At 51.2% G+C, this 142,202-nt stretch overlaps 1 protein-coding gene and 4 long non-coding RNA genes across 6 annotated transcripts; 3 read left to right on the top strand and 2 right to left on the bottom strand.

Moving 5' to 3' along the window:
* The first annotated feature begins 698 nt into the window (after nt 1–698).
* On the top strand, nt 699–8,776 carry Mrpl23 (mitochondrial ribosomal protein L23). Of its 2 annotated transcripts, none has more exons than XM_023564440.1 (5): nt 699–763; nt 3,581–3,703; nt 4,608–4,690; nt 5,225–5,298; nt 8,542–8,776. In XM_023564440.1, the coding sequence occupies exons 1-5, from the start codon at nt 714–716 to the stop codon at nt 8,692–8,694; spliced, it is 483 nt and encodes a 160-aa protein (XP_023420208.1). In that variant the 5' UTR covers nt 699–713; the 3' UTR covers nt 8,695–8,776. The 2 variants fall into 2 exon arrangements, with proteins under 2 accessions (XP_023420208.1, XP_003468388.1); XM_003468340.5 differs by lacking the exon at nt 699–763 and adding an exon at nt 1,110–1,253.
* An 11,958-nt stretch (nt 8,777–20,734) lies between these two features.
* Nucleotides 20,735–23,009, top strand: LOC134470927 (uncharacterized). The gene is made up of 2 exons (XR_010040190.1): nt 20,735–20,812; nt 22,796–23,009. It is a non-coding gene; the product is annotated as an uncharacterized LOC134470927 (long non-coding RNA).
* Nucleotides 23,010–43,902: 20,893 nt separating this feature from the next.
* Nucleotides 43,903–46,422, bottom strand: LOC134470926 (uncharacterized). The gene is made up of 5 exons (XR_010040189.1): nt 45,209–46,422; nt 44,998–45,128; nt 44,807–44,917; nt 44,597–44,725; nt 43,903–44,511 (listed from the first exon to the last, which is right to left on the bottom strand). It is a non-coding gene; the product is annotated as an uncharacterized LOC134470926 (long non-coding RNA).
* Nucleotides 46,423–69,981: 23,559 nt separating this feature from the next.
* On the top strand, nt 69,982–106,617 carry LOC134471194 (uncharacterized). The gene is made up of 4 exons (XR_010040503.1): nt 69,982–70,040; nt 71,791–71,900; nt 79,824–79,944; nt 104,482–106,617. It is a non-coding gene; the product is annotated as an uncharacterized LOC134471194 (long non-coding RNA).
* An 18,712-nt stretch (nt 106,618–125,329) lies between these two features.
* Nucleotides 125,330–126,959, bottom strand: LOC106027350 (uncharacterized). The gene is made up of 2 exons (XR_001200943.2): nt 126,053–126,959; nt 125,330–125,782 (listed from the first exon to the last, which is right to left on the bottom strand). It is a non-coding gene; the product is annotated as an uncharacterized LOC106027350 (long non-coding RNA).
* Nucleotides 126,960–142,202: the final 15,243 nt, after the last annotated feature.

Genomic DNA, 142,202 nt, shown 5'->3' with positions numbered 1-142,202 from the left:
ACTGTCCCTATTGGGAGGCCTGGTTTCCTCACTTCAAGGGCAGCCAGAGCTCATTCCTAGGGGTGCCCCCCCCCCCCACCGCCCCTGCCTGACATCCCCATCCATGACATCCCAGCTCCAAAGTACACCAGAGGTATACTGGAGCACAGAGTAAACTCAGCCAGCCTGGCAGGAGAGATGGGCAGCTGAATAGCAGAAACACAGGGGGCTGGGAGTCTGGGGACAGGCAGGAGGGAGCCTACCACCCTCTCCTGCAAGGGAGGGTCTTGGTCAGTGGCAGAAATGGGGAGACTTGGAGTCAGGGGCAAGAAGGTCCCCTGAGACAGGGCTGGCCTGGCCTGGAGAGGGTGGGCCGACAAAGAGCCCCAGAAAAGACAGGGGCCTCTTGAAGGAGGTGTGGTGTGGCGGTGGTGGGGGCTGGGGATTGGAGCGAGCTGGCGGTGGTTAGCTGGCGGGCTGGAGCTTCCAGGGGAAGGGGGCCTGGAATTGCGGAGCGGAGGGAGAAACAGCCCGGCCAGGTGGAGGGAGGGAATCTAAGACCCCCGATCCCTGCCCAGCTCATTCATTATTTCCCCTCCCCCTACTGCCAGGCAGCTGGAAGGTGGCAGCAGTGACCAGGCAGTGACCTTGAATTGTTGAGGAGAAGGGGAGAGACAGGGGCCCGCGCCGCCTCTGAGTGGCGGGGTGGGGGTGGAGTGGGGAGAGGGAGGGAGATGGCAAGGAGCGGGACCTACTGCAAGAGTGGGAAAGTGCAGGCGCGGGCGTAAGGGGTCTAGGGGATTGCAAGGCTCCTGGAGTTCTCGAAGCGTGGGCGGAGTATTCGAGGCAGAGAGTGTGGAAGGGGGGTGGGGGAATGGGGTTAGGGGTGAGGGCGAGGGTGGGGGTGGGCCCGGGCGAACCTGGCTGTGGTGGGCCTGGTGGGAGAGAGAGCGTGAAGCAGCGTGGGGGAAGGGGAGAGCAGGACCACTGTGAGGCTTTGCGGGATGTGCGGGGAGGTGCGGGCTGGAGTTGAGCCAAAGGGGCGTTGTGTCTGTTGCAGCGCTGAGGAGCTCTGTGGAGAGATGCACGAGTTGGGGGGTGGGGCGGCGGGGTTCCTGGCTGGTGCGGGGTGCGGTGCGTGGGGTGGTGCACGGGGCGCGGGGCGGCGCGGCCTCCGGAAGCGAGGGGGCGCTGTGCCAGCGCGGGGGCCGTGCGGGGTTGGCGCCGCTCCTTCCTGCGTCCCGAGGCGCGACCGCCATGGCGCGGAACGTGCTGTGAGTAGTGTCTCTGTAGGGCCCCTTGTGGGCCCCCGGCAGAAACCCAGGGATTGAGGCCAGGGGGCGGGAGGAGGTGGAGGGGGGCTCCCAGCGGCCGAGGGACAGGCCGTGTAAACTGAGTTCCTCGCCGACGTGGGGCTTTGGTGTCGCGGCGGTGGGGGGCGGGGAGCCTGAGCCACATCCGAGCTGGAGTGCTGACAGGGTCCCCAGAAGTTTGGAAGTCCCTGCGCCTTTACCCATGTGGTCCACGTGTCCATGTCTTCCCAGAGTCTAGGCAGGAAGCACGCGCTTTCAGTGAACACTAGAGACAGCCCATGAATGATGGGGTGCAGTGATGAGTATTTGGACGGTACCAGACAGCACTTAGGGACCCCTCCACACATGCTAGGGAGATAGCTGGAGGGTCGTTGCAGACCTCTTGGTGAGTTCTTTCTGAGGACGGTGGCACCAGGAGCTAAGAGCCCTTTCACTGGGGAAATTGAGGTAGGGAAGAGAAGCAGGCAAAGCCTGGTTCACCCCAAGGCCCTGCAGGGAGCTGGCTCCCTGGCTTGTAGTGGGATAGGGTGAAACTGGTAGCCATGAACTAAGTCCTGCATTGTTAAAAGCAGTGAAGAGAGCTCTATTGTAGATGCACTAAGTTTGAGGTGCTTGTGGAGACCTTCAGGGAAGCTCTCTGAGTTTGAGGGAGGGCCTACTGAAAGAGTGTCTCAGGGCCAAGGAGGAGGGCAGGGGCAGAGGGGTCTTTCCAGAGCTGGAAGCCCCAGGACAATCCTTGGGATAGGGCATGGTGGGCTGCATCAGGGAAGACAAGTTTGAGAGAACATGAACTTATGAGACTGAACCCACGAGGCCTTGAACACCCTCACCTCAGGCCTACACTGGGCCCGCCTCGCTAGATGACCTCCACCCTTCCAGACCCCCAGTGCAGCACCACTTTAAGGCTTGGAGTCTGGAGCTTCTGTGAACCATTTCACTTCTTTTGCACCATTAAAGAATGGGTCCCCAACTTTGTCTGCCACATACAGTGTCATAGTTGCATAACCGTGAGAGTATGTGGGCCCCTTGGGTAGCCACAATTGTCCTGGACCTATGGGTAAGTTGAGGCAGGCCCCTCCTTCCTTCAGCACCACTCCCAGTGACCTTCTTGTAGGGGTCTGACTAGGTGTCTGCTGCTTTCTTCTCCACAGTGGAGACTCAGCCAGTTGGCTTGGCCACAATGTATTGACTTGGTCACCAGGAATATGCAGTTTGCTGTTGAGTTAGGCACTCCTTTTTTTGCAAGCACTTGTGTCAAAGTCCCCAGCAGCTTGGTCCCATGAGGCTGTCAATCTAACCCCCAAGGCACTGGGTCTCACCCTTGATGTCCTGGCTTTGGCCCTCAGCAACTCCCTTCTGGCTCCTCGGTGCTTCCTAGACTCAGGGGGCCGAGGCCAGCTTGCACTGCCCGGAAGCTAGCCCAGTGTCAGCCGCTGAGTGCCTTCAGCATGGTGCTGGAGAATCCCTAAATAAGGGCCCAGGCAGTGGCTTAAATTGGTCTTAAGTGAGAACCTGGACAGCCCCCTACACTGACCCTTCATGGACCCTAAGGAGCTTGTACCTTCAGAGTCTCTACAGACCTGGAACTGGGTGCTGAATAGGGGCACTGTCTCCTAGCTGATGCACTTCATTGAAAGTGCCCTCTACAACCCCAGGTCTTTAATCTGCCTCCTTAGGTCCATTCTGGTCACAGGGAAGGTGTTGGGCCCTTCTGGCCCTACAGTGATACCCATAGCTGCTCCCCTTCTCCTGAACAGCATGAGTAGTCATCCTCAGCTGTGTTTCTTGGAGGGCATTAGCATCTCCAGATTGAACTCTACCATCATCCTGTTTGTGGGGGACACTCTTGGATTCTTACTTTGCAATGTTAGCAATGAAATTTAGGGCTTCATGCATGTTGAACACTTTGCCAGTGAGCTACACTCCCAGCCCTAAATATCAGATTCTTTGTCTCAGTCCTTTCTGTTTGTTCTCTGGCCCTTCTGTAGGCCATGGGAGCCACCAGCCACATTCTTCCAAGTCAGTGCTTAGGGGATGAAAATACTGGCTGCCACACTGGGCAGACTGAGTTGGGAATGAGCTGTGGGACTGCCATGCTCAGGGGTAGTGACCTGTGTGTGCATAGCTGTGTTCTGTCTGACCTGGCCCTGCTGATACGTGTAGCTGCGACAGCCTGGGGCTCAGTCCTACTAGTCAGAAGACAGTGCTGGGAGGCCAGTGGCCAACCATACTGGTTACCTGGGTGTGCTGTGTTGATGCATAATGTGAACCGAATCTTTTCTGTGCAGGTACCCCTTGTATCAGCTGGGTGGCCCCCAGCTCCGCATATTTCGAACCAACTTCTTCATTCAGCTGGTACGGCCTGGCGTGGCCCAACCTGAAGATACCGTGCAGTTCCGGATCCCCATGGAGTAAGCCCCAAAGGAATGTTGGCTGAAAGCACTCCAGGGGGCTGTGGGTCTCAGGCTCTCAGGGTTGGGCTCTTCTTCCCTGCGAAGACCTAGGGCAGCTCTGCTTAGCAGGCTGCTTTGGAGGCCTGTGTTTGCAGAGCTGAGGGGAGCAGGGGAAGTGAGCATGCTTTGGCAGGCTTCCCGCTGGCCTCCACCTGGGAGGCTTAACTGAGAGCCTGAGATGTGGGCTCACTTCCTTGCTCTGGTCTTTGTTGAATTCTTGCCTTAGTCCTCTTCCCAGGAAAGGCATCCCAGGAGGCTGGGCTGGGAGCATGCTGTGATTCGCAGAACTGCTCATCTTGGCTTCCATAGTGCTTTGCCTCGTTCAGCTGGCTGGATTTGATGGCGGCTTCACCTTTAGGGAAATACACAGCCCCTCAACTAGAACTGTTGCCCAGAACTGGGTCAGAATGGTGAGGTGGCAGCACGTGTTTCTGGGGAGGCTGAGGGTCAGTTCTCTCCAGCTTCCAGACAAAGACAGAAGGGGCCTTAAAGCTGAGCTCACAGTGACTGGCAAGGTCCAACAGAAAGGGTGTAGCAAGTACCCAGTTACAGACAGGACTTGCAAGTTTAGGGCAGGCTGGGAGCCTGGCAGCTCTCTAAGGCAGTCACATCACCTGTGCAAGCCTAGCTGGGTCCTAATTGAGGGCCAGTGGAGAGGGAATGGTGTGAACCAAGCTGACAGAGCTGTGTTCCAATTGCCTGGGCCTCGGTCCCTGTTACCTTAATCCTGATTGTCTGGAGAGGACAGAAGTAGCCAACAGTACTGGTGTCTTTCTGGCCCAGCCAGGCGTCAGCCTGATGTAGCATAGAAGCCCTCACTCTGGGCCCTGTTCAGACTTCCTTTTGTTTCTTATTCATCCAGAATGACCAGGGTGGACCTCAGGAATTATCTTGAACGCATTTACAATGTGCCTGTGGCTGCCGTGCGGACTCGGGTACAGCATGGTGAGTGGCTGCACCCTCCTATCTATACAAACACTTAGATAGTGCTCCCCCAGTGCAAGGTCACAGCCTCAGCATCAGTTGATGTAATCTTCTGACTTGACACAGGAAGAAACTGAGGCTCAAGGGGGGTAGGGGTAACTTGCTAGGGTCACAGGGTACTCTGGTGGTGGTTTACCCTTAGTGCTGTCCCCAGTCTACCACATTCCAGCTCCTCAAGACTGTCCTGCTACAGCCCTCAGCAGCTTACTAAGTTTCCTGGAACCCCCAGCTCACCCCTCCAGCCTCCAGCCAGTCAACTGCTTTGACATTTTCAACAGACACCAAAGTGTTAAATTCCTTTTATTGTTTTAAAATCTTTTACTTCCCTTTTATCTAAACAGACCCATTTTTGTGATAGGTCTGAGCTGCTTGTGATGTTTGGCATGTTACCATTTGGGCACACCATGCTTTCCTCTGTCTGGAAGATAGTTCTTGTGCTTGTGAGGCTGGATCTGTGCTAGGACCTGGAAGTAAAGGTGTGTTTCCTCCCCACAGGCTCCAACAGGAAGAGGAACTATAGAAATGTGAGGATCAAAAAGCCAGATTTCAAGGTGGCCTATGTCCAGCTGGTGAGTGAGCCCCGTGTAGTGTGGCCTCCCACTGTCAGCTGTGGTCTTGGGACTGTTAGTAGCCATCATGCCAGGTCTTATGAAGGAGCACAGAGCCCAGGGCACATATGGAGCAGACGAGGCTCCATGTTGTGTCTCCATATGGACAGTGCATGGGGACTGGTTTTGTGCTGGGCCTTCTCAGATCCAGCCATTTCATATGAAAGGCAGACCCACTGCAGGTGTGGTGGGCATCAAAGACCGCCTGCCCCTGAAGGAGTGAATGCCCCTGAGGATACACTACCTCCTCTGCCAGGAGCCTGGGTGCCAGAGATGGTGTGAGATGGCCTGGGGCCTTGAAATCCGCACCCCCGCCCCGGGTTCTGTGCATCTGTAACATTCTGGCTTCCATAAGTACATGGTGTCAGCGCCTAATAATGTGTCCTGGCCAGGGGCCTCCAAGAAGGCACCCCCACCACATGTTTACTGAGGCACAGATCTAGGAAGAAGGAGCCTGTGTGTTGAGATAGGCTTTCTCTCCTGCCTGAGAGTGCTCAGGACTAGGACCGGCAGTAGCCACGCCCGGCGGCCCTCAGTCTCCAGGCAGAATCCCCTCTGACCTCAGCAGCTGGCCTTGGACTGAAGGGCCTCTGTGGGAATCCTGCAGGGCCTATTAACCAGCCCCCCACTGCTTAAAATCAGCGGAAGGAGGGGGGCTTCCTTCAGTTTCTACAGTTTTAGTGTAAACAGCCCACTAGGGAGTCCTTCGCGGACGTGCGTGACCACTAGATGGCAGTAATACTATTATAAACCCATCTCCCACTGGGACTTAGCAGGACCCAGGCCCAAGTTGGAAGGCAGTTTCCCTCAAAGAGGGAGGAAGACAGCTTTCCTGAAGAACAACCACCTTTGTTCTAAACGGGGTTCCGTAATCATTTGCCCTAGTATTTGCTGTGTATAAAACCAGGAAATCCAGGTGGAGAGAGTGGCCACCAACCTTATAAAGACCTGTGTGTGTTGGGTGTTGAATCAGCCCATCTGTCTGTCATGGCTGCGGGGCGATGTCCCATATGCTGGCATTCGCCACAAGTCACTTTGGAGACAGCTATGGTTACAAGTGACTTTTGAGTCATCCGAGCCCCTTTTCTCCCCCAGCCCCACCTCACTCTGAAAGCTGAACTCTCGGCAATGCTTAGATCCATGTCTGCAGCTGCCGCCCGCCGTCTTTCTTTCTCTGAAATCCAGGCTGCCGGAGACAGGAAGGGCAGCTGTGGCCAGCATGTTCCCGTCGGCATGGCTCCTCCTGTCCCAGAATTAAAATTTGTAACGGCACCCCCCAATCTTTACACAGTCTAGAAACTGGGTAATGGGTCTCACCCCGCCCCCAAAGGACCCGAAGACCCTCAGAGGCCCCTCTGTCTGCATCTGCCACCGAGACCCTCCTTTTAGCCCCACGGGGTAGGGGGTGGGTGCTTCTAATAACAACCCATTGTGCGGCACACGCGGGGTCAGCCAGAGACACAAATTAAATGATGGGATTTATTGTGAGTTGGCGGCAGTGGGAAGGCGAGGCTCACATGGTGGGGGTCCCACGTTTTCCCTCTGACAACCTGATAAACATCTCTGGCCCCAGGTCCATGAGGGAGTAGGAACTAACCCTCAGCTCCCCACAGAACAAAAAGAGCATTGACCGTGTGTACACAGAGCTGCGTTTGAGTGAGTGGTGCACACGGGCCATGAGCTCACGGCTCCAGAACAAATGCGCGGGCAGCAAGGGGCCTGCAAGTCCTGGCCCAGACAATGACCAAGAGCTCTGGGATTACTGCAGGGGGACCTGGCTTTTTCCGTTCTCATTGTCACCTTTTTCTCTCCTGCTCTTTGCTACTGATAGCTCTGTCTCCTCTTTGGAAGGTGAAAGAATTTTTTTCTTTAAAGTACAGATTTCTCTAAACAAGGAAAATCCCCCAGGGAGCCATCTGGCACCCACAAATACCTCTGGTCTCCTGGGGAAGCGGGGCGTTTCCCTAATAGCTGCCTCTGTTTCTTCACAAGCCAATGTACATGGCCATCTTTGTGTCTGTGTTTTTAAATGTCACTTTGAGTTTCCCCTGCTTCAGAAACCAGCAGAATCACCTCAAGATATCAAACACAAATTCCCCCTTCTGGGCAGGCAGCCCTGTGAGAGTAAACTATTGCCCTTCAGTACTTTTCAAAAGGAAAAAAGAAGCCTAAGATGTGTAAGATAATCTCTGGCAGACTGGCTACTGGCCTTTTATCTGGGCCCTGCACCCTGCTTTGTGTGAGCAGAACTCACAAACTCTGCATTTTCAGGGTGGGATCTGGGACTTATGTCCTGTTTCAGATCAAGCTTGGTTTCCTGCCGAAGTCCAGATTTCCTTAGGAAGAAGCAAGGGGCTCCCAGAGCCCAACTGTATCCCCACTGACTTTGCTTATTGAAGTGCTGCAAATTCAGTGAGGTCTTTAGCACCCCTTTAACTGTCTGGTAGCAGGATAACTAGATGAAGGCCTCCCCTCCTGCTTGCCTGCCTCTCACCCCTTATCTTGGAGCTGTTTAGTGTTTAGTCAGCAAAGTGGTGCAGTCCCCCATATCTGCTTAGGCCCCACAGCACCATCCCCCTCCTCACCACAGGCTTGCACTGGTGCCTGACCCACGTGCTTGGGGACCTGGGCTGGGACTTGGCCATGCTGAAACATTCCGAACTTCTAGTGAAAGACGTAAAACCAGTTAATTTGCAAAGCCGGACTTGATTTATAGACTGCTGCATTGTAGGTTTCTGTGTGCGTTACATGTGTTTTATTTGCCAAGCTCCAAGCCTGCAGGAAGGCTGGCCTTTAATGTGGGTGAAGGCCTTTAGGTATTTTGGATGGAAAAAGCTTTAGCGTGGCACCAGACGTCACTTATGTCCTGTTTTTCTATGCCTAGTTCCTGCCCCTCAATTCAACTAGGCTGCCGCCCTAGTGAATGGGCCTTTGCTGGCTACTTTTAATGAGCTGGGGGCTGGTGAGACACCACTGTAAAGAGATAATGTCCATGAAAAGAAGCATTGTCTCAGGGTAATGGCTTCCCGCTGCTAGATAAGAGCTGGGGGCCCACAGCACAGAGATGTTTATTTTCCCGGCAGGGCCCTGCACCGTAGACAATGGCTGCTCATCCCTCCCACCGTGGGGGTCGAGGGTCACGGTCCTTGAGCAATTGAGTCCGCCTGAAGAGTAGAGCACTGATCTAAGTTGTTTCCTCCCCAGGCCCATGGTCAGACCTTCACCTTCCCAGACCTATTTCCCGAGAGGGAGCCCAGCCCTGCGGATAAGGAACAGACTGAGTTCCTGGAAGATGTGAGTCGAAGGCAGAGCAGAGATGTCCGTCGAGGAGGTGTCTCAGACTGGTTTGGCCTGTGACAGGCAGAGACAGATGGACCCAGGTCCCAGTGGATAGAGCAGTTCTGACAATCCAAATAAAATCTCTGCCCTGGGAAAAAGACCTGGATGTCTTGTATACCCTTCTGTTCTAGAGATCCCCAGGTCCCAGCTGCATGTGCCCAGAATGTGCAGCCTGGCTCTGCAGGACTATCTGGCCATCCTTCCTGTGGTCCCCACGGGCTTTATATCTGAGACCCAAGGGCTCACGACTTGAAGATGGCACCATCACACATGCTGGGGAGATAGGCAGAGGTGAGAGCACCTCTTGCAGCCTGGGGCTCTTTTCTACATGAGTGTTCACACTTGGAGCTTAGGGGATGGGGAGAGGAAACGAGGAAATGTGCATAGGAAATGTGAGCATAGAAACGCCAAGAGCCCCAGGTCCACAGCCCTTGAGGATCAGGGAGAGGCCTCACTCAGGCTGAGGGTTTCTGGTTCTACGATTGGAAGTATCTGAGGGGATATCAGGCGGAGGACAGAGGTGTCCTACCCAGAGAGATAGGGTTGCTTTGTGGTAGTTGGGTGAGTTGAGAGGATGGTCTGCCTGCACCCTGCCTGGGGTGGGGTGGCCAGGCAACCATCACTCCCAAGTTGCAGGTTTGAGTTTCCCATGTCTGTGGGCATCCTCAGGTGGGAAAAGGAGAGGATAGGTATGAGAGTCCAGGAGGGGATGCCCGATGGCCCCTGGTGCCCCTCACTTCAGGCCAGTTGTATCGGCAGGGCACATGCAAGGCAGTCTCCTGGGCTGCCTGCAGCCTGCACTGAAGCCCTGCTCCTTATTCTTGGTGCCCTTCCCCAACCCCACCACTACCCTTGCACCCACCCTCTGAGAGCAGGTAGGGAATATAGGGGTCCCTTGTCCCTTTGGTGGGCTTATTCATTGCAGGCTAGCTTGTCACCTCATCACTGCTGGGCAGCACCTGAGGCCCTGAATGGGACAGGCACTTGAGTGTTGATTCATCACACTTTCCCACAGAACTGCTAGCCCCTCCCAGAGTCTGGGGCGACAGCATAGGAACCTTGTTTCCAGAAAGGGGCTGGGGCCCAGTTCTCTGTACTGTAGTCATAGCATTCTCAGCATAGATCCCAGAAGTCCGTTGGCTCAGGAAACTCAGAGAGAACCCCTCCCCATGTGTGCACTTCAGAGATTAGACCAGGGGCCGGCTATGGTTTGAGCAGAGTGGTCTGTACAGTCAGTTAACCCTCAAAGTCCCTGCCTCGGCCACGGTGGAGCAGGACTTTTAAGGTGGGCCGACAGTTCTGTGCACACATAGCTCCCCAGCTATCCCCAGTCAGGATGGGAAACTACACAGTAGCACACATGTGGCCCCACTAAACCTGGTCACCCTAGGCTCAGGAGCCTAGCAACTGGGTCTCAGCTTCCCTGTGGGCATCTTGTCCATCTCTGCTGGACATGAGGCTCAGGGCCCAGCCTTGCCTCTGTGGGTGAGAGCCATCTCTGGTACATAGTGGCAGGGGCTATAAGATGTTGCATTTGAACCAGACATGATGGCTGAGTCAGGGGGCTTTCTCGAGTTTGAGCCTGGCCTGAACTCCGTAGTGAGTTCCAGATCAGCCTGGACTACATAGTGAGACTCTGTTAAAAAGCTTGAGGAAAGGGGCTGGGGATTTAGCTCAGTGACATAAGCACCTGCTTTGCAAGTGCACAGTCATGAGTTCAATACCTGGTACCAAAAAAAAAGCTTAAAAAAAAGATGATGCAAAATATGTCTGAAGTTGTCTAGAAGAAATAGCAGTGCTCTGATCTGTTGGGGCCACATACCAAAGCACCCCAGAGGTGCTCATGGTTTGCCGTTTATCCAGCATGAAGGAAGGTGTGTGCCTTCAGGGGGAGGCCAAGCCTGGACGGACTGGGGACAAATATGCATCTGGGCTGTGGATGGGCACCTAGAGAAAGGTGGACAGATGATAGAGATAGTGAGCTGGCCCAGGCACCATGACTTAGGGATCTGCACAATGAGATTCGGGTGGAGTACAGGACAGCCAGCACCGAGAGCAGTGTGGGACAGGAGGCAGCAGGCGGGGGTGTAGGGTGAGGATACTTGGAGACACACAGGCTGCCCAGAGGTGGGAGGATGAAGCTGGGATCTGCATGTACCAGCTGGAGACCAAGGAGCTCCCTGGAGCACATGTGAGAGTTTGTGTTTTTCTGTGTGTCAGTGTGTCCGTGAGTATGTATCTCCAGTGAGTGCCTGTGTGTGTGTCTTTGTGTGTCCAAGTATGTGTGTATGTGTGTGTGTCTATCTACATGTGCTTGCATGCATGTGTGACTGTCTCTTGAGTGTCTGAGTGTGTCTGGGTGTGCCAGAGTATGTGTGTGGAGGGTAATTTTGTGTATCTGGATTGCCAAGTGTGCCAAGTGCCTAAGTGTGTCTGAGTCTGAATGTATCTGGGTGTATCTGCCTGAGTACATGTGTTTGGGTGTGTATGAGCAGGTCTTAGTATGTGTATAAGTGTGTCTGAGTACGGGTGTATCTGAGTGGGTCTGGGTGTCTCAGTATGTGAGTACAGCTAAGTGGCTCTGGGCATGTCTCTTAGTGTGTGTTTGGGTACGCTAAGTGTGTCTGTGTCTGGGTATGTCTCTGAATGAGTGGGTGTGTGGGTGTAAGTGTGTCTCAGTGCAGTGGGGATGTCTGAGTGTGTTTCTGGGTGTGTCAGTGTGAGGGCTCTAAGTCTGAGTGGGTCTGGGTAACTGTGTCTATATATGTTTGAGTGGGTGCCTGTGTGTCTAGGCATCTGTGAGTGGATGTGTTTGTGTGTGTGTATGCGGGGGTATATGTGTCGGAGTCTGCATATCTACAAGTGTGTCTGGTTGGATATGTCTGTATGTGTGGATGTGTCTGAATATTTGTGTATATGAGTGTGTCCACAGGTTCCGGATATGTGTTTGGATGTGCCTGAGTGTGTCTGGAGGGATCTGGGTGTTTCAGTGTGTCTGGGTATCTGAGTGGGTGGAGTGTGCCTTAAAGTGTATGTGTTTAGATGTGCCTGGGTGGGTCTCAGTGTGTGTGTGTGTGTGTGTGTGTGTCAGTGTGTCTGGGTGTGTCCGTGTGTAGATGTGGCTATGTATACAGTTGTGAGGAAGCTTTGTGTATGTGCGTCTTTGTGTCTGGCTGTGTTTTGAGTGTCAGTGTGAGAGTGCTTGGCTGTCTGTGAATGGTTGTGTGAGTCTGACTGTTACAGTGAGTAGATCTGGGTATGAATGTTTAGGTGTGGGGGTGTATCTGACTGTGTCTGAGTATGAGTGTACAGATCAGAGTGGCTGTGTGCTGGTGTAAGTGGGCCTGGGTATATCTTGATGTGTATTTGGCTGTATATTGCTGTGACTGAGTGTGTCTAGGTATGTGAGTGTGTCTGAGTGTGTATCTGGGTGTGTCCGAGTATATGCTTGAATGTGTCTGAGTTGGTCAGATATGTGAGTTTAATGCCAAGGAGAGAGCTCAACCTAGAGATTTGGGGAGCAGTCCAAAAGCAGCTAGAGTGTTCCAGAGATCCTGTTCACACACCACGCAGCCACGTGGCCTCTACTCCCCCTGCCGCTGGCCTCCAGCCTGCTCTCTGGGGCCTGGAACCCCGTTCTGCAGCACAGCCACACTGTGGTCTGAGTGGGGCCTGGCGGTTTCCTGGCTGGTTGGCCGGGAGATGGAGACGGGGAGCTGGGCCGCCGCCCCCACGCTGAGAGCCACGGGATGGGGTGGGGGTGGAGGGTGAAGGCCCGGGCAGACTGCACCCTTCAGTGTTGATTTAGGGGACTGGGAAGGTCAGGAAGTGGGGCAGGAGGAATGGAGTCAACTGTATTTTCCTTAGAGAAATAATTCATGGGGCCTGGCATTCTGAGGACCCTCACTCAGGCAGGGGAGGAGGAATCCATCGTTCATGGCTGCCACACCATGGGCTGTGTCGGCCCCCACAAGGGCACCAGGCGTCGTGGCTGACCAAGGTCGCCCTTCATCATGGCCCGAAGCTCATGCCCCTCCTCTTCCAGCCTCACCACAACCCCAGCATCTCCCTCATGCCTAGGAGGCCTCCCTGGCTTTCCAGCCAGGGGATAGTCGGCTAGGCAGGGAGCTGAGGCTTGCCCCCTTACCCAGGTAGATCCCTGGACAGAGGCAGCAGGACCCTGTTTGTGGGGTTTGGGCATCCACAATTTAGGGCAAAGTCTCCTTCAGTGAGACAGACCAGGTGGGGTGTCTGGGGTGGCCCCAGATTGAGAAATTTGACCATAGTCAAGACAGAGGGCATTGAACCAGGAACCTGGCTAGGCCCCCCAATTCACTTTGTGTAAGCCTGCCGACCCCCAAAATGGGCCAGCTGAGGGCAGAGCCTGGTTCCCAACGAGGCAGCCACAGTGGAGGATGCTGTGGGGTACAAGCTGGGTATGTTATTGAGGAAATGTGGAGGGGGACGCTTCTCACCATGCGGTTTCAGGAACAGTGTTCTCAGTCCTCTGAGGGAGGGAGTCACGCACAGCCCACTTCTGGGTCACCAGGTTAGCAGACACATAATTCCTGATTCCAGTCAGGCTGGCCCAACATCTGTCCGAGCCCTGTGGGGACAGCTTGCCCTGGTAACCCGAGGGGTCTCTGAGCTCAGGCAGCTCCCTGGGCAAGGGCAGCAGCGGTTCCTATTTCTTCAGCCCCTCTGGTTCCAGTGCAGGCAGATAAAGAGGCCCAGGGCTGGCTGAGGGGTGCTCCAGGATTCTGGCAGGAGGCCCTTGCAGGGAAGCTGCTTCCCTGTCTGAGGCCTCAGAGATAAAACCACAACCTTTACAGACCCTTCTTTGTCTCCCATCCAAGGAGTCCCAAGGGCGGCTTCCCTGTGACTCAGTTTCTCTTCCTTGGTACAGCTGGAATGTGGTGGTCTGGGCTTTGTTCCCAGCAGCCACTATGGCGGTAACTCAAATCCCTAACACAGGTCCTCTCCCATGTGTGGAAATAAGGAGGATCTGGTGGGGGGGATGGCTGGGGGTCTAAGGCATCAGCCTCACTCCCTGCACGCCTGGCAGGATCCTGTCAAACCCCAACAGCCCACCTGTCCACGCAGAGAGAACTGACCAAAAATCCCCCAGGCTGATGAGGACCATGTCCACCTTTGCCTGGGCATCCACAGATGTGGCAGGCATGGGAGAGCGCCTGACCCAAGACAAGGCCCAGATGGGCTGGGGGCCCCGCCTCCAGCAGCTCCCCAGCACCCCCACCCCTTACAGGCGTCTGCTGGGAGCAGGGAGAGAGGGTCATGGGGGCAAAGCAAACCAGCAGGCTGAAGCCCCCTTGGACGTGTGGTTGATTTGTTGCTGCGGGGGCCTCTGTTCACTCCACAAGACGGAACGTGGGGTCAGGCAGCTCCATGCTGCACAGGAAGAGCCGGGTTGTGGGTTTGGGGGCCTCAAGGCTGTGCTGGCTTGGCTCAGCCCCCATTCCTGGCCTGCGTTTGTGAGTTATGGCTACAGCAGGCCTGCCTCGGTGGCCCTCAGGGACGAATCCCAGATCCCCAGCAGCTCCAGGTAAAAGTCAAGCTGCCAGATACAGCGGAAGCCACTCTAGCCCCCTGTCACCCCCTGCTCTCCTCCTCAAGGTCCTAGTGCTTTTCCTTGGCTCTTTGCCTCTACCGCGTTGTGGACCTGCCTCAAGGTGCTACAGGTAGCCAGACCAGGGCTGTGTAGGGAGAGAATCTTATGTACTGCAACCCAGCCCGGCCCACCTGGAATCCAAGTCATATCCAAGTTGTCTGCCTAGGTTGGCAATTCCTGAACAATTCCTAGACCATTCCCTCCCAAGCCCAGGGGCACATCATTCGCTCCTGTCTTTCTCTAGTTCTTAGTGCAGAGGGGAAGCCAAAGAAATCAGACTCCTGAAAGGGAGCTGAGAAGTGACCGTCACCCTGCCTATCTGCCACCTCCCAGCCCCAAAGCTTTCCTGAAGTTCTGAACTGCATCAGCTGAGTACCTGAGACACTTGGAACCACCACAGCCAGGAAACTGGGTTGGCCATGAGACAGTGGCCATCATCCAGCTGTGCCGAGGCCTTGGCCTGGTGTGTCTGGGCTGGTCACGTGGATCAAGTGTGCTCCCAGGCATCACTGGCCACCTGTGGTAGTTCCTACCTGCGCAGGATACCTGGGGATATGATGCTCCCCCAACTGGGATGCAATGTTCTCCTTTCTCACAGAACTTCAGGAACAGAAGAGTTCTGGCCTTCAGACATTCATAGCTGCTTATCAGCAGCTTTATTGAGATGTAATTATATACTTACTATACATCTACCCATTTAAAGGATACAATTTTATGGCCTTGATGCATTGCCAGAGTTGTGTACCTGCCACTATGAGTGACCTGAGAACATTTGATTGCACCCAAAACAACTCTGTACCTTTTATCTGTGGCTCCTTCTCCCATACCCACCTACCCCTGAAACCCCTACCCTATCTCAGTCTCTGAATGTGACAGTTCTGGAGACCTTGCATGGTAGAGTCTTAAAGATTTGTTCTTTCATGCCTGGCTTATTTCACTGACTACACTGTCCTCGAATTTCATCCATGCAATGGTGTGTTCAGGGATTTCTTCCTTTTTAACGGCCAAGTAGTATTCCCCTGTAGAGATGGACTTGTCCTATCCATCCATTCATTCATCAGCAGATTCAGGGGATACTTCTGCCCTTTAACCCTTGTGACTGGTACCACTGGGCACTTTTGTGCAGATGTATGTTTTCCTTCTTCATAGGAGGGTGAGCCTGGCCCTGATGGAGGAATGTACCCATCCCAGGACTGTTGAATTCTGGTCTTTCAGTGTGCTATCCCTTGCCAGTCTATCAGGCTCTCCACAACACACACTGCCTTTTGTCCTTAGGCATGGATTGGGGACCAGCTGGGTTACAATCTTTCAGGGTTTCCTCTTGAGCCCAGCCTCACCATGACTTCCTGGGAGAAAAGGAAAAGATGTCCCCAGGAGCCTTGCTCCAGATTCCCTCAACTTAGCAGCCTGGTAGCAGCTGTCCCTGACAAGCCGTTGGCTCACAGGCTGCCCAGTGGGAACATGCAGGGCACCAAACTTGGGGGGCAGCCAGCAGAGGAGCTGGCTTTCCGTACTCAGGCCAGCGTCCTGCTGAGCATCTGCACTCGCTCCTCCTTCCCCGTCTGAGATCATCCCCATCACCAGTCCCCCCAAATCACTTCATTATTTCTTTGTAAGTAGGATTTTTTCCTAGTCAAAATAATCAACTTTTTCTGTTGCTGCCACATCTGGCTTTGATTGGTCTCGGCCTCCATGAATGCTAGAGCCCTGACGGGATGACTGATAGGGAGGCCAGTCTGACCCCCCCACATCCTTGGGGTCCCCACCAGGGCTGGCCCAGTGTGAAGGGTGGGCCTAACTGGATTCTCAGAGATAGGACCTTCGGAAGCTCCATCATAGCACCCGTGCAGGAGCACTGGCCTTTAGAGGTACTCCTGCCCCCAGGTCTGAGTTGCCATGCCATTCTCCCTCACTAAAAGACATACCAGAGAAGATGCAAAACAGTTGCCTCAGACCTTCTACATACTTTATGGAGTCACCCAAGGGTCTCTGTCTACCTGCCCAGCATAGGGATGTCCCTGACACCTACAGCCAATACTTCTGCAAGGACCAGGGTCTGCACGGCGGATCCCCCATCGTCTCTTCTCATGCTTAGGACATTCAGAACTGGCTGCATCAGGATTCTTCCCTCCAAGACATTTACTCCATTCAGGGCCGTGGACTCAGCTCATCTCTCTCAGCTGAGTGGGCTCCCAGGCAAGGCCTGGTTTGGAGCCTTTGGTGGGCAGAACTTGGCCCTCTTTTCTCTGATCAGCATCCAGGCAATGGGCAGCCTCCTTCTTCAAGTAGCCCTGCTTTCCAAGTGCCCCTGGAGAGCATTGGTTCCAGAGTCACATCTCTTGCGTACCCTGGTGCATGGGGAAAGCGCTGGGTTGCTGTACCCCTAAGTCCCTTATGAGGACAAGTCCAGTGCTTGGCCTTTGTGGATGCTAAGGCTGACTTAAAGGGATGGGGAATCTGAGCCTGACATCAATAGGAAATGATTCCCATAAAGAGTAACAGGCTCTCAGAGACCCAGAGCAGAGTACTGATAGTGGCCATGGCATGAGTGATTGACTGGTGTGCTCCTCCCACTGCATGCCCCACCCTCACCTGCATGCCTGCAAGAGCTGCTCTGGGAGCATGCACGCTCTGGTGACCTATTCCTATTCTGGCCCCTAAACCTATAAAACCTAGTTCTGACAGGGCTGCTTGCCAGTTGAACTGACTGGTCAGACACTGCAGTCAGTGTCTGGTCAGTTCCACAAACACCAGGGGCACCAGGCATGGTTTATCCTTGCAGGAGTTTGCCAAGGATGGACCCAACCAGACACAAGAAGTTTGAGAAGATTCAGGGCAGAGCACTAAGGCCACAGAGAGGCTCAGCCTCCATGTCCTCAGATGCACAGCATCCCCTTAAGTGTACTTGGGAATAGGGTTGGACACTAAAGGAGCAAACCCCAAACTCACTCTCCCTCATTTTTGTCACAAAAGCCCAGAGCCTGAGCCATCCATACAGGTCCTTACAGCTGCAAGCTCCCCCTCCCCACCAGGCTGAGGTTCCCAGCAGCCTTTGCGCCCAGGGCAGGGGTGACACGTCCTGCTAAACAGAACAAGATGCTCCCCCTCCTACCTCCACTTTACGAAGTGTTTGGAATTCTGACGGCCCAAACAGCTGAATATGCCTTGCCCTGGTTCTCCCTGGGACTCTGCTGGCGGCCAGGGCCTTAAATAATTCTTATAAAAACCATGTCAGCGTCAAACTGTGTGATATCTGATTTGTAGCACTCATAAAACTCTATGCTTACTGCCAGAAAGGGGGAAGGATGAGGCGACTCACAGAAACCTCACCCCCACACACACTTGTGTGTGTACGTGCATGTGAGTGACTGAGGGACACCTGGGGAGAAGGGTCACCCCAAAGAACTGGATCTCTACAGCTCTTGTGTTGCTCCATGGCTCCACCACACCCCCAGTAGGGATAGATGACCAAAGCCCCTCCCAAGAGTCTCATCCGCTCACAAACCTCAGGCCTGTGGTGTCTTAACTGCTTCATAAGTGACACCCATAGCCAGAGGCAGCCTCTATAGTTAGAGGAACAGCAAGAGTGACTGCCTGCCTGGGAGTCCTGGCCCACTGACCGGCCTAGAGTTCAGATGATGAGGGACTGGCTTGATTAGGATGCTTGGGAGGAGGCATATTCCAGCTCCAAAGTTCCAAGGAAGTACCCAGGCTGAGTGGTGGGCTGCCTGTGTAAAGGGACCACCGTTATGTGCCACAGCCTCTGGAACCTTCAGAGCTGAGGCTACAATTTTTGATTTCCTGGACATCGCTAGCTACACCAAGTGACAGAAGGTGTGTGTGGTGGTGGTGGGGGGGGGGAGTTGGACAGAGGGCAGGAGTTGCTCACAGGACCCAACATCAAGCCTAGGAGTTCCCAGGCTGTCTCACATGGATTCACCAAGAATGTCCTCATGACCCCTGAGAGGGAGCCAGAGCCCTCCTCAAGACTGCTTGGTTGGTGGCTCTGGATAATAAACGCCTGCTAAGGCTGTGGGCACCAGGGGCTTCTTGGCAGGGATGGTCATTAAAGCCCAGATCAAAAGGCCCCAGAAACACATGCTCATTAAGCTGGCCAGAGCAGCCCCAGCCAGGACACATAAAGGAGTCTGCTGTCCATGCACCTCACTGGGACAAGAAAGCCCAACCTCTAATGGTCACCCACATGGGGCTGCAAAACACCCCCGGGGCCTGAACACGGTAGCAGGCAGCCTCAGGGTCCCACCATCCTGGCTTTCATTGGTTATCCTGCAATGTTCATAAGGAAGGATAGCAGGACCTTGGGCTTGAGGCATCTGCCTAAGGATGTGGGGAGACATGGGCGGTGTCTGTGGGCGAGGAGATGGCCCTTTCCTGCAGGCTTTAGTGGCCAGCAGAGGACAGCCAGCTCCAACCTAGACATGGGAACTCTGACTGCCTTGGGCACATACTTGAGCTCTGAGCCCCCAGGAGCAGGTTTAGTGGAAGCTTCCAGAGGGGAGGCATGGTTGTGGGTACAACTTGGCCAGGAAGGCACAAGTCTTGGTTTCCACTCTGTGATTCTGGGCCTGTAACCATGAGGCCCTTGGCTATAGTATTATCATTGTCCAAAAATGTGGTGTTAATGCTGGCTACTGAATATGTAAGGCTGATGGGAGGAGCTCCTGGACCTTACAGATATTAAAGGAGGATTTGCTTCCAGAATCCCTGACTCATGATGCCCAGTCCTTCATCTTGGTCCTGATGGGTCATGGTATTGGGTGAGGTCTAGTGCTTTCTGGCATAGGCAGGTCCCTTTGCCCTCCTATCTATCCCTCTCATGGCCACATTGTGACATGCCATAAAGGAATGGGCTGTCCCAGGAGGTGGCATTGCTGTTGCTGGCCAGGGTCAGGAATTTCCCTTGGTGTCATCACAGATGGAAGCCATGAGGTGGCATGGTCAACCTGCCCAAATACCAAGATGGTGCCAAGACACACCAATTTGGATGATTCTCAGGTAGTGGATAGCCATGTCTTTGGGGAAGCCCTGTGGCAAGCCCATACCCTGGGTCAGGTCTTTGGGAGAACCCCCTCCCTGCTCCAGGAGTGTCCCAGGTGCTGGAGCATTTGATAGCACAGTGATCCCTGCCACATGGCCACTGGCTGCTGCAGCTGGTCCCTTGTGAAAAGGCACCATGCAGGCATGACCCTATTCCCAGAGCTGACATTGGCTCCTCTGTGGTCACCTGATCACAGGGGCTTTGCTCTGCTGCTGTTTTTCTCTTCACTTGGAGAACCCTGCTGCCACTTGACTCCTTCCTGTCCCCATCTCCAACCTCCCCATTCCCAACCTCCAGATGCTCCTGGTAACAGGGATCATGACTCCAGAATCATGGCTTTTCTTCCACTGACAGCTTGACTCACAGCCCCGAGTGAGTGGTTTGTGCACACTGAGAAACAGGGCAGGCACCAGGTGCTCAGCCCAGGCCTAAACACTGGGGAGGGGAACATTGTCACTCAGGGGAAGACCTGGGTTAGTGGTAGAATGCAGATGTGGCTTAGTGTGCTAAAGGCAACCTGCTCCACTGCCCAGGAGCTGGGCCATTTGCCCTGGAGTTGCAGGACCAGAACCAAGTGACCTACTGAAGCCTGCCCCAGGTCCTAGGATGACCTGGTACGTGATCACCCTGAGTTTGGCCCTGTGCCCCCAGGATGAAGCAGCCCAAGCTTTGCAAGGTGCCTCCTAAAAATACACCCCAGGCTCTGGCTCTGAAGGAGGCCACTGGGGTCAGGACCAGCTGTCCCCATCTCGGCTGTCCTCGCCTCCCAGAACATACCCTCCCGCCTGGCCCCAGGCCGCACCCCAGCTAAATCCGCCTTGGCCCCTTGGCTGGTACATAATGGGAAAACTATGTGTTCTGAGCCTCCTTTGGGGCTTTGGGAGGACATGCCCACTTGTGCTGGGGTAAGGGGAGCCGACAGCTGCCCAAGGAGTGACGAGGGACACCAGGAATGTCCTTTATCTGAAAATATCGAATAGCTTGTCGGTGCTGGGAAGCCAGTGCTGGGAAGCCCTTGCCCTGGACTCCACTGCTGACAGGGAAGTGGCTTTAGAGATGGACTGCAGTTGCCCACATTTATCAAGATGACCCTGCAGGATGGTGGCTTCTGGCTACTCTAGCCTTGGGTTTTTCCAGGGGCTACTGTCTGGGTCCCTAGATCCCAAAGCCAGGAAAGCTTCGAATTTCCCAGGAGGCCCCTGGAAAGGGGCCAAGAGGGAACCACATCTGTCATTTAAACCATGTCTGCCACCCTAGCTTCCGCGTCTGAGATGTCTCACCCAGGACACAGGGGAGGGTCCTGGGTGGCTGCTGGGCCCGCCCCCTCACTGGCACTTGCATTTGCCTCATAGATTCTTCTCTCCATTCTAGGGTCCACCCCACCTGCGGGTACTGAAGGACTGAGTTGCATGAGCAACAGAAGGATCAAGGCCTGGGAGGACAACAGGGTATGATGAAACAGTGTGGGCCGGGGGTGCAGGCAGGAAGGCAACCCCTATGAAATTGTAGGAGCAAAATGGAAATTGAAGGAGTGTCCCACATCCAGAAATCTGAACCTGAAATCTTAGGGCTCAGGCTCCAAGGAGGGACAAGGTGGCTAGGTAGGGTCATTGGGGCCAGCAGCAGACACCATCTCACTGGCACACCAGGTCACATGTTTGCCCATAGAACTCATGGAATGTTCTTGGTAGGACAGGACTGTCAAGAGAGTCCTAAGAGAATGCTGGGAGCTTAACAGTTGGCATGGTGCCCTTGGTGCACTTAGCCACTTCTGAGAAATCACCTCTGTCATTGGCGGAGCAACTCCAGGAGGGGCAAGTAAACAAAGGGTTCCCTGCCTTCTGATCATCCCCTTGAGGAGATGGGACAGCAAAGAGAGACATGACCAAGTTTGTGAGATGCTGATGACTGGCCTTGACTAGCTCTGTCTTTCTGCCCAAGCCAGGATGCTGTGAGAGGGTACGGGGAAGGGTGGCGGTGGTAGTACAGATTGGGGTGTGGGAAAGTGTGACCAGGATTCCAGGCGAGGATCAGGGTGCTCTGGAACCTTGGAATCTGTGGAACACTATATGGGCTTTTCCTGACTTGAGTTTTGGGGATCCAGGGCCATGAGTGCATGGGACACCTAGCCCTCACTCCTGGGAGGTCTCCATGCCCTTCCACTAAACAGGGGAGCCCATCTCTAGGCATGCGGGAGTCTTAGCCATTCAGAAGTGCTGTGTAGGATCAGCAGGCGGGTCTCCTGATGGGGGCAGTAGAAGAGCACAGGTCCCTGTGCCACTGGCTATCTTGGATCAGGGGGCTTCCGCCCCCAAATCAGGCCAGTTATCTCCCCTAGGCCCTTTCCCACCCATCCTGGGCCCTGGAATGTGGGAATTCAGGCCCAGAATTGCAGTTTTGATGTGAAAAAACCTAGGCCTCCAAGGCGCCCTTCCCTTGTTGGACAGAGAGGCTTCAGGACCTGGGGCTCTAGTGGGGGACTGCTGGGGACAACCTAGAGAAGTTTTGTCACCTTCATGGGTGGTGAAACTAAGGCTGGAGTTGAGTGAAGTCCTCTTTCAGCCTTTCCAGTGGTTGGTAACAAGGAAAGGGCAGGCAGTTCATGGTTCCCAGCACCCACACCCAGGCAGCAGAGGAAGATGTCTGCCTGTGCAGCCGGGGCCAAAGTGGGGGAGGGGGGTGTTGCAGGCAGAATGTCTCCAAGTTTCAACTAAGGGTGGCGCTGCTAACCACGAGGCAGTCAGCAGAGAGCGGAAGGGTCGCCTGCGGTGATGACCAAGCTGGCCTTCCTGGCTTAGCTGTTTGAAATCTGAGCCCTCCTTGAACCTAAATCGGGGTCTCAGGGAGCAGGTTAGGAGAGTGTGGAGTCACTGGGAAACCCGAGTCTCTGCCACGGGGGCAGAAGAAGCCAGGTCCAACCCAAAGGACGGCCCAGTCACACTGAAGGGCAGACAAGCGTCCCCGGCTGGCAGGATGGCCCTCCACTGCCCCTCCAGTCCTGCGAGCACAGCCCCTCCCCCACCCTAGCCTTGCCTCCCTGCATCTGCTTTCTCTGTTAGAGAGATCCGGTTCTCCCCTCCTCCAAGGGCTGTGTCTTATCTCTGGGAAAGAGATTACAGAGTTTCTGACATTAAATTCTCATGCTGAAGTTTTCAGCATGTAGTTTGAAAAGTATTTTTTCCAAATAACACCTGGAGGGGAGGGCTACAGGAAGGCCGCTCCCCACAAAAGCCCTGCAGCTTTCCCTCCCTACAGGGCTGCAAGGGTCTCTCACCCTCCCCCAGTGTGAGTTACTGATTCCAGCCACAGCCCTACTTTCTCCCCTCCAGCCCAGCCTGTGGGTCCCCAAAGCCTGGCAGCTGTGGCCTCAGGCTGATTCTGGGCTGCACAGGCCTGATTTACAGACTCTGTGATTGGTTCTTTGTTTCTAGGTGCTTCCAGCAGCACAGCCTGGCTCATACTTACCGGGGCTGGGTGTGGCCAGCTGGCCTAGTCCTCTGCAAGAGAGGTGAGCCCCTTGGCCTGGGGACACCTCTGAGCCCAAGGTGGTCCTGAGGTCTGGGTCCTGTGTCCGTCCAAGGGAAGCAATAATGGAGGGGTCTGCTGTTTGTATCTTTGGGTAATGAAGGGGCCACTTGGAAAATCTCCTCTCGAGCTTGTCTGTTGGGTCATTGTGACTTGGGGATTTCCAAACATTGGGGCCATGAGAGGTCACCCTGCTGACCCTGGCCTGCCTCATTATGTCACAGCCAGATTGTGGTGGCATCTGATAGGATCCAGAAGCCCCGGCTGGGAGCGGGTAGAGGCCACAATGTGGGGGCAGGGCTCAGTTCAGCCTGGTTAGGTTATGAGAGTCCTGGGGCAAAATGGCCTCCATTGTTCCTCCTGTCCCTAAGCAGGGCATCCACAAGTGTACCATTCCCTGTCCCAGGCAACCCAGGTCTGGCCCGTAGGAGCCCTGCTAACTTCCCTCTGCCCTTCATTCCTCACTGCTGCAGGTAAGGAGTGCAGCACTGCCACTGGTCCCCATGGTCAATGTGCCCCCCATCCAGAGCCTCTACACCTTCCAGCCCCGAAGGCTGCCCAGTCCTTGCTAAGTTCCCTGTCTTCTTTGGTGTCCAGTCCTGCAAGGAAGCTCCTTTCCTCTGCCTCATGTTACACTCTCCTTGGAGATTATTTGCCTTAGACCCGAGCCCCCAGATAGGACCTCCCGAGATGCAGGCGGCCCCCAGGAGGAGGCCCAGACTCCACTCTGCCCTGCCTCAAACTAGCAGAACCATGTAGCAGCCCAGCTTCCTCTGGCCCTACTTCCCTCCCCAAACCCTTTTTTCTCCCTTAGAGTCTCCAGCAAATCTCCATGCCCAGCTAAACTGTCCCTTACTTTGTGGGTCCCCATCATTGTCCAGCATAGCTTTTCCTGTGATTCCCAGGGGAGGAGAGGGGCAGGCCAGAGAGGACAGCCAAAGGCACAGCCATGACTCACCTGCTAAGCATCCCCTCCTGATTCTGGCAGCTCTTTGCCTCCTCAGGACCTCCTTATGTGCCAGGGTTGGTGGGGAAAGGGACTTCCTTGTGTGACCCTTCACCTGGGAGGAATGAGGCCAGCAGGAGCTAGTGGCTTCCAAAATTAAGCCTTCCTCCATCAGGAAGAACTCAGGGTGCACTTTGGGCCCAGGAAAGGGCTAGGGTGAACTTTCCCTACTCTCCCCAGGGAGAGATGTGCCATCCAGGGACTTGGAGGCAGAGGTGGGAAGGTAATCAAGTAAGCAGCCAGGGCATCCGAGGATGTTTAACCTCTTCCCTGGTTGAGGGCCAGCAGCCTGACCAAGTGTCCAGGCCTGGCCCGTCCCCAGGTGCCCTGGAAATGGGAGATGGGTTGGCAGTGACCAAGGCTGAGCAGTGCACTGGGCTCCATGCTTCTTCCTGCCCCTCTGAGTATGGCATGGCCCTGGGCTTAGCAGGTCAGCACTTTCTGCAAACCCACACACAGCTGCTACAGCCCAGTCAGTGGGGGTGCTCAGGACAGCCATGTCTATTCCTCTCCTCCGCTACCTCCGGGAGGTCTCCTGCCTTTCCCTCTTGTCCTTTGCACAGAGACCCTACCTCCTGCACTCTGGGGGGAACAAGATGGCTGGACACAGTCTCTTCCTGGAGCAGCTCCCATGGGTTTCTCTTCTGGGCAGGGCAGGCAGCCTGGGGAGCAGGGTGCCCTGGTTGCTTGCAGTTCCATGGTGACCACGGCCCAGGGGGTGGAATCGGAGGACTGTCCAGCAGGACCCTTTGGGCTGGGAGTCTCTTGTTCAAGTAAGATGTTGGCTGTCCTGGTGTAGTTGTTGGGCTGGTTTTGGATTCCAAATCCCCCTACACCATGGCACCCAAGAACTCCCATAGGTTGGCTATAGGCCCAAAGTTCAGTTCTACTGGGGTTTTCAGGTCATAGTAAGGACCCAGCAGTCACACTGTGGAGAGATACAGTACTGCTTGGAATTGGGAACCAAAGGAGGCCACTCATACTCAGGCCCAGGCCACATGCTGGCTTTGCCTAGCTCCAGAGCAAGACCACCCTCAGGTTCCAGGAGATTATGGCTATTACTGCACATGGCTTCTGCTTTAGCCTTCCCCATATGAGATACCCTGCTCTCCTGACCCTCTGTGTCTACTCCCCCAGGGAAGACTCCAAGCTACCCTGACCCTCTGGTTTTGATCTCCCCTCCTGACCCTCTTAGTGCTGTAAAAGGAGGATGGGAACGATCTGAAATGTGGGGGGAAAGCCTACTGGGTAGACAGGGCCAGGGCTGGCCCAGTAGGTAAGAGCATTTGGGGAAGATGGAGGGGTTTGGTGGGGACAAAGTGGACATTTAGAGAAAAAGGAGGTGGGGAGAAAGCAACATCAGGGATCAAATTCTGAGAGGAAGAAGGAGGCTCAGAGGAAACACAACTAACTCTGGGGTCACTGCAGCCCGAGAGCCTCAGGTTCTGGGCCAGAAAAGTGTCCAGATTGAGAGACAGGACAGCTTTTCCAGGAGAAGAAAGGATAGTGGATCAGCAGAGCAGAGAAAAGAGAGCCCAAAATTTGAGAAGCTACAGAGGGAGGCTCAGCCACCCTACAGCCAAACAAGAGTATCTTTCCTAACCGGCACCAATCAGGAGGGCACCATTTGATAAGGCCGTGTGTCCCTGTGCCAGGGATGGAGAGAATCCCCCGCTACCTGAGGGTCAGGGATGCTGAGCGGTGGGTAGACTGGGGTTCCCTGTAGCGTCAGACACAAATGAGCAGTTTCTGAGGGAAAAGACATGCTTCTATGTCTCGGAGGTGATAAGCGGATGGTGGTATGCTGGTGATGGGGCAGTGTGGGTAGGAGCTTCTGAGCTAGGGGTTCTGGGACCATTTTACCTTCCTAGATGCCCCACCTTGGAGCCTGGCAGCATTTCTGGATGACTTGGGGAGGCAGGAGGGAGAAGAGGTTGTAGGAAATAAACCAAGCAGTGCCTTCTACTGCCAGCCATATCAGGGTCCTAGGGTGTTAAAGTCCAGGCCCAGAAGATAGGGTGCAAGCCCTGGTGGTGAAGAGGTCTTAGGCCATAGGGCTGGCTAAATAAATGTGAAGAAAGTTGGGGAACCCAGGTGAGATCCTCACCATTGCCCTGTTCTGGGACTCTCCACGGAACTCCATGGCTCCTGGACCTTCAGAGTGAGGAAGGCAGAGCTACCCGGCCCATTTTCCACCCCACAGTTCTCTCTCTCTCTGTCCATTCCCCTGAGGAGTGGGGTACTGGCCACAGCACCCATCTCCACTGGGTGGGAGTGGATAGTGTCTGGAAAGACTCAGAAAAATCAAACTCTTGAGGTTGATCTAGGCTGGGAATAAGGATCAGATTCCTGGCTTAGGTATGCATTGAGCCCTCCCTGGACTAATTATTTGGGGACCGAGGGTCAGGATGAGTGGCACAGGGCTCTTTCCTGATGAAGTCTGCTTATCCCAAAAGCCAACTAGCTTGCTGAGCAGAGCCAGAGCCACCGCAGTGGCTTGCTTGTCCCCTGAGCCAGGTGAGTTTATTTGCTCAGAGAGGCATCCTCTGAGATTAGCCCAAAGCAGGACTGCTTTTTCCCCATTCCCTAAAACCCAGAGTGGGGGCAGCAGGCAGGAGTTAGAAGGCTCTAGGGACCCTTCTTGATGGACAGGGTGTGCCCTTCCTTCGACCACAGCAGGACCTCTATTTTGGGGTTGATAATACCTGCAGCCGACAGAGCTGGACCTAGAACCACCTCCTGTGTGGTAGTCACAGGGTGGGTCTCATCCCCACTGGGTGCTCAGCCATAGCAGTTTCTTATGGAGTCCTCAGAGCCCCAAGTGGGCCCTCACCTAGTCCTCCAGTGCTGGGCTTGATCTGGTAGCCTTCAAGCCCCAGAGCTCCAGTCTGTATGTCTTGGAACTGACCTGTCCTGAACGCCACGGCTAAGATGCAATGGTGGCCGTGTTGGGCTCCAGCTCACGGTGGTCTCCAGCTTGGTGGTGTGGGCTCAGGGGAGAGGCTGCTTTTGAAAGACGTCCTCCCACCTGGCCTGTTTGCTCCTTCAGCCATGGACATGGCTGCATACTGGTCTCCATCACGGGCCCATCCTTGACTGTCTCACCAAGACCCAGGGACCCGCAGTGGCTGCTCCCCCACTGGCCGGCTGGGAAAAGGCCACGATGCAAGGCACAGAGCAGGGCGGCCAGGGATTGGTCACTGCCTGAATGTCCCCGGACGGATGCCCGTGTGCCCTTGGGCAGCTTTCCTCTCAGACAGGCTGTCCAGGCCGGGGAAACCCTAAGCCAAAGGGATTAAGAAGAAAGGCACAATCAACTGCTCCCTTGGCTGTGCTAATTTGTTCTTCATTTAATGCATATTCCTTCAGTGGGTCAAAACATGGTACTGATGATGCCAGAGGTCCGGATGTGTCCCTTTGCCCTGGGCAGCCTGTCTCAGATGCCAGCCCCACCCCGCTGCCTCTCTCCTCATAGCTATCTCGCTCTTTCCTGTGGTGGCACAGGAGGGATCAGGGAGCCTTCTCTGGGTTCTTGGGTACACTAAGGGGTGTAGGGATGCGCAGCTCAGGCACTGAAGCTGGTTTCAAGAGAACCTCAGCCTTGGATCATGATCTCAGGCTCCTGCCTGGCCATCTGCTCCCAACCCTGGGATCTAACAGTTGCCCCCAACTTCCATTCTGTGGGAGGTGGGAGCTATGCCCTGGGATGAGCGTGAGAGCAGAGTGCAAATTTCCCACATAGGACTACTGTTCTCCTGGACACTGAGGAGGTTGCTAGGATGCCTTAAAGGGTGTTGGTGGTCCAGAGCCAGTGGTAGCTAGAAGAGCCAAGAGCTCAGGACTCATGGACTACCCATTTTCGGGACTAGAGACCCCTCAGCACTGTTCTAGCCCCATCCCTGGCTGTGCCAGGCAGGTGGAGAGAGTGAAGTCTGAGTCCTACCTCTGCCTCCTCTCACCTATCACAAACTGGCACTGATGGTGGCCTTGACTATAAACATTCAGGAAGAACAGAGAGACCCCAGGTGACAGGGAAGGACCAGCAGGGTCAGACCTCCCACCCTTCCCAAGCCCCAAACTCCATTTGACTTGCTCAGCACACACAATCCCTTGGCTTGTCCTGTGGGGGCTGGGCCTGCTGTGACACCCTTCCGGGTGCAGTTCACCACAGTGACCAAAGCTTTCCCCCAACCCCCAGCCGTGCCAGCTTGGAGAGGGGGTGGGGCTCCTTAGGCCTGAGGCTGCCATTATTTCTCTTCTCTCCCCGAACTCTCAGACCGGACCACTTAAGAATAATGAGGTCCAGGTGGTCCCACGTGAGCCTCGATCCTCACTGGCTGCAAGGCTAGGCCTTTTGCCTGTCCCACCTCCCGCTGGAGCAGCTAATGACAACCAGACTCTGGAAGGTGCAACTCTTTGCTGCTGTCAGGCTGTGCAGGACCCTTGGCCACAGGTGGCCACAGGGCAGGGGCCAGTCAAGCTGATGAATCTACATTGCTGCCCCATCCTGGGGGTCCACTTCTCTTGGACCCAGGCCTCTTCCCTGCCCTTCATGGGCCTGGGTTCAGCCAGCACCCTGATTTTTTGTGAGGCCTTTTTATTTTATTTATTTATTTATTTTTTTGTCTTTTTCGTTTTTATCAGCACCAGGGATCGAACTCACGACTGCCTGCTTGCAAGGCAGGCACTTATGCCGCTGAGCTAAATCCCCAGCCCCTTTTTGTGAGACCTTAAAGAGATCAGATATTTCTGGTTGCCTACTGTGCCAGCACACTGAGCTGCCTCCACCTCCCATCTACCCAAGAGGAGGAAAGTAAGTAGCTTGTACTGCCAGAGAGCACTGACTGGGGAAGACAGGAGCATTGTGGAGGAGGCTGATGTGCTAATGCCACCAAGCTGTGTACTTAGACATGTCACAGTGGCTAAGCCTGTGATGCATGGATTTTACCACAGTGAGATTTTACAACAGAAGTTCTGTGGCACTGCTGAACTCCAGGAGTTCACAAAGAAAACACATGTTGTCATGGGGCCAGGATAGTGGATCTTGCTCACCTCCCTGGTATGCAGGCCAATGTCCCTCTGTTGTGCTCTGTGGGGGTCAGGTCCTGCAAACATCTTTGCTGTCCCTCACCTCATTCCAGAAGACATGTCCTGTCTCCTCTTGCCTCTAACCCTGTAGTACTCTGGCCCTGGCCTCCAGCCTTCCAGTCCTTGGTCCTTTGGGTAAAAAAGGCCACCCACCCTTAGCCCAGACTAGTTGTGACTACCCACAGTAAGACAAGGAGACACATGCTATGCAAAAGCCACATGTCTCTGAGCATGTGGGCCTCTGTGGTGCTTTGCCAATAGCACTTCCTGGGGACATCAATGACTTTTCCAGCAAATCCTGTGCAAGCCACTGGACGTGGGCAGTGTGCATGGACCATGAAAAGAAGTAAGGCCTTGTCTAGAGATGGAAAATTCAAAGAGGCTGAGAGAAGGTCCATGGAGAAAGGATGGTGAAAAATATATTTTGCTGGACCCAGTGGCTAGGCTAAAGGGAACTTTGGTCACATTACTTGGGGTCTCATTCTAGCAGTAAAGAACTGTGACTTCAACTGGTATTGTAAAAAGGAGATGAGAGGGGCTGGGGATTTAGCTCAGCGGCATAAGCACTTGCCTTGCGAGCAGGTGGTCGTGAGTTCGATCCCTGGTACCGATAAAAATGAAAAAGACAAAAAAAAAAAAAAAAAAAAAAAAAAAGGAGATGAGAAAGATACAACTAATAACAGGGTGGTTGATCTAGGCCCGGGAGGGCCGGCAGATTGAGGATTGATCTGAGCTGGGTTCTCAGGGCAGCCTGCAGGCCTCAGCAGGGAGGCCAGGACTCAAGGCTGGAGGGCACCAGGTGGTGGAAGGAACAAAGGGCCAAGCGCCTGAAGACCTGCAGATAATAGCACTGCCAGCAGAAAGGTGGCCCTGGTCCTGTACCCCGCAGGCCTTGAGTATTTCCACATTCAGCGATAAGGCACTGGTTACACAATTACAGGCTGACTGGGACCAGGGCAGACGCCAGCCACCCTGGAGTCCCGGAGGGAGGCCTGGTCCAGGGTCTTGCCTTTCGGCTCCCTCACTTGATACCATCAGCAAACCTATCCTGTCTATGCAGGACTAGTCACCATGTGGCCACACCAGTTCCTGTTGTTGTCTTCTCACTAAACAAGGGGCTTATACTCCCCAGGCCTGGTGGACAGGACACATAGAGGTGGGTGTGGGGGCTGGGAATCACACTACCTTCTGGGCCTCCCTATGCCCATCTGTCCAGTACTTTCCACCTGTTGGCGTTGACCACCCTGCCCATGAGACCTCTTCTGCCCCAACAGAAGAACCTAGCAACAAACCCACTCCACCCTTCCAGGAGCTAGTGGTTGTCTGTGGGACATGCTGGGGTATCTAGGTTTCTGAAGGTGTTTTGGGGTCAGCCCAGCCCTGTCCTAGTGACCTAATGAGCAATAGCCAGGTCAAATGAGCTGGTACCCACGCTTGGAGCCAGGTAACTCCATAATAGGCAGATGGACATTCTTGGCAGAGCCAGTAGCCAACCAGGCACAAGTGACCCCAGCTGGGACTCCCATCTGCTTCTCTCCAGGGCTACTCAAAAAACTGAAATCCAGGCAGGGAGTGGAACAGGGCTACTGGCAGGAGGGCCTCTGGGTAGCTTTCTCTTGCAGTTTTCCCACGATGCCCCATAATTGGGGCTCTTCTCCAGGCACCCGACACTTCATAGCTGGCCGGGCACAGCCAGCTGCTCTTTACCCGCCCCACTGGGTGTGGCCCTGCCTGGTGATGGAGCCTTTTCCCATGGCTTGGATGGGGCTAGGGGGTAGTGGGGAGGATGAGGAATTTGAGGAGGAAACAGCAGCGGCCTGAGAATTTGGAAAATGCGTGCAACAGCCTGGGCTCTTGGGAAGAAGCCGGCAGGAGGATTAGGGGAAATGGAGGATGATGGTATGGTCCTGGGTGGGCCGTGACTGATGGGCCAGCCAGGTCTCCAGCACGAGAAGGGAGCCCATCCATGCAGGCAGGCAGCTGCCCCCGTCAGTCAGCCTGTCTTCCCTTCTTCCAGCCTCTAATCAAAGACCAAGCCCCGGCTTAGGATGGGAGCTAGATTCTAGCCCTACAGCCTGCCACACCATACAGGTGACTTGAGATGATGCCCCCTCACCAGGCTTCCCTCTCATTCTTGTATACAAAATGGGGTTCTGCCATTGGAGTCCCCTGAAGTCCACATGTTCAAAAGTGAAGGGTTCCTTGCTGGGCCCAATTTTGCTGGCCACAGTCTTTCCGATTTGAACCCGACTCTTAAGAGGAGGGTTGGAAGGAAGGATAGGGGGGTATTGGGGCCCTCCTCTGGGGAGAGAGCTGCAACTTGGTGGGTCTTGCTCCTGGGAACCCACTGGAACAGCAGCTGTCCCTGCCCTCGAGCTGGCTGACAGGTCTGCCCTGGCCCCCCAGGCTAAGCCTGCCACGGTTGATTATGGTGGATATTCACACCAAGGGCCAGAGCCCAGAAGCTGAGCAGCTGCTCTGAGGGGCTGAGGGGCTCAGGCGCCTCTCTTCTCCTGTACACTGCCTTGTCCTTGCCCTGTTGCCTGTGTGTGTGGCTTTGTCCTGCTTGGCTGGATGTGGCCCCCTGCTATTCACTCTTTTCTATCCTTCCGCAGTGACCAAGCAAGGGCCCAGGGCTCTGCAGATGCTTTGTTCCCTGGGTAACTGGAGTCATCTCCTGGTAGCAAAGTCTCCCTCATGTTCTGATCAGAATGATGAGATTACACCAGTCCTGTCCATACCCATTACCTCCATATCTATATCCACATCAATAGCCTGCATATCTTGGAGGCTAAAAAACATGTTGTCCAGGCCTGGAGGACTCTGCTTTGAGGAGGACAGGAAGGCTCAGGGACTCCAAGTATCTCAGGAAGCAGACACTGTCTGTGTCTCTGGGGAGAAGGGGCCAGCCTCAGCTGGAACCCAATGGCAGGTCCAGAGCTGGTTCTGGGCCAGGAAAATCACAAGGTTAGATGGAGGTGGGCGGAGGGGCCAGGGGTTGGTCCCTGACCCTTGGCCCTGCGTTTGCTCAGCTAACTTTGTGGTGGAGACACTGTATGTACACTGTATGTGGAGGGAGGCCTGGATGATAAAGATTCCTAGGTCATTGACTCCTGTGGCCCTCACCAGCCTCAGCCCCCTGCCCAATCCACTCCCAGGCTCCTGCCCTGCCCAGGCCGTCACTGCCCTCTCTTCTGGAACATTCTAAGGCACCTGGGAAATGCAATAATACCTCCATAGAGGAGTTCTATAAACCCACTGAGCAGAGAGGTTTTGGTCTCTTAAGGGGCCCTGAGGCTTCCATAATGTGGCTTTTCCCCGCTATATCCTGGGTGGAACTTTGAAGGTCCCCGGAGTTCCCATGTCTGATGTGGCCAGTCTGCCCACAGCCCTCTAACTCTTGTGCCCCAGGCATAAGGTGAGGAGGACCCTCACATGTAAGTGAAGACCATGAGGGTCCCAGGACTGGCAAATGTTTATGCTAGTCTCTCCTGCAGATTGCAAGGGACCAACTGCATGGTTAGCACCCAGACTGAGGTATGGACATATAGCTGTGAGACCCCAAGTGCAGCTTCTCATCTGCTCCCTGTGGGGGAGGGGGGAGTGTCCTGAGGGCTTCTCTACCCTCAAGCTAGCTCCCCAACGTTTCCCCTCCTACTCCAGCCCCACAGAGAAGCAACAGTAATTGTGGGAAATGCAAGCCACATGCTTCGACCCATTTATACTTAATTCAATACAAGGAGCTTCCTGGACCTTTGATGTCTAGACCTGGGCCTTTAGTGCTTTGTGGGTTATGAATCAGGAAGCAGGGATTTGGGGCAAAGAAGCAGCCCCTCTACCCCTCTGCAGTTCATCCTTGCTTAGTTCTGGTCCTTAGAACCCTGAGCCAGACCCCTTAGGGAAGGAGAAGGGCCAATGCCCCCTGCACCCCTTACAGGACCACTGAGGGGGGCACTCAGGCACAGGAGCAGCATAGGCTCTCTGCATATTACCAGGCAGCATGGCTGCAGCCCAGCACCCTAACAGTGGGTAAACAGAGGCCTCTTCTGGGAAGCCTTGGGGCGGCCCAGGGTCAGGGAGGGGTGAGATTGTCTGGTGAAATCATGAGGTAAGATTCAGACACCAGGATTCTATGCTGGGTCAGCGCTAGGCATCCCCAGGCTCTCTCACCAATGCCCTGTCACCTAACTAGTGTCCCCAAACAGCCCCAGGTTTGGGTGGGAGTCAGGCAGCAGACCACTGACAGCCAGGTGGAGTGAGGATCATGAGGCATGGCAGGGGACAAACTCCAGAAAATCATCTAGGACAGGAACCATTGGAGCCATCTGCCCACTCCCCTGTGAGACCTGTGGGAAGAGAACTTAGGACCTTCCCTGTAGCAAGACATTGAGGTACCAGGGAGGACATCCTGAATGTGGGGGTTCTGAGGAGGGTTGGGGCAGGCAAGGCAGCCGGTAGCCCTCACTAGGCAGGCAACCCACAGGAGACAAGGGCGCCTGCGGAGCAGCATGTGCGCTCGGGAGCGGACATTGTAGAATACACTGGAGATGCTGGTCCAGGCAGCCAAGACAAGCTGTCCCAGCATGTGTATGACCCCAGGGCCACATGGGTGTGGGCAACCTGCTGGGGACACAGCAAGGCTGGGAACAGAGCCCAGAGCTGAGTTCCTATGCCCTGACTACAGCCTCTGATGCATCCTCACGATACACTGCTCAGTCTCTGCCCCAAGGAGGGGACCATGTAGGGCCTGGGGAGGTGAAAGGAATCCCCACATTCCAGACATAGGACTAGGTCTTTGCATGAGGCTGTTCTTAAAAATGTCATTTGAAAATAAACACTATTGTCAGCAATGGTCGGGATTGCCCTGGGTCCCCTGGGATGGGCAGCGACCTGGGGACTGGTTGTGATTGTCCAGGTGGCTGGGGCTCTTTCAGACCAGAATTGCCTCTGACCTTTCTGAGAAGGCCACACCATACCCATAGGGCCAGTATCTTCTCTGCCAGATGGCTCTAGTGGCCAGGGACCTCTTGCCCCTGCCCATTTGTGACCAGCTTGGCCTAGCAGGACCCTGGGAGGTGGTCCTTTGGCAGGTCACAAGTGGCCCTAGCCCTACGACAAGATCAGGCCACTGTGTCCTGCTACTAGAGAAAGGACTGTGGAGTGGCTGGGGAGGATGGGGAGCCCCAGCACACTCCCCTGCACGCTGGGTGACCTGTGCAGGCCCTCTGCTTCCACATGGTGTCCTGCTTTCCAGAAGGCCTAAGCCCTGCTATCTGAGGCTCTGTGTCTCTCTTGCCTGTGGGTCCTTTAAACTCTCTGCTAGGGCTCCCTGGCACTGTCTCCTCTTGGGGCCAAAGTCAGCCCCATCCCTGCTGCCCCACTGGGCGTAGGCCCATGCAATACCTCAACAGAGGGTCACTTCCCAATGGACATACTATGCTCATACAGGCTCAGCTGGGCAGGGAAGAGGGGTCTCATCTACAGAACTCTGCCATCCCCAACTCCCACAGGGTACCCAGGAGTGAGTGGCCAAGAGCACCCATTTCTGTTGAGGTACATTGGTGGTTGGGTTCCTTTCCCAAGACCCTCTGAGAATACATTTGTAGCATACGAGACTCAGGGCAGGTCTGGCATTGGACCTGTGTCTCTGGCCTAGGGGTGGAGGAGGGAAGCTGACCAAGGGAGAACACATCTCAGTGCCGCCATCAACCGTGCAGGGTGCATAGGGCCAAGTGGAGCCATATGCAAGAAAGTGAGAACCTCTCTCGAATACAGGGGCTCCAGCACAGAGGGGCTCCTGTTTCCAGGAGAAAGGACTTGGTTTACTGAGGTGGTACGTGTGAGCTGGGGCAGCAGGCTGGGCACAAGTTTGTCCAGTCAGGCAGGAGCCTGTGAACCTTGTCCCAGAGCTTGGGACCTGGTATTCCCTCCTCAGGGAGATTTGCACGTTGGGGTGAAAACAGGCAGTGGGAGGAGATAGTGCTCTCCCCACTCAGTGCACCCGACCCCACCACCTGCCACAGGGTCCCAGACTCTGTCCTGTTTGAGTACCCGGTCAGTGTCCTAGGACTTTGCTCTATCCTGCCCACTCTGCTAGGATCAGGGTAGGGGGAGCTGTGAGACTTCAGGACAGACATCTCTATCCTTCTACAAGCCCCACTGGTGGAAACTTTTCACCTTCTAGAGAGTTTCTCCTTGATTCCTCCAAGTCTGCCTCAGAGATCAACTTTAGAACTCCAGGACTGCTTTCTGCCTGGTGGCTGTGCCTCATGGCAGGTTGAGACTACTGGGATCTTGCCCTGCAGCTGCATTAGCAGTGCAGTTTAGGATCTCTGAGGCCATCAGCCTGGGCTGGAGTTCACACCCACTCAAGGCCTTGTGTCTCTGCCTTAGTTTCCTCATCTGTGAATTGGGGTGATCATGGGTAGACAGAACACGTGAACAGTTCCCATCATTTAACGTGTGCCTCATCAGAGGCCTGCCTACTGCACCCAGGTTGCTATCGTAGCTTTCTGGGGTGGGAGTTACAGCATATCCCTTTCCGGAAGCCACAGTGCCCTGAAGTTAGGACCTACTTACCTCTTGTCCAGTTCATCCCTGGAGCCTCCCCAGGGCTACCAGCCAGTGCTTTCTGCTCGTGCTACTCCAAAGTACCTCCTGCAGGATCTTCAGGAGCCAGGGCTACTCTCCCTTGGGCACCTCTTCACCGAAAGGCAACCCTGAGCCAAGAGGAACAGAGCAGTCAGGCAGGCCAAGTGGCCCTCCCCCAGGGGCTGGCTGGACAGGCCACTGTGGCTGAGGTCAAGCTGCCTGCGGTTCCCTGCACTTGTTGAGCTCAGTGTTAAAGTGAAAAATAATAATGATAATAAAGAAGTGTATGTGTTCATGGTATGAAAGAGATGAGGGCTTGAAGTGCCGAGGCAGAGCAGACCCAGGAAATGTGGCTTGTACCTTGAGCTGGTAGCCACCAGAAGCCATCTACTTGGAGCCAAGATGGCTGAGTCAGTGGAGAAGCACCTGGCCTTTCTGACTAAGTAACCACTTCTGGCACTGCCCCCAGACACGTTTTTTTCCTTTATCCTAACCTCTTTTGTTTTGTACCTGGGTGGGATGGGGTCGGCTGCCCTCTGGAACCCAGTGTGACCTCTTGGGCTTTCCAGTCCCCTCCCCTAACTTGAGAGGAGACAGAGGTCTTGAAGAACTTGAACTCCTGAAGCAGACTTCTCTCCTCCCACTCTAGCACCTTGATGGGAGTCCTGGCCTTTGCCAGGCAGTGGTGAAGAGTGGTGAGTCTCCCTCTCTCTCTCTCTTTTTTTTTTTTTTTTTTTTGTCTTTTTCCTTTTTATCACTACCGGGGATCGAACTCACGACTGCCTGCTTCCATGGCAGGCGCTTATGCCGCTGAGCTAAACCTCCAGCCCCGAGTCTCCCTCTCTTAAGGTGGGAACATTGAGTCAAACTGCTAAGAGCATTTTCTTGGTAGTAGCACCAGCCTCTGGCAAGCTAAGTCTCCAAGGCTCTCCTTGCTGATATAACTATCGAACCCAGGGCAGAACTGGCCATGAGTAGATCAGGGTTCTGGAACTGACTGACATCTTGTTTACATGCAGTCCCTAAAAATCCCAGGGAGCCACAGGAGCAGGAAGTAGATGAGGACATGACACATATGTCCATAGACTTACGTGCATGCATGGAAAGAGCGCATACATACCCAGTCTCAGAGACTCAGCGCAGGAGGAGCTGGGGCTGCCAGGGGCTGCACACTGCGGGCAGTCAGACCCACGAGCACTCTGAGAAGGTGCCTGCATTAGACTGCCAAGTCCTCCAGCTTGGTGGCCTTGTCCTAGTGGGAAGTGAGGCCTGGGTGGGCAGGGTTGAGGTCTTTATGCAGGTTTCTGGGAGATTCTGAGGCCCAGTAGAGCAAGTCTGGGTGGCAGGTCTGAAATTTCATTTCCTAGGATCCTCCCACCATTCGTTTCCTTCCCACCAGGCCCATCTTTTCACCAGGCTGCAGGCCCCTTCCCATCTCATTGTCCCAGCCCTTCCTACCTCTTCCAGGCCTCTTTCTGTTTAACCCAACGTCTGTCCCCCTCCTTCAGGTTGGTAGCCCCCTTAGGAAGGGGCCCTCCTGCCCAAATCATAGGACACATGAAATGCCTAGTTAGGTAGTTGTATAGAGGGATCCCACCCATGGAGGCTCATGCCTGGATACTCAGAGGTGTCCATCCCCCAGGGAGGGTTTGGTGAGCATGTGGGTCCTCCAGCCTCCTGTAGAGGTTGCTGCATAGCTATTCTCCTGGTGCTTCCACAAAGCTGTGGGGGCGCAAGTTTGCAAGAAGGCCTACCGCCTGGCCTTGATCTCTAGCCTCCCCCCAGCCCCCTGTTGGCCCTGTACCCATTGGGAAAACAGCTCTTTATCTCCACTGCTTCCCCTGAACTGCAAACAGCCACGTGTCCTGTGGGGGCCCCTCTTGGCACATGTGCCCTCTGCCCCTCGACCTGCTGAGGCCATTCACCCTTGGGCGGGGCAAAGGGACCCAAGGCTCTCAGCAAGGGGAGGGTACCAGGCAGGATAGACCCAGGCTGCAGCTCTGATGGTGGCGATCACCTCATAGGGCAGGCAAGGGATGGATTGGGTTCAAGGGCTATCCTGGAGAAGGGCCAAAGGGACAGATAGGCAACGGGGGTGGAGGAGGGAGTGGGCAGATAGTCAAGCAGGGCCAGGCTGTAGGCAACACCTGGTAAGGACCTTCTTGGCCAGCTCCATGGACTATCACCCCTCCAGCTCCCTTTCTGCCCCCTCTAGGGCCTGGAGCTCCCTCCATGAGCTTCCTCCTTACCCTACCATATTGGCTTTCCTTTGTGACCCACTCAAATGGGCTGTGACACTTTAAGGGTCTATGGACATGGTTTACTGGGTCACAAGGACTAATGGGCATGGGCTGGGGAAAAAGCAATGTAGAGGGCAGCTGAGAGCCCTTCCCTTCCCACCTTGCTTATCTCCCCACTATCCCATGCTAGCACTGAGCATTATCCAAGGGGACCAGGGCCTTCTGTCCAGGCTAACACATCCCATCTAGGCCCCAGAAACATTCGAGAAATGTACAGCAACCTCATGGTGGCAAATATTCAAAACCGTATTCCCAATAGGCTACTCTGAAGGTAATGGCTCAGTGTGTAGAGGAGGGCAGAGGCTGGGGTGCAAGCTTCATAGGTGGTACCACGTCTTCCCAGAGCTGGCCACCACCTTTTGGGATTGATAATCTCTTGGTAGAAGAGAGGCCTGCTCCTGGGTCGCTACTGTACCCAAGGTTTTAGGATACAAGGGTCCTGATCACTTTCTGCCTTGGCTTCTGGAGAGCAGGCCAGCCCTTCCAGAATGTGCGCACAGGCTCAGGGAGACTCTGGCTAGTGGAGGTGATCCCCAGTCCCCTAACAAGATGGCCCTGGCTCCAGAAAAATTACAAGGACAGGTGGACGGGCACAGGTCACCACAGTGGCCCTCCCTTGCCCTCCTCTGAGCAGTGCCCCATGGGCAGGAAGGGGAAATGTGAGAGGCAGGCCTTGGTGGGAGGGACCTCCATTTCCTCCACTCCTTTCCATAGTTCTTGGCTGCCTGAGCCCCCTCTCAGAAGCTGCCCTCCACCTCCAGCCACAGGCACAGGCTGCAGGGTTCCAAGCAAGCCCTCTCTGGCCCCTGGGCTTCAGGTCCTTTCCCAGAGGCAGGGAAAGGGGGGCAATGCACACAGCTCCCACACCTCTGGCTGGGGATGCCCAGAGAGGCAGCGCCATGCCGGGAACTCAGAGGGGGGTGGAAAGCAGGCAGCAGGCGCCAGGACGCCATGGCGCAGCCTCCACCCCCAGACCCCTAACAGTGGGCCAGTGTGTGGGCTGACTGGGGTGGGGGCCCAGGCGGGTCGGGTCCCGCTCCATAAACCCTGGCCAGCCGGGAAGCTGCAGACTTGGCCGTGTTGACACAGGGATGATGTCACCAACAGCCAATGGAAGCCTGCTGGGCTCTGCGTACACCTCCTTGCATCTCACAGGCCCTGCCATGCACACAGCGTGGTCTGAGTGCCACCTGAATAAACGAGTCCTATCCAGTACCCTATGGGTCCTGCTCCCCCAGGCTCCATCCTCAGTGCATTCCCAAATCCCTGCCTTACCCTGGGCCTGCTGTTCTTCGGGTGTGTAGGCCCCCGAAAGCTGGACCACCCCCCACCCAACCTTTAACCCCACAAGCCGCTGCTCCTCTTCTGTGGTCCCACCTGGCCACCATGCTCCCCACCATACACTGGGGCCTACCTCTCCCACTGTCGCCTGGCCCTGACAGGCAGTTTTGGAGCTTGCTGGTCCATGTACCCAAGGCTGGCCCCAGGCCCAGTGGCATCCTTGGACCTGGAGGAAGGGCTAGGCCCCAGGCAACCTTGTGTTTCCCTCTCTGTTGAAAAGTGGACTGTCCCAGACCTCCCACCATCTTCCAGTCCCCATGTTGAGTTTCTCACCCCAGGAAGCTTCAAATCCAGTTCTGGTCTTCACAGACTTCTCCATCCTTGTGGGTGCCCATTAGACCCACCAATCTGCCTCTGTGACCCCTGTAAACCTCTCTTCCCCCCAGTTTTGGGGTTCAGGATCAGTGCTTTGGCCCAGCTTCCTGCCCCCAATCCCAGTGCATCCTCCTCTTGTGGCCTGGCTCCTTGGGGTCTCCCATGGGAGCCTGCTTTCCAGGCAGGAGGACTCCTGCAAAGTATGAGGCCCACGGCTGGCCTCCTCTGTGTGCCTGCCAGCCCCTCTCCCTGGTGCCCGCAAGATGCCTCTCGAGGAGCTCACTCTATGCCCGCTGTGTCTTGTGCCCTGGGGCTTGGCACGTGCTTGCGTGGAGGTGTCTCGCGGAGATGGGGCAGGAGCCTCCTGCGCTTGGCTCCCGCACTTGTTTACGGGTCCGGTCTCCACCGTGCGCCGCTCCCCTCGGACCGACTGCCCGCCCGTGTCCAGCCAGGTGTGGGGTGATGGAGCGGGGCTCCCTGAGGACAAGGAGCACAGTGTCTGCTTTATTTGCAGCTCGGCGCTGACAAGGAACAGAATACCCACAGTGACTGCTTCCAGGAAACGGCTGTGGGGCGGGTGGGAGCCTCGGGAGCAGCCCCTTCCCAGCAAGCCGGCCTGCAGGTGGGCTTCCAGGAAGGGGGCCCCACCGGCGCCCCTCAGCCTGGAAAGGGGCCAACAGTGTCACCAGGAGCAGGCTGGAGGACTGGAGGAGGGGTGTGGAGGGAAGGGGAGAGCAGAGGGGAGGGAAGAAGAGGGTGGGTAGGCCTGGGCTGAGCCCAAGTGGTTACTGCAGCCTCAGGGGAGACCAAACCTGACCACGGTTCTTTCTAGAACTGTCTAGTCCCCATTTTAGGGGGTTAGGCAGTCTTTAATAAGGCCTCAGTCTCTTGGGGGATTGCTTGGCATCTCACACATACACCCCCCCCACACACACACACAAACACACACACTCACACCTATGCCTGTGCAGGGGACAGATCTTGGAGCTCAAATTCAGGTCTGGTGCTGGCGAGTGACTGAGCCCTCCAGGTCACCCTTGCTGGAGGGGCTGCGTAGGGCTGCAGACTGGATCCACTGACCCCTGGTACTGAGAGCTCAGCTGCTACTCTATGTCTGGAGAGTGCAGACCATTTGTCTTCCTGAAGCTTAGCCCTCCTTGGACTCTACCGTGTATGTTTTGAGACTTCCCAGTTCATTTGCCCCGCAAAATCCCTGTGGCCCTGTTTCAGGGACTTCATTTCCTTTCTAACCCTGGAATTTTTTGCCTTCTCTCAGTGCTATTGTGAGTGCCCTGACCTCAGTGATCCATAATCCTTGCCTGAAAACTTGCTCTTGGGTCTCTAAGTTCATGCTGAGACATGAGACACAAAGGCACAAAGGCACAAGGCATACACAGCAGGCTTGGAGTTCACTCTCAGGGGACACTGCCCCACACGGGACCATGACCACACCACATGCCCACAGAGCATCTCTAGGGGACCAGAGACCACACCCTGGGCTCAGCCTCATCACTAGCAGTCACAGCCAGCTGGTCGACACACAGTGAGCTGTGGAGACTCTCACAGGCACAGATGGGTGTGCAAAACACACGCCCATGGACAAGAAGACAGGAAAGGCTGAGTGGCCTGTGAATATACATTGGCCACATCGAACACACAAGGCAGAAAAGTCCCCAGGGCTGTCTATGGGCATATGCACCACCGGTGTGGCCACACTTTAGGCAGCAAGTCCTCTCATCTCTAATGGGACAATGTGGCCTTTGCTCAAACTAAACTCACACACACACATGGGCAGGCAGGGGTCCAGGTGTGAAGATCCTTAATAGAGTGAAGGATGTGGCTGGGGTCCCTGCCATTGTCCAGGGACAACTCCCACTTGGGAGTCGAAACGTCTTTCTCTAGGTTTTCAGGCACCATGGCAGCTGACCCCTCCCCATCCTACTCTGGGCTGGGATGAAATTCAAGCTCCTGTTTGCTTCTCAACACTTAACTCAGCACAGGGGTATTTTGAAAGTACTTTTGGGTGGTGGGGGCTTGGAGCCTGTCTAACAACCCTCTCTAAGCCCCTTTTCTAAAAAGCAGGAAATCGGGTTGGGCCAAAGGTAAACACATTCCAATCTGGCGGTCCTGGGCTCAGATGGAGGGGCTTTGTGTGTGTATGTTGGGGGGGGGTTCTTTTCTCCCAGCCCCCATCATGTGCAAGGCTAAGACTCAGGACCCGCCACACACCTGTTTGCAGAGCAGTGATACCTTGGCCTGTGGCTTCATGCCTTGGCCTGCCTGCACCCCAAGATGCTGCCCCTACGTGCTTCTTTCTCCCCACCTCCAAAGCCCTGCAGGACCCAAAAGCCTCTAGGATACAGCTCCAAGGACAGCCCCAGGAGTCCACTGCAAAAGCACAGCTAGTATGGGCAGGCCCAGGGGTTGACCTTGTCCCTGTACATACCTTTGATATCCCAGGGGCTGGAGGAGGTGCTGATGGGTATAGGTATCCACAGGCAGGGATGGGGGACATTGAGGCCTGCTAAGGGGTCTCAGTCTCTCCCTCTAGCCGGGTAGGGAAAGAAGCAATTCCATGCTCATCACCCTTGAAGCACTCACATTCCCAAACTTATTTCTGAGTACCTCAGGGGGACTCTGTAGCAAGTACTATGTAATTTCCAGCCATCTCTAAGGGTGCTAAAGCACAGATGCAGCTCAGGTCCAGCATGCCAGGTTCCGCAGATAACCAGCAGGACACAGTCTCAGAGAGCTGGTTCAGGGCCCTTTCCCAGGCCCTTTCCTGTTCAGAGACTCAGTGCCTTATGTTTCCAGACAAGGCTCCTGGGCCCACCCCACCCACTCTTCTCACCTCAGTCCTTGCACCCCACTAACCCCAGAGCCTCTGGGCCCATGGCCATTCCAGCCAACACAAAGTAAGGCAGCTTTTATCTTCCAAGCCTGGCTTTGTAAATCTTCAGCTGGGCCGGTGTTCACTGTAAAAGCCTTTATAGGTGGCTTCCTGACATGTACTGGGGCAAGTCTCTGCCAGTGGAATTGAGAGAGGAGAGGTGGCTTCACCCCTGCATGGCTGGCCAGCTTTTGAAATCCCCTGTGCCTAGTGGTCTTAGCCCCACAAATCTGTTCTGGAACCCTTGCCCCAGAAAATGCAAAGCCATCATGAATTGAAAGGGAGCAAGAGAAGGGTCAGATGAGAGAGCAAACTCATGGGGCATGTGGAGTTAGCATGGGCTGAGGGGCCTGGGGAGAATGGGAACTCGGTGCCCTGTGTAAGTGTGGGGTAAGGGGTGTGCCTCAGAGCTGTTCCTCATTTCTTTTTTTTTTTCTTTTTTAAATTTTAGCTTTTATTTTTGTTGGAAACAGGGTCTCTCTACATAGTCCAGACTGACCTCGAACTCATGACAATCCTCCTGCCTCAGTTTCTCAAGTACCAGAATGATAGGCATCTACCACCGAACCTGATTCATGTCTTTTCCAGTGTCTGCACAGCCGAGGGCCTGGCCTGGGAGTTGGGATCCTGGATGGGGGCTCAAAGGAAAAAGGGTGCTGTTTTTTAGTGCTCCTCTGAGATCCCAGCCCTCAGGGTCCAGGACAGCTGCTGTCTCTTATGAGGTGCTAACTATGAACCGGGGAGCTGCACGTGTACCCCAGGAACAAGACTGCAGTGAGGGGCTCCATTACCCTGGACCCCTTACCCTCTTCCCTCTGTCACCCACTGGACTTCTCCAGCTCCCTCATCACCTTTGGAATCATGCTGCACCCCTGTTCTCGCTACCTCCACTCTCTCTGACCTGTTTGCGTGCCTGTCCCACTGTTGTGCTCTCCCCCAGCTCCCACCCACAGCAGACTGAGGGGGAAGGGGACAGCATGTGTCTGCTCAGGCTCCACCCCCAAGTTAAGCAGCGCCCAGGGCTAGAGGACCATCTCTAGGGTGGGGGAAGGGCGATCCCAGAGGCCATTATGTATCACGTGACTGCATACCTAAACTGGCCTTTATTTTCTTAGGCCAGGATCTGGGGCTGAGGGTGCAATCAGATAGCGCATGGACCCCAGGGGCTCTTGGCTTATCATGCCCATCACCCCCTGCAGGATCCTCTGGTCTCACAGTGCCTGCTTCCATGTGGCATCTGCAACCCTCCACCCTTGATGTCTTCCCCCACCTCCCAAAGCCCTGTCACCCTGTGACCATTTCTCCCCCACCTCCCCGTGTAGTGCACCCCCGTTTCATGTTCCTCCCCCACTTGTGTCCCTTCCCTGCCTGTGTGTTCCCTCTTCCATGTCTCCCCTTCCCTCCAGCATCCTCCCCACCCCCCACCCCCAGCCTGTGGTACACCACTAGGCAGGCAGCATAAATTTCACTCCTGAGACAAAGTACTGTAACGGTATTTATTGTGGATCCAGAGCTTCTGGTGAAGCCCTGGTGGGGAGGGACACAAGGCAAGATTGGTGTCATGGAATGCTTAGAGATGGCTCGTTGGTGTGGAGCTTCCAGACTAGGTGGGGGAAGGCGAGACCTCACGCACACAGCCCACACCACACCCAGTGCCTGCCAGCGGTGGGTGAACAAGCAGGCACTGAGGCAGTGTGGTCAAGGAGGAATACACACACATACACACTCACACACGCACACACACGGAGAGACTCAATGCTGTCTCCAGGACTCCAACCAGTGCAAACGACTTAGTGCAAATTGAATTCAAAGGGGACAAGTGGGGAAACAGAGTCATGGACGCTTTGAATCTCTCAAGAAATGGAAAGAAGATGAGAAATGAAATGAGAACAGGAAAGGCTGAAAAAGAACAGAAGAGAGAGGCGATGATGACTGCTCCATCCTGCGGAAGAGGCTCAGTTCCGGGATGGCGTGTGGGGTGGTGGTCTCCCGAATGCAGCAGGGGCTGGCCATGAAGATGGAGTTGCCGGGGTGGGGAGTGCTGTGGTCTGCTCTTCCATGGTGTTCCTGAGGCTGTTCCTTTAGCTCTACCTGCAGAAAGATGCAGTGACACATGAGTAGGGGACAGGGTGGCAGGGTAGGGTGGGATAAACCTTTCAGAAGCGGCCAGTCTCACCTTCCAGAGCCGATTCCTGAGTCACTTAGTGTAGTGGTTCCGGATGCAGCATATTCTTGATCCAGAGCTAGATAGACTTGAAGAAGTCCTCAGTTCCAAGTCCCAGGCATGAGCTGGGTAGCACCATTTCTGCACAAAGGAAGAGAGTGAGTCCCAGCTCCTGCCTTTGGCCCCTGCATCCCTACTCACCTGTGGCAAGAAATACCTCACCTTTCATTTTGAGGGTTCTTGGGGGTCCAGAGAGCAGCAGTGGTAGCTCTTTCGGAAAAGCAAAGGAACAGACCTCGTGGAAGTGTCTCCACGTTGCCAGCCGAGAATGTTCTGCAGAGAACAGATTGGGGTGAGTGGGAGAATGGCCAGGTAGCTGGGATGGGGACTTGGCAGGCAGAGCACATACTCACCAGGAAGGCCAGGAAGCAGTCCCTCTGGCCTCACCATCACACCGGACCATATCACTTCCTCTTAGCGTATCTGTCGCACCTGCATCCTGGCCTTCAGGCTGGCAGGCACATCCGCCTTTCTGGAGATCTGGCTGTAGAGACAAAGAGAGGGTATTGGTTGGGTGGGCAAGGGTGGGTGAGGGGCAGGGTGACTAGTAGGTTGGGCACTCACCCTCATCTCCAGTACGAGTTGCAGAGGCACCGATCACTGCTCCGTCGTCACCTGCGAGGCCCACCTTGGCCACAGGCTCTGGAGGCCAGTGCCTTGCTGGCTCGCTCCCCGACTGTTGAACCTCACCCTGTCTGCACCCAACCTCCCTCCTAAGAGTGCTCACCCACTCCGCCCCGCCTGCCTCGCCTAGTCTGGCCTTGCCTTGTGCCCTTGACTCCCCTGGTGCTGTTCTGTCTGTCATGCCGGACCCAGGGGCTGAGCGGTTAGGGCATACAGTGTCACCAAGTCCACTGTGGGCCCTCTCCGCGCCAGGTCCTGGGCCGCAGTGCTGTGTGGGAACTGTGAATCCACAGGCTGGGCTCGCTGCAGCCTCCTTGCTGCGAAATCTCTCCGGAGCCCACCACCCATGGCCACCGTTCCTCCCCGATGATGTCCTGCTGCACTGCCCTTCTTTCCCGCTCTCCGGCCCTCGAGGCTCCAGTGCAGGCCATGAAAAGCCCACCCAGAGCCGCTCCTATACCTTCTTCTAAGTGAATTGCAGTGGGATGTGGTGATGGCTGGGGACCCCTCTGTGTCCTGTGACCCCACCCTGATGTTTGACCTGGGCCCACACGTGCTGGATCCCTGTGGCCCCTGCTACTGTCCCCAAGGTGACCTTCCTGAAGACAGCAGCCTTGGCCCTGCTGGCATCCCTCTATTCTTTCCATTCTGCCCTCTTAACTTGCTCTTTCCCCTGGGAAAGGCCCATAGCCCCCCCAGCTTTGCTCCGTCTCGGCTCCCCCCGAGAAGATGTCACCTTTGCTAACCGTTCTGCCTTCATCCGCTGCTTTGCAGGAGGCCTGCCACTTCTCCTTGCTGGCCCTCGCTCCCTAAACCTCTTTCATTCAGAAGCCAGGGAAGCGAGGTCCAGGAAGGTGAAGCGGACTCACCTGCCCAGCAGACGCAGCCCTCACCTGCCCACTGTTGCCAGCTACTTCTCCACCCAGGCTTGGGGGTCGAACCCTGACCAGCAGCTCCCCCTTGTCCGACCAGCCACCACGTCCTGTAACCAAAAATGACCGGGATGAATGTCTGGCTCCTTCTTCCTTCCCTCCAGGATCTAATCCCTCCACCTTCACCACCCTTGCCAGACTCCAGACGGCCGAGGTGCTCCTCGGCCCCTACGCCTCTCCTCCAGCACACACATCTTCCCCAGTTTCCCCCGTCCCCCCACCCTCCCACCCCCCTCCCTTACCCTGCTCTCCGGGCCCTAGCCCGGGCTTTTTCTAACTGGAGTGGCCCCGCCCAGAATTTCCTCCCCTGCCCTGCCAGCCAATCAGATCACGCCATGCCGGGGCCCCTGCAGGGCCCACCTCCGCCCTGGGCTGATCAGGCGCACGTTCCTCTCACCCCGCACCCATCCCGGAATTCTCCAAAGACCTCGTCCCCACACCCTTCCTTTGGCATCCTTTGACAGCTCCTGGCATTGTCCCTAAACGTGCCCCTCTGGGTTGAGAACATCTGTCCTCTAAGACCATTGGCTTCCCTCTGGAAGCAGTGTGTCCCCTGCATCCTTCTACACTGTGCCCAGTACACACTCTGCTGTGGCCGAAAGTCCCCAGTACGCACCCTGCTAGGACTGGAAGTCTCCGGGCATGCACTCTCCTGAAGGTCTGTTTTCGGCATGCACTTCGCTGTAACTAGGAAGTTCCCGGGCACACTGTCTCTCCTGGCTGGGGATCTCTCAGCAACAAGCTCTGCCATGGCTGAAGAGGTTCTGGGAGATTACTCTACGGTGGCCAGTGCCTGGGGTGTCCCTTTTGTTTTAGACATATGCAGAGCCACTTTCTGCCACCACTAGCCAAGACCTCACATTTTCTCTAGGGTGCTGAGTCGACAGCGGGAAGAAGTCCCAAGAGCACCTCTGCAGTGACATGAGAGAGATCAGAGCTCAGGCTTGGCTGAGTATTGTGCCGGCGCTGTGCCGGCGCTGTGCCAGCAGTCTGCCGGCACTGTGCCGATGTGCCAGGATGGTGAGCTTGGTGATCTAGGCTACCACGGCTTGTAGCTGCCGGCCGGTGTGAGCCTTATCTGGTTGATGGAGCTTGTTTTGGCAGCAGCAGCTTCCATGGCACAGTGGATGGGTGCACTCCACGATCCCCTCGCCATCCCCCTCCCAGCAGCCTGGATAGGCATGCTGCTTTGTTCCGCGGCTTGCCGGCGCTCTCTGGCAATGAGCCACGTGGTAGCCAAACAGCTCTGTCCTTCTCCCGGATTCATCCGGAAACCCAAGACTCAGTGATGGGATGAAAATCATCACCACCCTGTCCCTCCTGTCCTTACTCTCTATAGAAAAGTTGTTGCAGCCCTGTGGTCCACAGAACTTTCCCAGCAAGAGTGTTGGAGCTGTGAAGGTATAGGTCCAAGATGAACATGGCTGGGACTCATGGCCAAGGAGTCCGAAGTTAACAGTCTTGTTCACATGACAGGGTCTCAAGTGTGTATAGGGCATGCAATGACTTGGGGAAGATCCTTGGCCCCAAATGTGCTGGCTGCCGGCTAAGCACTACTCAAATGTTGCCATAGGTGATCCCCATTTTTATTGTGTAAAAATCTGAGACATTAGGGGCTGGGGATTTAGCTCAGCGGCATAAGTACCTGCCTTGCAAGCAGGCGGTCGTGAGTTCAATCCCTGGTACCAATAAAAATGAAAAAGACAAAAAAAAAAAAAATCTGAGACATCACCAGATTGGTGGACCCCATGTTAAAATAGAGATAGATCCCCTACATTTGCCATGAGAGGACTCCAGCTTCCATCACATCAGTACTGGGATGTATGAGTCTGCCCTGCCGCCTTGCGGCTACTTTAGAATCCACACTTTCTAATGGCTACATTACCGATAGGCAGGCGTGCCAGAATCGGCACCCAAGACAAATGAAAAAGACTCCAGAAACACTCTCGTGCTAGATACAGCTGCGTGGGTTTTCTGCTGTGGAAAGGGTCTCCCTCTAAAGCCACGATCCCTAATATCCAAGGCACGGGAATTCCCGAATGTTTCCATTTACCAACTGTCATTTCCCGTTATTTCAATGGTGCCGTTTGGTATATACCAGAGAGGGCTTTCTGGTGTGCCTTGCAGATGTAACCTATCCACAAATTACCCTTGTGAACCACGGCAGAATCACGGGTGACATGGTACGCTGCCGCGGGTCAACCCTGGCTTCAGCACCGTACCTTGGGCTGTGATGTATAAGACTGGACTGCCATCTCGCGGTGACATCGTCTCCGATTTTGTGCCATTTGGTGAGCGAGAAGTGCTCACTAGTTTCGGGGCTCAAGACCAAAGAAGACAACTCTATAAATGTCTGATCTTATTCTCCCTTGGTGAATCGGTGAACCACCGCACTGTCACTGCATCATTGGTAACCCGGTACATTACCGCGGGCAAACCCCGGCTTTGGCGCCAGTCACCTTGGGCTGTGATGTATAAGACTGGACTGCCATCTCGCGGTGACTTCTGTCTCTCACCCACAATCGATTTTGTGCCATCGGCAGAGCATAAGAAGCCCTCTGCAGTTTTGGGGCTCAAGATTGAAGGGGACAACGGTAGAGATGCACAAACATCATATCCCAATGACTTTAGTGAATCACCATGACGTGACACCGGCGCCGCAACACCACGGCACCACCACACCAGTACCGTGGTACCGCAACACCGGTACTGTGGTGCTGCGGCACCAGTACCACAACACCATGGGACCGCGGCACCGGTACCACAATACCATGGGACCGCGGCACCGGTACCACAACACCACGGCACCGCGGCACTGTCACCGCGGCACTATCACCGCGGCACTAGCACCACAACACCACGGCACCATGGCACCGGTACCGTGGCGCCATGGTGCTGTGGTGCCGGTACCGTGGTGCCGGTACTGTTGTGCCGGTACCGTGGTGCCGGTACCGTGGTGCTGTGGTGACAGTGGTGCCACTTGGTGCCGGCACCCTGGTGCTGTGCCGCCGGCACCGGTGGTACCAGCAGTGCAGCACCGGCACCACATCACCAACACCGTGACATCGCGGCACCGGCACCTGCACCATGGCACCATGGTACCGGCACCACGGCCCCGGCACTGTGGTACCATCAGTAATTCATGTGGCTGCCAGCAGCAAATCTTAGCTCTCATCTTGCAGTGACTTCAACACCACCTTAAGAGATGTGCACCTCTAGAAATGCACAAATGGCGTGGTGATATTGGCCAACTGTTCGGTGTGTTCTGGGTCTGGCCTCTAGCCATACAGGCTCATGGCATGCACGCGCATGCCATGTGTACTTGCCAGGCAGGCACAATGATCCCCAAACTCAGTGCAGGGAACTAGATCCTGACCGTAGCACACTAACCCTGTCAATCCTCACCTTTTGCCGATTCCTCAGACTTTGAGGTGTCCGCGGCACTCGGTTTGGCAAACCGAAGGGTCTTTGGCCGCAGACTAGCCTCGCATTACTCCGGGGCAGCCTTTCCCAGGTCTTTTGCATCTAAAGTACCCAATTAGCATTTGAAAACCCAAATCAGATGGGGAAGTTAATGCTGGGCCGCAGGGCAAAAGAGCTCTAATCTTTCCTGGAAAGGCAGAGAGAGTGTTCTTCAGCCAAAAGTTCAGCATTCAGGATCCATCTTTAGTGGGGCTGGTGCACCGGTAACAGCGGCGCAAACCACGATCACCGTATCTGGTGGAAATGATTTGTGTTCGTGCCTTCTGCCGAAAACAAGCCGAGGAGCTGCAAATATGGCCCCAGCCAGATACCTATGAGCTCACACAAATGTCCTATTCCACCTGATGACCCTTGTGAACTGCTGCGGTACCACGGGTGACCCAGAATGTCACCGTGGGTAAACCCCATCCACGGCCACTGGCTGCCTTGGGCTGCAATTTGCGATCATGCACTGCCATCTCGCGGCAAAGTCTGTCTTCCTTGGTTGGCTCCACACCATCTTGAGTGAGTGCACTCCGGTTTTGGGGTCCTAAGAATGAAGGAGTTGACTTTAGAAATCCACAAGTGTCTTTTCCCTCTGATGACCCTTGTGAACCGCTATGGCACTATGAGTGACCCGAGATGCAGCCGCCATGGCAAAACCGTGTCAACCACCTGCATGCGGGGTTGCAATAAGTGAACGCGCTGCCCTCTCGCGGCGGTTTCTGCCTCCCCATCCATAACCAATTCGGCACCATCTCGGGAGAAATGAACCTATCAAAGTCATCAGCCAAGTGTGAGAGAAGCACCGCAGAGATGTACCTACACAGGCCATGGCAGCCGCGTAAGACGCCTGTGCCGGATGCAGGCGCCATGAGAGGGGTCCCTCTGTGGCCTGGCTCAAGCATCCTGCTGTCTTTCTCACGTGAGCTTGTCTGCAGGGCTCTGGGACTTCTCCTACCTTGTTGCCAGTGCCTTATCCTTGCGATTTGGCAAGGACCGGCATCTCTTTGGCACTTTGAATTCCTGAGGAAGATTGGAAAGTTTTGCCTGTGGCTATGCTTCTAATGGCACATTTGCATGTCTGTAAAACCGAAATGAAGGTGACCAGCTGAGTGGTCTTGTCGATGAAGGGATTGCATGAGCTCTGTGAAGAGGGTTTTGGGGATTTCCATGGTCAAGTCTGGTCTGTGCCAGCCATGGTGACAGTGGGTGACCAACACTCCTATGGAGTGGTAGGCACCAGGTAGCAAAGCATGGCTGTGTTCTGTTCCTGCTGTGCACCCTTGGCCAAAGGGGTTTGCCCCTCTGGCCATGTGGGTCTGTTGGTCTGGCTATTTGGGTCCATCTCTGGCCAAGTAGATTCGTATCTCCCAGCCATGCAAGTCCCCTTCTTTTGACCATGCCAGTCCTCCTCCTCTGGTCATGTGGATCCATCTCCCCAGCCATGATAGTCTTCATCCTCTGATCATATAGGTCCACCTCCATGGTCATGCAAGTCTACCTGCACTAGTCATGTGGGCTTGTCTTTCCTGGCCTTACTAGTCTAGTCACATGGATCTTCCTTCTCTGGTTATGTGAGTCCACTTCCTCTGGCCTCTTTCTCTGGTCTCATAAATCCTTTCTCTCTGGTTACACAGGTTCATATGCCCCGGATGTATGGGTGACCTCCCTGGTCATGTGGACTCTCTTTCTCTGGCCACTCAAGACCTCCTTCTCTGGTCATGTATGTCCACCACTTCTGATTATGTGGGTCCTCCTCTGGCCATTTGGATCTACTTTCCCCGGCCACACTAGCCCTCCTCTTCCGGCCATGCTAGTCTGCATGCTCTGGTCATGCAGGGCCACCTCCCTTGGTCATGCAAGTCCATCTCCATTGGTCCTTCAAATCTACCTCCTCGTCATGAAAATCCACCTTTTCCTGCCATGTGGGTCCACCTTTCCTACCTACATTAGTTCTTTTCCTCTGGCCACAATAGTCCTTCTCTGGTCACTTGGGTCCTCCTCCATTGGTCAAACTCACCTCCCATGCCCATGTGGGTCTACCTTCCCTGACCATAGTAGTCCTCCTCCTATGTCCGTGCTAGTCCTCCTCTAGCAAAATGGGTCCTTCTCCTGTGCTCATTCAGATCTATCTACTCCTGTCATGCAGGCCCACCTCCTCTGGTCATGCAGGTCCACTTCTATGCAAGCAAGTCATGCAGGTTCACCTCTGGTTGTACAAGTCCACTTCCATGCAGGCTCTTTCCTTCTGGTCATGCAAATCCATTTCCTCTGGTCATCTCTTCTGGTCATGCAATCCTCTTTTGGCCACACTGGTCCTCTCTTCTGGTCATGCAGGTCCACCTCCCCTGGTCATGTGGGTCTTCCTCTAGTCACACAGGTCCTTCTCTGGTTATGCAAGTCCACCTCCTTTAGTAATATGAATTCACCTCTGGTCATGTGAGTCCATTTGCCCAGTCATGTATGTCCACCTCCTTTAGCCATGTGGATCCACCTCCCCTGGCCACACTAGTCCTTATCCTCTGGCCACATAGGTCCTTTTCTGGCCATGCAAGTCCACCTCCTCTGGTCATGTGGCTCTTCTTTTGGACACACAGGCCTTCCTCCTTTGGTAATGCAGATCTACTTCCCCTTGGACATATGAATCCACCTTTTCTGGCTGCATGGGTCCACCTCCATTTGTCACATCAGAGAATGAAGCTGAAGACCCAGACCCAGCATCTCAGGGTACACATCACATTCTCATCCAACTCAGATGCCCCAAGGCCAGCACTTCTTCCACTTAACCTTCCTTCAGGGCACTCCTGAGGACACGGCTGCCATGCCACCACACCTCCACTCTTATTCTTCTCCCCTCCAGGGACAATCAGTGAGAAGACACCTTGGTCTTACCTCACGAAGGCCAGGCTAGTTCCCTGCCTCTTTTTCCAACTGTCAGCTGCAGAACAAACCCACTTGTAATAGCTGGGCACAGGCACCAAAGACAGGAATAACTCCTCCCCCTAGGGTATTAATCTCTAGATCAGGACTGAGCACCCACTAGGGTTGTAATCTTATTTGAGGAGTGACCACTTTTTAGGCTATTAATTTCTCACTGCAGACTGACCATCCATTGGGATTGTAATCTGTAGTGGGAGACTAACCACCTCCTGAGGCATTATTCTTTAGTTGAAGACTGGCCACCAACTGTAGCAGATACCTCCAGTCAAGGACTGATCCCCCCATTGAGGTCTTCATTTCTAGTTAGTGGAAACTGCCCTGCAGGTATCATCCTACACCTGGTCCAGCCTCCACAGGAACCCTCTTAGTTGGTTCCAACCCCACTTGAATACCGTGGTCCCATGTAAGTACTAACCTCCAAGTCTTTTTGACCATGGTGATGTCATATAGGCTGGATGTGGGCACAGTACTGTCCTCTGGGCACAATGGGTGCCTCCTGGAAACAGATTGAAAGTGCTACCTATAAACCAAGAGAGGCCTCATCCCATAAGAAACCAACCTTGTGGACCTCTCTCTCAGGTTTGTAGCTTCCAGACCTGTGAGAGTGCTGCTTCTAACCCAGTCCTTCTTGATTCTTTCAATACCTGGCCAGCTCAAAGGGCTGGTGTCCAGAGGGCAGAGAGCAGCAGCCCTTCACAGACCTCTGTGCACTGCTGCAGCCCATGCACCACCTCAGCTTCTACTGACCCAGCCTCCCAGAGCCCACTTCCCCAAACCTAGGCTTGCACAGTGACCTGCTGAGAGGTACCAGCTTGCCTCGGTGGCCCTGCATCCCTCAGTCAGTTGGTTTCCTGGGGTTTTCCTGACAATTTATGACAAATGGGGACCATAGGACTTTGTTCTTACACAACTCTGAAAAGCACGAGTCTGTGGAGAAGTATATGCGTCCCTACGTGGCTCTAGGGGAAGGTTCTTTCCATCTCTGGGAGCTCCAGGCCTTTCTTGGCTACAACCACATCACCCCAGTCCCTGCTTCTGTGTTCCCGTGACTGTCTTCCCTGTGTTCCTGTCTCTCTGTGCCCTTCTGTGATAACCAGGGACACTCCTATAAGATATGACTGGGAGATCATTATTTAACCCAGTCCAAAGTGTCAAGAGACAGACATTGACTCCAGTGTCCACTTAGGTTTGCCGATGTCCAGCTGGTTTTGCCTTCTTCAACCCCTTGCCCATCTTCTTCCTGACCACTCACCCTGCTTGCCTGAAGCACTGTTGCAGAGCCTGAGCAGCAGAATTCTACAGACAGTTGAGTACCATGGCTCTGTCACTCTAGATCTGATCCCAGGATACCAAGTCCCTGTTCTGCAGCTTCTTGCACTGTCACTCTAGGTCTGATCCCAGGACACCGAGTCCCTATTTTGCAGCTTCTGGCACTGTCATATGCCCCTGATTCTCTAATTGAATCCTAATGGATGCACTTTGTCTCATGGATTACAAAGCAAACACCAAACAAGATGGCCAGTCCAAAGAGGAAAAGTGTTGAAGAGATAGGACCAGTTGTTTTACCCACAGTTTTGACTTGGGTCCATTTCTCTGACCAAGGTGCAACCCGGTGATCTGAGATTATACTTGCATCCATGTAGGCACTTCCTGTAGAGTACTGCTCTGATGACACAGAAGGTGCCACACTCCCTCCCCACATGTAAGGAAGCTTTTCCACTGCCCATATTCAGCAAGGTCCATTCCTCAGCTGCTCTTGAATCTGAAGCTTATGCCACTAAAACACAATAGAGTGACTCTTTGACCACAAAGCCTAAGCTTCAAGAAATCTTATGGATTTTGTTTCTATGAGAAATCAACCAACATATAAAATGTCTCACTTCTATGAGGCTGCCATGATGTGAGGAAGCCCAAGCTAGCCAGGAAGGTCAAGATTACCTAATGACTGTCCAACAGAGACCAGCTGCCAACAAATTACAGCCAAGTGACTCAGCTGAGGCTGGCCACACTTGGACTAGTGACACCCTGCCCTAGTTCCTGACCTGGGATTGTGGGAGAAGGTTAAGTCATTTTAAGGTGCCTAGTTTTAGAGTGATTGGTAAGGCCACAATCAATAATTGATACCACCCACTTCTACTGCTCTCAGCAGCACCTGCTTGAGTGTTCCCTTTGTGGCAGGGACAGCAGGCTAGCTGTACTGACTCAACTGCTTACCTGGGGTCCAACGGAATGAATGGAGGATTCGGTCTCACCTATAGGGGAGACAGGAGGCAGGCAGTGCCCCTAAAACCTCTCCTGAGGAAATTGGCTTGTGATACATGATGTATGGCACCTCAGGTCAGTCAGGAGGCTGATGGAGTCCTGAGATATCAGTGGATCCCATCTCTTTAATTCCAAATGATGTCAGAGGGGACAGGGTCCTCTGTAGTGACTCAGAGGTGGACTAGTGAACAGATAAGTCCACAGCACAGTCCCCTGTGGCCTGCTAGTCAAGGGGCCTCTAAGTTGATCATTTACCAACTCTGCTTCCTGGAGGATTCCCAGGCCCACCCTGAGCTCTACTCTTCTGGGATTCACAAAAGAGAAGTTTCTCATACTCCAACGTTTTCCAGGATGCATGGAAGCCCCAGAGAGAAGAAGGAACCCTCTGAGAACTCTGGATGATGGTAGCATAGGCTCAGTTCACCTAGGGAAGCCACCTGCCAACTGTGATTGTGGATCCGCCCTGCATTCTGGTGGCTTGTGGCCCCTGCAAGCTGTCACCTGCTCACTGCTTGGGAATTCAGAGTTGGGAAGAGCCATGGCAGAGCATCCAGCCATATATTGGCACCCACAGGGTTTCTAGGGACAGCTCTTCCTAATACTGCAGCGGGCACATGACTTCAGTTCACTTGTGCCCAGAGCTCGGCCTGGGGCTCAGCCCATCCACGGAGATGATAGAAGAGTGATGAGTGGGTTCCTGCCTTCCTGTCACACACAGTGTGTCCATTGGTTACCTAGGCCATCCACACATGGCTCCTGAGCTCTGTTCTCTGACCTCTAGCTTCTGCCCTGTGGTCCTTCTTTGGCTTTTGCTGACCACTAACTGTTCTTTTGATTGCTGACCCTTGCCCTTTCTCATCCATACTTGTAGCCTCATCACTGACCACTTTGCCATGGGAGACATGTCTACCAGCATTTCTGGGTGAGGCTGTCATCATCTGCATAAGCCAGAATTCTCACTTAGTGACCAAGGATGGAGTCTCCTTGGTTCTAAGGAGTGTGTTGGGATCTATGGGGGCTACTCCTTGCCTTTTACATGGGCATGGGAGTCCCTGGACTTCAGCCTTGCAGTCTATTACCTGGCTGGGGGTCTTTTCTTTCAGCTCTCTCCCCATCTCTTTTGTCTTTGAGGTTTCCGGCAGAGGTTGACTGTTCAACTGCTCTGGAGATCCACCTCTTCCTACTGTCCTGCCCTATCTGGCCCATCTGACCTCTGCATGATACCAGAACACAAACTGGTGTCATTTCCAGGGTGCTGCCTCACCTGTCCACTCCCCCAGTCATACAAAGACCATTCCCCCAAAGCCAAGCCAAGCTGTATGCAGGGCTCTGCTGACCCACTGGGCAGGTCCAGGCTGCCATATTCTGCTTTCCGCATAAGAGTGATCTTCATCCTAAACTTTGGGGAATCAATACCAGTTGCATGGGACAAGGACAGCTGGAAAATTTCCCAGACAGAAAAGGTACAGGTTGCCCTATTCTCCACTAGATCCCTGGGAGCAGAGAGGGCAACGGCCATCAGGCACCAGGACTCCATGAGCAAAGGCAATGTAGCCCAGGTCACATTGTCACAATGAGCTCCTGAGAGAAGATCCTAATCCCTACTGGGCCAGGAAGGGTGCTTGATGAGGTAGGGTAGAAACCCGTGCTGGGATTCACTTCACATCAGGGGCTCGGGACATGTTTGTTGAATGAATGTTTTAGAGAGAAAATGGACAAACTGGTGCTTTCTTGCTCTAGCAAGAAAAAGGAGGTTGCTTAGTTTACAGATTGTTCCTGGCCCTTCTGGAATCATCTGGAAGTTAATCCTTTGGAAAACAAATATTTCAGACATCTCAACAACACAGCCCTCCAAGTGGGAGCTCCAGCAGATGGGCCAGAGGCTTGGAAACTCTCCCCCACGCCCAGATGCTTGAGCCCCCCAAACCTCCTTAGCAGCGTCCATAGGGGACGCAGACTGCAGCCAGGAAAGTGTCAGAGCTGCCGGCCACCTGCCTGGGCCCCCGCTCCTGGCCCTGTCCATTCTCCTTGGCAGCTCCTGCATGGACAGGACATTCCTGAAGGCTGAGCTGCACACTGGGGGTTGGAGTTGGAACAGCCCAAGGAAGGCCCACCGGCACCCCAGGGTCATGAAGCTCCTCTCCCCCTCCCTATTCTTCCCTCACAGTCCCCAAGCCTGCTTGGACTTACAAGAGGTGGGCACTGTCCCAGTCCCACTCCTGTAGCTATGCCAAGAGGTCCCTCCATCCTTACCAACTGAGGGTCTTCTCTGCCTCTGTGAGGGCCGCTCGGGGCTGCGGGCTGCCCTGGAGCCCTGGTTGTGCTCACGACCTCTTGCCATTGGCACCCCCCTCTTTCTCTCCCTCCTTGGGCCTAGGTTTGAGCTGCCTTGGTCCCTGACCTTCCCGGTGCATCAGGCTCTTTTCCACTTAAACCAGCTCCCTAAGGACAGACTGTCTCCTTTGGACCTTTCTGTTTCCTATATCTCAAAGGTGGTTCCCAACAGCTATGGACCAAGGGCTTTACCAGCTTTAATGGGCCCAGCTTGCTATCTGGAGAATACTTGAAGACTCAAGTGGCAAAAAAGGGGCCAAAGATGTGGAAGGGAAGGAGGGTACTCCGAGGTGGCCAGTGAGGTTGGATCTTTGCGGGCATGTTCTCCAGCACCTCTGTAGGTGGAACCTGGCCCATGAATTGGGACTAGAAGTGACCTGCTACTTCTGGTTGTGCCTGTGAGTCTCCTGAGGGAGCCTTGCTCTTCTCCCTGTCCTTGGTGGGGAAGGATGGGATTTCAAGGACCTCAGATCAAGAGACACAAGAAGATGAAAGAGCCTGGGTTGGAGAAGCACTCTTCTTTACACTAACCCTCTCCCAGTGGTGAACAGACAGGAACAGGGTTGCACTGGCTGGCAGCTGGGCAGAGGGCTGTTGTGCAAATGGGGAGGAGGATGCTGAGACTAACCACAGAGACTCCTCTCAGGCCCACTGGCAAGGCTGGCGAGGAGGACCCGTGGGGAGGTGACTGTCCTAGTGATGCTTCGGTCTGTGATGGAGTGCGATCCTGGGAGGCCCCATCTCCACTGTGGGCCTTGGACTTGACCCCAGCCAGGACCTGCTGTTCCACTAGCTGGGGCATCCATGAGAAAAGGACAAAGAGAGGGAATGAGGGGAGTCTTGGAGGAGGGGTTTGTGGTGTGCAGAGCCGACGTGTCTGTCTTGAGGAACATCCAGGCCTGTCCTCTGTCTCACCCCTCACACTACATATTTCCAGAAAGAAATCATTTCCAATTCCAAAGGGCTCCATGGAGGCGGATTTTTCCATCTGGGCTCCACTGATGAGCTCTTTTGGAGGAAACTTCTGTGTTAACTCACTTCCCTCATCCACGCCTCATGTGGGGACCGTGAAAGGAGGCAGAGATCTTGGTGGCTGGGAATTGCCTGGGTATGTGCTCAGACCTTGCAGGCAGCTTGCAGTTCCTGGCCTTTCCCAAGCAGGTCTCCACCTGGCCAGTGGTATGACTGAATTGGAGGTCTGCATCCTCTGGAGGCCAGTGGGATCCGGGTAGATGGGCTGTTCTCTGCACGTGCAGCCCAGCTCAGCGGCCCCCCACCCCCTCTCCTGGGTCTTTTCTCACATCCGGCCCAGGAAAGGCCTTTCCCACACTGTAGCTTCCAACTTTTCAGCCCAGACTCCATCTGCCTCCTTCCCCTGGCTAAAGAGATGATAGCCTGCCTTCCCACAGTGTCCCTGACTCCCCTAGTTCCCAGATCTGAGCCTTTCCCTAAGGACCTTGGAGAGGAAGGAGTTTTTGCCCATGACCTGCCATTCCCACAGCTGGCACACTTGAGCCCTCCACTTTTTCCCTGTGGCCGAGATCTCACGCTCTTCTCTTTCTGGCACTCCTAAGCTCCTGATTATCTGTAAATGTCCTTGTTTTATTCCTGTGTCCCTGCTGTAACCCTCTCTCTCATGGTGACACTTCTTGGAAGGGTGACCATTATGGGAGAGGGAGGACTTGTGCTCCCCCTCTTAAAAAATAAACCCTCATAAGCCACTTGACTGGTGAAAGAAGAGATCAGAACATAGACACATAGGGATGACCATAAGAGGACACAGGAGGAGAAATCATCTGTGGGGCAAGGAGAGAAGCATCAGGAGGTATCAAGCCCATTACACCTGGATCTTTCTAGCCTCCTGCTTTGAGATGACAGAATGTGTATTCCTTGGTCTCTCTTAGCTCTCCATGACCTGAGGCTTCATGGCCCACAGGCCTGACCTTTGAGTTCTTGGCACTGTCTGCCTTTGCCCCTTCTGGACACAGCTGGATGAAGTCCTCAGAGGTTCAGGCCCTTGGGTATGCAGATTAAGACTTTAAGGCTCAAGCAGAGAGGCTGTGACTTCTCCAAACCTTCTGGACGGCTGAGTTCTTCCATGGGGGAAAGGTCTAGGCCAGGAAGAGACTTCCTGCTTTTCCAGGCCTCAGCCTCTGCTGGTTAGCAGCAAGGGGGTTCAGAACAGGGACTCACGGAGTACGGGCAACTCTCCCCTGGGCCACCCTAAAAGCAGTTGCTGGGCCACATCAGCCCAGGGCTGGGATCAGCTCTGACCTTGGGGATCTGCATCCTGCCAGCTGGGGCCAGCTTCTTGTGGCTGTTGGAGTCTTTTCCCTCTGGCCTCAGTTTCCATATAGGCACACAAGGGTGCAGACCTAGCCAGCGACAGAGGAACTTGGGGTTTGGAAACACCACAGAGACATACACAAGTGTGCCTGCTGGCTTGAGTGGGTTACAGTGAGGCTCCTAGGGGCTCTGTTGCTGGGGTCCACTGGCTACAAGAAACCTAGGGTATCCGGGCAAGGAATGCTCTGTGCTCTGGGCTCAAATCCTCTCCAACCACCTCATCTCTTCACACAAGAACTAGCTGGGTAAGCCTGGGGGACATGCTGTGATAGGTATGTCACCCTGTCCCTTTGGAGGGTGGCCTGAGTGCTGGGTAGTGTCCCATAGTATGAGGGCCTCTGGAAACAACTGGTTCTGTAGGAGGTCCCTTTTCTTCCCCTGTTTCTTCTATCAGGCCTCAATGGTTCTTGTTTTACCAAAGGAAGGATCCCAGGCCATGAGACCCCTTGACCAATCAATCCAGTCAATGCCTGAGCTATCTGAGGACCCCAAGAGGGTATCCTTCTGCACCTTTGGAGACCATATGCTGGACTCTGCCTGGCTGGAAGATCCCAGGCTATTGGATCTGATCCATTTCTGGCCCGCACGTGTCTCCTGGAACAGAGTGGCCCCTTCCTTTGAGGAGAGCCAGGTTCTCAAGGGTGACCCTGGCCTCTCAGTTCTGCTTCTGTGACACCCCCCTCCCCCATTTCTCTTTCCTACAGGACTTCCTCTGGGTTTATTGTTTTAAGTTGGTGGTGGGCCAACAGCCAGCTTAAATTTCACCCCTTGCAGTTGCCTGTTGCCACCACCCCTTCCTTTTCCTCCTCCATGTCTTTTCTTCCCTGGGCCCAGAGCTAGGCAGTGGGGCTAAATCTGGGGACAGAGAGTTTGGTGGCAGGCGAAAGGACCTTTAAAAATTAGAAGAGAAAATAATAAATCTCGCTCTCCCTTTCTTTCCCCTCCACAACTGCCCGCTCCTTCCCCTTCTGTCATAAAACAAGGAATTTATTTTTTCACATTGTACTTGGAGTTACAAACATCCACTCCTGTCTTCCTGCTGAGCTGGGCTGGCCAGCTGAGTTCTTGGGTTTATTTTGGGGGTGGGCAGTGGGGAGCAGGGGGCTGGAGGGGGCAGGAGTGTTTGTTTTCTATTGCTTTTGCAAAAAAAAAGGAGGGGGCAAGGGCCTTGGGGAGGCCATGCTGGGGCCCTCCTCCTCCCCACTCCCCACTCCCTGGAAGGCATGGAGGAAAGTTCAGACTCTCCCTCTCTGCTTCCTTTTCCCTTCTAGGACTGAGGTTAAATAGGGGGCAACAGGGGCCTGTGACCCTTGGCCTCTGACATCTTTGAACTCAGAGTCTTTGATGTCTTAGCATGCCCATACTCTTCCCCAAAGCTGGGAGTGGGACTCAGCTCGGTGGGTGTTTGACCCTCTGGAAAACTGCCCTCTTGGGGACCTGCAGTCAAGCCAGAGGTGCTGGCTTGACTCCTCACTGGCTGGGAGCTCAGGCCACCTATTCCTCTTGTTTATGTCTGCCCATGCAGCCACCCTCCATATCTACCTCCTCTCTGCACCTTCCAGAAGGCTGAGCCCTTCCATGGGGAGATTCAGGCCAGGAGAGGACCCTGTCTTTTTCTAGCTCAGCATTAGTCTTATCTGTTCCTGGAGACCCTTAAGGGTCAGTGCTGCTGCCAGCCCTGCTGGGCATACAGGGTCATGCACGCTTGTGTGGCTCCACTGTCCTTCTCTGCCTTCCTGAAGCTCTGGCTGGATCTGGAGTCCCTCTGTGGGCATAGAACTGGCCTGTGTGATGAGCCACGTGGTCACCCTTTGCCGCTGCATGAGTCTGGGCCCTGCACCTCACATGGACACAGACCCTCCTGCCTCTTTGGTGGGCCTGGTGGCTGGGTAGTTGAGTGGATCCTCAGGGGTTAACCAGTTTAGGAGTAGGCTAGAAGAAAACAATTCCTTGAGAAATACAGGGTGGAGCCAACACCACTCCTAATATTACTCTCATTCTTATCTCTCTTTTTTTTTCCTGGCCTCCCCAGCCTGGCTGTCTCCTCTCCCACTCAAGCCATGGTATTTAAGGGTCCCCCCGGTCACCTCCAATCCATCTGAACACATGTGCTGGCCTTGGTAGGCCAGATCACAGGGGGTTCCAGACTGGCCTGGATAGGCCTGGGTCTGAGCTCCCCAGGCTGCCTTGAGCAGAGAAACAGTGCTGGGCCATGATCCGGGGCAGCCATGGGGCCTTGTGGGTGGGCAGAAACTGAGGGAGGGGCCTGGCAGGCCTGCAGACATCAGCATGGCCTCTTTCCCATCCTTACTCACAAGTCCAACCAGGTTTCTGAGGGCATTATCATTAGTATCTTATTACAGCGTGCGGAATTGGCACAGAGCTCGTGAGTGATTTATTTAGCGTGTGGCCTTATTGATTAGGGCCAACTTTCCACAGTGGCGGGCCAGGCAGCACCTCGGCCTCCAGGAATCTCTGGCGCAGGGGTGTGGCTGCCTGCTGAGCATCTCTGAGGCTCTGTCGCTCCCATCCCTGCCAAAAGCTCCTCTTGTGAGGAGGGGGATGCTCCAGTTTAAGGGGAAGCCCCCACCCTAGGAAACCAAAGAGAGCCGGAGCGTCTACTAAGCCTTCCCAGTGAGCCATGTGCCTGCTGGTGTCAGGAGGCTGGTAATGGGACAGCCGGGCTGGGCTCTGTCATAAGTGGATGCACCCCACTACCACACCAGTACTTCCTGCAGGATAGCAGGCTGGGGGCCTGTGGAGACCCTAAGGGCAGCCTGGAGAGCTGGTTGGGCTCTGGGCTTGGTTTCTGTGGCTGAGGGTGCTTGGCTCAGCCTGCAGCCCCCCAGTGACTGTAGGCCAACTCTTCTCCTGAGCCCATCCAGTGATCACCCTCTTGCCCATGTCATCCTCAAATGGTACTGGGGCAGGGAGTCTGGGTGCCCCTGCCTGTCATTCAGCCTCCAGAGCCAGACAATCTGAGGCTTCTAAATTGCAACACAGGTCCTGAGAGTGGTCACTCTCTGTCCATATTCCCATAGGTGATTGGGGATACAGTCAGATTGGAAGAGCCTTGTAGGCGTGAGTTTCCTGAGGGCCACAGGGCTCCCTCTCTTTGGCCACTGGAAAAATAGGCATTTGATTGGGATAAAGCTATTTTCTGGGGTCTCCTTGGTTATAAACCCCAGAACATGGCTGGTTTGGCCTGTCACCAAGTCCCTGATGGCTATCGTAGGAACATGAAGGCCTCAGCTGGCTACCAGGGTGCAACCCCCCTGCTTCCTCAGAAGGTCCTCTTGGTGCTGAGGCTAGGCTAGGACCACTCCAGGAATCCTGAACTGCCACAGACTCCTGACTGCATTCCTGTCCCCCTTACCTGACAGGCCCAGGGCTTGGCCAGGGACAGATTCGTTCATTGTAGGACAAGGAGGGGCCACAGGAAACTGGCCTCCCATCTTGGATATTGAGGCCACTGTGGAAACTGAGTTAGGGGTAGAGTTGGAGAGGGGTGGGTCTGAGGGTATTACTGGGGGCATGGAGGGCCCCACTTTGGCAACTGGCCTGGGCTTCTCAGTAAGTATGGGGCAGAAGGAGATAAATTGCAGCGACATGGGACAGACATCCAAGAGATGGTAGGCTCAGGCAGCACGGACTTCCCACAGGTTTGGAAGGATTTCAAAAGTGGGGGCCCCTCAGGGGAGCAAGTAAACTCATGGGCCTGGATCTCAGCACCTCTTTGCTGCTTCTCCATTCTATCCAGGCACTAGTCACAGGGGCCTAAGGAGTCCTGCCTTGCTATGAGGTTTGTGTCACCCCTAGTTCCCAGGATTGGGTCTGATCAGAGTGATCTTAAAAAGCAATTGTATCGCCAAGCACCTTTCTCTCCATCAGGGTAGCAGCTGGGCTCTGACCCCAACTTGCTGCCATTTCTCTTCCTATCCTGTTTTATGACTAATAAATGGGATTGTAAACCCCATGCATGTACAAAGTGCATCCTGTAAATAGTTCCTGGCAGTAACGACATTTATGGCAATGCCCCTTAGCCAAGCATGCTCCAGAAGAGGGGGACCCTGTCCAGATATTCACGGCATCTGGTCCACCCAGGGATGGAGGAGTGGAGTCAGCGTACCCCAGCATGAGCACAACCTTCCCCAGGAGAGCTTGGGAAGGAGATAATAGGAGTCTTCTCTTTATCTCCACCTTGCTCCAGCCTCCATGTCCCAGGTCTTCTCTTCATGGAGAGACACCCTTCCAGCACATGGCTCTGGGTTCAGAATGCCAGGGGCCTCCATTGTCAATCTCTGGACAATAAATGTGTGTATGTATGTGGGGGGATGGCGCTGGGGTTCTTCCTCACCTTCCCCTAAATGGTGTGCCCTTAAGCCTGGGGACTCAGTCTTCCCATCTGACTATTAGGCCTCTAACTTGCAAGGGCCAAGGGAAGCCTATTGTTTTACACCTTACCCCTTTCTCACTCTGTCCTGAAGGTGCATGCAGAGATGGCTCTGTGCCACTGCTACAAACTGCCAAGCCATGACAGGGGGCTGTCAGGCCTGGGGCTGCATGGGAGGTGGGAGGCCCCAGCCAGGTAGTGGGCCATGGCCATCTCCTCCCCAAAGTCCCACAGGAAGGCTTTGGGGATTAACTCTTGTTTTCCCTTCTCCCAACATGCTCTGTCTCGCAGCGGTGGCCTGGGAAGACACCTGTCACCTTTTAAGGTTAATTTCCTATTAAGATTCTTCTGTTCACAGAATGCTCAGTGGAATGTGCTGTTGACTAATTCCATCTTGCGAAGCCAACAGGCGCCAGCTGTGCTCAGTGAGAGTGACAGGTAGAAGTGACCTGCCTGGGGCTGCACACCCATGCAGACTTTCATGTTGTGTTTGTATCCTGGTGCATTGAGAAAGGAGCAGGAGGCCTCCAGTGTGTCCAATCTCCTGTTCTTGTTTGAACAGAATGGAATCTTTTCCTCTTGATAAAATTCTTGGGAAGTATCGGTAATTTCTGTCTTTCAGAAACAGCACTTTCACAGAAGAGCTGTGATCCAGTGCTGTTCTGTAGACACAGCCATCTGCTGCTTTGTATGTGTCCTCACAGCACGATTTAATGGGGGTGCCAAACAACAGGCTTTCAGGGAGGAAAATGCCCACTTGTCATGTTTGCCAATTATTGTGGTGTAAAGATTGCTATCAAGTCTGATTTGTCAAGCTGCCATAGCCTCATCAGACAGATGCATAGAGCAGGGAGTGAATGAGGTATTGGGACACTGTTGCAGCACATGGAGAGTTCCTCGGGGACTGCATGTCTCTCCTGCTTCCCCACAGGTAAAGGTCTAAAGGGGCAATATCAGCCCTGGCTCTCTTGCTTACTTCTCGCCTGATCCCTGAGCCTCATCTACTTATCACCAGGCTGCCTATATTGGAGCCCTTCAGATGCCATCTCTTTGTCAGGCCCCCATTGAAGAACAAGGAACATACAAGGTGTCATGGTAAGGAGAGTTGCTAAGAGTTTGAGGCCAGCCTGCATAGTGAGTTCAAGGACAGCTTGAACTATATAGGTAGACCCTGTCAAGGAAGAGACTCCCTGGGAATTCACACTTCCAATTCACTCCTAGTTCTTCTGTAGGGTAGAGCCCCAGACCATAGACACCTTCTTTGCTCTGAAGAGCAGGACCAGGACCTTAGACATTAGCTATGTCATAGTTGACCAGGTGGTTGCAGGGGCTTTGACCCAAGATATCTCACAGCAGTCACTAGTTGGCTTCTGCATCCTGCAGAGATGCAGAGAGCTGCAGGTGGAGTGGGAATACTAAGAGGCTGCGGTCTGGCCACCTACCTCACCCCACCCCAACAGTATCTGCTCTCTTAGCCTGGAGAAGAGTAGCTCTGACTTCCGCCTGCCTTGGCCTCATCCGGCTTCAAGGAGGTGGGCATCCACAGGGTCCAGTGTGGTGGCAGCTTGCCTTCTGCCTCCCACTTAGCACCCAGCATGGTGCCACAAGTCACTTTGTGCATCCAGGACAGAGGCCTGGAGACACCCTTCTAGGGACTTGGCTCTGGGTGGGGTTCTGGGAGGAGGGGAAGGCAACGCCTATGCTGGCAGCTGTCCCAACTTGGTTTGGGCTGCTTCCTGTCCTTCCTGCTGCTGTCCCTACACCCGGCTTTCATCACCTTACAGCTGGGCTGTTACAGCAGCCCCTGCCTCCAGCTGCCCTGACTCTGGGCTCTGCACATAGTAGGTACTCTCTGCACACAGCAGCATTCTTAGTGCCCAGTTCTTGAAATGAGAGAGGTCAGCGGTTTAGGACCCCACACTGAAGGCCCTCACAGTTCTCCAGGGTCATTGCTAAAGGCAACTAGTTCCCAGTAGGAACTACAAGCTGGTTCTCAAGTACAGATGCCTTTCTTCACTCAATGTGCATGTTGAAAGAGAACTCAAGGGGAAGGGCCAGGCAGGAACTCAGGAGCAAGAGTCCTGTGTTTTTCCTGCTGAATCTGGTCACCCTACCAGATCACACTTGATCCATCCCCACAGGGCATCCAGCATCCAGACCAGCCATGTAGTGGGTGGTCCATGCAGTGGTGGGAGTCCTAGAGACAAATGGAGCTTTGGCCAAGCCCATCAGGGCTGATGGGTCTGCCCGATCTGGTTCCTGGGCCAGTACTGCCCCCTCAATTCCAAGAAGCCATCCATGGCAGGGCTGTAGCATGGGTGTGGATTGCCTCCTACCGCCCCATTTCCACATGCCTTCTCTCCTTGCAGTAGCCACTGAAACCAGGAATATCCTGGGCTTCACACATGCTGCATCCATAGTGCTGTGTGGAAAGGATGTTCCGGCTCAGGGACCAGACCCTTCAGAATAACATAAGTCTTAGAGTTGTGCATGTCATTGCTCCTGCCTGGGTTGGGCCAGTAGGTAGAGGGACGCAACAGGGTGTGTCAGCTCCACATGAGAGCTGGTATCTTGTCTTGCTTTAGCTCCCCCACTGATTCTGCAGGCCAGGGAGGTTGTGTGGCTTCTGCTCTGCCCTCCAGATGGGAGCATGAAGTGAGGGACTTTCCCCTTCTGTGCCAGGACCTTTGTCTGAGTAGCTCTCAGGGGTGTGTGCAGACATAAAGTGAGAGGGACTCAGGAGACAGTCAACACTGGACACTGATTCCCATCTACTGCTCAAGGGCAACTGTCTAGGGAGAGCCATAGGCCTACTTCCCTGAAGAGGGGTGGGACACTGGGTGCAAGATCTGGGTTCTGCACACTGTTGGGGGCTCACTGGGGCCAGGGCCAAGGGGACCTAGGCTTGGCTGCCTGGCTGCGGAACCCATCAGTCCCACTCCATGCAGAGAATGCTTTGTCCTGAGAAGTAGGTAGGCATCCTGGCTGCTCTGGGGACCTGTGGGTTGCCAGGGGAGACTCAGGATGGCAATAGGGAGGCTGTCTGATTAGAAAGCTTTGACCTCCAAATGGACGAGTGCTGAGCCTGCAGATAGGCCCTGAGCAGGGCAGACCACACTGGGCTCCTAGGCAGCTCCTTTATCCAGCACTTTAGACTTCCTCATTGTGCCTATCTGGCCTCTTGGGCTCCTAATCTTGTCTTTCATCTTCCACACTACCCTCTGGCTCTAGCAAACTCCAGGGCGTAAATGACCGTAACCCATTGGGGGAGCCCTGAGAGACCCAAACCTCTTGACTCTATACCTTTTTCAGTCCAGTACCTTGACTCATGGCTTCTCAGACCACTTTCCTATCCCCAGGTGGATACCAAACAGGGAAGACATTACATGACAAGGCCCTCTCCGACAGGGTGGCCAGGCTGGGAAGATGGCCTGAGACCCCTGCATTAGGCCCTGGTACCCAACCAACAGGTCCTCCTGTTAGGCATAAACAGTAATCACCACTGCTGTCAACCTTTCCTTATTAGGCCAACCAGCCAGGGGCCAGACCCAGGTTTGCTTGGCATATGTAAGGGTCATCCTGCATGCTCAGTCCCTGCCAAGTGCCCATGGTGGTGTGCTGCCTTGAGGGACAGTAGGGAGGCATCAGTGGGAAGAGAATAGGATGGGGGCTGAACTTCGATCTGGGGAACAGGCTCTGGCTGGGAAGGGCAGCCAGTGAGGGACCATTCCTGGATAGAGGTGGGTGCTTGCATCCCAGGGGAAACTCTTCTGGGCAGGGCTTGAGGAGAGAGAACACGCTGATTTTGGGAGGCAGCCTTGCTGGGGAAGTGCTCTTCCCTTGACCCACATGTGGAAAACTGAGGTTCCAGCAGGGAGGCCACCTTGCCATGGTGTACTTTTGTTTTTGCTTTTCCTAGACTCTGAGCAGGGCTCTGAGCAGGTGTGCAGGTGAGCAGGTGTATATCTCACCCCTGCTGCAATCAGTGCCACAGTCCAGGACCCTCCAGCGACTGGCCTGTGGAAGTGGGGCCAGAACACAGAGGTGCTCGCTCAGAAGCCCGCTCCTAGGATGAGCAGTGCCAAGTGTTCCAGGAAACGTCTTTCAGAAGAAGCCAAGTCGCGCAGAGCCGACTCCTTGGCCCCTAGCTGGATGGACCAAGGAAAGCAAACATGGGAAGCGGGAAGCAGTTGAAAATGAGAAACTTTAGCAAGTGAGAGTGCTTGCTAGAGGCCAAGAGCCTCCAAGAGAGAAACATCACGCGTAGAACATGGCCGCGGCCTGCCAGGCCACCCGCTGGCGGTGCGTTCTTTCCATCTGCTGCAGCTGCTCCTCGCTACCCCACTCCCTGGGCTCTGTCCTCCAGCCCACCCTCTTCATTTTCCACCAGGCAAGGCCCACCAACCCCCAGCAGAAGGGATCATGGCAGGAAGGGCCTGGAAGGGGCTCAGCCTACACAAGGATTATTCCGGGGTATCCCTCCCAGCCTCTCCAGAGAGGGCTCCGTCAGCCCTCCACTGCCTGGGTATCCCCAAGGGCCTCCTCAGGGCATGGCTATTTACAGCCTCAGAGCTCACTGCTGTCCCTGGAGGCAGGAAGTTTGGGCACTAGAGACAGCTGGGTAGCTAGGTGTTGGAGTCCCCAGGAAGGGCATGAGCTGAGAGCTGACAGTAAAGTGACAGAGCAGCTGGATGGCTCATGTTTCCTTGCTCTCTCGGCTCTCCCTCTCTCTCCTGGTGGCCCCCTCCACCAACATTTGCAGACTTCACCCTCCCTGGACACCTGTGTGCAGGCCTGTGACAAGAAGGGTCCTCCATGGGTTCACCACATGGGCTGTGATCTTAGTGGGTTCCTCCAGGAACTTAGCTCCTCCCTGGGGACCCACCAACTGCTAGGCTATGGAGATCACCACATTCTCCATGGCTTGGGCCAGGAGGGGTTGGCGGGTGGAAAACAGGGGCCCTGATCGTCACTACTTTCCATACTGGACTCCTTCTGTACCCAATTCTGCCTCATGAAGGGGATGTCCCAATGGTCCCTTCCCACCCAGCTGTCCCCACTGGTCTTGACAGTGGCAAATGACACCTCCAGCTGTTGTGCCCTTGGCCTTGGCCCACTGCAGGTACCACTGCCAACCTTTATGCCACTCTTGGGCCTCTGCTGCAGAGCAAATGGGTATAGTCAGGAGGCAGTTGGCCTTGTTTGGGCCTTTCCACTGCAGGGCCACCTGTGCCCTCAGGGAGGCCAATCAGAGTAGCCATTTGCACAGGCACGTGGGCTATGGGACAGGGCTATTTCCAGCTCTGGTATGGGTTTTTCTATCCTCTTCCCAATGAGGAAGAGAATGTAGACACCCTGCCTAATAGGCGCCTGCTAGGCGCCCAAGACCCCAAAAAGGGCTGGAGGAGGGGAGCGGAAAAGTCAGTTCAGGCCTGTCCAGCACTCTTTCTGCTCACGAGTTCACAAGGTCAGCTCTTGGGCAGTTTCGAGCCCCCCACCCCCACCCTTTTTGGCCTTATCAAGGCCTTAAACCTTGTTCTGGGAGCTGGCCTCTCCTCTAGTCCACATAAGCTGAAGGTAGGCAGAAGTGCTGGGCTTCATTCTTTCCTATTTTTCCAAACTTCTTGACCCAGGCTGGAGGTTTCTTATGAGCTCTTAGGGTACTCAAACCCTTCCGGTGGCCACTCCTTGCCCTGGTGCCTCCATCATATAGCTACCTGGCCTTAGAGTTGAGTTCACCAGGTCTTGTAGGATAAATGAAATCTCTCCTCACTTGTGTGCTGATGGGCTTCCACGGCCACTGGCACAGGATAAGATGGAGCTAGGAAGTGTTTTAGGGATGGTGGGGTGAGTAGTCTCCATCACCTGTGATGACAGGCTGTGTGCACGTAACTCTCCTCAGCCTCCCGGAAAGCAAAGGCAATAACCTGTCCTGCACCGAGTCTCCCTGTTCTTGTCATTTCTCTTTTACCCTGGAAGGCCAGAGGAGCCAGCACTGCCCATGGGCTCTTCTCGAGCGGGCTCTGACCAATGATTCTTACAGGTCTCAGGCCACGCCACATATTCATGAGGGCAGCAATGGAAGGAAGGTCAAAGAAAGGTAGGTGGCGCATGCACTCATTAGCATCCTTAAATATCTGGACTTACTACAGAGCTCATGCCTGCCACCACAGTTACTGGCCAAGTACAGGGATAGCGCAGGCCACACACCTGGTCAAAGAGGGTGTTTGCATAGCTAGTGGGTGAGTGAGGTCCTAGGGATGCTAGTACTCTCAGGCCCCAGTCTTGAGGAGGTCCTGGAGGGAACACAGCCTAGCCTTTGAGGGGAGGATTACTGAGTTCCTAGTAGGTCCCAGCAGCCTTTGTCTAGGAAAGGGAGTGGGGTTATAGCTCCATGGTTGCAGCAGCCAACTTGCTCCAAGTGGGCTGGAATCTGTAAGACTGGTCAGGCAGCAGAGTCCTGTTAGAAAAGGGGCGAGTCCAGCATTCTACTTGGAGGCCACAAGCACAAGCCAGGCTCCCTCGGCCACCCCAGGTTGTTTCAGCTTGGGGGTCCAGGAATGCCCACTGTCCAGACATTCCACTGCCCTGCCACAGGTACCCAGGCTGAGCATCTGGCCTGGTGCCTTCTAAACCAATCCCTGTGTAGCCTTTGTGCCCCAAATGAGGCCCTCAGGGACAGTGTCTAAGGTGTTTTCATGAAAAAATATGTCAGTAAGATCTCATTTGAAAGGCACAGGAGGCTAGGGGCTCACAAAGGGGTGTTGGGGACACTTCTGGGGATGATTTGTCTCCTATATACCCCATCTACAATGTCTATAGGAACCCCATGCCTTTGGCATCTTGTCCTCAGGACTCTGTGTAGAGCTGAGGGGGTGTGTGCAGTGGTTTTGGGGTCGTTGGTTTGGAAAGAGGGTCTGAGGATATCTTCTGGGGCCAAAAAGCCTGAACCAGCAGAAAATGCCGGCAGTGGGTGGGGAAGGGAGCCCTGGCCAAGGGACGGCTCGGTGGTGGGGGCTGTGGGGCCCGCCGGCCACAGAGGCAGAGCGGTCGGGTGGGCCAGAGCCTCAGGGTGATAAATGGCTTCCCTTGGAGCCAGGCGGCTTTGCCAGGGTCTCAGTCCTCTGAATTCAGTCTTGTTGACCCTGAGGCCCAGTGGGGGCCTTTGAACAGGGCTGCTTTGTGGGTGGACAGGGTGGTGATTTAGGGGGGTTATTGGGGTGGGGTTTGTACGTGCAGAGCTGGCACTGGGGGCAGGAGGGGTGTCCAGAAGGTCCTGCCAGCCTCAGGAAAGCTCAGCTTTGGGGAACCTTGGGCCCACAGCCCCAGGGGTCTGAACTCAGAGGGTTAAGACCCCTATGTTGATGTTCTGTTTAAGGAAAAAAAAAAAAAAAAAAAAAAGGCAGCTTGCCGTGCTCGGTTCTCAGTGCCCATGAAGTCCGCAGGGAGCGAGGCTTCCGGGGGGGCCATGAGGAGAAGCACAAGAAGAGTCTGTCCTAGACTCACTGAGGGCCCCACTGTGTCATGTAGGGACATGTCCCTTTCCCATTCTGGTGCTCAAAGCCTAGGGGATAGGACAGACGGGGGCTCCTTGGCCTCTTGTAGCTACTGCCCATCCCCAGTTCAGAGAATCTGTACCGTGAGGTTGTGAGCAGAAGGGCCCTCAGCCCCTACAACCTCATAGGTCCTCCCCCACTGGCATCTCTGAGGGGAGGGGAGGCTGGAGCCAGCTGCACTTTCCCCAGAGTATTTAGGATGAGGTGTCTCGATCCCTCTGGTGTTGGTGGGTGCCTGTCACCAGCACAAACTGCCCCCTACCCATGTCATGTCTTTATTCCCACGGTCCACAGCTACAACCCACAGTCCCTGGAGGCTCATCTCAAGGAGGACCATCTCCTGATCAACAGTGGGAGGCAGAATCTGAGTCTCATGGGCACCTGGGCACCTGGAATTATGGAAGGTAGGTGGCTGATAGCACATGCCAGCCCTGAAACCCCTTTTTGCCTGAGCCTACTGGTCAACTGCGGCTTCTTGGTTTGCATTCTTCCCCTATGCAGGGGCCCTGCAAACCAAGAGAAAGGAGGCTCATGGGTCCTGGGCAGCTGCTGGAGTTTGGGTAGGCTGGCCGCCTGCGTCTTTGGCTCCCGAGGACCCCTTGGCGCTGCAAGGCCGGGAAGGAAGCAGGCTGGGCCTGCCATGGAGCTTCTTGGACCTCACAGGGCCTGTGGCTCTCTCTAATTGCTCTTTCTAAGAAATCCCTCAAAATCTTTTGCAGGAAGGGAAGCCTGGGAGGAGAGGGCCAGGGGCCTCTTCCAGGTCGGCTGATGTATGATCAGCCTTCAGCAGCTTGCCACCAACCTCAGCAGCCTTGGGCCTTAGAAATGAGTTTCCAGAGACCCCAGACTCTGGTTCTAGGCACAGGGAACCCCAAATTCCACATTGGGTGAGGCACCCTCTCTCTCCTCCTGCCCCCATGGAGCCGCCCAGTCTGAGTGGGCCATATGGCTGGAGCAGCCCAACCTGGAATTAGGGAAAGAGGAAAAAGTGACTGGGCGGGCAGGAGGCCGAGCCACGATGCCCACACACACGTGTTTACCCACTAGGGCCTCACCAGCCTGTGAGGCTGGTGGAAACCATGAGTCGGTTTGAGCAGAGCCATCCCTCCTCCCAGCCTGGCTCAAACAGGGCTCCCTGGAGCACCCCCAGCACCTGAAGCTTGGGTGAGGCCACGCAGAGGGCAGGAGAATGGGCCCAGTGGCATAGGGTGAACAGGGCTGGGGCTGGACACTTCAGGTAGCCCCAGAAGGCTGTGAGGGAGCCTTGCCTATGTCCCGTCCCCAGTCTGCATCCCGTGCCCCTAACCTGGGACTCCCATTAGCCTGAGTGTGCAGAATGTAAGGGCTGCTTAAGGTTCTCTCTTCTCTCTGCTACTCAGAGGCCCCTTACCTCTCTGCTTACTGTCTCCTTTTTCCAACCTGCACTTTCCAGGACAGTTTAGCACCTTGGTCACCAGCTCCTTCAGCCCTCCTGCTGTGCCCACACAGGGCCCAGTGTCACCTTTGGAAGCTCTGCTGCTGGGGAGCAGTTTTCAAACTTCCTCAGTGTGAGGGGCTTGGCAAATACCTGTCCTCATTGGGCTGGTATACTGCAATCTTTTGTAAGATGCCCAGAGAAGGGGTAGTCTAGGGCCCTTATGGTCAAGACCCAGAGGGCAGATATGAAGGAGCACGGGGTACAAAGCAGCCTTAATGGCAACTTGGATGCTCTACAGGGACTCAGGTAAGTGGTACTCACTCACAGATGACCCATGCCTTGGAGTCACCTAGAGCATAGAGACCAGAACCCAGGGACAGCTGCAGGGAAGGAGGCTAGGACTCTGGGCCCAGGCCTGCTGAGGGCCACATAGTCCCCTGGGAAGCAAAAGGAGATGGGTGAGGCCACTTGTCCACCATGTCAACACAGATCTGACCTTATGCCAGAAGTCCAAGGGGGTGGGACAATCATGTGGGGCATTACTAGGCCAGAGGGCCTCAGAGTGTCCACAGCCCTATGTGCTGACCCCTGGGAGGCTGCACAGGGATGAAGAGAGGAAGGCAGCATCTTGATACCCTTAGGGATACTCAGGGTGTGGGTGGCTTCTCCTTCAGGACCTCACCAGCTTCCTGCTATGGCCCGACATTTAGCTCTATGCAAAGAGGTCACCTGGCCCAGCTCAGCTCCTGTCAAGTAGCCTGTGGCCTCCACATGGATGCCTTTCTCCTGTTGGGAAGGAGACAGGGATTCATGCTTCTCTCTGCTTCCTGTGGACACCAACCATGGGAGCATCAGCCATGTGTGTCCAAGCCCCCACTTGGATCCAGACTCCCTGCCCAGGATACCTGGGGTCTGGGGCCCTGTAGAGGCATCACATCCTGGACACCATGTGAAGCTACAGCATGCTTCTGCTTCCCACTGGATCAGCCCCAAGCCTGGTCCCTCTCATCCCTCCTACTACAGTGGACTGAGCCCAGGTGTCACCAGTCCAGGTCCCTCGGCAACTGCCTTCTCAGGGACAGGCATCTGACCCCAGCTATGGAGAGACCTTTGCAGACAGTCCTTGTCTCCTTCTTTGCTGGTCCTGTGCTCTATGGCAGCTGTCCCATATGCTGGGGGAGGGAGGACTCCGTAGGGCCAGAGGATGGGGGCGTCTATAGGAGTGGCAGTGGCACAGGCACACTTCCTGGGGCTACTGAGGTCTCTGGGAAGGAATGGCAAGGGCAGATGGACCTTCTACTGTGAATATGTTGAGAGGGGGCGGTTCAGATGGAACACGTACTTGAGCTGTGAGGCATCCAGATTCAAAAACCTGGCAGGGGCAGGACTTGGCATTGGTGAAGGCGAAGAAGGGGCATGCAGAACAATGAGGGTGATCACCCAGGAACACCTGCCTTGCTTGCAGCCCAGGGTAGAGATAGGGGTTCACCCCTTGCCACAGACGCACTGTCCTGCCAAAATGCGGGACATCAGGAAGAGAGAAGTGTCCAGAACTGTCTGTCAGGGAAAGTAGGTCTCCTGAAACAGAATTTTGTGTTGACTCAGCCATAACCAGGCCTAATCCGTGTGGCGCAAAGGCCAGGGCAGTAAGGTTGGGGTAAGTGGGATCCATTGGCCTCAGGAAACACTAGAGCTGGGCCCACTGGCCTTGAGCTGGGACAGGTGGTGTTTTGTATATGACAGTCATTTTGACTTGCAGCTACTTGGCCTGCCTTGGTAGGGATGAGAGGGTCTGGGGGACCCAGATCCCCAGGGAAGACAATGGCTTGGTAGGTGTTCCTTTTCCCTGGAACCCCCTATGACTTGTTGCCCCTCTTGACGGTGGCCTGATCTGCAAGTCCTGCTCTAATGAAGAGTCCTCAGACTTCTGCCACCAACTCCAGGAATACAGGCTACCTGGGCCTGTGACACATTCTTTGCCAGAGGCCAGGGCTGACATGTGACCTTTGCTACTAGGATTCCCTCTCACTTTGCAAGGGTCTGGTCTACTCTGCTGGCTTTCGGTTCTGCAAGCACAGGAGCCTGGGCAAGGACCCAGGTCTCCTTAGGGAAGAAGCCACCGGCCCACATAATCTCTACGTGCCAGTGATGAGTGGGCAGCATAGGGGTGACCACCTTGTGGAACCCTGAAGACTACATGAAGACCACTAAGGGCCCTAATTAATCAGCATGGCCTGGCTCTCCCTCGGCAGCCTTAGAGGGGTACCAGTCATGCTATGGAAAGGCTCCAGAGATTGCAGCCAGGCCAGTGCATCCCACATCTCTTAAGACCCTAGGACTCTCTCTGTGCATTGAGTGCACAGAGGCGATCTTATTCTGTGGGGCAGTCCTAGAGCTGAGTGCCCCTGGTCACCACTCAGCACTGAAGGTAGATGAGACTCACAGGCCCCCAGGCCTCCCTTCCTTCTTGCTGGAAGCTCCTGGAAGCCCTTTGCCTCTTGCCTCCACGCTGGCTGCTCATGGCACTGCCCCTTGCTAATTCTCTGCCTTCTGCCTGCATCTTTCTCCAAGACTGAGCATTTTTCACCCATTCTCTGTGGTAGGCACTACCAGACACCTGCCCCAGTCCTCATTCCAGCTGCAGGAAGATCATGGTCACTGCCTTTGCAGGGTCCCCGGACTCACTCATGTCCTGTGAGGCACTCCCAGCATCCTCTCCCAACTTCCCACCCCCACCCCACATGCCCTGAGTGCCCTCTCAGCCCTGCTCAGCCTGGGCCCTCTGTCCAGCTACAAGCTGCTCACAGCAGGGCAGGCAAACCTCAGCCTAACCCTGGATTCCAGGCGTGGGGCTGGCTGCCGGCTGCAGAGATAAATCGAGGAAGTCTCCCCTGGCCCTGGCCCTGGCCAGCCCCCTGCAGCGGGCAGGCAAGGGAAAGGAGAGACCCCAAAGGCCTGTTTGCTGTCCCAGCTGGGCTCGCCGCGCGCCCCTGCCTCTGCCCTGGCTCTGGCCCCATCAGATCTGAGGACGTAAGTCCATGGGGGCCCATCCGGTGCTCTGGCCTGGGGGTAGGGAAGGAGACAGAGCCACTCCTAAGCAATGAGGAGGTAGCTTCCAATCCCTAGCTTCTCAGGAGTCTCCAGGGTGTACCCATTCCTCCTCAGCCCAGCTGAACCCATAGTCATCTTCCGTAGAAGAGGCTTCAGGAAAAGAGCAATTTAGCTCTTTCTTCTTCCATAATGAGACCTTCAAGAAGGGAAGGCGCTTGGATAGAAAGCAGGAGTATACCTCTCAGGGTCCTGCCACCACCCATTGAGAGTTCCTGTGTTCCCAAGCTAATCTGCAGGGGAAGTTCATGGTATCAGGTCCCTGTAACTCTAACTTGCCCAGGATCCCTGTGTCCACACAATCCTGGTCCTTCTCCTGCCTCAGACTGCAGCGTGCTGTCTGATGAGGCTCTGGCTTTGGGCTTCTCAGAGTAACTGCTTGGCCTGTTGGTGTGCTGGGGACATCCCCTAAGCCTCAGCGCCTGGGGCCTGTGTCTTCCCTAGAGCACACAGCCCTGCAGCCAGGGAGGAGGCGTGGCCAGCAGGTGAGGACACCGGATGTCCCTGCTGTAGAGGACAGGAGAACAGAGGAGGCCTTGGGCCTACCATGCTGCAAGGAGCTGGGGACCCAGTAGGGTCCCTTTTTCTACAGCTTCTTGTCAGCCCCTTGAGGAGCCTTAGTGGTCAGTCTTCCAGGAGACCCTCCCTCCATGGGTCTGGCTTTAGGGGTTCACACACTGACAGTGTGGACAAAGGCTCAGTGTAGCACCTTGTGTTCCCAAAATCTTTAGCAAAGTTGAGAACAGCAGGGAGGGGCCATGGGAGCCCTGGGTTGCAGTTGGGAGTTCAGTGTGAAGCCAGACTCAGGGCTCCCTTTGGGCTGACTGGAATATGGGTGGGGCCAAAATCGGGGGGCCTTTGTCTGCAGGATAAGGACTCTTGTCAGTCAAGGAGAGGAAGCAGAGGTGGGGGCAGCAGCCCTCTTGCTAAGACCTACAGAGGCTGAACCAGACCTGGAATGATGCGCCCTTCTCTCAGGCTCCTGGAGGTCCTGAGGAGAAGGAAGAACCCAAATTTGGGGGCGTCACAGAGGGGGGCTGGGGTCACTTCCTGCCTGCACCCCCCAGAAGCCCCACCTCAGTGGCTAAAAGGATGTCATGTTAATCACTGACCTCACGGGGGCGCAGGAGACAACAACATATCGGCCCTGTGGCGAGGCGTTCAACTGGAGAGCCCGAGATTGAGCTAGCTATGTCTGTGAGGCGCCTCTGTCCGTTGGGCGCCCTGAAGCCTTCAGTCTCTCTTGCCTCTGACCACTTTTCACTCCCCTCCGGCTCTCTCCACCTCTCCAGGGCCAGGCTTTGGAGATGATGATCTTAGGCCACCCAAGACAAGAAGCACTGGTCAGTCTGTACATTTGGGGGGCAGCTGCTGGGTGGTGTGACGGGGGCACTGGAGAGTTACAGCAGTGACTCAGGGTCATAACCAGCAAAAGGGAACTGGGAGCCCTGGAAAAGCCTGAGAAGGAAGAGACCACTGCGCAGAAGCCTGGGAGAGGCTGGGACTGGACAGGCACTGTTGGTGTCCAGGGCCTCAGAGATAGCTGGAGGCCTGCTACAGGGGTGGGGGTGGTGCAGCTGGGAAGGGAGGGGGTGGTGGGTAAGACTCAGTGACAGAAGTGAGGAGCAAGTAGAGGGGGAAGATAGCCCAGGGAATCCAGGGATATGTAGGCGGTAGCTGGGGGAGGGGTTTGCACAGAAGCAGCATGGGGGTCATAGTGCACCCACTCAGGGACGGTTTAGAAGAGGCTGAGGGCGGCGGAACCCGGATAGCTAGGGAAGTCCTCTGGGGATTGTGGCAGAGACAAACTTCAACCCTCCCCTACCAGAGCCCGGAAGCCATGGAAGATCGCTGAGCAATGGCCCCCCAGCCAGGTGCTACATAGGAAAGTGGAAGCATCTACCTTTCTCCTTCAGTTCCCCAAAGGGGCCCCCAAGATCACAACCCAAGTCTGGCCCTGCTCAGGGGGACCAGCTCCCCCACCCACTACTGCTGGGGTGCTGACTTTTGTGCCTTTTGTGCCTTCCCATTGCAGGACACGCCCAGTCCCTCCCTCCCAAGGCTCTGGGCTGAGGCGATATTCCCAAGGGCCATGGAGTTTGCATAGCAGAGGCAGAGCAAGACCAGAGGCAAGGAGGGACTTAGAGGATCAGATAGAGGCAGCCTCCTTCGCATCCAGCTCCCAGACCTCCGGTTCTTTACGGGCCTACAGCAACAGCTTCCTGTCCTTCGCACAAGACCCAGTAGGCTCTAGTTTCTCAGCCTTTGTCACCTGAGGGGACAGAACAGTGGAGAGAAACTGAGATAGAGAGTGCCAGTGGCTATTGTTTCTGAATCCCTGGAGCCATCTCCAAGTCATGTTTCAGAAACAAAGAAGTGCTCTCTGCTCCTGGCATGTCCTCTTGGGCCTCAGTTTCTCCATGTGCTCTTAGGTCCTGGAGGTGTTGTTCATGACCTCGGCACTGCATGAAACCAAGACAGGACCTGCTGGTGGAAGGAGAAGTTCTACTCCTCTGGGGAGCACTGGGCTCCCCAACCTGGTGGTTTGATCTGAGAGGGGGCTGGCGTGAGTCTGGTTCTAAGGCAACCTAGAGCAGCCAGGAGGCCTGCAGAGTCTGAGTCTTTTCCTTTCTGCATCTTCTCTGAGCAGAACATGGCTGGGGCAGAGAACCCTGGGGGAGTTCGGTAAAGGGGAATGGTGTTGAGACAAGGCAAGGGCTGGGTGTCCTAGATTCGGGGACAGGAGGGGCTCGATGGATGGACATAAGAGAGTGTACTTGGCGGGCTTCCCTGCTGGCCACGAGGCCTGGAGACTGGGAGGTGAGCCTTTTTGTGATCAAAAGCTGTCTTATCAAATTTGCTTTTTCTCTAACCTTTGCTTCCAAGCTTGTGCAATGTCCCTCCCTGTGGCCTTCACCTTCATCTGGGGGCCATGGCTCACAGCAGCCCCCTGGGACATGCTGCCTCAGGCAGCTGGAGGGACAGCTTGAGCCCTTCACTGGGGCTGCTGTGGGGAAGAGGCCAGTGCTGTCACCTGCTTGTGTCAGTCAGCCCAGCCTGCTGCCCCAGGGCCCGGTGGGCAGCAGTGGGTGGGGGTTCTGTGGGTCTTAGTTTGCTAGATCAGGGCTGGGACTGAGCCAGAATGGTGGCTGGGGCAAGGCTGAGGTGGGGAGATGGCCCAGGTCGGGTTCAGGTGGAGAAGCCAAGTTCTGTGGGTATTTGGGGCCTATGAAGGGGGCCTATGAGGGTCTTCCTTTGTTTGCTAACCTGAGTCACTTGAAATTCTTCTTAAATAAGTACATCTTCATTCTCCTCCAACAGAATTTGACTTATGGAAAATACCCAGAAGGCAGAGGCCCAAGGTGAAAAAAAGGCCAGGAGGAACAGAGGCCCAGGTGGGGGAGGGATGGGAGCAAAGATGGCTGTGGCCAGGAGCAGGGCCAGAAGGCTCTTACGCCCATTCTTCAAGGGTGACAGGCTGTGGATAAGCAAGGCCTGAGGCCCCCTGTCCTGGAAGAACCACCTGGTAGACCACTCCAAGGCAGTATGTTGTTCCTGAGGGCTCCTGCTATGGGGCAGGGCCATCCAGAAGTCCCTTGATGCCCCTGTGTTTCTTTCAGAGGCTTCTAGAAAGAGGGAAGGGTTCTGAGCTGTTCATCTGGGCCTTAGGGACCCTGACATCCCAGCTCCCAGATATGCACAGCCCTTCTGCTGGGAGCCCCCATGAGCTGCCCAACACCCCCGAGACACAGCTAATTCTTGGTGAAAAGATGGGGAAACTAAGGCCTTCTTTTGCTCGTAGCCCACAGATGCATGTGCGTTCAAGGGAGAATGAGTGACTCACATTGGGTGCTCAACATCAGCCCACCCAGACATGCTCAGAGATACAAGCAAGGAACACAGTATGGAGCCCAATGCCAGGGGTAAGTAAATCCCACAGCATGACATGGCAAAGGCCCCATAATTACCTGTGAGCCCTGCTTGCACTGCAAGTGTCCCTAGAGCACCTGCAGAATCTATGCCCCAGAGGAAGGCCTAGCCCATTACAGAAGTCCTCAGGAATGAAGGTGGAGCTGCTCTGCCAGGTCCTCACCATGGGAGCAGGAGACCCCTCTCTACTCTGCATCCTCCACCCTCCACCCTCCTCTCTCCACGCTCCATCTGCTGCCTTCCACCCCACCCTTCACCATCCATTTTCTATGCTCCCATCTCCACTCGTCACCCTCCTCTTCTACCTCCATCCTCCATTCCCTGCTCTCCATGCTTCACTCTTCACTCTCTGCTTCCACCCTGAGTCATTTTTGTTCTCCACTCTGTGTTCTTCATTCACCACACCCCGTTGTTGGTTCTCTGCCCTCCATTCTCCTCATTTCGTTCTTCTCTCCATTCCCCACCTTCTAAGTCTTTCTTTTCCATAGTCTATTTACCATGCTCTGTAACCTATGCGGTATGGCCTGCGCTAATACACTACTATCCACTCTCAACTTTCAATACGCTCCAATCCCTTATCCAGGCGCCATTTTGTGTACACTTCCTCCTTCTCCATAGCCCGCTGTCTTTGTTCTTCACACACCATTCTCTGTCCTTCACACTCCGTCCTCCACTCTTGATTCTCCATTTTCCTTATGTCCATTTTACATTCTTCATACTTCAGTCTTTGTTCCCGATACTTCCTCTTTACAAAGTACTTTCCATTCTCCATGTCTGTGTACCTCTCCATTTTACACCCCAATCACAACACTCTATACTTTATTCACCGTGTTTTACCCTCCTTTCTCCCTTCTATTTTCCCAAATGCTGTTCTCCATATTTCATTCTGCATAATCCACTTTATATATCTTATTCTTCACCTTCCTTGTGCCGTTCTCATTGTACCATTCACCACGTGGTGTTCTCCCGCTGAGCATCATAATCCATTCCTCGTGCTCCACGTTCACCTCTAATCACAGGCTCGATACTCCACAGTCTTTTGCCCACTTTTTATTCTGCCTTCTCTCCATTCATCTTGTTCCATATATGTTCTCTATTTTCCACACTTATACTCCATTTTCTTTTTTTTTTATTTTGTCTTTTTCGTTTTTATCGGTACCAGGGGTCGAACTCACGAGTGCCTGCTTGCAACGCAGGCGCTTATGCCGCTAAGCTAAATCCCCAGCCCTCATACTCCATTTTCTATTCTATATATTTTAGTCTCTGTTCTCCAAATGCCATACCTCACTACTTCAGTACCAGTACACCAGTGCACTTTATTCTCTATCCTAATTTCTCCATACTACAGTCTCCACGTGCATTTCCCATGTTCCATAAGCCTTTGTCCTAACTTCATAATACCTTCCATACACGACTCACCACTCTCCATCTCTGTTCCTGATACTTTCTGTTCTCCGTATTCCAAGGTCCACATTCTGTATTCCCTTCTTCATTCGTGTTCTGTGTTCATACCTCCACACTGTACATGGTATTTCATACATCATTCTTTATTATTTTCTGTGCTCCATTTTCATCTGCATTTGCCATTCTTAAGTCCTTACTTCATCGCTAGACTGTGTTTCATTCTCCATACTACAGAAACCATGCTCCAGCCTCACATTCCATTATCCCTTTGACACACTGCATTCTCCATTCACTCTGCATTCTCCCCTCTCCACATCGCATTAGCAATACTCAATTCCCCATCTTCTGTGCTCTATTGTGCACACCATAGTCCATTTTCAATTTCCATACTGCATTCCCCATTTTACATTCCGCTGCGCTAGCCATTCTAAGACTCCATCCATCATATCAGCCTCTTTCTCTGTTCTCCAATCCATTTTTCATTCTTTAGGCTTTTTGTTAATTTTTCACACAACATGGTCCATTCTCCATACTCCGTATTTCATTTTCCATACTCCGGGGATCACACTTCATTTTCACTCTCTTTTGAGTCTTATACAGTCCATTCCTTATTCCTCTTTCTTCATACTCTATGCTCCATTTCTGTAACCTATTCACCATTCCCCACCACTCGATACTTCGCTATCTGTACATCATTTCCTAATGTTGTATCTGGCAGCAAGGGGGAAGTCTCTCTGAGTGATCCTCCACCTCTCTTCGGGTCCTTGCTGTCACTCCAGTGAAGAATACACGGGTGGGACTCAGCAGAAAATAGAGCTAAGACTGTTACAGTGGGAGGTAAAAGTTTATTTCAAGTGTGGTAAATGTAGAGAAACTATCTTAGCAGCAGAATAATGCTACAAATTAGAGGCACCCTGCTCAGGATACGCAGTGAGTGTGAGTCGTGCCTCATACCTACAGAGATAAGCTGGTTTCTGAAATTAACTGTTGCACTGGTTGCTGGTCTAGGCCAACCTTAGCCTTTGTTTCTGGGAAGAGGGCAAGGCTGGCATACGTAACCGTGAGCATCACTTTTATAAGATACAGAAGGGCACATTTTCTCAAGGACATGGGACGCGATACGCACATATTGGTCTTACAGTTGTCAACCACAGATCAGCTTGTGATGACTTTACATTGTTAATCATCGGGTTTCACACTGTGTTTTTCCTGCATACCTCTGCCCCTAACTACGTGCACATGTTTTTGTGCACAGTCTGCACTCCGTTCTTTATGCTTCTGTATCCACACACTGCATTTCTCAGGGCTCTGTTCTGCGGCTCCTCATTCCTTTCTCCCTTAGGCACTCTCCCATTCCTCCTACTCTGTGCTCCGTCCTCCACATCCCCTTGCCCACTCTCCTTCCTTCACCACGCTCCATTTTCTACTGTCTGTGCTCCACATTCCGTCACATGTTCTCCATATTCCATTCTCCGTGTTGTATTCACCCCATTTTATTTTGGTTCTCACATTCCACACTGCATTCTCCATGCTCTACACGTCATACTATATTCCCCAAGCAACAATCTCCATGTTCGAGTCTCAGTTTTCCACATTTCATTCTTACATATTCAGTCTGCCATTCCCCATGCTCTATTGTCTATATTCCACTTCTCTATTCTTTAATTCTATATTGCAGACCTAAATACTGCACTCTCCATACCCTGTCTCCATATGCCATCCTCCATCACCCTGTTTCCGCATTTCTTTCTCCGTTTTCTTTTCTTCATTCTTAATGATCCATACACCGTACTCCAACCCCCATATTTCACTCTTGATTCTCCATTTTACATACACTATTTTTAAAAGTTCCATCACCTACTCCTCATTCTCCATTTGCCATACTCCATACTCTATTCTCCATATTTAATGTTCCATTCTCCATTTTTATTCTTCATTCTTTGAACTCCATTAACCACATACTGCATTCCCATTCTCTGCATTCTGTTCTACAATTTACACAGCCATTCTCATTCTCCATACTCCGCTGGAAATGCAAATCTCCAAATCCTCGGGGCCATACTCTACACTGCATTCTTCATTCTCCATACCCCACACTTCATTGTCCATATTCTAGCTCTGTTTTTACCCTCCGTGCTCCATTGCTCATCTCCATCCTGCATGCCATTCCTCGTGTTTCTTCCTCCATTCTTTATGTTCTATCCTCTGCACTCCATGCTCTACACTTCTTTCTTTATAGTCCATATTCTGTTCTCATACTCTGTCTCCTTTCTCTGTTTTCCATACAGTATTCTCCGTTCTCCACATACCACTCCCCATTTCCACAATTTATATATGCCATTGTCTGCACATCCTCTTACTCACATTCCGTACTCCATTCATTATACTGCATATTGCATTATCCGTGTTTTATATTATATTCTTCATTCACCCTGCAACATAATCTGTCTCCACACTCTGTTCACCTTTCCCAAGATTCTGTACTCCATTCTCTGTTTTTCATGCTCCAGTGTCATACTCCAACTTCATTCACCATCATCCATAGTCATTACTCCATGATCCACGTAGAACATTGACTACCCTGGTCTCCATAGTCTATGCCCTACCCTCTGTTTTCATTTCTTTGGGCTTTTTTTTTTTTTTTTTTTTTTTGAGACAGAGTCTTGCTGTATGCTTCAGGTTGGCCTTGAACTCATTGTGTAGCCCAGGGTGGTCTCCGACTGGCAGTAACCTTCTGCCTCAACCTCCTGGTGCTGAGGTTACAGATGTGACTTGATTGCCATTTACACATTTCCCCCTTTGAAACAGTTTAAGCTGGCCTTGAACTCACTATGTAGCCCAGAATGATTCTGAACTCACAGCAACTTTCCTGCTTCACCCTTCTGGGTGGTGGGATTACAGGTGTGTGCCACCACGCCCAGGGCTATTTCCGCTTCTTAGGCCATTCTCTATAACCCACTCTTATACACCGCTTTTCATACACCATGCACTGTTTTCCACACTCCACGTCACTGTCTATACCGATAATCTACTGTCTATGTATAACCTACTGTCCAATCTCTATTGGCCCTGACACATTTTTCATACTCCATGGTCCATTGTTTATATTCTATCTTCGATTCCATATTCTCTGTTTTCCGGTTCCACAACCATAGAACTATCCATTCCCCACTGCATCCTTCACCCTCCACACCCCGTTTCCATATTCTATGCTCCATTCCCCACTCTACCCATTTCGGACTGTTTTCTCTGTATCACTTCCTCAGACCCTGCACTTTATACACATACTGTTTTCTTTGCACCCCACCCTCCGTTCTCTGGTACCCAGTGTTTATCCTCAATCATTGTTCTCCACCCATAATCCATACCCTGCACTTTACTGTCTGTATTACACACGACCCTCCACTCTCCACGCTTCGTATTAATTCTCCACTCTTTACTCTCTGTGGTTCTGATCCATCCTCTATACTCCATCCTGTATCCACTCCATTGCCTCCATTCCATATGCTCCACCTGCCGTGATCCATTATTTATTACTTCATTCTCCTTACCACATTTACCACATTCTATATCTCATACATCACTATCCATCCTACACACTCCATCCTCTATACTCGCCATACTCCCATTCCACGCGTACATGAACATTTTCATACCACGGCACCATTTTCTGTACTACACGCTCCAATCCCTGCCCCATAAATACTTTTCCATGTCATACACTGTACTATCCACTCCATGCCCCATTCTTCATTTATTATTTTCTATTTGCTTTACTGTTTATCAAACCCCATTCTGTATTCTCCACACTTTATATACTTGGTGCTCTGTTCTCTCCTCATTCTAGCCTTTAAATGCCTTACTCTGTAGCCCACACTCCATATTCTGTATTCCATTATGCATTTACCCTTCTCAATACTACATTCTGCATTTGCCATGTTTGTAAAATGTTTTCTACGTGCCATTCTCCTTTCTCTGTGCACCACTCTTTGTGACCCATTCCCAATATTCCTTCCCCGTAATTCATTGTCTACATTCTATATTCCACTTGCATACTCCATACCTCACATACCATACTATATATTAAAATACATCATTCGCCACAGTCTGTGCTTTGTTTTCCATATCCAGTCTCCATTTTCCACTCTCCTTACACAAATCTCACTCCATTCTGCACCCTTCATAATCTACACAGGGATCTATGCTCCACACCACATACCCCACACTTCTTGTGTTATTTCTAACTCCATACTCACGCCTGCACTCTTGATCCTTTCTCCATACGCAGTACTCCCTCATCTGCTGTCTGTACTCCATTTTCCACATGTCATTTTCTACCTTTTATATGTCCTTGTCCATAACCTACAGAGCATTCTCCACACTACATTCCAGTCTCTCTTCTGAACATTTTATTCTCCTTATTTTGTATGCTGTGTCCATACTCCATTCTGTGTCACACTCCACTCTTCATATTCTACAGTCCGTTCTTTAGTCACCCTTCTCCAGTCTCTGTTTTCCATATCCCAGTGTATGTAAGCATGTTAATAAACATATCTCACACTATTATGAGTCCATATTCCTTATACTCCATATTACCTGTCTCCATTTTCTCTACTCCATGCAGCATTCTCCACACTCCAGTCACACAGCTACGCTCCATTCTCAATATCCCAGACTCTACTCCATTCTCTTTTCCTTCACATTGCTGAGAGTGGTACCCGGAATCTTGCATGTGCCAAACACTCTACTCCTGATCTGTTCCTGCAGTTTCTACAATCTGTTTTTTTGTTCTTGGCACTCTCTTGTTTCATCTTCCACACACCACTGTGTATTCTCCATATTTGATACTCACTGTGTCATTCTCCATATTCAGTAGTCCTTACACTATTCTCCATGCTTCTTTCTCTTTTGTCCATTTTCCATTCTCCGTGCTCTACTATGCATATTTTGTACGTCATTCTCTGTACTCTGCGCATTACATTCCTTTTCCCTTCAACATCCTTTCCCTGTACTCTGTATCCCACTTCTGTAAACTACACTCCACTCTCCATTTTCCGTGTCCATTCTAGGTGTCACATAGTCAGTTCTCTGGACCATATTAATTTCCTACTGTCCGTCCTCTATTTTTATTTCCCATTCTCCTCACTCTTTTCAATACAATTCATTTCCCATTGTCTCTACTACATACCCTATAATGTATTTTCTGTATTCCATTCTTCATTCTCTTTTCTCCTTATGCAGTGCTGTACACATTGTTCTCCGCTCTATTCTCTGTCGTCTATCCCTATTGTTCATTAATTCTGCATTCATGCTCTATGCTCTATACTACTATCGCTATCCTCCGTACTCTGTCATTCACATTCTGTACCCAATTCTCCATATTGCATCCCCTTTCTCTGCTCTCCATCCCCCAAGTCCATGCTCTCTAGTCACCTCCAGTATTTGTACTCTGTTATTTTTGCACTGTACTTCTTATGTCATTCTCATCTGTCTATCCTCATAGTCTCATCTCCAAGTTTGCTTTTCTATTATCCATACTCTTTTCTCCATTCTTTACTTCCACACTTCATACTTGAATCTCTATATTCTATTGTGCATCCTCCCTGCTCCATTTTGCACACTCATATTTTATGTTTTCCTCCATTGTCATTCTCTGTATTGCAATTTCCACCCTCCAAGTCCTGTGCCCCACACTGTCTTGTCCCTTCTCACATCCTCCTTTCTCGTCTTACTTTCTAAAACAGTTGTATTTGTGCATATTTGCAGCACATAATGATTACATTCATTTTGGGAAGTTGGTTCATATGCACACATTTGAATTCTTTTTACCTCCCTTCTGCTCTTCTTCCCTCTCCTCCATCCTCCTCCTTTCTCCATAGTACATACTGCGTGTGGCATACATTGTCCATCCCGTTCTTTATTTGCCATAAGCCATTTCCATCCTCCACATGTTGTTCTGTTTTATCATCTCTGTATTCCGTTCTCCGCTATTATTTCTCCATACTCAGCCCCTTGCTTCATAATCCATACTTCATCTTACACAATGTTCTCCATATTCTATTTTTTTATCTTAAAGATGCTAAAACAAAACATAACACAACAGAACAAAGCAGATCAGTAGAAAACAATGGAAGTGACACAAAATTTCAAAGCTAAACAATAGGAGATCAACAGTGGCTACCATAATGTCTCTTGTTTTCTTCTGAACAGTTGTTTGTATCTTCACATACAAGGAATTCATACAAAGCAAAATAGTATAAAACTGATCAAAACAGAATTAATGAAAGCATTACAGGCCTTCAAAACCAGACAATAGGAAAATCAACAATGGTTGCCATAATGTCTTTTGTTCTCTTCAAAAGAGCTGTCCATACCTTCCTGTATGTTGAAATTAAATAATACAAAACAGACTAAAATCACTCTGAACAAAAAATAAAAGCATTATTGGATTTTACAGCATGACAACAGGAAACCAGCAATGGCTACCATAATGTCTCTTCTTCTTCAAAGTAGCTGTTCATTTCATCATGAATAATACAATCAATTCTCATAAACTGTTTAGGAGAAGGTCTAGGCATGTATAAGCCTCTACATGTATACCTATCCTTTTGCATTAGAGGAAAAAACAAAAAAAATTACTAGAAAAAACAAGAAACAAAAGAGACAAATAAATAGCAAAGCAAAGAGCCCCCAAACAATGACGAGATAGGCCTTCAAAACAAGGTGGTAGGAACGTAACTAAGGTTGTTATTTCACATAGTGATCTTCAAAAGAGTTCCTCAGATAACCAGACACAAACATTCAAAATTGATCCAATCCTATAAGTGTTATGTTTTTTTCCAAGAACTAATAGAATTCGTAGCAAACCATCTTAGCTATCTTAAGTGTGTTTATACAAATTTAGATATTTTTTCTTTTCCTTTCCTTTTTCCCCTCTCTTTTCCCCTGAGTTATTATATTTTTTCCCCTTTTTCTCACCCTTTCACAGTATTTATTGAGAATTTTGTGTCTTGTGTACTCTTACCATTTCTTACATTAGGGAGACAATACTGTATTTACACATGTGAGTTTGATTTATTTCACTTACAAGTATGGTCTCAAGTTGCATCCATTTACCTATAAAAGTCTCAGTGTGATCATTCTTTATAGTTGAGTAGTTCTCCATTGTATAAAAGTACCCATCTTTTTTATCCATTCCTCAGTTGATGGGCATTTAGGTTGTTTCCAAGATCTGGCTATTACAAATTGTGGTGCTGTAAACATGGGTGCACATATATCACTGTGCTATGATGTTTTTAATTCTTCTGGGAATATGCCCAGAAGTGGAATAGCTGGGTCAAATGGGACTTTCAATCCCAGCTTTGTGAGTAACCTCCAGATTGATTTCCACAGTGGTTGCACCAAAATGCAGCAAATCATCAAAAAGATTATATACCACGACCAAGTGGGATTCATTCCTGGAATGCAGGGATGGTTCAACATACGCAAATCAATAAATGTAATCCATCATATCAGCAGAGCCAAAGATACAAATTACACTATCATTTCTATAGATGCAGACAAAGCTTTTGATAAGGTCCAACACTCATTTATGATAAGAACCCTACAGAAAATGGGAATAGATGGTCTTTACCTCAATCTAATAAAAGCCATCTATGACCAACCAACAGCCAGCATCATACTAAATGGTCAAAAGTTAAAAGCTTTTACTCTAAAATCTGGAACAAGACAAGGATGTCCATTATCACCTCTCCATATTCTATTATTCATTTACCAAGCTCCTTTTGCCATACTCCACAATCTGTACTCCTTTATTCATACTTGACTCCTCATTCCATAGTCTACAGTTAGACACATTGTACTTCATTCTTGATAGTCTATAATCTGTTTGCTATTATCTTTTGACATTCTTTATATGTAACTATATTTTTAATTCTCTGCTCTTCACACTCCACACGTTTTTGTCCATCAACTATGCTCCAATTCACCTTTACAGATTCTTCATACTTCATTCTCACAATTCATTCTTCATTCTTCTTACTTGCTTCTCCTTACCGTGTTTGTACTCCATGATAAATTCTTCCCACTGCATTCCTGCCTCTGCTTCGTATGCTCCATGCACGGTTCCAAGCTTCATTGTCCACATTCCATTCTCCATATTATGGAATTCTTAGACACGATATTTTCCATATTCCTACATCCCAGGCTCCATATTTAATCTTTATTCTTCTTTTTCAAACCCTGTATTTCAGTCAGGCATGGTGGTGTGTGCTTGTAATCACAGCACTCTTGGATGCTGAGGCAGCAGATCATAGGGATCATTCAGGGAACGTAGCAACTTAACATGATCCTATCTCAAAAATAAAAATCAAATATTAAAAAATGACTGGGGATGTGGCTCAATGTAAAGGCCCTCAGATATATTCAGACACACACACACACACACACACACACACACACACACACACACCATATCCGTTCCCACTCTATTCCATTTCCTGTATACTATACTTCACATACCACTCATTTTCCTGCTTCCATATTTATTCTCCATTCATTATTATTTTACCCTTTTCTTCATTTTCTATACTTTATTTTCCATTTGCTCTTCCCCACACTTCATACATCTTTGTACATTTTTAGGAGTAAAGATTCATACTGCATGCCCCACTGTGCATATTCTACTCTGTATTCTTCATTCTCTGTTTTTGGTCTTCTTTCAGAGAGGGTCTCTCTAAGCAGTTCAGGCTGATCTTGAACTCACTATGTAGCCCAGGCTGGTCTTGAATTTGCAACAATCCTCCTGCCTCAGCCTACCAAGTGCTGGGATTACAGGCATGCACCACACACCCGGCTCAGTTCTCTACTCTTGATACTCTCCTTTCTGTCTTCCATATTCCCTACCCTGCAGTCTATTTCTTGTCTTAATTCTCCCGATTGCATTCTGCATTCTATATAACCATTTTCTAACTCCATACTCCATTTTTGTTCTCTGTTTTCCATACTCCACACCTCATACTCCATTGTTTATTCCGTAGACTCCATACTCTATATGTTACACTGGATCTTCTATTGTTACACCCCATAGGACCTTCTCCAATCACTATACTCCAAACTCTATTCTCTATGTTCCATTCTCCACTCTATTGGTCAAACTTCGTTCTCCACTTTATTATTCAATCTCTGTACTCCTTTGTATACCCTACAAGCTCTACATTCTGCATTCCCCTGTCTACATTCCATTCTATATTCTCCATTCTCCATTCTCATTTCTCTACATTATGCACTCTGTTCTCTGTGTTCTCTCCTGGATTCTCCACACTCTGTTCTCTGTACTCCATTTTTATTTCTCATTGTTCTTTGCATCCGCACTTCACTGCCTATGCTCTGTCTCCATCTTCTATCATCAATCCTCCATAGTCCGTCTCTACCCTTCATCTTCTGTTTCCCATTCTTTGTACTCCAATCTCCATTTTCTACACTCCAATGTCCATTGTCCTCTGGCCTCCATTCGTCCTTCCTTGCATGCCACTTTCCATTTTCTTTAATCATTCCTCACTTCAGCCTCCGTTTTCCATATTCCTCGGTCCGTACTGTATGACTCACTCTGTGTGTCCTGTATTCCATGGTGCCTTCTTTGTATTCTGTACCCCACTCTCCCTGTTCCATCCTCCATTCTTCTCACTCCCTTTATTATACTCAAGTCTCTAGGCTCTAGATTTTGGAATCCGTACTGTTACCTATTCGCCATGATTCATTCTCATGTTCCTTCTCCATACTTTATAGTCTATATAAAATGCTCCATTCTCCCTCCATACTCTGTTCCCCACTGTCTGTCTGCTGCACTCCATTCTCCATACTCTGTCACGCCATCTTCTCCATCCAAGTCTCCATGCTCTGTATGCCATGGTCCATACTCCAGTCCCTGTTTTCTATAATTGACATTATATTTATCCTATGTTCATATTCTAGATTCTATTCTCTTTATTCTTGCTTCTTTCCCCTTCTCCAACTTAATTTCCCATAGCCAATCTCTGTAACACATGCTCCATTGTCTAGACACTATTCTCTGTTATTTACATTCTATTTTTCATGCTATGTGCATTCTACATCATTCTCTATTGTTCAATTTCCGTAGTTAATTTCCATACTCCTTTCCTCATGCTTTTTTAAATCAGTACTGTATATCTCAATCTGCACACTTGATACTCCATTCTCCATTTTAAATGGTCCACACTAGATGAAAGAAGGAGATTTTTTTGCTATAGTGGGGATTCAACTCAGGGCCTGGCACATGGTAGGCAACTGCTCTAGCACTGAGTTATATCCTTGAATCTTTTTATTTTACTTTGTTTGAGACGGGATCTCATGAAGGTACCCAAGCTGGCCTCAAACTTGCAGTCCTCTTGATTCGGGATCCCCAGTGGCTGAGGTGACAAGAGTGAACTCTCATGGCAAGCTGCTTTTGCCTACAGTCTACACTCCCTTCTCCATTCGTCATATTGCATGTCCACACCCATTCTCCATCTCAACAGTCTGTTTTCTAAACTAAATGTTACATGGCTATTCTTGTTACTCCATTCTGATTACCCTTCTCCATCCTGCAAACTCCATATTCCAAATTGTGACACCAACTCTACATTTCCCATTCTCTGGACTCCATGTGCAACATACCGTGCTCCGTTCTCCATGCACTGTACACCGTGCTCTGTACTTCATTCACCACAATTATGTTTTATTCCCCATACTCATTTCTATCCTGTTATTCATTTTACATATCCTTTGATCACTATTCATTTCCCATTCTCCATACTCTAAATGTCATACTCTTGATCAGTATTGCACACTACCTTCTCCATAATCTACTCTCCAAATTTCATTTTCCACCAGCAATTGCATTTTTCATTCTCCATATTCCATCACCCATTTTCTTACACTATAATCATTCTCCACACCATTGTCCACGCTCCACATTCTGTTGCCCATTCTCAATGCATACAACCTGGACTCCAACTTCATTCTTTACAGCCATTCTCCATACACTTTCCACACTCCACACACACTCTACACTCTCCTTTCACCATGTTTAGTCTCCACCTGACACATTCTGTATCTCATTCTCTGTTTCTTACTCGGTTCTCTGTACTCCATACTCTATTCTTCATGTTCCATCTTTCTCCATTTTCATTCAGCTACATATTCCATATTTGTTTGTCTGTATTTTGTACTCTACCCTCCATACTCCTATCTCCACACTTCATTCTCTGCTCTCCTTACTTCACTCGATATGCTGTATTGGCCATGCTCCATGTACCACTCTCCATCCTGTCCTTCACTCCATTCTTCTGTTGTGTGTTTCACTAGTCATTCCCCATTCTCCATAGTCCATTCCACATATCTCATCCTTCATATCACACTCTGCTAGATTCTGTGTATTCCATACTCTATTATACATAGTTAATTCTCCATTTTCCAAATTTGAGTCTATTCTTTATATTCCATTTTGCATATTTTATTTGCCATACTTTATCTTCATCATCACCCTTCATTTCCCAGTTCCATACTGTACACCCCAATTTTTTTGCAATAGAGCCTCACTGTTGCTGAGGCAAGCCATGAGCTCAGAATCCCCCTGCTCAGGCCATCTGAGTAGCTGTGACTACAGTGCCCCAATCCTCACTCTCCAGTTCCCTGCTCTACACTGCACACTCCGTTCCCCACACTTCTTTTTCCATTCCTTGTTATCCCTACTCTGTACCCTCTTTTCCTCCTTCTGTATTCCTTTTTAAACTTTGCATTCAACATTCTCAATATTCTTGTGTCTGTATTCTAAACTTCATTTTGCATATTCCAGTCTCCAGCCTGACCTTGCGTGCATTGTGATCTATTGTCCGTACTCTAATTCTGATTTCCACGTACCATTTTTCATTCCCTACACTTTATACTCCATTTTCCAATTTCTGCTGCAAGCCTCAATTCTCCATTACACTTTCTCCATACTGTACTCTTTATAGTCTATGCATTGTTCTCTATATTCTGTGTTCTGTTCTCTATATTGTAATCTCCATTCATTATACCCATGTTCTAATCTACATATTTCATCTACTATTTTCTGTCCTCTGTCCTCCATACTCTACAGTTTCTTGGCCATACGCCATGCCTTTTTCTTCTATACTTCATTCTCTCCATAACTCATACTTTATACTTTAATTTGCATAATCCCTACCTCAGACAATATTCAATTCTTCACTCCTTTCTCCCTGTTCTGTGTTCTATTTTACCTTCTCCTTTTTTCTGCATGTTCTGTATTTCATTCCTTATATTCCAATGTTCATTTTATATGTTTTCCCATACCCCATTCTCCACTTCAATTTTAATTATCCAAATACACTCCCATGCCCCGTACTCTGTCTCCATACTCCGTATACCATACTTTGTTCTCCTTACTTCATGCCCCATTCTATCTAGTCCAGTGTTCACATGGTCTACTGTTTCACTGTCCTTACTACGTTGCTCATGCCAACTCTCCATACTCTTCCCATTATTCTATACTCCACTGACCACTCCATTCTCCATTATTTTTCATATAACACACTCTCTTTCTGAAGCTCCATTCTCTATATTTTATACTCTATGTTCCATTCTTTATACTGTATACTGTATCCTTCATCCTTCACAACCTAGTCTCCATAATCTATATTCTTTTTAATTTTATTTAAAGAAAGACTAAACAAAACAGAAAGTGGGTAGAAATAATACATATATGTTCAGAGAAAAAATCAGCAGTAAGAAATCACTAGTTAATGTTTACATACTGTCCTTTTAAAAACAGTTGTTCAAGATACGAAAGTTGGAACATATAAAGTGGGAAATCAAACAGTGAGACTGCAAACAGTCTTGTTCAATTGTCCAACAAAAACTTAGTAATATAGTTGTCAATCCTATACACTTAAACATACATACAGTTATCCATATCTTCATTTATGTTGAGATTAAACAAACTAAAGCAGACTAAAGTCATTCTGAACAAAGAATAATAGTATTGCTGGATTTCACATCATGACACTTTAGGATCAGCACTGGATACTGTAGTGTCTTTTTTCTCCCTTTGTTTTTTTAAATTTTATTTAAAGAAAGACTAAACAAAACAGAAAATGGGTAGAGATAATACATACTTTCAAAGAAAAAAATAAACAGTAAGAAATCACTAGTTGATGATTACAGATTGTCCTCTTACAAATAGTTATTCAAGATACTAACGTGGAGCATATAAAGTGGGATTCAAACATTAGACTGCAACCAGTTCTGTTCAACTATCCAACCAAAGCTTAGAAATATGGTTATCAATCCTATACACTTAAACATACATGCAGTTATCCATATCTTCAATTATGTTAAGATTGAACAAACCCAAGCAGGCTAATATCTCTCTGAACAAAGAATAATACTATTTCTGGGTGTCACATTATGATACTCCAGGATCAGCACTGGGTACTTTAATGTCTCTTTTTCTTCAAAGTATCTGTTCATCATGTGTCATAAGATCAGTTCTCATAAACACATGCATGAGTCTTAACACGTATTTCTATCCTTTCTATATTAGAGGGAGAAACAAAATAAAGCAAGACGAAACAAAATATATTCCTATAAACACATGAAATGAAAAAGACATATAAGACTGTTGTACAAGGAGCTTTACCATAGTTCCTGTGTTGTCTCTTGTTATCTTCAATAGAATTGGTTATATCATCAGACACAGTATAATTGAATATATCAGTACCTAACAGTATTAATAAAAACACAACTTTGTATATAGTATAAAACTGAAAAAATGGGCAGTAATCAAACTAGAATGTGAATTGTAGTGAGTCTTGTCATCTTCAGTGTAGTTGCCTATAGTCTCAGACTTGATACTATTAATCATGTCATTTTTGAATAAAATCTGTCGATAGCAAACAGCAATCAAACAAACCAGATTTAACTAAGATCAGTCATGATAAAACAGTGGAAGTCATATAGGGCTCCAAATTAAGATAATAGGAAATTAAAGATGATTACTGTGCTATATCCTGGTGTTTTTGGGATAGCTGTCTGTGCCCTCAAATCTAATGCAAGTAGACAAACTGGGACAGAATAAAATCTATCAAAAAAAGAGAATAAAATCTACCTAAGCAGAGTGGTGTGAGTAATGTGGGTTTTAAATCCTGCTACACTATTAACAATATCTTCTGCCATCTTTTTTAAGACTCTCCCTCCCCTTTCACTTCCCCAGGGGAAAAGTATGACCAAGACCCTTGATTTTAAATTAGGGGGAGGGGCAACCTGCTATTTACCTAAGTGGTTCCGAACCTTCTCTCTCCTGGACTTGATCTCTAATTGTATTCCTTTACCTATCAAAGCCTGTCTTTCCAACCTATCCACAAATACTAGTCTAGTGCCTCTATTACTATCTGGGTCTCTGTCATAGAGCACTGTTTTCTCATATTTGATTTTCAGTCCATGTACTCTTTTTCATGTTAATTATATTTCCTATAAATAGCATCTCGGACCCTGCCTCCAGATCTACTCCATGTGTGGTTCTTTTTTTTTTTTTAATTTAGTGTATCATGGCCATCTATATTAGAGATTATAACCAACCTTCTTTGCCTCATTTCTGTTATGCTCTTTTTTTTCCATCAGTTGTCTGCTTAACTTCTTAATTCTGTGTTCTGCTCCATTCATTGAGGCTTCTCTGCCACTGTTCCTGGAATCCTAGTACTTTTCTCTCTCTCTAGAATGCCCTGCAGTATTCCTGTAGAGTTGGATTGGTGGTTGTGAATTTCCCAAGTTTCTCTTTGTCTTGGAAGCATCTTGTTTCTCCATTAATTTCTAGAGACAATTTAGCAGGGTATATCAATCTGGGCTGGAGGTTATTTTCTTTCAGGGTTCTGAATATTTTGCTCCCGGCTCTTCTTGACTTGATGGTTTGTGTCGAGAAGTCTGCTGTTATTCTGATGGGCCTTCCTTTATAGGTTTTCTGTTTCTTGTCTCTAACAGCTTTTAATATTCTGTTCTTATATTGAATTTCTTGGATCTTGATTATTATATGCCTGGGTATAGCTCTGTTTTGGTTGTAGGTGGCTGGAGTTCTGTATGCCTCATATATCAGAATATCATTTCCTTTTCCTATGTTTGGGAAATTTTCCTTAATTATTTCTGTGAATAGCCTTTGTAGTTCCTTTGTTTGTACCCCTGTTTTTTATTCACATTCTTTATTCTCAAGTTGTAGATCCTCTTGTCATCTTCTAGCCTTTGTATTGTTACTGCTTGTTTCATTATTTTTAAAAAGTTTTTTCTTTCATAATCCCACATTGCAAAACTGTCCTCCAATTTGGATAATCTATCCTTAGTTTCTTTCAAGCAGATTTGCCATCTTTCCATAGTTTTAATTTCCTGGTAATCTGTTTGAATCTGCTTTATGTATTCCATATTTTGTTTATATTCTTCATCAAATGGTTCTCTCCTTTGTTTGAGATCCTCCCTTCTTGTATCTGTGTCTGCTTCAGGGGTGCTTAGCATCTCTTTTATTAATCTTCTTATATCTTGCTTTACTTGGCTAAATATTTCACTTTTGAACTCATCTATGAGGTCCCGAAGATATCTCCTTATGTCCACTGGTGCCGTCTCTGACATTGCATGTTTGCTGTTCTCATTCTCCTTTGTATTTACCTGTGCTGGGTCAATGTTCTCAGAGTTGGGACCTGGGGATTTTTTGTTGTTGCTTCCTCTTCCCATCTTTTTTGTTTCTTCCAGGAGGCCCCAGTTTCTTTCTTTGTTGGTTACAATTCTTCTGAAGCACGCTGTCTAGGTGACCCTTCCCACTGCAGTGTGCTAATGAGTTGCAGACAGGGGCAGCATATGCTGACACCTCCCCTCCAGATCAGTCAAACTGCTGAGGCCTGCACTGTATTACCATGCACCACGTCTCCTCTGTTTTAGTCAAACTTCTGAGGTTTCACTGCATTAGTGTGTGCTGCCACCTTAGGGAATTGATTTCTGATAACCTACTGGGTCTCAGCCAGATCGCATGACCCAGGCCAAGCTCACTCCACCAATCCCATTTGGGAAGGGAACAACTGACTGACATCACTGATGCCCCTTGTACTTGCCAGTCTTGCCCAGTCCCAGAATGTCATCCACCAGAGGCCCCCTTTCTGTGGAATGGCTTCACTCCCATCACTCACCACAGGTTGATGCAGGCTTCCTGCCAGCTCAGCTCTCCATTCGGCTAGCTGACCCCCGACCTCAGTGTGACTGTGCCTCCGGTGAGTGGAAGCTCCTGGACTGCTGGGCAGGTCACCCACTGCATTGGGAGCACTGAACCTTTAGCTGTTCAAATAATAGCACTGTATGTTTGATTGGTTCTTCTCACCTTAGTTTCTTCTTGGGACGAGAGAATTCATCTCCCTCTGTTTGGGGCTCCCCACACTGTATTATGTTGAATTCTAAGTTGACTATCTCAGGGAGCCTCTGTAGCCAGCTCTTATCTATTTGCCATCTTTGCTCTGCCTCCTCCATAGTCTATATTCTGTGTTTTGGTATCCATGCTTCATTCTTAATACCCATATTCCATATTTCACACTTATACTCCATTATGCTCCCTTTCACCCTCTATCCTGCCTATTCCTCTTCTTTTTCATTTTTCTTTGTCTTCCAGTGACTCTTCTCAACCTTATTTTTCCACTAAACATCTGGGCTTTCCATTGCCCTGGTGCACACCTCTTCTACCCATACCTCTATCATCAGTCAGCTCTGATATCTTTCTTTTCCCTCAATTCTGGGGATAAAATCTCCATGCTTCCTCAAAGGCCATCTGTCTGTTGGAGAGCAGGTCTAGGTTCTGCAACATTTTCTCACTTGGGATCCTTCCAAAGGCTGACATTTCTCCCATCAACAAACAAGCAAAGTAACCCGCTCGAGACCCCTTCTGTCTCTTCAGATGGAATCTTTCTTTCTCTCAATAAATATATTCTGCTAAAAAAAAAAAAAAAAAAAAAAAGCAAACCAGGGGACAGCCCAGGTGACTGTCCTCACTCTCTGAACTTTCCCTCTGCTCGTCCTCTTTTGAACACATCCCAACAAGGCCCATCACTTCCACACCAAAACAACTGCTTACACCAAGCTTAGTAGCAATCCCCAAGCTACTGCACCCAAGGACGCTCACAGCTCAAGACTTGGTCTTGGGGGGCTGGAGGTTTAGCTCAGTGGCATAAGCGCCTGCCTTGGAAGCAGGCAGTCGTGAGTTCGATCCCCGGTACCGATAAAAAGGAAAAAGACAAAAAAAAAAAAAAAAAAAAAAAAAAAGACTTGGTCTTGGAGCAACACTTTGCCTCTTCCAGCCCCATCCCACACGCCCTTACTCCTCACCTGCTTGACCTGGGCCTTATAACGTGCTGAGGCTGCTTGGCTTTTTAGTTCATTATACTTAGTGGTCAATATCAAAAGGGACTAAATAGGTCACCTGTGTTCTGCACATGTCCCTCCCAGGTCATGTTAGGGAGCAACAGCTCTTGTCTCCTCCTGATGACAAGAGTCAGTTGTTCCAACAAGATGCTGTCTTCTCTTGTTGCTTGTAGGTTCTTTGGACATTGAACTCCACCAGGCCCAGGTGGAAGCCACCCATGACTGTCTGAAGGAATCCTTCCTTGTCTCCTTCTATGGACCTCTTTCCGTACCAGCACCCACCAAACTCTGTCCCTTCCCTTGTTGGAGAGGTAGTGACATGCAGCCATTTCTTTTACTGGTATATCCAAACATATCCCTGACTACTGGACCTCTCAAACTTCCCTCAAGTCAGGCACCCAAATCCTTACAGGGTGTCGAGCCATTTTGAGGATTCTAGCATGCTAACTGCCTCTTCCTTCCTTCCTTGTTTAATATGAGGCCATCACATTCAGTTAAAGGACCACTGCATCAATCTGATGTACTACAGAAGTCTGCACGTCCAGATTTCTCCTGATTATGTTTTTGTTTATTTGTGGTAAGAGTTGCACAACATAAGGTTTACCATCCTAACCATTTCTAAATGCACAGATCAGTGGCATTAAGAACACAGATACAGTTGTGAAACCATCACCTTCATTGATCTCCTGGACTCTTTCATATCTCAGACTGAAACTCTTTCGTCGTTGGACACTGACTCCCCATTCCATCCCCACCTCTGGAACCACCATCCTACTCTGTCTCTATGTGTCTAACAACTCTAGGAACCTCATAGGAGTGGAATCATGTAAGAACTGTCTTTTGTTCTTGGCTTATTTCACTGAACGTAATGTCTTCAAGGTCCATTCATGCTGCAGCAGATGTCAGAGTTCTTCCTTTCTTTTTATGCTGAAGTAATAGTCCATCATCTGGATGGAACATGCTTTATTCATCCATTCATTTCTCCATGGACATTTGTTTTCTTTCACCTTTTGCCTGCTGTGTAGAGTGCTGCTATGGACACAGGTGTGTGAATATCTGTTTGAGATCCTGCTTTCAATTCTTCTAGTTATACAGTAACTCTAATTTATAAGAGAATGTTATTCTGTTTTCTGCAACAAGCACAGTACTATATATTCCCGTAATAGATACATGATTCTGATCTCTCTATATCCTTGTTATTCTCTGTTTTTATGATGGTGGCCACCCTCCTGGAAGTGAAGTGCTGATGTACATTTCCTTAATGATGACTGGAATTGAGAACCTTTTTGTATGCCATCTGTGTATCTTTTCCTAAATTGTAGAAGTCCACCATATATTTGGATATTAGCTTCTTGCTATATACATAGTTTGCAAATATTTTCTCCCATTCCATAGACTGCCTTTTTACTTCTATCTTTTAATGCAGTTCACAAGTGAATGCCTGTGCTGAGCAGATTAATAGTTTGACATTCAGAGCAATGTATAATATTCATTCTAGGTACCATCTCTCACTGAAAGCAACAACTTTAAGTTCAAGTCCTGAGCAGTGGCAGCAGGGAAGAATCCTGATATTATCCTCATTCTGAAGTTATAATTCTGTACTATGGAAATCTACAAACCAGGATAACATATAAAAATAACATAGGGAGAATATGAATTGTATTGTGAAATAGGCTCCAGTTTTTAGCTCTGTAAAATTTGTGCAGACAGCAACAAAGATGTTGAGATTGAACCCTGTGGGCACTTGATGTACCTCCCTTACCTTATAGCATGGCAGGAGCTAGATGGCCAACTTTACAGTTTCTATTGTGGCAAAATAAAAGGAACTGAGCCCATAATCATGAGCCTCTCCTTGTCCCACCAATGCTTGACGTAAACAATGATGTGAAAGTGTAACTCACCAGGCATATCACCAGGATAGTCTCTCCTCTTTCAGAGAAGAAAGCCCAGCCGGTCCTTTCTGGGAAGATCCCATGTCTCAGCCTATAACCAATGCCTTCTCACTTGGGCATAGTCTACTCTCCCTGTGGCAGCCCAACTAGTTCACTAAAATCTTCTTGCATGAGAAAACAAGACAAGTCACTCCCAGCACCTTGTGGTGAAGGAAATTTGGCTTCCATCCACACCAGTACTAGCTCTGATGAGTCAGAGAAGGTCTGGCCGTTTTCCTATTGTCCCACTTGAGAGTTCACCCTTGGTTGAGAAACAGAATTTCTGGCACTTCTGGCATCAAAAAGCTGTCTTGCAGTTTTGTCAATTAATTACCAAACATTGTGCCTGTGGGCTTAAAGTAGGAGTGTCATCCCATGAGCCTTGTATCAGCCAATTACCTTTGACAAAGTGAAAAGTCAGTTCTCCTTCTCGTAATGACTTCTAGCTGAAAAGTAGCAGTCAAGGCTAGAAGTAAAAGGTGGCACAGGAAGCAATAGAATGCTAGAGGCTCATATTTACAAACATGCAATGATGTTACACAAAATAAAGTAATAAGTTCCACCCACAAATTCAACAGTTGATAATTCCCACTAGGTCTGAGAGGAAGTTCTACATGCCCACAGCATGTATTCACACCCCATTTGTGTCTGGAAGTGAGCACTACTTTGCTTAAAGACAGAGAAGTTGAGCCCTGGGAAACTGCAGATGATATTGGCCTTTGGATAGCTGAGGGTCAGCACTGCCACCCATTCCTGCTTTGCATGCATGTCCTCCAAAGATCAGCACTTCCTGCAGTGAGATACCGAGGATGCCCCAGAAGTGCCATCATTCCCTCCCAAAGTGCTGCCTTCTTTTCTGACATCCCACCAAAGAGCATGGTGAAAATTAAATTTGGAAGATGACTCTGAACACTGGAGGGAAACACACCTCACAGATCCAGCACTGCTGCCTCTGCTGACCCAGATGTCCAGGAGCACCCCAAAGTGAACATCTAGTAACTATCTAAATACCAGAATGAAATATAGCCAGGCTGCAAAAATCCCTTACAAGACTACAGTTAAGGGACAAATGTCCACTTTGAGAGGAGAGAGATAGATTTGTCAGGAGGGGCTCCCTGTAGGAGTGGATCAACATGGTTGGCTTCCTCTTGTGCTTCTGGGAGAATGTACTGAGAGCAGAAAAGCCATTCTGACCTAGAAACCTAGAGACCATCCATGGACCTACTCAGGGAGCACAAAGGTGCTGTGCAATTTAAATAAAAATGATCCTGTATCAGTAGTTGATGTAACAATGGCAAGGAAAGATGATCCCTCATTCCATCAAGAGGTGAATTTAGGAATAAAATTGGAGACTATCTGACAGACGAGGCTATAGGAACACTCTGACACTCTTAAATTTGAGCCTCTTATTCTGTCCATCAGAGCACTGGGGAATGCTGCTCTGTAGGATGGTCTGCGACCATAGCCAAGAACTTTCTAGGTGTCACTGCTTGGCTGCTCCTTTAAGTGCAAACTATAGTCAACTTTGCTACAGTTTCCTCTCATACCCACCCCCAGAAATTCTTCTGCAACTCACTTTAACTGTCTGGCAAAAATCTAACCATTCAAAGTTCTCTCTTATCCAAAATTGCTCTCTGTTCATACACATCTTTGTTTCATTTCACTCATTTGCTTCCCTAAGTCTAGGCCCTGAAATGCTCCCCATGAAAATGGAGTTTATACAATGAGAAAAAAAGATATTTCATACCTTCCTGTAGCTTTCTCCTCAAAATAGAACCCAATTTTCCCTTGTATGGAATCTTTAACCCAGGAAAGCAATCCTGAACTGCTCATACCTTGTAACAGAAGTACTTGATATTGTAACAGTTGACCTCTGGTCATCCACTGATGTCCTTTTGCCTTTAAGACAGCTTGGGGGAGAGGAAAGTAGGGAAAAGTTTTTTAAAAAGTGAGAAAAGAAGGGGAAAATGGAAATAGAGAAATGAGAAGGGAGGAGGGGCTTAAAGGAGGATAGTTGGATGGGAAAAAAGAATCAATTTCTATCATATATAGGTGCAAATTTTCTATGATAAATGTGACCATTCTGTATATCTAAAAAGTGCCAAAAAATTTGACTGAAGGGAAAAAAAGACAGCTTGATCCTACAGAGGAACCAGTAGGACACTTTAGATTCGCCTGATCATAGGGAGGCCTGGAAGATACTTGGACTTCCTGGGTCCAGGTATTGACTCTCCCTTTCAGGATAGTACGTACCTCTGACCCTAGGCTCCAACCCTTTCTAAGATAGTTGGGACATTCTCTGTTCCAGTGGTCCTCTTTTTGACTATATGCACACTGGTTTCTATCTAATCTTTGCTTAGTAAAATGTTGAAGGCCTTGGGAGTTACTCTGAGCCAGCAGTTCAAGTAGCCAGAAGTTGTGTGTTTTTTTCTAACCTCTTATTTTTCTTTGCTTCTTCTGCCTGTCCCTGGTTATTATAGATTTTGAAAACCCTCTCCTCAATGGTCAGTGGGATTTGGAGTCCTGCCTCAAACTTTTGTAACATTCCCCTAATACCTGGAGAAAACTATGTTATAAAATCTATGGCCATTAGGACTTCTTGTCTTTTGACTATGATTTGGTGTTAGCGTAATTTCAGAAATTGCTCCAAGAAGCAATTTTAAAATAAAGCAGAAATTTACCTCCTTTTCTTGTGTTACTTCTTTGACCCTATCATAACTAACAGGCTTAACCAGACATCTTTCCATTCCTTCTGAAATACAAGTTATAAAATTCCCCATTCTACCCAACATCCCCAAAATTTTCTCTTATGTTTTCTTCTAGAAATTTTATGGTTTTTAGATTTTGCATTTAATTCTGTGATCCATTTTTGGGTTACTATTTGTACACAGTGTGAAGTCTAGCCCGAGAATGTTTTGTATGGGGTATGAGTTATGACCTGAGGATTACTTTTTGTATATGGTGTGAGGTATGACCCAAGGATTAGTTTTTGTGTATGGTGTGAGGTTTACTCTGAGGATTACATTTTTGTATATGATTTCCAGTAGTCCCAACACTATCTGCTGAAAAGTGTTTTTTTTTTTTTTTTTTTTTGTCTTTTTCCTTTTTACTGGTACCAGGGATCGAACTCACGGCTGCCTGCTTGCAAGGCAGGCGCTTATGCCGCTGAGCTAAATCCCCAGCCCCGAAAAGTGTTTTTTTTTTACAACATTGCCTGTTTACCATTGTAAAAAAATAAGTTGTATATTTATATTTAAATTTATTTATGGACTCACTATTCTGTTCCATTGATCTATGCAGTCATATCAAGCAGTTTTAATCTTCTGATTTATAATTCTTTTTCAGTTATTTGCTTTTTCAGGTCATTAGCATTTCTGTGTGAATCTTGAGACCCACCTGTTGGTTTTTACAATCAACATTTCTGCAATTTGAATTAGAGTTTCATTGACTGCATAGATAAACTTGAGGAGAATTGACATCTAAACATCACTGAAGCTTCCAACTCATGAAAAAAAAGCTAAACTCTTACATTGATTTGTCTTCATTAATTCCTCTCTGTAATTTTTGCAATTTCTAATGAATCTATCTTTTATATCTTCTGTCAGGTTTTCTCAGGCTTCTCATGGTTTGGTGTCATTGTAAATGTTTTTAACTTCTGCTTGTTCTTTGCTAATATGTTGTGATTTCATTTTAATCATTAAATTTCATAGTATAATGTTGTTCATACCATTTATTTACTTTTAATATTTACAGAATCTGAACTTTTGCCACCTCTCTTGTTACTGTATCTAACCTTCTGTAAGTATGAAACACATTTATAAAACTGTTTTAATGTCATTTAATGATTTTTTAGCAAAGTTTTAAGTTGCTATGAATTTCAGTTGATTTTCCTCATAATGGATCATATTTTCTGCTTCTTTGTGTGATTGGTAATCTTTGATGGTTGCCAGAAATTGTGAATTTTACCTCTTGGGTACCAAGATACCTTTTATTCTATAAATTAAATCTCTTTTAAACTTTGTTCTGAGATGCACATCAGTTACTTGGGAGCAGTCTGGTCCTTTATAATTTGTCTGATGAGCCCAGCCTCTGGGACCCTGAGGCAATACTCTACCACCCTGGTAAGAGACCCCCAACACCAGTCACCCCAACATACCCTTGGGATGGAGCTGGGAGGAGGTCAGTGTGACAGGGTCTGCAGACTGTGGGCTCACCTAGGGACTTGCCAAGCAAGTATGAATGGAAGGCTGCACTCAAGTGAGGCCTGAGGAGGGGAGTCTGAGCCATGGTGCCCTAGAAAGTGGGGAGCAGGGCAGGAGCCCTGAGGGCGAGCAAGTAGGGTACTGAACTTGAATAGGTTGGTGTCCCACACTTCCCAACACTCACTCAAGTACACTCACATACACTAAACATACTCCTCCTCACACTTGCCCAAACACAAAAGCACACATAGTCACTAACACACAATCAGACACCCACATACACATTGAACACTTATGCCCTCACTGGAACATTCATGCAAACACAGATTCACATCTGCACTCACACACATGCTTTCATGGGGCCTGTTTTTGCCTTCAAGCTCCAGGGAAGTCTCAATAGAAGATAGGTGGTAGCACTGTCCCCATGGCAAATGAGGAAACTGAGGCTGGAGAGAGGAACCTCCTGAGAGCACAAGAGAACTTGGCAGGCTCAGAGCTTGAGGTCAGCCTTAGACACCCCCCGGCCAACACCTGCCCAAATTACAACACGGCCTGGGCACAGCTAGCACCTCAATATGCTCTGATGGGGATGGGGGTACTGTTCCTGGGAGAGGCCAGACAGAGGCAGTGGGTAGCCAAGGCACAGGGCAATCAGCAGAGGCCAGGCCTAGGGGTACAGCTTACCAAAGCCACGGCCCATTCACTTCTTCCAGGTCCAGGCCAAACTCTGCTTGGTATGGCCTTATCTGCCCCTTTGGTTCACTCCATTTTATTTTCAGCCACAGATTTGCCTTTTTCCTCTGGAGGCCTGTCCTGAGGAGGACTGAGCGTGCTGCTAGTCTAGAGGTCACTGTCCCTTCCTTGCCCCCAGACAGGAGAGAGTTGTAGGTTACTCAGGAGATGAATGAATGAATAAGGCTGGTGTTACGGATTGAGAACTGGTGGTCAACTTAATGCCAGCTGGATTACATCAGCATGCATTGAGCGAAGATGCTCCACCTGAGGAGGGTTGCCAGGATAAACAGGTGGAGAAGAAGGGAGGTGTTAAGAGGGATTGAGGTGTTAAGGAGGCATTGTGGGTTCTCCTACGAGTTGCTGTCTGAGCTGTTGGTTCTCCTGGAAAAGCTTTGGTCTCACATCAAGCATTGCTTCCTGGCTCCGGAGGGGAAGGCATGTGCTGCTTGGTCTCCAGGATGTACTCGTCACGCTGCTTTCTGGCACGTACCCGACTGTGCTCGTCAGAGGAGGAGCTTGGAGCCTCCGTGTCGCTGAGGATGGCTGTGGTGCCTTTCAGGATAGCCCTGGTCTTTGTTGTGAGTGTAACTTCTCGGCTCCAGCATAGAACCCTCATCCCACTAGCACAGCTCCTTCATCCTGCTGGCATAGACTTTCTGGCTTCCACCGCTGACCCTTGGGTCTTCCCGGCACAGATCTGTAAAAGACTGGCGTGAGTCCTTCTTGTGGGCTCTGGACTTCCAGTTGGACTCGTGAGAGGCATTGTCCCTGAGCTCTGGGTTTTTATCTGGACTCATGTGGGACATGTGCTGTGGGGTTTAGGCCCTTGACTAAATAATCTATGTCTTTGGTGTTGTAGATAGATTTCCTGCATTTTCCTGTGTTAACTCCCGGTGACCTTTATAAAAATATTATAAACTCCATGTCCTAATCCTAGTTGTTCTCTGTGTACAACCTCTGACTACAACAGCTGGGGTGAAATCCTTGGTCCCTGGAATCCCATGGTGACCTGAGCCTGTCATCTCTCTGATCCACTGAGTCCCTCTGCTGCATGTGCAGGACCCATGGGCCTGGACACCCAGGCATCTGGACAGGTTGGCAGGAATGCTGCTTCCCAGTCACATAGGCTCAGTACTGCAGCTCCCTCCCTTTCCTGAGTGATGCCTGAATCAGGCCCTGCCAGCATACAAGAGTTCAGGATGAGGTATAGGAAGAAGGGAGCCCAGATCAGGGTCACTCAACTGACCAAATTCTCCAGGTTCCCCAACCCTTGGCTCCTGAGAAGATTCAGAGTCCTCTGTATCTCAGGCCTGAGGCAGTACCTGAGTTCATAATGCACAGGGACTGAGGTTTTGGAGCTCAGATGGGATGAAGTGAATCAGCCTCTGAGACCAATGTCCTCCTGTTCAGACCTGTGTGGGGACAAGGGGACTCCATGCCCCAAGCTGAATTCCTCCCTGGCGAGTGATCATTGGGAGAAGCAATAGGTGCCAAAACAGGGGACTGAATCTTCAAGAACAGAAGCTGCAACTCCTTTATGGCATTAGGTAACCCCAGCTAAGATGGGGTTACCATGGGGATGCCATGCAGGGATCTGGGCACAATATCTCATCCACTATGGTGTCTGTGCATAAGGGTCCAGAGTGTGACTCTGCCCAGTGGGGAAAGGAAGGGACTCACAAAGTGTGTACCACCCATCTGATGCCTGAGTGACAGCAGGGGGAAGCCAACTACAGCCACAGGGTCAACTTCAGAGCAAACACTGCCCTAAACCAGCTCTAGGAAGCACCTGTGACAGTTGTGTATTTGTGTGTTGTGTGTGTTTCCTTTGGGAGCTGTGGCTCTCAGCCAGCCCCCAGGTCAGGCAGCCTCTTGGGCTCCCATAGTTAAACTGTACCTCACATCTGCCTTTTGGGTTGCGGCTGCCCATCTAAATGACCGCGTACCCATGCAGCAAGAGAAGTGTCCAGTTGATGTCTCCTGAGGCTGGGTAGGGGATGCTGGGCAGGTCCAACCTCAGAATGGCTCCTGGTCATTTTGTCTATGGCTTGGTATCCTCTTGGCCCTTCATGGGAAGCCATCAGGCCTGGATGTTCCGAGCAAAGTAGGGTAGTAGGGAGGGACAAAGCAGCTGACCCTTTCCTCTGGGCACCCACCATCAGTGCAGGGCAGAGGATAGGAAGGAGCAGGGAAGGTTGGAGCTCTGGGCTGGGTCAACCCTAAGACCTTCTCTCAGGGACATTCTCTGGGGTGTAGGGAGGACAGGATCAGCTGGAGGCTGCCCTCAGTCTCCACTGACCTGTTATACTGCGAGGGGTTCAGCAGGGCCAGCCACGTGGAGGTGGCCAGGTATCAGTGAAGCAGAAGATCTAGGCTTTGGGTTCCTACCTTTTAGGTGGGAGTGGTCAAGGCAGGGTGGCCATGGCCACAGCATCTGAGGCACTGGCCAGACTCTCTCCTTAGGACTGTGCTGGAAGGTAGCAGAGGTGGTGAGCTCCCTGTAGGTCAAGCAAGCATCATTTGGGTGTGTTGCAGTGGGACCTTTAGGGAGACCAGGACCAGAAAAAATACTGTCCACAGCACCAGAACCAGTTCTCTGTAAGTTACCCTGAGTCAGCAGCAGGCCACAAGCTGTGTCTTCATTGGCTTCATCTTATTCTTGCCTCCTAAAAGGGCTGCCCTGAGTACCATTTGTTGATTGACTACTGAGTACATTTGACTTCTAGGCCTTCAGCAATCCCTTCCTTGAAGGGACCTCCCAGGAAACAAAGGCTCCTGCTCCCAGCCTCACTGGCATTAACTTTCTTTCCCATAACAGAAACCCCTCAGAAAGTTTGGATTGTTTTTCTAAGTATTTCTCCATAAGGTGTCAGTATGTCTTTAGCTAATCTGCCCACGTGATTTCAAGCTAGCTACCGCACGCAGGTGGGCAGCAGAGGCAGCCAGCAGAGGATCCTCAGCTCCCAGAAAGCTCAAATGGCCCTGGCCCTAGGTGGTCCTTTGCTTTGCTTGCAATAGGAGGGAACCCAGGATCCTGGGCCTAAGGTCAGTGTACCTTCCATTGCCCTTACCACTGGATCACCAGAACTGCGTCCAACCTTCCGAGCCTGCCCAACACCCAGGAAGCCAGAAGAAAGAGGTGGACAGCTGGCTCCACCTCCCTGGTGAGAACAGCACTGGGCAATGATGACCGGTACTCTAGACTGGCTGTGGTGACAGTCAAGACACCGTCATCTGTCAGGCTCTGTGGGTTTCCGGGAGGCATTCAGTACTGGGCTGTTTGCTTTCCCCAGGAGAAGCCCTAGAGTTTCAGGCCCCAGCCCTGGGGAGCTACAGAGGCCACAGAGGCCCTGCCTGTCCGCGGGTGGTAAGATTGTGATCCATACACTGCCTATGCCTAGTCACAGATGACAAATGGGTGATGGCTCTCCCTGGGTCTCTCTGGTCATTGACTAGCTGGGATGATGACACTCAAGATGAGCTTTTCAGGGATCTCCTCCACCACACTCTGACAGGTGAGGAATAGGAGTTAAGAGCTTCCCTAGTCCGTGGCCTTGGGACCACAGCTGTCCCTCCCAGGACCCACAATACCACTGGCAAGCTCCCTCTCCTCACCCAGACTCTTCCATTGAGACCCCCACCCCCACCCCACCTTGTAAGTTGGCACTGAAGCCCGAGGTTGGATGTTCCAAGTTCTGCCCACTCCAGCAGACCCATGGTCAGTTGGAGGCCTCTTGTAGCCCTCTTTCCTTTCATTCTGAGGCCTGGTACTCAGGTACGGCCTTGATTATACTCTCTCAGTTGGGATCTGTCCTATGTGCAGGCCAGCAGGGATCTTGACAAGGGTCCAGAGCAAACTGGAGGGCTATGGGGATCAGGGGACTCTCTCTGATACTCCATCTTCCTTTGTGTTTGGGAATGAGGTTCTAGCTACCAACCCCATAAAGTGCACCATCTGGGGGCTTTGGGTACCAGTCCCCACTCTGCTCTGACCACAATTCATGGAACTGCTGCTTCCGGGCAGAGGAGGAAAGTGTGGGTTGGGGCTGTCTAGGAGAGAAGACAGATTCCCCCAGGAGGCCTCCCTCCATTACCCTGCATCTAGAAACCACTAAGAAGAGGTTAAGCCCACCTGCTCCCACCCACATTCTGTTCTTGGTTGCAATGGAGACAAAGGGGCAAGGGTGACTGCTTGACCCATTGAGGCAACGCACTGCAGGGTAACCAGGCTGCCACTGAAAATGGTAAGGTATAAAGTCCGGTAAAGGGGGTCCTGGTCTGTAGGACAGACACACAATCTTTGGGATGCCCATTTTCCAGGGCCAGATGCTGCCATATATTTGGGGGAGAAATCGAATTAGGACTGGCTGTTCCCAAACTTGCTGGAGAACTGCAGTGTGACCTGCCCAAGGCTGCAGTCTGGCTCTGCCAAAGCTCAAAGGGAATAGATTGTGTTCCTCCCTACAGGGGTCAGGTCCCTGTTCACCCAGCTTCTGCCCATCATTTATTTCACTGAACATCCAAAGGTAGGGTTCTGTCTCAAACACGACACGACATGACACGACACGACGCGACGCGACACGACACGACACGACATGACACGACACAATACAATACAATGCAATGCAATAGCCAGGAGATGTGGCGTGGTGGTAGATTACCTGCCTAGCATGTGTGAGACCCCGGGTTTGAGCCTCAGCTCTGCAAATAAAACTAAGCAACCAAAAAACCTGAGTGACCATTAAACCCAGCTGTCCAAACTCCCAAGTACGTCTCCAAGAGGAATAGACATCTGTACGTAACTGCCACACATCTTGGGTATCCAAAGCATGCTGGTCGCCATAGCCCCAAATAAGAACAATTCACATGTCCATGAGCTAGTGAATAGGTAACCCAGATGTGGCCTACTCATGGAATGGGATATTACTCAGCCATAAAAGTAAGAGTTCTAACAGCATGAGTGGATTTCCAGGGCATCATGCTCAGTAAAGGATTTGGTCACAAAAAAACAAACTCTGCACGATTCCATTCATAAGAGTCCCTAGAGTGGTCAGATCCATAGGGTCGGAAAGTAGCATGGTGGTTCCAGGGGCTAGAAAGGGAAATGAGAATCAGTGTCTAATCGGGACAGGGTTTCAGTTTGGTGGAATAGGGAAGCTCTGGTGTTGGTGGCTGCATGACAGTGTGAATGTGCTAAATGCCCCTGAACTGTGCACTTAAATGTGGTTGCGACGATAAATTTTATGTCATGTGTATCTCACCCCAATAAAAAAAGATTAAATCCACTTTGTCTTAATCCATTTTTAGATTATCGTGGAGATATCTGGCCCTAAGTGGGACAGTTTGTGCAGTTAGAAAAGCTTATGATTGTTTAAGCAAATAGCAGAGCTGTTTATTCTGTCGAGCTGTGGGAAAATCCTTTAATGTCTTGTTTGTTGTATTTAAAAGTGGAGATTATACACCATCACTGCACAGACCACACACTCCATTAGGCTGCACTTAGATATGAGGTTCCGAGCTTTGATGGGCTCCTCCAGATGGCGATGGCACACGAGCCATTGCCCATTTCAACCCGCAGCCTTGCTGGAGCACACACCTCCATGTCCTCAGTGCACAGTTAAGGCTACAACCAAGGGCCAGCAAAGACCTCGAAACTGTGAAATGCTCTCTGCCTAGTACAGTAAGTTTGTTTTCCCCTCATCTACACAGATTGATAGTCCAGTGTTGCTAGATATCCACTTGAAGTATGATGACTTTCTCCTCTAACCTGCAATTAAAACGGAAACAAAGCAAGCTCAATTAATTTTTTTAAAATCAAAATATTTGATCTCAAAAAAAATGACCTCTAAGACCTGTGATGAGGCACATATCTGTGTTGCAAGCGAGAGACTCATGATAGCACAAGGGCTGTTAAGTCTGAGAGGATTTTAGATCCCTAAGAGACCTCGGAAGATGACCAAGAAACTCGGGCCAGAGGCCAGTGAGGGCCTGGGCCTGGAGGTCAGCACACACCATGGAGGGACACCCAGGGCTGAGGGTGGGGAGAGGAAGTCAAGTCTGAAGGCTTGGAGCAGAAAGGAAGTTACAAAAGGGCCAACTGAGGAGCCAGAGGAGGAGGGCCGGCCACAGCACTGGTCCCCTGAGGTCACAAGGACCTTGAGGAGAGCCACTCTGGGGAGAAACAAAGCCAGCTATGTGGGTTCAAAGAAGACAGGAGAGGAGCTAGGGATCAGAGAGCAAGTGAGAAGCCTGTGTGCTGGAGCTTTGGTCTGAAGGAAGGCAGCCAAGCAGGGTGGGGCAGCCCCAAAGCCATGTAACCCCTGAAGGTCAGCAGGTGAGGAAAAAGGATTGTGCACCTGTGATTAAGTGAAAGGTTTTGAGATGTAGAGATTGTTACAAGAAAGACGCAGAGACAGAGGAGAGGAGATGAGAGATGACCATGCAGCCACACAGGCTGAGACCAGGGTGAGGAAGCCACAAACCCAAGAAGCCAAAGTCCCTAGGACTGGAGGAGGTAAGAACACTCAGCTTGGGAGCCACAGAGGGAGTGTGACCATACCAATACCTTAAACTGGCCCCAAGATACTGACATGAAGCCTCGGACATGAAAATGCTGCAGGGAGAAGAGGTGCACAGTACACGCAGGGACTCAGCTGATGGCATCAGAGCAGGAGTCTAGGAATGGGTATCAGAGACAGCAGCCAGGCTGCATGGTAGAGTCCCAGGGCACAGGCAGGAATATGACTAGAGCCAGGGGTTCTGGGGAGGCCACAAGGCCATGTGGCAGAGCAGGAACCCACTGGCTCTGAAGGTAGAATCCACCAGGCCACAAACTACAATCTGCAAAGGTTCCAACAGGGAGTCGCCAGCTTACCACACAATGGGGTTCAGGCCTCTTAAAGTTGGCAGAGCCCATGGCCTTACCTATAGCTCAGTATGAAGGGTGGATATGGTCAGGATGACATACACATGGTTGGGTACTACATGAGCCACAGGAAGAATCAGGAATGTGCGTGGCACATTCCCACCAGAGAAAGAGCCAGACTCACTGGGCTGTGGATGTTAGAAGTTGTATAGCTCCAGGTGCTGGTGACAAGCTCACAGAGTCCTCATGGCACCTGGCCCAAAAGGCTCCCCAGAAGCACGGCCTGGGGCCTCTTGGGATGATGGTGAGCACTCCATGTTCCTCATAGCCTGGTCCCCACTGCCAAACATGGAGGCGGGCAGCAGATATGCATGAAGAAGGCCTGAATGCTGGGCAGCCACCCCAGGCAGGAGCACAGGAGCTGAAGTCAGTCTACCCAGGAGGTCTCGGCTCCCCACCAAACTAACACAGAGACCTCAGAGGAAAACCAAAGCTGTCACAAACAAGACCCCACTGATAACCAGAGCAGAGGGGCTGATTCTGAACCCCACCCAACTCTCCAAGAACAGTCAGATTGACTTGGGGCTGAACGGGTGGCCAAGGGCAAGGCCCTGGTGCAGGAGGTTGGGTCAGAGCCACATGGCACATACTATACCACTCTGTACCACTGAGAGGCCCCACAAGAGTCCTTCTCCCTTGGCTTTCTGCAGTAGATAGTTATCGTCAAAGGGGATGTGAACATGGTCACCTCTTCATAGTCAGCTACCTGCTCAACTCTTCTTGAACCCCAGGGACCAAACCAGAGCATTTGACCAAGCAAGGACCCACCATGGAATGGAGGAAAAGCTATAACCTCACCACCACCATCACCAGCTTGTCTATCCCCCTAGCCCAAAACCCAGGGCCTGTGTAACTTAAGGACAAACCAGGAAGGAGCTGGTATCCCCCTTCTATACTGCAAGTGATAAGAAGCTAAGGCCCAGGGGCAAGTGGCTTCCTAGGCTCCACACAGCCTCTCTCTGTGCCCTGAAGGACAAGGACCCTGTTGAACCAAGGATGGTTTCCAGGACCTTGTGCCGAACAGGCCTGCACAGGGTCACCTGTGCCTCAGCACTTCAAAAGAGCAGCCAGGCAGAGATGGGGAGAGGCCTACTGGGATACCATAGTTCTCTGTATGGGTACCACACCACCCCAGCGGGAGGCCAAACCCACCTCAACCTTCTTTCCAATCTGCACATCCCAAAACCCAAGCTTTACCACCCCACAGAGGACCCCTTTTTAAGGGGTCCTCTAGCACGCTCCTGCACATCCCTGGACCATGAGAGAACACATAAGACCAATCATCTTGCACTTGCTAGGCCAGTGCAGACCCATCCAGAGCTCTCTCTGGCCAGTCCTATCAGGCCAAGGCCACTCTGGACCTGCCCCCGTTCTATACCCTTTTCTCCTAATTCCCAGGCTCCTATTTCAGCTGCTTGAGCTACAAGCCATGCATGATCAAGCTTCCTGAAATCTTCTGAGCCACCTTTGCTTCCTTCATCAGCTTCCTAGAATGGGATCTGGTACCCCTTATCTGGCCTTCAGAACCCAAGATGCCAAGATTCCCTCGGGTTCTAATGTCACAGGGTCCAGCCACAGAAAGGGCTGGAGTCTCAACCCCAGATGACAAAGTGGCTCCCATATGCTGCTTCTGACAGGAAGCTCATCACTTCAGAGCCCTTTGAAAGGTATCAGGAAGTCCTTCTTCCCACCCTGTCCAGTTCCTGGGAGAAGTGGCTGCACTGATTTTGAAATCCTTTTGAAAATGCTTTTCCTTTGTTTTGTTTTATTTAGAAATTTCCCAAATTTTTACCAAATTAAAGAGACAACCACAAGAATGTGTAGCCTGGGTGGACGACTGTCATAAACAACCCCTCCCCCACTTCCCAGTCTCCCCCTAAACCACGGCCCCCCAACTCAGCAGCAAAAAATGCTAAACACGAATAAAAAAATACACAGCAACGTGGACAAAGCTTGGTAAGGGACCATGGTATGTGCAGACACACGTGTAACACACCACTGCACAGTATGAATGAACATGTACAGGGCATGCACATGTGTGTACTTAGTATGTACTTAGTGCACATGTATGATACATGCATGCTTGCGCACATGCATGCACACTCAAATATGCACACATACGTATCTGCATTCAAGCATATACAACACTGCTGCAAGGTAGCCCTTCCCCAGTCCTGGTTATGACATGGATGAAAGAACTCCAGCTAAAACAGGCTGCTGGACACTGTTCTTCACACTGTCCCTCCTAGCAGTCACTTGGCCTCTCTCTCTGCCTCAGTTTCCTCTTCACCTCCCCAGCACTCCTCAAAGTGCTTTGGAGAATCCAGTGGAACAGGGAGGGGATGGCGGGCTCTGAATGTCGGCCCACACAGCCACGTGGTGGGAGGCCTACTTCTGTGTCCCAAAGAGACCATTGGAGCAGGAGACTCTTCAGCTACTCCAGGACCAGATACCCTTGGCCCTAGGAACAGGGAAGCCATAGGGACTGAAGAAGCCCTTGAATAATCAGAGGAGATGCAGAGATGGCCCCAGGATAGGCCACAGGCATGCTTTAGCGCCACTCTGGTCTGCACCCCAAGGTACCATGATGCCAGTCTGTACTCTCAAACATAATCTCTAGGGTAGCACACCCCAAGTCTGTACCCTCAGTCTGTGGCCCCAAGACTTCAGGTGTTGCAGCCCTTCCCTACAATCCTTCCTCTTCTTCTCCTGCTAGAAGCAGCCCTGGGCAAAGTGACTCTTGGAGGTTGCTTGCAACATATTGTTGCCAATGGGTCCTGCCCTGAGAGGAGCAGTTCCTTGGCCCAGGACACTCAGTTTTAAGAAGCCAAGTTGGACACAGATGCGGTTGTGCACACTTGTAATCCCAGCACTCTGGGAAGCTGAGGTAAGAGGACCAGAAGTTTGAGCCCAGTCTGGGCTACTTAGTGCAATCCTGTCTTCAAAAAAATTTTAAAAATATTTTAAAAGAATTGGAGATGTAACTCATGGCAAAGGCCCTGGATTTAATCTACTAGTATCACAAAAGAAGAGGGAGGATATAAAAGAGGAGAGGAAGAGGAAAGAAGAAGGAGGGGGATGGGATGAGGGAGGCAAGTTGGGATTCAAATCTAGGAACTTCCTGCCCCAAAGCTCATTAGGCTGCTGGCCTGTAGGTCAGAGGCCCAGCTCTGACAGCTCCCTGCCCAGAGGTGCCTGTTCACCCACCTTCTTAGCCCTGTTGTCCAGCTCGGATGCCTCTCCCACCCTGAGAGGCATCAGTCAACGCTTGGCCCAGAGGGACTCCCCTGACGGGGGATGCCAGGCACTGGGAGGCTCTGGGGGCCTGAGGAGGCTCTCAGTGCCGCCAGAATCTCCTCTCCAGGAAGATAGGCTCCTGCACTCTGTGAAAGCTGATCCAGGTCATGGAATTTTGCTGGCACAGAGACAGGAAGGAGAGGATCTTGGCCTTCCAAAATGTTTACTACATCAGGAAATTAATTCAGTACGCACCAGCTTCAGTGACGAGAATAAACACACATGCGCGCACGCGCGTTCACACACACACACACACACACACACACACACACGCACTCTAACTCAGGACAAATGAATGCAAATTCAGCCCAATTCAAGGGGAGGCCAAGAAGGCGCAGTCAGGCCACAGCCACAGACCATGAGCCAGGCAGGACATCCCTCCCCGGCTTGGCCCCCACCCACACTGCTGGGGCTGTCACCTGCACACAAGGTCAGGCTCTATTTCCCCACTGACGCCCTGCCAGGGGGTGCTGCTACCCTGCAGCCTCAGGAATGCGTCTTTCCAGAGCCTAGGCTGGAGACCCAGCCAGCACCATGCTGATGTGCAGCTGGCCGGGGGCGGGTCCTGGCCTGCCCTGCTGCCCTGCCTCCCCGGATCCCCACTCCCAAGCCATTGGGCCCTCCTCATACTCATCTGGGACAGGCCTGAGCAACAGGGTAACAGGGCAATGTGCTTGTGCAAGGGGAGGATGGGACTCAGAGGTCCATGGGGTGGGGGCTTGACGGAGAGGACCTGAGTGGGGAGGGCAGTGCCAGTGAGGGGACTGCACAAGGAAGGCTGCTACTAGAGGCACAGGGTGTAGCTTCTCACACTGGCTGCATGGCCTCTACCAAGGCTGATCTGTACAATGGGATAATCTCACATGGCTGCCAAACTGACTGAGGGGAAGCTCTGGGTCCTCCTCTTTTTTCCTGCATCCTAATATCCATTAGCCTAACACATCAGCCCTCAGTGCTCCCTGCCTGCCGTCATCTGGGGGCATGCCCTTCCCTGGAGATCTCCCCAGCCCATCTCCTTGGCTGCATCTCTAAGTCATGAGTCCCCATTTTATAGACCAATATGGGTACTTACAAAGCGTGGAGACTGCCACCACTTTCCTGGCCCCGTGGGTATGTCCATGCCAATAGTTGGTCCTATGGTTCAAGAAGCTACATGGCACCTTAATGGTGTGCAAGGGTGGCAGGATGGAGCCTGGAGATCCAAGGAAGGTCCAGCTGGCCTTGGTCTTCCCGAATGGCTCCCACAGCCATAGAGATCTGCCTTCGCCCTAAGAGCTTCATTTTTCTTGATCTTTCTCCAGCCCGAATCCCTGGACAGACTGTCCAGGCTCTGGCTCTGCCCTCATGACTCAGAAAGTACCCTGATGCTGAAGCCATGCCAAACCCCCAGACCAGGTTATGACCTTCACATGTGTCAAGGGCTCAGATGTGGCATAGGCTGCCTGGGGAGCCCATGAAACATCTGGACCCTTGGAATACCTTTTGCAAACAAAAAAAGGAGGCATCCCGATCTTCTAACAGTGCCAGATGTGAATTCACTGGGGTCTTTATATGTTGGCCAGAGGTGCTTATCCTCAGCAAGTGCCCAGGGTCTCTTCTTCCTTTAGAGAGACCACTATCTACCACCTCCCAACCTACTCAGGTCTGGCCTCTAATTTGCACTTTCTACCTCCATGCTACCTGCTGGCCATCCCTGCTTGGACCAAACTCTTGTGACTCTGACCTACAGCCAGGATAGCCTCAACCCTACTGAAAGTCATTCTGAGGATTCTCAACTCAAACAGGGTCAATCAGATGCCTGATTGGGACCTATGGTTCTGTCACTTCCCAACCCAGTACCCACTCACTGGGGTCATATTATCAACAGTGGCCCTCACTGCCCAGCCCCCAGCCTCAGAAGCCCTTTCTCCCTGTCTCCCAGTGGAAGTGAGAGGTTGCCCTCTTTCATTAATGCCTGTGACCACCTGTGTGAGAAGTAGAGAAGCTAACATGGAAGCGGGGGGGAGTGTATATATATACTGAGTCCCCAAGAGGAATATAATTATTATATATCCCAACTATATACCAACAATTTTTTTAAAAAAATTCTAAAAATTTAAATTAAAAAAAAGCAAGCATCAGCTAACAGCTTCTTTCATCCCTGAACTCAAAGCATGGCCAGTCCACGTAGGCCCAAAGACAGGAAAGAAGAGATGGCTGAGAAAGGATCAGAGGCCAGTAGTAAAGATATTTCTATCATTCTTATCTACAGTTCTCAAAGCCAAGAGCTAGCCAACCCCTGTCTGGGCACAGAACACCAGGGCACCCCTTAAAGGGTCCTGGAGGTCCTAGGAGACACAGCAAGGCCTTCCCAATGGTCTTTGAGGCTCCTGAGAACTTGAAAGTAGAGACTTCTGCCTTGCACAGATGGAATGACTGCCAGGCAGGGATTAGGAGGCCCTCCCCTAGCACAGGAATAGTGCTGCTACACTCTGCCCCAGCTGTAGCCAGTCACCAGCCAATCACCTCCCCTGTGTCCCCAGCATCCTCATCTTCTTCTGAGCCTTTTCCCTTCTAGACTGAGTTCTGTACTGGCAAGAACCAAATACACCTTATCTCCAAGTACCTATGGCATTATTGGCATCTCAAGGTTTTCTATTGGGGGCACCTGGAGAGAAGGCTGGACCACCAGGAATCCAGACCCAGCTGGCAGCAGGGACTTCCTTCTCTTGCTGAGGCTCAGCTAAGTTCAGTCTGGACAGAATTCCTTGTCTCTGCCCAGCACTCCTTTCCCCTCTCATCCCTGCCAGGCAGTTTGTCGCTGTTATCTCCTGTCCTGTTGGGCTTTATGCCTAGGGCATAAGACCAACCTCTCTCTACTTGACTCCCAGGCTCTGGGAAACGACTCAGCCAAACCCACTCCTCTCTTCCGAGAGGGAAACAAAGCCCCAACCACTCACCATGCCCAGCACCTGTTGCCTGGGACCCTTGAATGTGCCCCTCCCACCTGTGGCTTGGGAGCCCTCAGGAACACCTGCCTCTCCCCAGAGTAGATCCTGTGGCCAACTCAAGCCCTGGTCCTCCAGAAGAAGCTCCTATGCCCACCAATCACTTACACTATGAGATGTCTTTAGCCATCCCCATGATGACCTCTACAACTGGTACAGGGTAACTGGTTCCAAAGGGCTGGTGGGTGCCAAGCTGCTGACCTGGCACCCAGCATGCCCCTTTGCCCATCTATCTGCTAGCCATGTGGAAAGAACCAAGGATGCCACATGAGACCTCTGAGGGTAGAGCCAACTCAATTGTACAGCAATGTTTACTTACATCTGCCCTCTGCATGGCCAGCATAGCAACCTGGGTGGGCTTCAGGTTAGGCACTGGGGGGCAGAGGTGGTTCCCAATGTTCTCACAGGTCCACATCAAGAATGTCCACCCCACAATTGTCCATACATGGTGGATAGATCTGGAAGACCAGACCTGCAAGGCCACCTGAGACCAGCCTGAAGTTTCCAAGTGGGGTACAAGGGCTCTCTTCCAGGAGGCCCAGATTCTTTCCTCATGCCTCCCAATAAGTGGTTTTGCTTTTCAGCCTCACTATATTTGCACTGGAATTGGGTACCTATTATATCCCTGGCTGAGTTCCAGGTCCCCTGTGCTCCTGACTGAGGAAGGCTGGTTCCCTACACAGAGCAAAGGTGTCCAGGCCAAAGCCCCAGCCTCCTACCTGAGACGTACAGACTGTTTATTCTAAGCCAGTAAGAAACCCACTCAAGGGCAACTTTCCTGAGAGAGGTGGCCCCTCCATCCCAGACAGCCCAGATTACAGTGGGAATATGCCAGAGCGGGTGCCAGGACAGCCGCCTTGTTATCTCAGACACTGACGTCACCGTCTGTGGGGGTGACAGGGGGGTCACTTCCCGGGGCCAGACAGGAAACCTGCCCAGTGCAGGAGGTCCCAGCCTACAACCTGCCCACCACTGGGTCTTGGCAAGTAGGTTCCACTCTGTACCCTCTTGGACTCCTCCTGGCCCTGTTCAACTGCCAACACCTTCCACTCTGCCCTGGGCAGCTCTTCCTGCATTCAAAGTCTTCAGGACAAGTGGCCAGCCCTGGCCAGCTCTGCTGAGCTCCCTGAGCTGGGTCTTGGGGGACAGTCACGTCGGGCTGGGATCAGGGTTTATTTCACAGAATTCTTTCACCTCTGAATGCCTGGAGGACAATGAGTGGGATGGTGGGAGGACAAGCTTTAGGATGATAGTAAAGGACTTCCAGAGCATCCTTTCTTCCAGGCAGGCCTTTGGATTGAGGTGGAAGAAACAAAGAAGAAAGGAAGCCAGGCCCTACAGATTTAAGGGTGCCGGGGCAGGAGGACCTGAGAGACAGAGAGACCCAGTGGCACAGTGGGAGGTAGGTGGCATTTCCTCCAGGCCAGGCACATTCATGGCCAAAGGAAGACAGCTCTAATGCCAACCAGGCACCTTACCTAGAAACCCCTCCTCAGGCCCAGCAGGCCTTCATGGTCCTTGAAATAGAGACTCCTGGGCTCACCACTTTCCCACATGAGAGTCCTCTTAGCACCCACCGAGGGCAAGGCCCACCCCTCCCTACTCTCCACTGCATAGCCAACTTCTGGCCAGCAGTGCTCATGCCTCCCTTCCAGGAGCTTCCTCTGGGACACCTCCTTACTGCTCCCTTCTGCAGCCTCCTCGTGGCTGTTCCAGCATTCACTATGTCAAACTCCCCTTTGGGTCCCCAAAATGTCAGCACTCCTTTCTTTCCCTCTGCATTATTCCTCTTCCTGTGTCCCATGGCACACTCCACTGGGTACTGTTTGGGGTTTAGGAGAATAGTTTCTGTGGTCAGAAAGAGGGGTACCCTTCACCTTCAGGAAAAGGCACTTGCCAAATTCCTTCTTTCCAACAGCACTCCGGACGATCTTGTGAAATTATCTTACAGAACAGCCCCAGGTCAGAGGAGAATGCACTTTGACAAGGTTCTGGAGAGCCAGCAGAGCCCTTTGTTACACTGGTAGCCACTGCATCCTCAGACCCTCTGATGATCCCTACATTCTTGCATCATTTCCATCTTAGAAAGAGAAGATCCAGGCTGGGGATTTAGCTCAGCGGCATAAGCGCCTGCCTTGCAAGCAGGTGGTTGTGAGTTCGATCCCTGATACCGATAAAAATGTAAAAAAGACAAAAAAAAAAAAAAAAGAGAAGATCCTGAGAAGACAGTTCCATATTCTGACTCTGATGTCAGTCATAACTCTTGATCATTCAAAATCTGCAGGTACAGATACAGAGGGTACAGAGGGTGAAATGAAGTAGCACTGTATTTCTTGGCAAAGGAATTTATTGTAAAGGTTTTCTTAGTAATAAGCATCCCCAGTTATTAAATCAGGATGCTACAAAACTCTGTTGGCTATGTGGATGCATGGGTAGTTGGGGGTAAATGAGTAGGGATAAAGATGGGTGAGTGGATGAATGGATGGATGGATACATAGATGGGTGGATGGATAGTTGGTTAGATAATAAAGTAGTAAATAACTAGATAAGTAGATTAGTGAACAGTTGGACAACTGAAGAGTAAACTAGATATGTGGATAAATCTGTTTGCTGAACAGATATGTGAATGCTTGCTGGGGGATGGATATGTTTAGATGGTACATAGGTAGATATATGGCAAATAGGTAAATGAACAGACAAAAAAGTAAGATTGAATAAGTAGATGACCAGGTTGCTAGGGAGATTTAAAAAAGTGAATGGCTGGATAAATTAATGAGTGGTTGGGGCGAGTGATTGGGTGCATGCATGGATAGATGCATAACTGGGTAATTAGATTAATAAATGTGGGGGCTGGGGATTTAGCTCAGTGGCATAAGCGCCTGCCTTGCAAGCAGGCAGTCGTGAGTTCAATCCCTGGTACTGATAAAAAGGAAAAAGACAAAAAAAAAAAAACGGAATGTAGATTAATGAGTGTATGAAAGGGTAGATGAATGGCTTGGGTAGGCAGGTGTATAGAAGGATATATTTGTGGTAAAAGAATGGAAGAAAGGAGGGAATAAAGGTACATGAATAAAATGACAAAGATCTAGATATGAGGATGAGTGGGTGAGTCAGTAGATTAGTAGACAGATAAATGAGTTATAAGATGGATTGACAGATAATTAAAACTACAGAAGAGTAGAGAGTGAGTGGGTAGATGGAAGCACATAAGAGGGTACACATGAATACACAGCTGAGAGAGAGCTCATTGGATGGATGGATGGGTGGGTGGGTGGATGGATGGATGGATGGATGGATGAATGGGTTTAGAGATGGAGGGATGGGTAGATGGGTAAATGAGTGAGAGGATAAATGTGTTTGGATGAGGATAGATATGTGGATGGGCAAATGGATGAATGGAAGAATGACTGGGTGGAAGGAACGACCAGAGTTTGGGTATGTGATGGTGAGTCCAGATGGATGTGTGAATAGATGTGTGGGTAGAAGGGGGCTGGGAGTACATGGAAAGGCAGGCAGACAGTTGGATGGAGTGGATCCTCTAAAGGCACTTTCTTTGGCTAGGCTCTGAGTCATGGTGAGTGGCTATAGAGGTACACTCCAACCAGAATGTCAGCTTCTCAATCCCCAAATAAGTGGATAAAGTCCGCTCTGGCAGGCCCAGGGGCAGGAAGTCCGAGTGGGGTGGGAGGCCCCACGCCAGGAGCTGAAGTCAGTTCCTTTTTTTTTCTAAACAATGGGGCCTTGCCTGGTCCCTCCTGTACCTCCACCCAGCTCGACCCAAGCTCCCTCCTCATCTGATGGGGTGCTGGGGCCCTCGAGCAGGATACAGGGAACTGGGGAAGTAGGAGGGCCGGGCCATAGAGACCTGGGTCTGCACAGCTGGCAAAGGGCCCCGCATGGCAAAGATGACTCTGCTTGGGCTCAGGCTTCTGGAGTCAGCCGCCTCTGGGGGAGGGGGAGGACAAGGGTGGGCAGAGTAACACCTTCCACCCTTTGCTTCCATCCAGGTGACTGCTTTGGTATCTTATTTTTGTCTCTGTTTTTAAATCTCCTACATAGCTGGATGGCTCCAGCCCCCCTTTTGTCCTTTCTTACAACCACCCTATCTTCTCTGTCTTCTCCCTTTCCTCCTCTTACTGCCCTGTCCCACCTTAGTCGGCCTGGCAAGAGAGAAGGCTTGTTAAGCAGAGTAAGTAAGTTCAGGTTGGTTTCTTCCCAATACCAAGGGAGGAGGGTGCAGTTCTTCATGTAAACCGCTGCATATCTCCCCACTTTCTGTTGTTCTTGGGGAGAGGCTGGCTGGGCAGTGGCCTTGGCTGCCTGTCTTCATGCCCCGAAGACTTGAAGCTGCTTGCCCCAGCTCAAGGACCCTAGGGAATGTGCCAAGGTCCTTGGGCCCGCCCCAAAGGCCTCTAGGTGACCACACACAGCAGGGAGTCATACTGCAGGCAGCTGTCAGATCTCCCTCACCTCCTAATCTTCTTTGATCCTGACAACCTCCAGGTAGGGGCAGCCATGGGACCCCAGGCAGGTGAGAGGGGGAACCCAGGAAGAGCTAAGGTAACCTCACTCCTGGGGTCGACTCCACCCAGCGCTAGGTTGCAGAATGAGGCCAGTCATGGGGATACTAGCCCTGAGCAGGAGGGTCTCAGGAGCCTGCTCACTGTCCCCTTGGGCTCTTGTGCAGCTACAGGTCCAGCCTGTTGCTAGGATTAGTGCCTGGATTAGCCTACCAAGTTTCCAGAGCCTCAAGTGTCCCAGTCACGGTACTATAGAAACCTGGCCTCAGGCTCAGTGGCCCCTTGCTTCCCTGCAGTCCCAGCCTGAGCGTCAGTCCCTCCTGGAAAAGACCGGGAGTGCAGGGACACAGTGGGCCTGGACCTGAACTCCTACCAAGCCCTGAAGCCTACCCTGTTCACCAGAGGCGTAAAGAGTTTGGGATTCTAGAATCAGCTGGGTCACATCATGCTGAAAGCTCCATGCAGAACACATCTTGGCTGGTTATCACTACCCGCAAAGCACACTGGGAAACCTCCCTCCCCAAGCTATCTTCTCAGACCCCCTTTCATGTAGATCTTTGTGCTCTCCATTTGCTCTGACACCCATCTGCTCTGGAGCCTGGGTCAGTCCTCAGTGGTGTGCCCCATCAGGGGGGGCAGCTCATAAGACCTAACAGACAGGCAAACCTGAGGAAGGAGGGGTGTGCAACTTCTGGAGAAGCACAAAGTATGCAGCAGGCCCTGAGCACCTCCTGCCTAGGCAGGGCACCCTGGCCGGGTCCTCTGCAGCACCACAGCCTGCACAGGTGCTGGCTGCCTATTGTCTCTTCACTCAGCTGTCCTGGCTCTCCAGCAGGAAATGGTCAGCACTGAGCCCCACATTCACTCCACGAGGTCTCTCCTTTTTTCCTTTCCTGAGCTCAGGATGTTCCTCCTCAACTCCTGACCAGCTGCTACTCACTTTCCAGTGCCTATAAGGTGGCTCCACTTCTCTGGCTTGGGTTTTGGTCCTTTTCAGTCTGTTCACTCAGGAGCCACAGGATCCTTAACATCTAAGACAGACCCTGAAACAGCGTAGTTCTTAGCTTTCTCAGAGTTTTGGGGAACCCTCCATCGCCAGTTCTCCTTGGCCTCTGGATTGTGCTTCCAACCCACTCTGCTTGCTTCCATCATGTGCTCTCTTCTCCATGTCCTGGAAATGCACACTGCTGCCATTCAGGGCTTCAGACCTGCTTCTCCTGCCACCAGGCACTTTCCCCAAGATGTCCATGTGGGTGTCTGGTAGGGGACACATGGATGGATAGATGGGTAGATGGAGAGACAGATAGATACAGGGGTGGTGGATGGATGGTGAAGGGCTCCATGTAGTAGGATGAATAGACAAATGGATGAATGATGATCATGTGGATAGAAGGATGGGTGGTCAGGCAGATGAGTGAATGGATGGATGCATGAGTGGTGAGTTAATAATGAATGAGAGCCTCTTCTCTGAACCCCAGCCTTGAAATATGGCCAAAAGAAAAGACCCAGACAGGCAGCTGTGTGCCAAGACCAAGACAGAGGAGTCAAGCAGGGCCATGTAGGTATCACTGGCAGAACATACCTCTTCTACCCTGTGCGCTGCCATGTGCACAGTGCCTCCTCAAACGGGCCACTCTCAGCCATCTATAGGCTTCCCTGCAGATCCTTAGACCCAGGCTAAGCCCCTCTGCTTCATCCTTGTTGAACCTTGTGATTCAGGCCAGTCCTCTTTGTCTATTCCTCTGCTGTATGCCATCTCTGACCTGGGAGGAAGGTGGACACTCTCGGCCATGTAGCTGGGTTGGGCTCTGTGCCCTCCCAGTCCTTGCAAGTTTTCTCCCCACTGGTTCTTCCCCTCATTTCTAGAAGATTCTAGTTCATGCCTGCCAGAGATAGTATTGGTTATCTGTCAGTGCATAAGAAATTACCCCAAACTTAAACCGATATGGACATGAAGTATTTATCATCTCAGCTTCTGTAGATCCGGAATGCAGGAACAACCTCAATGGATTGTAGTGGCTCAGGGACCCAGGGCACTGCAGTTGCCATGGGCACTTTGAAGATTCAACTGGACTGCCTCTCCTCCCTAGGGAGTACATGAAGGCATAGCAAAGTGGGGTTCTGAGACAGACAGCTCAGTTCTCCCTATGGGTTGCATGGGCTGTCTGAAGTCCTTGCTGCATGGTGGCAGCAGCTTCCCCAGAGCACAACAGCCTGAGACAGAGAGAAGAGAGGAGGACACCGTAATCTTCTTTATGATCAGCCTCAGGCATCACATTCCCACTTCTACTGCAGGGCGGATTCCGCGGTGGGGTTCCTGGGGGAGGCTCCCCAGCTGAAATCCAGGGCCATCCTAGAAGCATAATTAGTGACAACACACTCTTCCTTCTGCAACAAAACAGCACAGAACAAAAGAAGTCCTGGGTGAGGTGACCCCATATCACTGCGTATCACCCTTTTACCCTTCCTTGCCTGACAGTCGGTGACTCATGGAGTGTCCCCCTTCCCAGACCCCCTCCATCCCCTTGGCTTCCTTATCCTCCTGCCCCACAGCCCTCACCTCTGTCCTGGGCTCCTGTCCATCTTTCTCTCCGGCCCTCAGGCCCCTGACCAGGTCCACCCCCCCCCACCCTGTTTCCTCTCACTCCTCTCACTTACTAAGTCTAGTGCTGGAACAGCCACTCTGCCACCCCCAGCGGGGACACTTGCCACAGGTGCTGGAAGCGTGATGCATGGAGCTCCAAAAGAGGCCTGATCCCCAGCAGCGCCATCATGGAGGAGACTGTCCCTTTTGCCCTGACTCCACAGGCTTGCTAGATTTGCTGGCCACAGGCAGGGGAGAGGCCAGGCCCTGAGGTGGGATGCAGAAGGCCTCTGACCCAGCTGCAGAAGCCTCTGGGAGAACGGTGTCAGAAAAAGTAGGGTGCTGGGGTCCTTCCCCACCTTCCCTGGGCCCAGGCTCCTGGGAGAGAAGAGAAGGGAGAGAAGAAAGAAGGGAGAAGGAAAAAAAGAGAGAGAGGAAAAGGCGAGTATAAAGAAAGGAGGGAAGGAGGAGAGAGGAAGAAAGCAAGAGGGAAGAGAGAAGGAAGGGATAAAAGAGGAAGGGGAGAGGACCCACACAGGGACTGACTGGGAATCAGGCGGCCCAGTGGCCTCCAGTCCCGCCAGTTCCCCAAACCGGGCCTCTCGTACATTTGAGAGCCCTTCTCCCCAGGGCTGACCGAGACTGGGAGAGGTCAGGGCTTTTTGCAGGAACTCTGCTGACGGGGCAGGGGCGGAGGGGTGAGGAATAGCTCCTCTTTGCCTCTCCCTTGCCGTCCACAGGTCAGTGCCCAGTCCTGGCCTGGTGTCCCCCAGCCCAGGCCCATCGGCCTCCCCAGAGCTCCTGGCTGTGCCGCAGCTGGGGCAGAGCCTTTAAAGTGACGTCAGTGAGGCAAGCAACGTCATGGCCCTGGGGCTGGAGCCGAGCGGGGTCATTTTTTTTATTAAAAAGCAAAACCTAAACCAAGAAAACAAAGTGATTAAGTTTCTCCTCAGAACAGCAGGCCCTGTAAAGCCAGGAGCAACCGTCTTGTTGGGTGCTTCGACCCTCGTCTGCCTTGCAGGAAAACAACTGAATTACAGTCACAAACAGGAAGCAGCTGGCCCTCCCTGAAACAGGGAGGGCTGGGGTCTCTAGATGGGGGGGACACTGGAGCTTGGCACTAGGCCAGGTGAGACTGTATCAGCGCTCAAGTAAACAGGCAGGTTGAACCTCCACAAGCCTCTGAGTTTTAGACACGGCCAGGGGAGACCAGGTGTGTTCAGAATGGCTCCCCAGCCCACAGCCCCCTACCCCTCTGCTTGAGCTCCCACCAGTAGCCAGGGTCCTTGAGAGAGCAGGAGAGGGGGCAGGTAACCATGCTAGGCAGATCCAGATCAGGTTTCCTGCAAAGCCAGGGGACTGCAGCTGGGCACGGTGTGTTGGGCCTGCTGTACACAGAGTCTGTGAAAGAGTGGCCCCCCAAAATCCCCTCCTGCAGCACAGGTTCAGTTGTGGACATGGAAGAGGGGGTTTCTGCATATTTCAGTGCTGGGCTCTGGGCAAAGCTGAGACTCAGCCTGGAGGGAGCAGGGAGGACAGAAGATCAGAATGGAGCAGGGGAGTGCATAGCACAGGCTGGCAGGCCGCTGCCATCAGTCACCAGGGAGCCCATCATCAGTGAGATGAGTGGGGCCAGGGGAGCCAGGGCTAGGTGTGAGTGGCACCTGTTGGCCTTGGTGCAGTGAGTTCCTTGCCAAAGGGAGAACACAAAGAAAGACCCCAAGTGGGTCATAGCACTGGGGTTAGGGAGTTAAAAACCCAAAATCTAGGCAGGTGTGGTGGTACATACTTGTAATCCCAACTACTCATGAGGCTGAGACAGGAGGATCCCAAGTTCAAGGCTAGCCCAGGGGATTTAGTGAGACTATAAAAAAAAAAAAAAAAGCTGGGTATTTAGCTTAGTGGTAGGGTGCTTGCCTAGCATGTGCAAAGCCCTGAGTTCCACCCTCATCACCAAAATAAAAATAAAAAACTAAAATGAAATGAAGTAAAATAAGTAAATCTAATGTTGGTTATAGATGCAAGCTTGTACACCTCAGCTTCTTAGGTTCTAACTGGCTGAGGACACTCATCCTACCCTAGTGATGGTAGGGGAGAGTCCATCTGAGTCAGGTGTTAAATAAGAGGGACAAGTATTTTCTTTTTTTTGTTTTGTTTTTCAAGTAAGTTTTCCCTATGTAATCCAGACTGGCCTCAAACTCAAATTCTTCCTGCCAAGTGCTAGAATTTACAGACATGTGCCACTATATGTGGCTCAGAGAGGCAAATTTTAAAGAAATGTTCTAACACAAGAAGACTTTTAAAACAGCAAAAGACAAGCTCTAGACTGACACCCATTAGAACCTCGTGATTCTGATGCACAGAGGAAGAGGGTACAGAGAGAGAAGCGAAGTCCGAAGACCTGAGTGTCTGCATGGGGGATATTAAACCTGCAGAGAAACAGGTTCAGTGCATTTTACACATCAACTGCGGCCCAAGGAACAAAGAGGAATGACTTCACAAATCGTCTTGAAACAACTGGTTAATCAATAAAAAACAAAATTAGAGAGAAAAGTTATATCCACACCAAAAACCTGCACCTGAATGTAACCACTCGAACTCAGAGGTAACCATGATGATGCCTGTCGGTAGGTACATCCATGGGAGACAATGTTCTCAGGGTGGTTAGGCGTTTGTTACCAACCACAGGAGTTGCGGAGAACCCTAAATGTGTATGCCTAAAAGTAACGCACTAGTCTGAAAAGGGCCATGCATGTGATTCCCACTCCGGCTTCCAGAAAATGCAAACTATGGTGATGGTAGGGAGGTCAGTGGCTGGCAGGGAGGAAGGTGGGGAGGAGGGTTGGAGCACCGAAGATCTTCAGCATCTGGAAAGAAGCCTGCATGGTGCTGTGATGGCGTACACATATCACTGCACATCTGTCCAAGTTCATGGTCACTCCAGCAGCAAACAATGAAGTAGACTGGACACTTTAGTTCACAGTGTGTACCCATGTTGGTCTGCGGTGACAGTGAAGGTTTCACATGAATTCAGATGCTGATAACAGAGGAAGTTGGGTGAAGCGTGAGGTGAGGGACCCTGCTTCCTGCTTGATTCTTCTGTAGACCTAGTGAGCTTTGCTTTTGTCCAGGGACTGTCTTCATTGTTCTCCGTTACCACGGCCACCAGCTTCTTTCAAGGGGCCAGTTGTTCTTATGTGTTATCCCATGGGAGCTCCAGCTCATAGAGTCTGCTCTTCCCAAAGGGAAACTGAGACACAACAATGGTGGGCAACAGGCTAGGATTTGTCACACTGAACACACTTACTTCTGTGTTGACCCCAGAAGAAAATGGTGCCATGACTCAAACATCCTGGCCTCAGAACCCCTCATGTTACTAGAAATTACTGAGGACCCTCTCAAGAGCTTATGCTTATACAATGCTATACCTCCTGACAATAACCAGATTAGAAGTCACAACTAAGTCATGGAAACTTTTTAAATGTTTTAAAATTTTTGGAAATGAATGAATTGAAATTCATAAGTATTTATGCACCTAAAAGACCTTTTAAAAAATAAAACAGGCCATGTTGGAACTTAGGACGCTGGGAAGCCAAGCAAGCACCTCCCCTCCCTGGTAAGCGGTGGTGGTCTGGCAGACTGCGACCCTTCCAGGGGGAGAACCACCAGTGTCTCCTGAAATCCGTGCCATGCTGGAACTTATGAAGCTGGGAAACCAAGCAACCAACCTACCTCTCTGCTAAGCAATAGTGAACCTACTGGTGCATGGTCTGGAGTCAAACATCCCACTTCCCCTACCCCTCTTCTCCTGTCCCCACTATTAGCAAATGGGAACCAGAAATCTGAGCGTCTCCTGGGAGGTTGACCATAGCAAATAAGGGGGACTTCCTTCTACCATCTCTTTGAAGGCAAATATTTTTATTACTGGTTAGTTCTATTCTGATTAATGGTACTGCTCTACTCAATATTCTGTTTTGATAAGTTCTATAATGTTCTGTATTTCATTTTATTTTGCTACACTTGATTGAAAGAACTATTGTAAAGATAATGAAATATACTGTGATACCTATCACTGTTATTCCCGTAACCTGCTGTGAAGTTCTGTACCAACTTCACTGTACGATCTTGGTTGGCTTTATTATGTCTTGTTCTGTTGTATTTTACTACTTTCAAAATAAAATTTAAAAAAATAAAAAATAATCATAACTAGGCTTTTCAAGGAGAACAGAAAGTTGCTTTGTGTTCTAGAAATGTCTGTGGTTTGCTGGAAGGTGGTGGATTCCCATTCACATCTCTACATTAGGACCTCTCAATGTGTTATTTGCTCTATGTGTAGGAGGGAGGTATATGAAGATATATCCAAGCCTATTGGGTTAGAAAAGAAAGAATATTTTTTAATTAAAAGTTATATTAATACATGTTTGCAGTACATAATGATTACAGTCATCACGGGGAGTTGGTACATGTATGTAACACATCTCAATTCCTCTTGCTTCCCCTTGCCCTTCTCTCCTTCTCTTCCTTCCATCTCTAAATATCCTTATTTTAATAGGCTTCCATATGTTTGTGGATTTACTCTTTGATATTACCTCAAAACTCAGTAAGTGCTCATTTCTGAAAGATTAGCTATGATGCAGAATCTGAAGCCTTATCATTGAGCTTTTAAGACTTTACTAAAATCCATCAGTTGAGGAAATGATGGAGATGTGGGGATGAAATATGATGTGGGCTTGGAGGAGGCCCTGGAATGGAAAGAGGGCAGAAGTAAAGACCTTGGCATGATCCACATGAAGCCGGAGGCTGGCTGCATGGTCACAGTTGATGTCAGAGTCCTGACTGTCAGGAGGTAGGACGTAGGTACACAGACTCTGAAAATCTGTACACAAAGCAGGCATCTTGTCTGTGAATATAAAATTATTCCCAAAAAAGGTTTATTGGAGGAAAAATCCACTGGTCTACCTTGTATTTCAGAGTCTTTCCTGTATGTATTTCCAAAACATTCTCTATCAATCATTTGGAAAGCTGTTTGTACAGCCCTTATGGAAATCTTAGCACCAAGCTCCTCAGGAAGGTCTACAGGGATTGGGAAATTGTCCTGCTTCATGAAACAAATGCTAGTTTTCCAAAATTCTGATTTGCCCAGGGAGGTGCAAAGCTACACCACCAGCAAAGCTCAATAGTTTCTACGCTTCAGGAACAGAATTGCTACCTTCTCCAGGTGGACAAATTGTTTAATCCTGCTCATGCAAACATTGTGGGCCAGTGGGGCTTGTAACTCAAGCTTGGACCAGGGCCCTTCCAATCCTAGGACCTCTGGTCACAGTGGGTGCTCTGTGCCTGCCTCTCAGCTTCTCATACAGAAGATTTAAAAGACATAGCACAGGGGTCAGGATTTAAGGGAATAAACAAAGTTTACAGCTTCATCAAGGGTGCTCTTCAGAGCTGCTGGCCCATGGCCTGCATCAGGTCCTGTGGCAATTCTCTAAGTGGGACCCGTGTGCCTGGAGATCTCCTCGTCTTCCTCTCCTGATCCTTGGTGAGGGGCCAGCACTGCGTTGGCCCTCTTGTAGACCTTATCTCTTTCTCTACAACCCCTGCCTTATCTCCTTACCTCTCTCCTTTTCAGACTAGATGCCTCTGAGACCACCCCTCTTTCCAGGGAACCCTCCTTGACAGGCCTAGAAGAACCCGCACCTGGAGCTCCTGTGGCTTCTCCTTCACTTTTGGGCATGTCTCCCACTGTCCCCCACCAGGCAGTGAATTTCTCTTCAGCAGAACCCCCTACATACATGCACAGCAGAGCAGTTGTTTACCTCCCACCATTCCAGGCTGGAAGTGCCTCCTGCAGTCTACCTTGCATACCTGCTGCTGTTGCCCCAAGACCTCCGCTTCCTCAGGTCTGGCAGCGGCAGGATTCCAAGGTTTGGAGGACTTCTTCTGACTTCCTGCTGAACCACTGAGAGCAAAGTCTGCCTCTCTGCTAACCACAAGCAGAGTATGGCAGGAGTGTGGGACCCCTTGCTGTGATGGGCTCTGCCCCAAGTTTCCTGTCATATGTAGCCTTCAACAAATATCCTAGAAGCTCACAGGGAATTAGACCTCCAATCCCAGTGCTGCTGTGAAGAGTTTCCATGGAACACACAGTGGGCAGGAATTGCTGGGATTAAGGGACTGAAACCCTCTTGGACATCTTCTCTTGCTCCTGTACTTTCCCAAGGGGAGCCCCAGCCCAGGAGAAGTGCTTGCTCCAAATCAGGCACCACCGTACAGCCCTTCTCCTCCTGACCAGAGCGGAGCTGGTGTTTGGGAGCTGTGGGGCAGTACCCAGTGGGAACACGCATAGAGGACATGGTGCAGAAATTCTTGGGCCCCCAGATCTAGGCAATGCCTAGGGTAGGAGCAGTCTGGAGTAGAGGCACAAAGAGTGGCCAGAGGTACCATGAGTGACCCCCAAGCTGGCTGCTCTCCTGAGGGAGCATTAGTCTAGAGAACCCAGGGTGTACACAGAGGAGTCTCATGAGCTCTTGGGGAAATGTGATAAATCTCACTGTTCACACTAGGAATTCAAGAGGGACTGGGGGAACCAGGAAATGGACACTGGTCACTTTTGTGTTCATGGCAAGGACATCACTCAAAATTGTGCCTAAGGCTGGACCCTCACTACCCAAGGCAAACAAGGAGACTGATATGGGTTCTGAAGCTGTTGCTGGAAGCTTCTCAACCTCACAGAAGCTTTCTCTTGGCCTCTGGTCAGCACCAGAGAATATGGGAGGTCAACTCCAGCAGTCACACCTTAGAGCACCTTTCTGAGCCTCTGCAACCAGGGTACCAAGGGAAGAGTGGGGCACCCTACTCAGTCAACACCAGGAGCTGCTCCTGGAGAAGTAAGGAGATGCTTATTGTTGTAGTCAGAGGTTGTACACAGAGAACAACTAGAATTAGGACATGGAGTTTACAATATTTTTATAATGGCCACTGGAAGTTAACACAGGAAAATGCAGGAAATCTATCTGCAATACCAAAGACATAGATTATTTAGTCAAGAGCCTAAACCCCATGGCAATGTCCCACATGAGTCCAGATAAAAACCCAGAGCTCAGGAAAATGCCTCCCACGAGTCCAACTGGAGGTCCACAGCCCACAAGAAGGACTCACACCAGTCTCTTTTACGGATCTGTGCCAGGAAGACCCAAGGGTCAGCTAGAAAGTCTGTGCCAGGAGGATGAAGGAGCTGTGCTAGTGGAATGAGGGCTCTACTCTAGAGCCGAGAAGTCACACTCACAGCAAAGACCAGGGCTATCCTGAAGGCACCACAGCTGTCCTCAGCGACACAGAGGCCCCGAGCTCCTCTGACGACAAGCACAGTAGGGTATGTACCGGGAAGCAGCGTGACGAGTTCATCCTAAAGAACAAGCAGCACATGTCTTCCCCTCTGGAGCCATGAAGTAATGCTCGATGGAGGACCAAAGCTTCTCCAGGAGAACCAACTGCTCAGACAGCAACTCGTAGGAGAACCCACAATGCCTCCTTAATGCCTTAACCCTCAACACCTCCCTTCTTCTCCACCTATTTATCCTGGCAACCCTCCTCAGGTGGAGCATCTTCACTCAATGCATGCTGATGTAATCCAGCTGGCATTAAGCTGACCACCAGTTCTCAATCCGTAACACTTATGAACCAAGGCTGATGACTGTTTGGACCAGAAAGGTTCACAGTATCTCTGGCTTTGGCCTTGGGTGCTAAGAGGACTTGGGCATCACCCCTCAACCACAGGAGGACTAGGGAGTGTCAGAACTGGCAGCCCCACAGCATGTTACTCCCTGCAGCCTGTAATTATGTAATCAGCTCATTAAAGTCCTTGTTAGTTGTCAGTGCCTCCCTCCAGACAGTGACGCTGCAGGACAGGCAGCTTGCCCATTAGGCCCCTGCTCTGTAGCTGATGCCCAGCACAGTGCCTGACCTGGGACACTCACTCTGCAAGGGAAGGACCCTTGACAAACCTCTGTGTTTCTCAGTTGATCATCAATGAAGTGAGGAGAATAAGCTGTACCTCTGGTGATGAAGTGACAGACTGGAGGGGCCCCCAGTCCTTGCAAACTTGTGGGTGAAAGCTGGCTTGTGGATCTTGAGTCTGGCAAGATTACAGGTCCGCAGATGTGATAGCAGGCAGGAAAGAAGCCTGAAGATGACACCCAGAATCCCGACTCAGGCAACTGTGTAGCTGCGCTGGTCATGCCTAGAAAGAGGAAGGTAGAAATTTGAAAAACCTCAGGTGCTGGTGGGTAACTGAGCCAGTGTGAGATCTAAGCACAAATTTAGATTATGGGGAAAATGGTCATAATATTCGGGGCCTCCAACAGGTAGGGTTTCTGAAACTGTGGCCTAGGGACCTCACTCAGAGGATGCAGTGGGTAAAAGGAGAGAAAGGAATTGCCAGGTCCAGACAAGGCACCTTGATTCTTATGTAAAAGGGGACGGAAAAGAAAACTAAAAAGAAGCTATCGGAAAATTGGATAGAGTAGCTACAACAGCCAAGGAGAAACAGTTCCAGGGTTTAACAAATACTGTTCTACTGTCTTTTGGCCTCCACAGTTTCTGAGAAGTTTGTATCATTTGTTCATTTGTTCCTGTTATGTAAAGTACCATTTGCCTTTTTTAATTTTACTTATTTATTTATGTTTTGGTCTCATTATGCAGTTCAGGATGGCTTTGTGCTCACTTTTTATTCCACGCTGGTCTTGAACTCATGATGATCCTCATGCCTCAGCCTCCTGAGTGCTGGGATTATAGACAAATGCTACCTTGCCCAGTTCCTATTTGCTTTTTCAAAAAAAAATTTTTTTAAATCTCCTTTTCCATTCATTTGACTTAGGCAAGTTCACGTATGATTTTCATCAAACTGATGCTTTTTCAGTATTGATGAACTCATTCACCAGTGATCTGTGAATATATGTTCTTAGCGAGTTTAGGAAATTTATAGTCGTTATCAACAATGTTTTTTTTTTTTCTGTCTCATTTTCTTCACCCCTATCTGGCACTTTAGTTATTTGTGCTTTAGATCTTTCAACCCTGTTCACATCTCCTTGAGTTTCTTTTCAAAAATCCTCTAATCATATTACTGATCTATCTTCACGTTTATAGATTCTTTCCTCTGATCCCCCATTCCACTGCTAGCCCCCTCCGGTAATTTTTTTAATTTCAGAGATTGTATGTTTCAGCTCCAAACACCCACTTAGGGTTGCACTAGTTATCTTTTCCCTTGAGAAGAAAGCATACATTCTGCCCTTTACACATAGCCCGCAGTGTGGGGCGGTGTCCTACGCTTCGTGACTGTTACATCGTGGAGACTTTACAAGGTGTCCTGCAGCTGCACAGTGTCTCACCTACAGCAGGAGGAGGCTCGAGTCTCAGCTAACTGCTTTCAGACTATCTTAACCCCAAAACTCGGATGGTTAGTACATAAACTTTGGGATCCCTCCCTCACTTTTCTGGCCCTTTTTGAGATTTTCATCTCATTCCCTGGAGACTTCTACAGCCCCTAGATCCTTCTCCTGGTTTTTCCAACCAGAAATATTGTAGGATCTATATAGGGATTTTGATGCCCACATTATACCCTGACTGTGCCTTCAATCCTACCTGCTTTTGTTCATTTTCTGGAGCCCTTGGTAGTTTTTTCACTTGCTTGTTGATAGTTGTTGTCTTCATGAGTGCTGAAATGTTAGAAATTCACTTGCTCATACTGGGAGGGGGCCCCGAAGAAAAATCAGGGTGGAGTGAAGGGTCACCAGCAGTAACTGCTGCTGAGACATCAAGTCTGGTAGATAAATGTGTCCCCTGGATTTGGCTATAGAAAGCCTAGTGTAGGAAGGACAGAACATCACTACAGTGAATGATGGGTTGGCGGGAGACTGAGGCCTGGAATTCTTCGGTTGAGTTTGGAAGCTTCTTTTTTAGTCCTAGCCTATTGAACATTGTTTTGTAACTGGAAATGCATGTTAGGTTTTATTAAACATGTTTTGTGCATTTCTTGATATTATTGTATGGTTTTTCTTCATTTGGCCTATTAGCATGATGATATTAATGGATTCTTCAATGTTGAGTCACCCTTGCATTCCTGGAAACCAACCGTGGTCATGTGTGTTGTTACTTTAATTCAGTACATTGCTGAATTTAGTTTGTTAATTTCTTTATTGACACTTGTTGTGTCTGTCTTCACATATGACCTCGGATGGTTGGGTTTTCCTTTCAAGTGTTATAGCATGATTGGGTTTTGGTATTAGGGTTACACTAACACAGCAAACAAGTTAGAATTTTGTCCTTCTATATTTGAAACATTTTGTACAGCTTAGGAATGATCCTGAGAGTTTAAAAGCCCTGCCCACAAAATTCACTGGGTCTTGTGCCTTTTTCTGGAGAATCTTACAGCTTTCAAGTGGCACCTGATTATCATCAACCTGTTCAGATTTCCTAGGTCCTCCAGAGACAATTTCCAGGTAGATATTCCCTTTAATCAACTAGTGCTTTCAACTTTTAAAAAGTGCCAGATCCTAAAAACAGGATGAATTAGCATACGGACTTCCTATGAGGATAGCCATTCAATAAATTGCCCGGCTTCCTTCATTTCTCACTTTAACTGTGTCAGACGAGAACCTAAATGTGTACTTCCTCCTGTGCCACTGACTTTCACCTGTCCAGGCTACCTTCCTTCCACACATTCATGCATCTGTCCATCCCTCTACCTACTTATCCATACATTCATGTATTTATCTATACATCCACCCATTTGTTCATGGAGTCCACACTGAGTTTCTACTCTGTGCTAGTTACTCTTCTAGGTTTTGAGGCCCAAGAATGGAAATTATAAGCCAAGGACTGAAAGACGAAATTGAAATCAACAATGGCTCCAGGAACCTGAAACCATAGACAAAAAACAAAGTACAGTGTTGCTCTAGGATGCAGAGAACCAGGAATCCAGAGCAGCAGATTCAAGTGACGATTCCAGAATGTGCTTCCTTGAAACTCTAAACAAGCCTGGCCCACTGCAGAGCCCACCAGTGCCAGCTACTGCCTCCAGTGAGAGAGACCTGAGGGGAGAGAACCAGGGCAGGACTCTGTGAGTTGTTGGCCTGGTTACCTACTCAGTCCTGCTTTTGGCTACGTATGTGATAATGTAATATCTTCGATTTCACTGTGGTCATCCTGGGGGCCAGGATGGACTTCATGGTTCTAGATGGACATCATGGTTCCAGATGTTTATTTATGTCCTAGCACAAATATTTATTGAATAAATGATTAGAAAAAAAAAAAAAAACAGGAAGGACTCATGGCCAGAAAGCATTGAGCTTTCAGTCCCAGACATTGTAGAGGGTCCCCATGCCAAGCTGGACACTAGGCCAAGATCTAGTGCTAGGAAGGGCAGCGGCAGCTTCATCTTCATAAGGGGGCCTAGTGCTTCCTTATTTCCCTCCTGCCAATTTCTGCAGCCAGATCTGGGGTGGGGGACAGCTTCTTAGCCTCCAGGTATGTCTACCTGTGGGGACCTGCAGCCCCTGTGCCACACCGGCAATGATGTCAGAAGTCTCTGGAGCTGGGCCAGGGACCTGCTTGGAGGGAGGCCTAGGCATGAGGAAGGTGGGGGGTGGTATCTTCCCTCCTCCTCCTCTACTCCCCCTCCACTCTGCAGAGAACCAATTTGCCTTATCAGAAACTCCCTGCGAGTGGCTGGCTAACCAAATAGCTAGAATTCCTGCTCAGAGGCACATCTGTTCCTGATCGAGGGGAGGCCAGGGATGACAAGGCCCGGGGAGGGGGAAGCAGAGGTGCGGGCCAGACCTTCCCAAAGAACGATGCTCCCAGCCAGGCTCGGGGAGCCTGCCAGCCTGGCAGCGGGCACAACTGGATAGCCTCCAGGGTCCCAGAGCCTGAGGTAGCTACACTCCTGCCACTCCACCCCTTCTCGTTGGGGGGCCTGGGAATTAGAAGGACACCCCCCCACACACACACAGTGCATGCAGTGCTGAAAGGCCACACTTAATGCCTCCCATCTGAAGCACCTTCCCTGCTCCCCACCCTGTACCCCTCCACCAACTCTCTGGGACTCCAATGCACTCCACACTTAGACTGCTTCTCTAGAATTTGCCTCTGAATGGATAACTCCCCTGGCCCCCCCACAAGTCCTTCGTGGCTGCCTAAAGCTCTTGTAAGGTCAAGTTCAGCTTCTTGGCTGGCACTTGAGCTCTTTGTACTCCTGGTAGTCCTGAAACTGTTCTGTAGTTCCCTCTGCCATGTCCTTCTAACTCCTGCACACCCTCCAGATGCAGGAGGGAGGGTCCTAGGTGGTCTTCCCATCCCACTGGGGAGCTAGTGTTTCTGGCCTCCCATAACCCCCCAGGAACTGCTTGGCTGAGCAACCCTTCCTCAAGGCCCTGGCTCCCAGGTAACACCCATAATGGCACAGACACATGCGCAGATGAAGAAAACTAGGAAGGACCAGACCTGTGGAAGAGAAGCAAGAAGGGACACAGTGGGGTTGGGTGAGGGCCCATCCACTCTGATGTGCCCAGGGAAGACAAAGGTATATACTTTTTCCTGTCTCTGTGGAAGGCCAATACATGGGCATGGTCCGAAGGTGGGGACCCACTCCCTTACCTCAGCGACCTGCATGCCCGCTCACTGGGCTTTAACAGATACACAAGTCTCCACCCGGTCATTTCCTGAGGTGCCATGGAGTGTTGAGGTACAGTCCAGAACCACTTGCCTTGTGCCTGTTACCTCACTGACAAGGTCTTTCTGTGGCTGCTGGGTTCCCATGGCAGAGGATGTGCCTATTCTGTGCTTCATGGCCAACCGAGCCAGGACACTGGACCTTGAGTAAGGCAGAGGAGATAATGGGGTGCAGTGCATGGGCAGGCAGCAAGTGGGTGACCCATCACCCTGTGGGTCTAGGCACCTGTGCTCTTGTAGTAGAAGTGGGTGCTTGAGAGGAAAGATGTCAGACCTGGGAGGTGTTTCTTGGGGGGAATAATTAAGCACAAGGCTCCCTTGCAATCCCTCCTTTCTAGGGTGGGGTAGAGTCCCCAATGAAGCTCCCAGATAGATATGCACCCCAATATTCCCAGCCCCCAGGATGTACTTGGTCAGTAGCCAGTGCCCCACAGAGGAAGCAAGCCCTCCTCATTCCCAGCCTTTCCCCATGGCAGACTAGTGGCCCCTTCCCCAGCGGCCTAGCGCCCAGTGTGAGGGGACTGTGCTGGGAGAGGGCTGACCAGTCGGAATGTGCTACAGCCAGTGTAAACACATCATTTCTGTCTGCCTAGGGGGAGGGCTGGGGATGGGGAGGGAGTTGTCTTGGGCTTTGTTATGTTCTGAAAAAAAAAAGGCAAAAAATTTGGGTCACAAACCACAAACTGTTTTGCTTTCGGCATAACTGGCATAAACAGGCATTTTCTCTTTGGTTTCTGGCCGGCAGAGGCCTGGGCTGGCTGGGCTGGGAGCGAGAGAGGCTGGAGGCTTCGCTAATGAGGCCTGAGGCGGTGGCCGCTGGGCCAGGAGGGGGTTGGGCAGGACTGGAGCCCCACTGAGCAGGTAGAAGCCTGGCTTGGGGTGCTGTCAGCCTGGGAACCACCCTCTCCCCAGGTCCAGCTGTCGATGGCCTGGCCACACCTGTGCCGAAGCAGCCACCAGGTACTAGGCCTGGGCAGCCAGGAGTGGTGGAGACCCTAGCCAACAGGTGGACGTTGGTTGCTTAAGGATGAGGCCTGGTGACCAAGGTCAAGTGAGTGTTCCAATAGGAGGCTGTGGAAGTCTGGGGTTTATCCTTGAGGGACAAACACTAAATGTCCTTAGTCCTGTGTGCTGTGGTATCTCCAGAGGCTGCAGAGAGTCTCAACAATCTTGGGGAGGTACTTAGGCCAGGCATCTTATGCCCATGGTTACTAGCATCTCTGGGGAACAGGGGCAGTGGCTAAATGCAGACTGCTGTTTACAAAGGAGGAGGGCAGGACTGAACAGAGAGCAGAGGGTATGCAGGAGTTCCCAGGGGGAGGACAGAGGCCTGGGGAGAGAGCAGCAGAGGGATGGTGACAAGCAAGCGAGCCAGGAGGAAGGTAGGACAGGGTGCCATGGAGGAAGGAGGGAAAGCCTGGCCAGCATGTGGGCTTTACTCAATGGCCCATAGAAGCTACAGAAGCCTCAAAGCAGTAGGCCTCTAGCCCATGTGGAGCATGGCTGGAGGAGCCAGGGGACTCAATCATAGTTTTGTCAACCAATTCAGAGTGGAGACATCTGTCATGTGTTACACCCATTCTAAACCCAAGATGGCCTCATCTCCTGATGTCATCTGTGAAGACCTTTACTCTAAATAAGGTCACAACAGCAGGCCTCAGGGTCAACACAGAAACCTTTCTTTCTGAGGGCCAGCACTGAACTCACTGCAAAAAGGGTCTGTGAATGTTTGGGAACACCAGAGGCCTACGTGGCTGGGACTCTGATTTCATCAGTCCCCTCCTCCTGCCCTCACCCCCACTCCACCCTTGGAGTGGGGCTGAATGCTTCCCACTCCCACTCAGGTTGCAGCCCCCTCAAGGAGTGCTCTTCCCCTGCATCCCTCTTTCTTTACTCCCTGTGAGTCTCTGCTTCAGCACCAACTTCTCCATGAGCCATATCCAGCTTAAAAGAGCACCCGAACACCTACTAATTCCAGCCTGGGGTGTCCCGCACATGAGCAGTACCCACCCATGTCTGGGGAGAGGTGGAGATGGAGGGTGGGTGATGGGAGGCTGGCAATATGTATACAGGAGAGGATGGGTGAATGGTTGGGTGGGTGAGTGGATGAGTGGGGGACATGTGGATGTGTAGGTGAACTTTCTGGGATAAACACCATTTCCAGAGCAGGGGTAGGGTGAACAGAGGGTCTGGGGGGCTCTGGAACACTCTCTTAAATAATACTGGGCAGGTGCGAGGGAGGCAACCCCCGAGAGGGCTGCTGCAAGATCAGGGCTAATCCAGAACTGGACAAAGGAGTCATTTGCACCCAAACATCAGGTAGATCAGGGAAGCTCACAGGGGTCTTAGGGAATGTGTGGAGGAGGGGTATACAGTCAGACTACACTGAGGAAGGCCAGGAAGGCCCAGGGGCAGGGACAGATGGAGGGGTGTCAGGTACAGAGAAGGCCAGTTCTGAGTAGCCTGGGGCAGGCAGGTCAGGAAGAGGTAGTCTGAGGAAAGGGGTCAGAGACTAGAACTCAAAGACCCTGGGAAGATTTTTGGGAAGCTGTACAGCTGAGGGGGACTGGGCAGAACTTCAGGGGGCCTTCAGGGGGCCTTCGGGGGGCTCTGGCAACAAAGAAACTGCAGCTGCCTCTGGGGTGGGCAGAGAGAAGCCTGAGGGTCTGAGGGGGACCCCAGGGAGTCAGGCAATACCACGTGGGCCCTGGACCCTCTGTGCCCACCAAGCACCTCCCTCCTGCCTTGTCTTTGTGCAGCTGGGAGTGCCCCTCAATTGTGCCTTCCACATCTCACTTGCAATTTTCTGACTCCCCAGCCCTCCTATCTACAAGCCCAAATCTTTCTCCCCTAACCAGCCTGCTCTGATCATAGCTTCCCAAATTGCTCAAAGTAGTTCTTGGGTGTGTGGGAAGCAAGTCTGCCCCTGCAGACCCCAAGAGGCCTGCATCACAACCCAATGCCCCCCATTGGGAAATGCAATCGATTAGGGAACAGCAAATGCAAAGATTTGAAGATTTGGGAAAGGGCAAAATTCCCAAGTGTCTGGGTGAGAGACCCTCCCCAAAGCCAAAGGCCCTGAGAACACAGAGGTCCTCCTTCCTTCCCGCTCAGGACCCCTCCCACAATGGGGTGGGCAGAGCAGATCTGCTGATGAGGGTGTTGGGGGCTGAAATCGGGTAGAGTCATGGGACAGAGGGAAGAGGCCAAGCCTCAAGCATTTATGCACCCCCTCACTCTCCTCTTACGCTCAGAAACCCCAAAGGTCAGAGGCCAGCCCAGCCGAGCAGGGGACACAGGGCCAGCAGCCCTCTTCTCTATCTACAGCACCCAGTAGGGGTGGGAACACAGGGAGGCCCTCATCTTGGGAGGAGTGAAGATGCGTGGCAGGCAGCCATCCCAGGTAACAGCACAGAGGCTACTGCAGGGGTGTCCAGAGCCTCCCAGAAGCAGCCCAGCCCCAGCCCAAAGTTCAGAGAGCTATACCCTGGGGCTGACATA

This window comes from Cavia porcellus, unplaced genomic scaffold (genome assembly GCF_034190915.1).
Source record: "Cavia porcellus strain 051 isolate PalLab524CR breed Dunkin Hartley unplaced genomic scaffold, mCavPor4.1 scaffold_17, whole genome shotgun sequence".
NCBI lineage: Eukaryota > Metazoa > Chordata > Mammalia > Rodentia > Caviidae > Cavia > Cavia porcellus.
The sequence above is the reverse complement of the archived record's forward strand: the minus strand, read 5'-3'. Positions and strand labels throughout refer to the sequence as shown.

Excerpts from the sequence above, each read along its gene's own strand:
- Mrpl23 (XM_023564440.1), top strand. The coding sequence starts at position 714 with ATGGCAAGGAGCGGGACCTACTGCAAGAGTGGGAAAGTGCAGGCGCGG. Across the intron at positions 764-3,580 it reads GGGAAAGTGCAGGCGCGGGC|GTACCCCTTGTATCAGCTGG; the intron begins GTAAGGGGTCTA and ends TTTTCTGTGCAG. Across the intron at positions 5,299-8,541 it reads AGGTGGCCTATGTCCAGCTG|GCCCATGGTCAGACCTTCAC; the intron begins GTGAGTGAGCCC and ends TTTCCTCCCCAG.